The following is a 144,179-nucleotide window of genomic DNA, read 5'->3' on the forward strand; positions in this document are numbered from 1 at the left end:
CGTCTGATTGGGGGGAATAGATGGAGAGGCCGGTGCGCGCCGGCAGGTGAAGATGCGAGAATGATGAATTGGGGGGGCGGGTTTTCCTCGAGATGAAAGTGAAAGCAGCTTGGCACGTGCTCTACACGGTAGACTCCAGTTTGCGTTTGAATCCATTTGCAGGAGACTTTATTAAACTCTAAATCTCGCTTTATGGGTTGCAACGCGTCGCTTAAGAGTTTTCGACTGGGATGTTGCATCACTGCAATCACTAAATTATCTAATTTATGTTTTATGGTTTGGTTCTGCAACCCAACAAGACAGACACAGACTTCAGAAGATAATTAGAACTGCAGAAAAAAAAATGGCTACCAACCTGCCTTCCATTGAGGACCTGTATACTGCATAAGTCAAAAAGAGGGCTGTGAAAATATTTAGACCCCTCACATCCTGGACATAAACTGTTTCAACTCCTACCCTCAAAACGACGCTATAGAGCACTGCACACCAGAACAACAAGACACAAGAACAGTTTTTTCCCGAAGGCCATCACTCTGCTAAACAAATAATTCCCTCAACACTGTCAAACTATTTACTGAATCTGCACTACTATTAATCTTCTCATAGTTCCCATCACCAATCTCTTTCCACTTATGACCGTATGACTATAACTTGTTGCTGGCAATCCTTATGATTTATATTGATATACTGACCATCAATTGTGTTGTAAATGTTGTACCTTGATGAACGTATCTTTTCTTTTATGTACACTGAGAGCATATGCACCAAGACAAATTCCTTGTGTGTCCAATCACACTTGGCCAATAAAAGTTCTATTCTATTTATGCTTGATCTGTGTCGGGCAAAGATCGTGCATTTTTCCGCTCAGGCAGGACGTTTGGAATAGAATGGAATGGAATGGAATAGGATAGAGTAGAGTAGAGTAGAATAGAAGAATGGAATGGAATGGAATACAGGAATAGAATAGAATAGAATAGAATAGAATAGAATAGAATAGAATAGAATAGAATAGAATAGAATAGAATAGAATAGAATAGAGGAATGCAATGGAATGGAATGGAATGGAATGGAATACAGGAATGGAATGAAGAGAAGAACTGGAAGGGACCTTGGAGTTCTTCTAGCCCAACCCCCTGCTCAAGCAGGAGAACCTATAACTAGGGATCGGCAACCTTAAACACTCAAAGAGCCACAAAGGTCCTAACCGGAAGCCCCCTGTTCAATTCTAGAGCCAACCAGAAGTCCGGTTCCCCCACTATAGAGTCTCCTCCTAGCATGGCATCCTTTTTCCTCTACCTGTCCTAACCAAAAGCCCTATCAATTGTGGAGCCGACCGGAGACAGGGAGCTACAGCAAAGGGATGAAAGAGCCACATGCGGCTCCCTGACCTATACTATTTCAGATAAGTGGCTGTCTAGACTCTTCTTAAAAACCTCCAGTGATGAAGCGCCCATGACTTCTGAAGGCAAAGCTGTTCCACTGTTTAATTGTCCTCACTTTTTGGAAATTTCTCTTTTGTTCCAGATTGCTTCTCTCCTTGATTAGTTTCCAGCCATTGTTTCTTGTCTTGCCTTTTGGTGCTAGACTCAGATGGGCCATGAAAAACAAGTTACACATGATTTCTTATACTCTTTATTTTTATTTTATTTTTTTTATTTACATTTATATCCCGCCCTTCTCCGAAGACTCAGGGCGGCTTACAGTGTATAAGGCAATAGTCTCATTCTATTTGTATATTTACAAAGTCAACTTATTGCCCCCCCAACAATCTGGGTCCTCATTTTACCTACCTTATAAAGGATGGAAGGCTGAGTCAACCTTGGGCCGGGCTTGAACCTGCAGTAATTGCAGGCTGCTGTGTTCTAATAACAGGCTTCTTACCAGCCTGAGCTACTACGGCCCTTTATTTAATGGTGCTCTTTTTAATGTAGTTTTAGTTGTGATCGGCAAAATGGCAAACAGTGTTGCCTTGCAACCCGTTTCGAGCATGAGTGTCAACATAGATAAAAGTGGTCCGTGCTCCATCTTGCAAACCATTGGCTGCTACAAAAACAGTGAAAAGGACAACCCCAGTTATTGACTTAACAACTGTGACAGAAAAGGTAGTAAAATGGGGCAAAACTCACTTAACAACAATTTTTTGGGCTCAGTTGTGGTCGTAAGGATTCACTTCATTGGCACGGCAGGGTTCGGTATGTGTTCCCCCTGGTAAAGATCAACTTTGCTCCAGCCAAAGAAATACATGCTTATGCAATCAATTTGAATAATGTAAAATCAGAAAGTAGCGAGGTTTCAAGGTTTCTTCCCCTTTCCACAATGAGGTATCTGAATTATGTTGCATGTTGACCAGCAGCAGGCGGTATGTAACCAGTTTTGTTTTATAGGGAACTTATACATATATCATGAGGTGAGATGGCGCAGTGGTGAGAGTGCAGTACTGCAGGCTACTTCTGCTGGCTGCCCGCTGGCTGCAATTTGGCAGTTCAAATCTCATGAGGCTCAAGGTTAACTCATCCTTCCAAGGTGGGTAAAATGAGGACCCAGATTGTTGGGGGCAATAGGCTGACCCTGGAAACCACTTAGAGAGGGCTGTAAAAGACCTGTGAAGTGGTATATAAGTCTATTGCTATGCTATGAATTTCAAATGGAAATTCAGCCCATAAAACATGTACAGTGCATTAGCTTTAGGCGCTAACTAGGTCCTAATTATAATACTGATAAATAAAACTGTTTTGGTTTGTAGATTTTTGTGATTAGAACAATTTGGCCTCTGGTGGCTCTACAGACTAATGCAGTCTGTTATTAACACAGCTGCTTGCAATTACTGCAAGTTCAAGTCCCACCAGGCCCAAGGTTGACTCAGCCTTCCATCCTTTATAAGGTAGGTAAAATGAGGACCCAGATTGTTGGGGGCAATAAAAGTTGACTTTGTATATAATATACAAATGGATGAGACTATTGCTTAACACAATGTAAGCCGCCCTGAGTCTTCGGAGAAGGGCGGGATATAAATTCAAATTAAAAAACAACAACAACAACAACAAACTCCCTGATGATTTAATATTTTTACCTGTTTTAATATGTTTAGTTTTGTGCGTTACCCAAAATGCACTGGAGTTTCATGGCCAATAAATCTAGATAAATCAATAATGTTATCAAATGTGCTGTGCTGTAATATGAACTAAGTTATAAAATGACTAGCAAAAGGCAGTTCACAATCAGTTTTGTTCTACGTGGAACTCCTTGCATGTACATTGCAGATCGTTATGTATACAGAATTCAAACCTTCTGCTGGAAATTAAGCTCATAGACCCATCCACGTTAGATGACGGTATATAATGCATTACCTTTAACTACTGCAAAATGCAATGTGTTGCAATCTATAATCTAACCACTAAAACTCTGTTTATAACCTTCAACTGGTCAAAACAATGCATTGTACAGCAACCATTTTTGATCCAACATACCTCAAATGGCCTAACGTACATAATGCGTCCAAAATCTGGAACTCAACAATTCTCATGGGAATGAAATTTGGCAAACGTGTGGTTATTTCAGTGCTATCTCATCATATCTAATGCTCCCTGCCAGCTTCCTGCAAGGAAAATCAATGGTTAAGCCAGCAGGAAGTCAGAAGTTGCTCATAGCTCCCACTGCTTTTTTGCCTTCCTGTGGCCATTCTGTTTCTCTGCTCAGGTGAGTAAATAGCTCTGAAAAGATGACTCAGTGGATCACAGATTATCTAGTACAGGGGTGTCAAATTCAAGGCCCGGGTGCCGTATCTGGCCCACAGGATGCTTAGATCTGACCCGCGGGGCCGCTCTGGAAACAGCAAAGGACTAGCCTGCGGTGCCTTTGCCAGCGAAAACAGTGGCCCTCCCGAGCTCTGTTTTAGCTGGCAGAGGGTTGCAGGAGGCCATCGCAGCAGAAAACGGAGCTCGGGAGCCCGTTTTCACTGGCAGAGCACTCGTGCCACTACAGGCGCCTCAACATGTGTGATGTTGAGCTGACCACGCCCACCCCGGCCACCTGATGCGGCCATTCATGAAATTGAGTTTGACGCCCCTGAGTGAACTATACTATAAGCAGGCAGAAACTTCTATAAAGTGCTAACTTATAACTGATTTCTTGTCTCAAGGATATCGTATTTTATGTTTTCTATGAAGATGATTTAAATTGAACATGGAAAGCTTTCAAAGCCTTCCCAGAAAATTCTACTTTCCAAAATTTGGTAAGAAAGCAATATAAAACATTTAAGGTAGTGATGATGCTGATATGTATTTACAATAATATTTTAATTTAAGAACATATATATTTTGATTTGTACAAAGAAGTTTCACTTATTCATTTAAATGCCCACAACTTTATGCTAGCTTTATGTCTGATTTATAGTGGGTTTTTTTTTTTCCAGGATTCAGCTATGATTACAAAATGAAATAGAGAGGTACATAATACATCCAGGGGCTTCAAGTTTTCACCATAAATACAAGTATCATCTGGATTGATCTTAGAAAAAAAAATCCTGGACAAATTTTGTCTTTGGAGATGCTTTTGTCTCAAGTCTGTATTTTTCAGTTCATAAGCCAGAGAAGAGATGCATAGAGCAGTCAAACTTCCCTGAAGGCAAAGCAGGAGTGGAGGATATTCACCCATCTTCTAATTAGGCCACTAGTATATCAAGTTATTCATCACAACAAAATAAACTGAGAACACCTTTCTACAAAAAACCCCTGAATTTTGTTTTTATTCCTTTTTTTTTTTTTACAAGAAACAGGGTACAGGTAGTCCTCGACTTACCATCGCAATTGAGCCCAAAATTTCTGTTGCTCAGCGAGACAGTTAACTGAATTTTGCCCCATTTTAAGTTGTTAAGTGAATCACCGCTGTTGTTACGTTAGTAACACGGTTGCTAAGTGGAACTGGCTTCCCCATTGACTTTGTTTCTCAGAAGGTTCCCAAAAGATGATCATATGACCCAGGGACAATGCAACCGTCATAAACATGAGTCAGTTACCAAGCATCTGAATTTTGATGGTGTGGCCACGGGGATGGTATAATGCAGAGGTCTCCAACCTTGGCAACTTTAAGCCTGGCGGACTTCAACTCCCAGAATCCCCCAGCCAGGGATTCTGGGAGTTGAAGTCCGCCAGGCTTAAAGTTGCCAAGGTTGGAGACCTCTGTATAATGGACCTAAGCACTGGTGGGATTCAAATAATTTAACAACCAGTTCTCTGCCCTAATGATTTCTTCCAACAACCAGTTCACCAAACTGCTCAGAAAGTTAACAACCGGTTCTCTTGAAGTGGTGCGAACTGGCTGAATCCCACCACTGGACATAAGTGTGAAATATGGTCATAAGTCACTTTCCTCAGTGCCATTTTAACGTTGAAGGGTCACTAAACGAACTGTTGTAAGTCGAGGACTATCTAAAGTGTGGCATAGTAATTACAATGATTAAAGTTAGCCCAGATAGATTTGGTTCAATTCTGGAAGCTTATAGGAAACTTTAGACTTGCCAGCCAGGTCTACAATTAGACAGGTAGGAATTACCACAATATAAGCAAAGTTAGCATGTCGGAGTAATAACATATTTGAAGGTTGTCCAGTGGAAAGGAACCTCAAGGTTCTTGTAATATGATGACCAAGAGACACCTCCTCCAGATTTGAGGTTTTTCATAGCAATTCACGTATACAGTAAATTTGGTTAATACATTATTCACGCTTAAATTGTCGAACCAAAGGAAATGATAAGCTGATGGATACTGCGATCGTTTTATCAAACTTTGAAGAAGGTTCAAGACGGGGTTTTTTGTTTACATTTTTCTACGATGATTGAGGTATATAAATACTTCCGAACGTTTGTTACAGATTTTTTTATTATTATTATTTTGCTCTTTGTAAAGGTAAAGGTTCCCCTCGCGCATACGTGCTAGTCGTTCCCGACTCTAGGGGGCAGTGCTCATCTCCGTTTCAAAGCCGAAGAGCCAGCGCTGTCCGAAGACGTCTTCATGGTCATATGGCTGGCATGACTAAACGCCAAAGGCGCACGGAACACTATTACCTTCCCACCAAAGGTGGTCCCTATTTTTCTACTTGCATTTTTTACATGCTTTCGAACTGAAAGCTGGGACAAGTAACAGGAGTTCAGCCATTACGCGGCACTAGGGATTCGAACTGCTGAACTGCCGACCTTTCGATCGACAAGCTCAGCGTCTTAGCCACTGAGCCACAGCGCCCCTGCTCTTTTTAGACCATGTCTAAACACCTGAAAACGTTTTACATATTTTCCTCAACAGGTCCTCTGGGTCATCTCTACCTAAAGCTTGTGATGCAGATCAGAGGGAATCTTCTCATATCTGTACATCTGTATCTTTTTTCAGCAATTTCATGATTTTTTATTTCCGAACATGCAGTTCAACTGCAAAGAATGATTGACCCAGAGATCAAAAATCAAACATAGAGGCAACTGAACTTTTTATGTTTTTGCTTGAACACGTTTCGCTTCTCATCCAAGAAGCTTCTTCGGTTCTGACTGAATGGTGGAGGATGGAAGGATTTATATTCCTTGCAGTCATTTGGTAGTTAGCACTCTTCCTGAGAGTTGCTGAGGCCACTTAGAGATTCATCTGTGCCCTCGGGGTCACCTGAAGGGGCCAAATGGGTGTGAAACCTTCATAGAACTGTAAAAGGACTCTGTTGTAGACTGAAGATAGATGATGTCATTGTGACCTAGGCCCAAGTAGTTATTACCAGACACAATCAGTCCTAAACAAATGTATTTCATTAGAACAGCTGAGAATGAAAGTAGTCCAAATTAAGTCCAAAACAAGTCCTTCAGGCCTATCATAAACCTTTATCTTCTTTGGCACCCTGCCAAAGGCCATTTTTGGCAAAGCCCCACAAAGTTCAGAAACAAGAGATGCTGACTCAAAACAGATTTAGCAACGTTGCTTTCCTACAAAGAGCCCAAGAGCCTTTGCTGCTCTTTTAAGCCTTATGGGAGGGGCCAATCATCTCCTGGCCTTAATCCCAAATTGTCTTTTTTGCTATAGGTGATCTTGCCTTCTGGCAGCTCTTCACATGCGTGCACTAGGAACAGGCTCCTCCTGTTCCTCTGCCCCTCTGCTGTCTGCCTCTGGAGGCTCCGGAGTCCGTGCATCACTGCCAGATGGTCCTGGCCCCATCTCTGCCTCCAACGCAGAGCCCTCGTCCGGGCCTTTCCCAGACTCCAGGACTGGCCCATGGTCCTCCCCAGCCTCCTCAGTCCGACTCCGCTGCCAGCTCCGCGGGCTGCTGGTGGACCACAACAGTCATATCCCTCCCCCTCTCTTGAGAGAGGGCTGTTCAGTTTTGACATAGATGGCCTCTTTTACCCCTCTTTCAAACCAGCGGTCCTCTCTGTCCAAAATGAGGACTTTGCTATCTTCAAAAGAGTGACCTTCGTCTTTCAAATAGCAATAGCACTTTAGAATTACATACCGCTTCACGGTGCTTTTACAGCCCTTTCTAAGCGGTTTACAGAGTCAGCCTATTGTCCCCAACAATCTGGGTCCTCATTTTACCAAACTCGGAAGGATGGAAGGCTGAGTCAACCTTCAGCTGGTCAGAATCGAATTCCTGGCTATGAACAGTGAGCCTGCAATACTGCATTCTAACCATTGTGCCATCACCGCTCTTCTACAGCTGGACTGCTGAGTCCTTCCATTCTCCACCATTCAGTCAGAACTGAAGAAGCTTCTTGAATAAGAAGCGAAACGTCTTCAAGGAAAAAAAATAAAATCCAGTTCCTTTTTTGAAAAACCACCTTTGGGACAACCATGACCTGGATGACTGAGAATCTCCATAGACATGCAAAAAACATTTTTTTTCATTCTGATCCAATAAATACTACATGCTCTTATAACCCAGGCCACAAAGCTAAAATTGTAACTATATTAGAAAATGGCTGATGCTAGAAAAATTGGTTATAAATAGAAGACATTGTAACATTCTTTATTTTTACTTTTCCTTCATTTATGCACATTCCTCTTTCTCATAACAATAAAAAATGATTTTTTTCCTTCCTTTCTTTTGAAAAAGAATGTTCTGGATAGCCATGTCTGTTTCCACAGTATAAAAAAAGTCACAGTACAAGCAAAATATATTATTCTTTTCTGTTACTGCTCCGATGATGTTTGAAATTGTACCATATTTTGAACATTCCTGCTAAAAGATATTTCCTTACCTATGCATCCAGCAGAAGTAAATATCTGTGTGCTTTAAAAGCTAAATAATCAGCAAGCTACGTTTTTTCCCCATTTGAGCAGAAGACATTAAATCAATTTTCAAAAAGATGCAAGTAAGCTTTTTTTAAAAGCAAAGTACATACTATTTACAGGTTTTCAATATTTTCTTAAAAAAAATTATCAAGTGGTTAATTCGAAGTAAATAACTTTTTCAATAGATGCATTAAACTCAACCAATTAAGGTGCACAGAAATGTGAATGAAACAGATTCATTGTATGCTTATTTAAATATGCAAGTTTCTTTGAAAATTTAATTGATTCTTTTACCTTGTAGTAACACCTTAGTGTAAAACAATTGTGGCAAAAGGACATAAATTTGGTTTTGAGTATTTCTGGGAAACTCTTATGAATGTACTTCTTAAAATGTGTGCCAGATAGATAGATTGCAGCCTCAGTGCCAAACATATTTCTATTTTAGAACATTGATTTTCCAGCTAGATCATTGTTTCTTAACCTTGGCGACTTTAAGATGGATTGACTTCAAATCCCAGAATCCCCCAGCTGGCTGGGGAATTCTGGGAGTTGGAGTCCACCCATCTTAAAGTCGCCAATGTTGAGAAACAGTGGATCTGACCATCTCTAACATTCAAACTCTTAGCCTAATTCTTACTTTGTCAAACATTTTATGGCTGTATCAAAACCAACTTCTAGACAAATTCAACATGCTGTTAACAAATGAGCATTTAACTTTAAAATTTAGAATTCATCTTTTGCTATCTGTCTGCACGGATTCTCCAAAAAAACCTTTAACGTAGTTTGATGAACTTTTAGGCAGGATAACGATTATTAATTTGCAATGTCCACTAGTTATCAAGTTGCCGGATGGCATTTAAAAAAAAAGAAAGGGAAACAGCAGCCTTCTACAGATGGCGGTTACGTCTGAAATTTTGAGAAGACACCAGGGGACTCAAAAACATCACAAAATGGTTGGTGAAAGTTGCTTTTTGACCCCTTCTAAGGTAAGAATGGCCATGAAAATACGCTAGAAAAGGAGGTTATGACACAAGAAAGAATAGGTGGGTAGTGTTTTTTTACAAAATATACCTCCAACTTAAAAAAATGCTCCAATGAAAAGATGGATGTGCACTCACCAAACCTGTAACATCTCCCTCTCTCTCTCATATACATTCACCCTTCTTTCTCATAAACAGGCAGAGACATTATCCGCCTTTCCTCCTCACCGTTTCACCCACTATACACTGGGTGAAAACTGGGTTAATAGCAGTTAACTGTGAGAGGGATCTTGGAGCCTTAGTGGACAACCAGTTAAATATGAGCCAGCTGTGGACAGCGGCAGCCAAAAAAGCCAACGCAATCCTAAACTGCATTAACAGAGGGATACAATCAAGATCAAGTGAGGTACTAATACCCCTCTGTAAAGCCTTAGTAAAACCACACCTAGAATACTGCATCCAGTTTTGGTCACCACACTATAAAAAAGATGTTGAGACTCTAGAAATAAAGTGCAGAGAAGAGCAACCAAGATGATCGGGACTGGAGGCTAAACCGTATGAAGAACGGTTACAGGAACTGGGCATGGCTAGTCTAGTGAAGAGAAGGACCAGGGGAGACATGATAGCAGTGTTCCAATATTTGAGGGGCTGCCACAGAGAGGAAGGGGTCAAGCTATTCTCCAAAGCACCTGAAGGCCAGACAAGGAATAATGGATGGAAACTGAACAAAGAGAGATTCAACCTGGAAATAAGGAGAAATTTTCTGACAGCAACCAACCAATGGAACAGAAGTTGCCTTCGGAAGTTGTGGGAGCTTCATTACTGGCAGCTTTCAAGAAGATCCCCATTCCCTTGCCACTCCAGGGGAAGGTTACTGCAAAATCCCCATTTCCTCTCGATCAGCTGGGACTCGGGAGGCAGAGAATAGATGGGGGCGAGGCCAGTCAGAGGTGGTATTTACTGGTTCTCCGAACTATTCAACATTTCCGCTACCGGTTTTCCAGAACTGGTCAGAACCTGCTGAAACCCACCTGTGGCTGAGTCCACCTGGAGCTCATCAAGGATTGAACTCCAGGCAGCGGGCAGAGTTTGCCTGCAATACTACACTTTTTAACCACTGTGCCACTAGGGCTCAGTTAAATTAATTCTGGCTTATTTTACAACCTTTCTTTCCAGTTGTTGTTAAATGAACTATTGACTTTGCTTATCAGAAGGTCACAAAAGGTGATCACACGATCCTGGGACATTGCAACGCTCATAAATATGAGACAGTTGCCGAGCATTCTAATATGGATCACGTGACCATGGGGATGCTGCAGTAGTCGAAAAGTGTGAAAAACGGTCATAAGTCATATTTTTCAGTGCCACTATAACTTCAAACTGTCACTAAATGAACTGTTGTAAATCGAGGACTATATGGGAAAACTTCTCATTGCAGCTCTCAACTGAGCCATCAACTAATTAAGGTCAGGCCTCTAAGCCAGGGGTCTCCAACCTTGGCAACTTTAAGCCTGCCAGACTCCAATTCCCAGAATTCCTCAGCCAGAGTTGAAGTCCACAAGTCTTAAAGTTGCCAAGGTTGGAGACTCCTGCTCTAAGCCAATGTTTCATTCTGTAATTTGGCATTTCTCCATCTAGGACTTCATGGATTATGGCTGCAATATCTAGATTTCCCAAAGGTGCGTTTTGGGTGGGAATTCTGAGCTTTGCAAGAGTGGCGAACTTGGAGGTTGCTTGGTTACGGATGGCTAATGAAATGCATGGGTGGTAATCCTGGCCAGCTTTGCAAAGTCAGCAATAAGGATGACAGAAGCAAGAAATAATCTTTGGGCTTTCAGAAAAGGTGCCAGGCCAGTATGGATTATCTACTTCCAAAACCAAAGTGCCTGGTTTTCCATAGGAAGATCTCTTAACACCACCTCATAACAGGAAAAAAAAATAGGTAGAATTAACAGAATAGCATCCTTTGAATTTAAGGATTTTTCTGCACTGAAGTCCACAGGTAAAGGCAAGGCTGTTAAGGCAGTAATATTAAAAAAAAATTCAGTATTTCATTCACACCTCTAGATTACTTTTTAAGTTGGCTTCCAAGGCATAGAAAAACGAGACCTTGGATTTGTGCTTGCCTTTAAGTTGAAGGCCTTCCGACAATTATCGGATAAGGAATTGATGCATTCCATGGGCATTCAAACCTGGGTGACAATTCAATCGCTATGCGGGTACCGTGTTAAAAACCGAATGTTAGAGGAGAATAACCATGGATACTAGTATAAGCCAACTTCTGTTCCATTATTTACCACCTCTCTTTATGAAACCCTTCTGTCTGAACAATTTCCTTTGGGTGTTCTGCTAGACAGGCTCCGTTGATGTCTTTGAGTTTGTTATCGGGTAGATCCTCCGGCTTTGTGCAAAGTTTTAAGGCTCTGGAAATGAAGACATCCAAGTCAAACTGCGGGTCGGTTTTCTTGTCGACTTCCTTGGGTTCTTTGTGGAGACGCGGAGGAGAAGATGGCAAACTCCGTTCCTGAATCTCCGGAAGCGCGTTGGGACAGTCGAGCCCCGTCTGGGTGCTTGTGACCCACTGCGCGATCTCTAGGAAAAGGTTGGATGGATCCTCCTCTAGAGTTATCTCTGGCTCGGGGGCGATAGATGCTCTTTTCCAATGGGACAAGTCTAGGATGAGCTTGGGTTCGGAATAATGATGGAGCTTGTTGTCTCTCCACAGCAACTTGTCTAAGTAAGAAGGCGAGCCAACCTTGTAATCACAGGAGTGCCCGGAGTCTCCTTCAAACGTTCGGTCCATTGAGGAATGCGACTGCTCCAAAAATCTCTCCGAGCTACTCTGCGAATATTTGCGGGGATCCACTTGAGCTTCCTCGGCAGTGGATTCAGATCCTGCACGGGGATCTCGTTGCGCCTCGTCCAAATCGTGGCATTTTTCGTGTCGCCATTCCACATCCGAGGATAAGCTTACTTGGTACCTGTTTATTTGAAATAACTACAGGGTTAGGCACAAATGAAACATTGCACGTATACTAGTTAAATGTTCCCATCACCAGCTGGAGGGCTTTTTCTTCCATTTTATTTTTTTCTGAACGATTTCAAAGCTTGGCACCTCTTTGGCTGATGTTCCTGTCCTAGGCAATGACAGAAACTTGGAATAGTACCAATGAATGACTCATCTTATTTCATTTGTACTCTCAAGGCTTATTTGCATCTGTACTAAAATCAGTAAGATATACAATTCCTCAAGAAAGAAGTCGAAGTACAAAACAAAAATAAGAGCTCCTTAGTGCTCTCTGAACTTGGCTGTTTTCTTGTAGACCCAGGGGTGTTAAACTCAATTTCATTGAGGGGTGCATCAGGGTTGTTTTTGACTTTGGGGAGGGGGGTGGAACGGGCGTGGCCAGTTCGACATCACTCATGTCGGGTGGCCTGAGTACTCTGTCGGAGAAAACAGGCTCCCAAGCTCTGTTTTCGGCTGCAACAGCCTCCTGCAACCCTCTGCCAGAGAAAATGGAGTTCGGGAGGGCCACTTGCGGCCCTCCTGAGCTCCGTTTTCGCTGGCATAGGCACAGTGGGCCAGTTTTTCGTTGTTTCCAGAGCAGTCCTGCAGGCCAGTTCTAAGCACCCTACAGGCTAAATCCGGCCCCCGGGCCTTGAGTTTGATACCCCTGTTGTAGACGTTTCATTAATTAATTATTTATTTATTATTTCAAATAAATAAATAAATAAATTACCCAAACTAGATAATGATCAGTGATATTACCTAGCTTGGGTAATGAAATGTCTGCAAGAAAACAACCAAGCTCTGAGAGCACCAAGGGCCTCTCATTTCGCCCCGAGCTAAAAATATTTTCCTTTATCGACAAAACAAAATTGTACAATGCTACAGATTATCTTAATATTTACATACTGTACGGTAATTGTCTTTGTTTTGCATCATTTGCAATTTTTGATGGCGTTTTGATGGCCCATGGTAGGGGAGAAGTAACTCTTATTTTCAACCTCTTGAAATCTTATTTATTATCTAACTTTGCCATAAATCTGCAAAGGGGCCAACAACATATTTATCTTAATATATTTTACTATTGTATTGTATATTATATATTGTCTGTATCTTATGATTTATGTTGATTTCTTTTATTTAGTATCCTGTGACTATCACTGGGTTTTGTATCTTATGATTTATAACTGTATTTATGATTAAGATCATGATTTATCACTTGTTGCTTTTATGTACACTGTGAGCTTATGCACCGAAGACAAATTTCTTTTGTGTCCAATCACACTTGGCCAATAAAGAATTCTATTCTATTCTATTCTATTCTATTCTATTCTATTCTATTCTATTCTATTCTATTCTATTCTATTCTATTCTATTCTATTCTACTCTACTCTACTCTACTCTACTCTACTCTACTCTACTCTACTCTACTCCACTCCACTCCACTCCACTCCACTCCACTCCACTCCACTCCATGTTTTCTATTCTATTCTTTTCATTCTTTAACATTCCTTTCCTTTCCATTCCATTCCATGTACTCTATTCCATGTAGACTCTTCTCTTCTCTTCTCTTCTCTTCTCTTCTCTTCTCTTCTCTTCTCTTCTCTTCTCTTCTCTTCTCTTCTATTCCATTCTATTCTATTCTATTCTATTCTACTCTACTCTACTCTACTCTACTCTACTCTACTCTACTCTACTCTACTCTACTCCACTCCACTCCACTCCACTCCACTCCACTCCACTCCATGTTTTCTATTCTATTCTTTTCATTCTTTAACATTCCTTTCCTTTCCATTCCATTCCATGTACTCTATTCCATGTAGACTCTTCTCTTCTCTTCTCTTCTCTTCTCTTCTCTTCTCTTCTCTTCTCTTCTCTTCTCTTCTTCCATTCCATTCCATTCCATTCCATGTTTTCTTTTCTATTCTATTCTATTCTATTCTATTCTACTCTACTCTACTCTACTCTACTCTACTCTACTCTACTCTACTCCATTCCATTCCATTCCAAAACTTTAAAAGTAAAGAAGAAAGCACACTAAGTTCGGAATAGAATTTTCCCCTCAGAAATTCTGTATTTCTGCATAAACTTAGGGAAGAAACGTACCTGTCCCAGTTGGACATCTGGCTGTGATTAGCTTCCATCAACAAAATGTCATCAATCTCATCCTCAATCCGGAAAGGATGCTGAGAAACAGGTTCATCCTCAGGACAATAGTACGGCCTCATAAAAGGATGCTGAAGGCCCATCTCTGCTGTCAACCGGTCCATCGGATTGAATGTCAATATCTTTTCCAAAAAGTCAATAGCTGCAAGAGACAGATATATAATCAAACCAAGAGTACATTCACGGGCCCAGTGAGTCATCCTCAACTTAACAACCATTGCAGCACCCCTGTGATCACATGATCAAAAATTGGGGCCCGTGGCAACCGGCATGTGTTTATGACGGTCACCATGGCCCGAGGTCATGTGATCGCCATTTGCAAAGTCAGTGGGGAAGCCAGATTCACTTACCAACCATGTTACTAATTTAACAACTGTGGCGGTTGACTCACAACTGTGGCAAGAAAGGTCGTCGAATGGGATAAAACTCACTTATCTGTCTTACTTAGCAACAGAAACTTTGGGCTCAGTTATGGTGCTAAGTCAAGGACTATCTGTACATTATCTGCAGGATAAACAGAATCCCTCCTGCAATCAGAGAACAAATTAAACTTGAAGCTCAATTGTAAGCACCACTAGGTAGACCAGACCAGGAAATTAACACCACTGGAAGGCTAAAGAAGGGGTCTCCAACCTTGGTCCCTTTAAGACTTGTGGACTTCAACTCCCAGAGTCCCTCAGCCAGCAAAGCTGGCTGAGGAACTCTGGGAGTTGAAGTCCACAAGTCTTAAAGGGACCAAAGTTGGAGACCCTAAAGCTACTTTTCTTGAGCTTGGCTACAATAATAGAAACCTGCAAGTCTGAGGGAGCTCCTCCTCCTCCTGTATCTGTCTAGGCAAGGCTGTCAAACACAAGGCCCGCCGGCCGGATCAGGCCTGCAATGTGGTCGGATATGGCCCATTATGTGGTCAGATACGGCCAGTGGTGGTATTCAAATCCTGGTGCTACTGGTTCGCTATCAGTAGCATGCAGGCATGCACTCTCGCTTTACGAACACATGGTGCTTCTGTGCATGGGCAGAGCATTTTTGGTAATGTCTGGGTGGGTGGGCGGAGTTTCCCGCCACCACTGCTGGTTTGCCCGAACCGAGGCGAACTGTTGTGACTCGTCCTCCCTCCTCTTCTCAGCCGGGCCCCTCCCGTCTCCAACCGGGCCTGTTATCAGACTCCAAGTCTGATAATGAAGATGAATGGCCTGTCATGCCTCCAGCCCCCGGCCCTGGCCCCATGCCCGGAGAGGATGCCAGGAGTGAACGAACAAGCCCGATAAACCTCACTCCTACAGCATGTGTTCCTTGGCTCAGCCATCAGAGGAAGCCAGCCAGGTGCTGGAATCAGTGACAGCAGATCCAGCTGAAGACAATTCAGATTGGGAGGTCCCTCACTTCTGGAGATCTGAGAGGTGACGCCAGCAGAAGGAGGGGTGGGGCAGGCCTGGATAAATGCTGAGTCATGGAGCCACACCCCACAGCCTATATAAAGGACCTGCTTTTGGCATTCCAATCTTGAGTCAAGAAAAGTCTTAGCTAGTTTGCTGATATCGGACTCTATCGCTGAAGTCACAACTTGGACTCCTGCCTGCCCTGATAAACCTCGAAGGAACTTGGCAAGCTGCAAAGGCTTCGTTGCCAAGTCTGTTACGGACTTCCTTGACTCGTGCGTCGGAGTGGGAGTGGGACACGACACAAACTGGTAGAAACCCACCCCTGGATCCAGCCCATAGGGCCGTCCTGGAAAATGTAAGGGGCTGGCCCGCGTAGCTTTGGCCCGATCTACCCAATGAGAAAAGGAAACATCAAGCCAGCGTGGCTTCGTCCCAGTCTACCCAGTGTGAAGAGGAAACATGTCAGCAGTTTGAGGAGTGGCGTCAAGCTGGCCATGCCCACCCAGTCGGCCATTTCCACTGAGTGGCGGCAAGCTGGCCACACCCACCCAGCTGGCCACACCCGCCCAGCCCCCCGAGGTCAAGCACAGCCCTGATGCGGCCCTCAATGAAATAGAGTTTGACACCCCTGGTCTAGGGTCTATGACAATTCACTGTGGCTAACTTGTCACAGGCAACTTGTCACAGCCAACTCACCACGGGACAACTCACTTGTGGGACAAGAGCTACAGTAATATTAAAGAAACTGTGGCATAGAATCATTCAAGAGAGGATGCCAAAAGAGGGATAAAATGAAATGTGAATGACAAAAAATAAATTTTTAAAATTTATTTTAAATAATTACACTGAATTGATAAATTGACCCTCTGCGCATTGCCTCGTGGCAAGTTATCCCTTGACAAGTTGGCCGCAGCGAGTTGCCCCATTCCGGTCTGTCTATGCCAGGGATGTCAAACTCGATTTCATTGAAGCTCACCTCAGGGTTGTGTTTGACCTTGGGTGGGCGTGGCCAGGGTAGGCGTGACATCAGGGCTCCATTTTCAACCACAACGGTCCTCCTGGGCTCCGTGTTTGGCCCCAGTGGCCTCCTGCAGCCCTCTGTCAGCAAAAACAGAGCTCGGGGAGGCCGCCTACAGCTCGCCTGGGCTCCGTTTTTGGCTGCGACGGCCTTCTGCAACCCTCCGCCAGCAAAAACAGGGCTCGGGAGGGCCAAACTAAACTAACCCTCCCAAGCTTCCTTTTCGTTGGCAGAGGCACCATGGACTGGTCCTTCGCTGTTTCCATGGAAGGCTCGTGGGCCAGATCTAAACACCCCTCGGGCCAGATGCGGCCCCCAGGCCTTGAGTATGACACCCCTGATTGATGCCGTTTCCAAATGTTATCTGGATGCCCTCAACTTCAGCAAATGTATAACTCCTTGTTGCCTTGGCAATGGAATCTGAACATCTCCATCGAGATCCTTTCCCTTACTCTCTGAATCCATTAACTATGGAGTGCCCTTGTTCTTCATTCAAAAGCGGATCTCTAATTAAATTTAATAGGAAATTTGACTTTTGGACAAGTGACGAATCCTGTGTTCTTTTAAAATTAAGAGCTAAGGAAACAAGTATGTGGAAACTATGACAGTGAGCTCTATTCTAAACTTGCTTTCCTCAAAAGTAAGCTTTATTGTGTTCAGTGAGGCTTTCTCTCCCATAAGTGTCTTTGGGTTGTTACTAATAGTGCAATTGGGGAGTAAATGGCTCTGAAATTGGAGCTTCGTGGTCTCAAGAGAGTCTCAGAAGTCCTTAGGCTTCTATTCATTGGCCTTTACTTTTGCATCAGCAGAACACAATTAAGTTAACGTAAATACTTTTAAAAGATTAACCTGGAAATGCAGACAGGAGTAGAGTATAAAAGTTCAGATATTTACTGTGGAACTCTTTGTTATTGTTAAAGAACTGATCAAATATCAAAAACAGGCCTTTGATTTCTGATTATTACCCTTGTTTAAGATTGCAGGCAAATATATATATATTCCAGGTAGTTGTTTTTTTTAAAAAAATGCTTTTTATAGAATATTGGCTTTCCTTTTTTGCAAAATGGAAAAGTTGGCACATACAGTATTTAGCAACTGAAGAATGTTTCATACATTATTTTTAAAATCTTTGTTGGCATTCATTTCACACTGATGTTTGAGGTAAAATTTTCTCAAGGTGATTTATAAAAAAACCTTTGAAACAATTTTAAAAAAAAACCCTCCGAAACAAAAGTTTAAGCCCATTTAATAACTTCATGTCTCCATGAGATCACCAGAAATTAAGCTCAACTTAATTTTACCTATGAAGCTCAACATTCATAGGTAAATGTCTATGGAGATTCTCAGTCAACCAGGTCATGGTTGTCCCAAAGGTGCTTTTTCAAGAGGCAACTGAGGGCCTCTGTGGCTCAGACTGGTAAGACAGTCTGTTATTAACAGCAGCTGCTTGCAATTACTGCAGGTTCAAGCCCCACCAGGCCCAAGGTTGACTCAGCCTTCCATCCTTTATAAAGTAAGTAAAATGAGGACCCAGATTGTTGGGGGCAATAAGTTGACTTTGTATATAATATACAAATGGATGAAGACTATTGCTTAACACATTGTAAGCCGCCCTGAGTCTTTGGAGAAGGGTGGGATATAAATGCAAATTAAAAAATTAAAAAAAAACTTTCTGGTTGTTGTTTTTTTGGAAGACGTTTCACTTCTCATCCATGAAGCTTCTTCAGCTTAGAGGTTGGGTGAGAAGAGAAACCACCTTCAAAGAAAAACCAGAAAGTCCAGTTGTTTCTTGAGACAACCATGACCTGGATGACTGAGAATCTCCATAGACATTTAGTGATGCAGAGCTGAAGAAGCTTCTTGGATGAGAAGCGAAACGTCTTCAAACAAAAACCAGAACGTCTAGTTGCCTCTTGAAAAAGCACCTTTGGAACATTCACTTATAGGACTTTCCATTAAAAGTTGGGCCCTATATTTATGACAGCTGCAATGTCCCAAGGTCATGTGATCACCATTTGCGACCGTTGGAGAAGCCAGCTTCACTTAACAACCGTGGCAAAAAAAAAAAGTCGTAAAATGGAGGAAAAACTCACTTAACAACTGTCTCCTTAGCAACAGAAATTTGGGGCTCAATTATGGTCGTAAGTCGAGGACTACCTGTACTAGTTCTCTATACCACATATGTCCTCTTTTACATCAATGTTTCCAATGATTTTTCTATCAGAGTTACAGTATGATAAAGTCTATACCACCAGTTTCATTTCACAGAATATTTTTCAAAAAATGCTTTGGCTGATGATGGTGAAATTAACGTAGGTTTATGAAGTCTCACTGAGGGTGCACATGATGTTTATGGATACCAAAAAGGCTGTTTAATCACCCCGTTCCAGTGACTCCCACCCAGGGGTGGGCTACAAAAATTTTAGCAAGGGATTCTCTGCCTGGTTGCTGGGTGGGCGTGGCCATGGTGGGTGTGGCCTATTCAGCCTTCTGCACCATAGTGGGGACGCGGGGGGGGTGTTTTTGCCCTCCCTGGACTCTGGAGGCTTTTCTCAAGCCTCCGGGAGGGCAAAAATGGCCTCCCCAGGCTCCAGAGGCCCTCTGGAGGCCGGAAACGGGCCTCCAAACTTCCCAAACTTCCCTTTTTTTGCCTTCCCCGAGCCTCCCCTGCACTTACCTGCATCCAAAACGGGCCATGTGGGGACTTCTGGTGGGGCGGGGTGGGGTGGGCGGGGCCAGTCAGGAGTTCGATTTGGGAGTTCTCCAAACTGCACAGAATCTTAGCTAGAGGTTCTCTCAAACCCTTGCGAACCCCCAGCAGCCCACCCCTGCTCCCACCAAATTGCAAAGCCACCTTACCTTTGGTGTTGACTTCAGGAAGAAGCTTCCGTAAGGGCCGTTTCACTTCCCAGGTGCTATTGATGAACGTTGGCATCACTTTGAGAAGTTCTTCCTTGTCCTCTTCGTGGAAAACAGGGATGGTTTCTAAAATGAGTTGCATCTGCTCCAACTCATGGCTTCCTAAACAAGCAAGACGAAGAGGTAGTCCTTGGGATATTGTAAGTCTGAGAACTCGCTCAGCTAAACAACTCAACGTTTATTTTGTTATTAGAGCAAACTTATTTAATATTAGTTTTTGTCCTGGCTTCAATCACTTTTCTATTCCAGCTCTGCCTTTTTGGGAGGGCACCTACCTATACCCCACCCCCCAAGAGAGGTGCCTCTCTGGTCTTCTTACAGAAAAGGTCCATCTCACATTATGTTCTCCAAATGAAAATGCATGGAACTCAAAACACATAGCATTACATGGGGTAATAATGCTGCAATCACATGTTGACAGAACAAAATAACAGAGTTGGAAGGGATTTTGTAGGTCATCTAATCCAGGGGTCTCCAACCTTGGCAACTTTAAGACTTGTGGACTTCAACTCCCAGAATTCCTCAGCCAGAGTTGAAGTCCACAAGTCCTAAAGTTGCCAAGATTGGAGACCCCTGATCTAGTCCAACCCCCTGCCCAAGCAAGCAGACCCTACATCATTTCTGACAGATGGCTGTCCAGTCTCTTCTTGAAAGCTTCCAGTGATGAAGCTCCCACAACTTCCGAAGGCAACTTCTGTTCCATGGGTTGATTGTTCTCACTGTCAGAAAATTTCTCCTTATTTCTAGGTAGAATCTCTCCTTAATCAGTTTCCATCCATTATTCCTTGTCTGGCCTTCAGGTGCTTTGGAAAATATGTTGATCCCGCCTCCTCTCTGCGGCAGCCCCTCAAGGATTGGAAGGACTGCCATCGTGAACCGTTCTTCATATGTTTTAGCCTCCAGTCCCCTAATCATCGTTACTCTTCTCTACATGTGTTTAGTCTAAAAGGTTTGAAAAAGCACCTTTGGGACAAGTGATATTTCTGACTTAGTGCAGGGTACTCCAAACTTGGCAATTTTAAGCAGAGGTGCTATTCAGCAAGTTCTGACAGGTTCTAGAGAACCGGTAGCGGAAATTTTGAGTAGTTTGGAGAACTGGCAAATACCACCTCTGGCTGGCCTCAGAGAATAGAATAGAATTCTTTATTGGCCAAGTGTAATTGGACACCCAAGGAATTTGTCTTGCTGCATACTCTCTCAGTGTACATAAAAGAAAAGATACCTTCGTCAAGAATCATAAGTACACTTAATGATAGTCACAGGATGCAAATAAGCAATCAAATCATATTATTTGATTGTGGGCTGGGAAGGGAGATTTTGCAGTATCCTTCCCCTGCCACACCCACCAAGCCATGCCCAGAGGACAGTAATAAAAAAATTTGAATTCCACCACTGATTTTAAGACTCATAGACTTGAACTCCCGGAGTTCCTCTGCCAGCGTGTCTTTATAAGCAAGTCTTAAAGTTGTCAACGACTTTAGAATCGGCAACGACTAGCACATATGTGCGAGGGAACCTTTACTTTTACCTTTTAAAGTTGTCAAGTTTGGAGACCCCTGCACTAAGTCAGAAATATCACTGGCCCCAAAGATGCTTTTTCAAACCTTCAGAACCAAAGAAGCTTCTTGGATGAGAATCAAAACGTCTTCAATGAAAAACAAACTCCAGTTGCCTTTTGAAAAAGCACCTTTGGTGCAACCATAACCGTGACGACTGAGAATCTCCATTGACAAACCTTACTTGCCTATCCTCACCACTAGAGGGAGAAAGGTAACCACAGTTTCTTATGTGCATGCTAAATAATCCCCTCCAAAAGGACTGTACTCTTTTGAGTCAAACGGGGTTCCAGGTAACCAGCGACATATCGGTGCAATTTTTTGGCAAAAGTACAGAAAGGATTCGCTATTTTCTTCTGAACTGTTTTTAAAAATAGCCTTTGTTATATAATTTACAACCTCAGTGGATTTTGCGGTTTTCTTCTGTGACTCTTTCAAACCTAGTGAGCGGTGGGTTACACATTAAATTACCACCGGTTCGCCGTGCATGCTCACGCTCGCTTTGAACACGTGCGCACCCCATTCACACGCGTGCCTGCCTTCCACACACGTACCTAGCGTTCTGCACATGTGCTTGTTCGTGCCTCAAAAACGTTGCTAAATAGGACGGCACAGAGATGGGGCGGGAAGATGGGTGGGCCAGGCCCACATGCAATTTCCACTATCGGTTCGGGTGAATTGGTCTGAACTAACTGAATACCAACTCTGCTAGTTAGCCAGTTCACCTTCTGAGACAACAGATCTGCTCAAATCTTTTCTTGGTCTCCACACTGACTAGGAATTTTGATAGGTGAATCACACTGAGATGATACAGTAAATAATTTACTTTTGGGGAAATTCTTGTAACAAACAACGGACTTCGCAGTATTCAAACAACACAATTTTGCCCAGCTGTGCAGCAAATCCTTGCCTTAACCCAACACTCTCCGTTCAGTTATTGTGTTAACTCATTTCCTAAATTCAAACCGTATACAGGCAGTTCTCGACTTACAACAGTTCATTTAATGAGCATTAAATTCGTATACTGCACGAATCAAGAAGAGGGCCGTGAAAATATTTACAGATCCCTCACATCCAGGACATAAACTGTTTCAACTCCTACCCTCAAAACGACGCTATAGAGCACTGCACACCAGAACAACTAAACACAAGAACAGTTTTTTCCCGAAGGCCATCACTCTGCTAAACAAATAATTCCATCAACACTGTCAAACTATTTACTAAATAAAATAGAATAGAATAGAATTTTTATTGGCCAAGTGTGATTGGACACACAAGGAATTTGTCTTGATGCATATGCTCTCAGTGTACATAAAAGAAAAGATACGTTCATCAAGGTACATTTACAACACAATTGATGGTCAATATATCAATATAAATCATAAGGATTGCCAGCAACAAGTTATAGTCATACAGTCATAAATGGAAAGAGATTGGTGATGGGAACTATGAGAAGATTAATAGTAGTGCAGATTCAGTAAATAGTTTACAGATTAAACTATTTACTGAATAGTTTAATCTGTACAAATAGTACAGATTCTGCACTACTATTAATCTTCTCATAGTTCCCATCACCAATCTCTTTCCATTTATGACTGTATGACTATAACTTGTTGCTGGCAATCCTTATGATTTATATTGATATATTGACCATCAATTGTGTTGTAAATGTTGTATCTTGATGAACGTATCTTTTCTTTTATGTACACTGAGAGCATATGCACCAAGACAAATTCCTTGTGTGTCCAATCACACTTGGCCAATAAAAATTCTATTCTATTCTATTCTATTTGAAGTTTTGCCACTGAAAAAGGTGACTTATGACCGTTTTTCACACATATGACCGTTGCAGCATCCCCAATGATTTTCATTTGGATGCTTGACAACTGGTTCATATTTATGAAGGTCGCGGTGTCCCGGGGTCATGTGATCATTTTTTGCCACCTTCTGATGAGCAAATTCAATGGGGAAGCCAGAATCACTTAGCAACTGTGTTACTAATTCAACAATTGCAGTGATTCGCTTAACAAATGTGGCATGAGAAGTCGTAAAATGGGGCACTTGACACATTTCTCACTTAGCAACATAAATTCTAGGCTCAGTTGTGGTTGTAATTCGAGGACTTCCTGTATCACACCAACAATATAGTGAAAGGGATAGAATATATGCATTTAGGGTGTCATGCCCCAGCATATAACTTTATATACTGTGGTTGCTCTCTACCCCCATCTAGTGGCCTGAGGGACAAATCTGCCCAAACATATGATCTTCATGTACTGTTGTTGCCCTCTATCCCCAACTAGTGGCCGGAAAGACAAATACCAAGTATATTGGTTGTAGCTGTCCCAACCCATTTTACCCATCAGCCCACACTCTCAAACCAAGTGCATGCTGGGAAGCCAGACTCCATTTTCCTTTAGCATTTGGAGAAGGCATAGCACGAAGAAGAATCCATCTTAATCTGTGGCAGGTGGTCATCCAAGGACAAACCCACATCCCACATACAGAGCATCGCTGGTGAGATTTAAATTGCTTGGATTTATTAATTGTTATGTTCAACAGTAACTCAATACTGCCTATCTTGTATTTGGTTCTCATGGTAGGTATCCCTATTTTCCCCAGTTTCACCATATCCTGTTCTTTCAATAAAGCATCCAGATCTACACTCAGGGTCTGTTTTATTGGAGGATAGGTGGGTTTAGCTGCATGTTGACCTGCACACAGACTAACATGTAGTGAGGACGGAACCTAGGGCAAAGCAATCTAAAACAAAAAAAAGGGTTAAAATAAATTTTATTTTTAACCTGCTTAAGCATGTAAAGGTAAAGGTTCCCTTCGCACATATGTGCTAGTCGTTCCCGACTCTAGGGGGCAGTGCTCATCTCCGTTTCAAAGCCGAAGAAGAGCCAGCACTGTCCGAAGACTTCTCCGTTGTCATGTGGCCAGCATGACTCAACGCCAAAGGCGCACGGAACGCCGTTACCTTCCCACCAAAGGTGGCCCCTATTTTTCTACTTGCATTTTTACGTGCTTTCGAAACTGCTAGGTTGGTAGAAGCTGGGACAAGTAACGAGAGCTCACCCCGTTACACGGCACTAGGGATTCAAACCGCTGAACTGCCAATCTTTCGATTGACAAGCTCAGCCTCTTATCCACTGAGCGTCTCTTGCTTAAGTCTGAGGTATGGACATATCCTGAAAGAAAGCATGGGACTGAATCAGTTTCAACAATAAGTGAGCTAGCAGGAGAAATATACAAGAGGAAAGATTTACCTAAACTCTTGCATGTTTCTCTACTTCCAGAGTTTCATGTCTTCAGAGGGGATGGTTGTTAGGAACAGATTTCAGAGAAATCAACCATGTGAAGCACAGGTATCAAACTCGCAGCCCACGGCCCAGAGGCGTCATGCGCTGGCCACGCCCACCCCCAGATTAGCGAAGGGAGGATAAATTGCGATACGTCACATAATGCCATGATGACGCAAGTTTGACACCCCTGATATAAAGGAAGATTTTGCAGTTACAAACTCATATTTTTTTTCCTCTTGGCCAGGGTTTCCTGTTCTTGGCCACTTTTAAGACATGTGGACTTCAACTCCCAGAATTCCCCAGCCAGCTGCTGCTTAGGGAATTCTGGGAGTTGAAGTCCACACATCTTAAAGTGGCCAAGAACGAGAAAGCCTGATCTTGGCCATTCCCCACTTCTCTCTTTTTACACAGCTGGCACAGTAAATATATATATATATATATCAAAACACCGTGTTTCCCCGAAAATAAGACCCTGTCTTATATTTTTTTTGAACCCTGAAATAAGCGCTTGGCCTTATTGCCATGTGCTCAAAAGCCTAATTGGGCTTATTATCAGGGGATGTCTTATTTTGGGGGGAAACAGGGTAGTAGCTGCAACCGTGAGAGTAAAACACTTCAGGGTTTTTTTATCTTGTAACTTGCAAATGAGATATCACAGTGAAATCTTGAAGGAAAAATTGCTATGGGGGAAATGGATGTGACAGATAGAAAGTAATATTTTAATATTTGATGCTGGAGTTGGGAAATGAATATTTCTCCTAACAGAATTTGATACCAAAAAAAATAGCTTTTCTTTCCAAATTTAGCTATTGGTTGTCAAGGTCAAAATGAAGGCAATAACTGCACGTATCAATTAAGGAGCATTTTTTAAAATAAGTAAATTGCCACAAGGGCTATTTGTGCTTCAAAAAGGATCGAAGGAATATTTTTAGCTACCACCAAGATACCATGGATAACAGAGTTACATAAATATCGTCCCTTGCACGATCTCTATGCAAACTGCTTATAAAAAAAAAAAACACCTAGTTGCTATTAGCTCTGGAAAGCAAGATTATATTTTGCTGTAAAGAGCTAAAAAAAATGGGGGATTTATTAACAGAATATAATTACAAGTCATGAGTAAGGACAAAACTATGTCCAGGAAGAAATTTAATTTCATTCCACATTTCTTATTTCTGAAACTATTAGCGGAAGGCATGCAAATTAAACTGGGAGCAAAGCACCCTTAAGAAGATTGTGTATTTGTTTTGTTGCTGTTGAAATCTCATTAGTCTAGCTTAAATTATTAACAATCTCAAATCAGCATAGACTTTCAGCAGCTGAATGAAGCGTGATCTTAAATTAGTGTAGCTTCTCACTTCTAAAGGCTGAGTCGGATATTAATAAAAGTTTTAATTGTGTCAGAGGTGATGATGAGTGGTCTAGTTCAACAAATCTCTCTATTTCAGGGGAAATGATTTTCTGTGTCATCAAGAATCCGTTTTGTTTTGGTATTATTATGGCTGGTCACACAGCCAGTTATTTAAACTAGATTTGGCATATTTTTATCCACTTATTGAGTCCTTCCTAAGGACCTTGGATAGGCAGATGGTTGATGGTGTGTTAAAAGGTATTGTCGCAGGATGTAAACTGTTCCAAGTAGGTCTTTTGCAATTGACTGATGGGGATTTTGTCAATGCCACTAATGTTCAAGTGGTGCTTTATATGTTTAAGAATTGCACTCAGGGCCTCTATTACTATTGGTACTATTGTTGCTTTCTTTTGCCACGGTCATTCTAAGACAGCGGTTCTCAACCTGTGGGTCACGACCCCATTGGGGGGTTGAATGACGATTTGCCAGAGGTCGCCTAAGACCATTGGAAATATGGGAAGTATACTTGCGAGTCGAAGAATCGCGAATTCGGCTTCAGGCACGATGAATTAAAAAAGAGAGAAATCTTTGCTCTGATGTCTCCCTCTCAAGCCAGCTGCAATCACTCCCAATCGCTAGCCTAATCTGGCTTCAGGCGTGATAAACTTTTTTTTTTTTATCCAAAAAGTTTTTATTGGTCAAAAAAGGTTTATACAAATACATATCAGGTATGGTAAATTTTCATTTTTCTTATACAAGATAAGAATTTTACTCAAAATTTTAAACACATACAACAGCCATATGGCAAGCAGGTGATACGAAGTAGCTAAGTTTATCAATCTTACATACGCAATAAAGAAGGGTCAAGAATAATCAGAATATCATACAAAGGAGAATAAGGAAAACCAACACAATACCAAATATCATTGTCACTTCCTAGTTTTGGATCTCAGAACTCTGGGTTCAGCCTGACCCAACTCAGGGCGCAACAGCGGCAGCCGCCTCCTCCCATGGTCTATAACCTCCCTTCTTCAACTCCTGGGTCATCTAATTCCAGGAGGGCTTTGTGTTCCTCCACGTAGGCCGCAGCCTCCATAATTGTACTAATTTTTTCGTAATGCCCTCCCGGAAAATCATCAATCCCTCTGGCATCAGCCATCTGAAGCCTACTCCCTTCTGGTACAATTTGCTTGACAAAAGTAATATTTCTTTCTCATTTCACGTACCTGTCTGGGAATCTGCCTCAGAATGGCTATCTCCTGCCCCTATAAGTCAGTGCCCCACTCCTATGTTTTCTAAGAATTTCATCTCTCGTCTCTCTTCTCACAAATTTGACATGAACCTCTCTAGGAACTGCATGCGTGCATATTTTGAATTAACTCTATAAGCTCGATCCACATCCCAATTCATAAAGTCAACACCTCTCCCAAGAAATTCTCCCAACAGTTTAGTCACAACATCTCTCAAGTCTTCTTGGTCCACTTCTTCCAGATTTTGAAACCTAAGGAAATAAGACATTTTATCCATCTGTAGTCCAAGCACAGCATTGCCTGTCGTCTCCTCTCTTTCTGCACTGCCCGCATCTCCCTCCATACCTTCCACTTTCTCCTTGTTTTCTGCTGAGACTTCTTGAGTCTCCTTTAAATCCTTTTTGATAGTCACAATTTCTGCTCTTATTTCATCCAGTTTCTTGTCCATATTAGATAACTTTTCCAAAATTCTCTCCATTTCTCCAGCAGTTGGTCTCTGACCTTTGCCATTTAAAAATTTTTAAAATCCTCAGGCAAGCACAGTATCCTTGTAATTTCCTCCGGATCCACCAGGGGCACTCACAGGAGCAACGAGTCCAGAGTACAGTTAGTCAACCAGGAAGTCAAGGGAAGTGATGTCATCAAGATTCTCATAGTGAAGGCGGAAGCTGGGCGCCACCATTGTTCCCCAGAGGAGGGGCCTCAAACCCTCCCTCCTAAATTTCTCCATCACCTCTTCTCTCCAGAGCTCCACAAAACCGCTAATCTTGTTATTTTAAGTTCTCCTCTCTCCAAAGTGATTCCTGCTCCTTCCAGTCGCAGGGGAGAGAAACCCCCGCACTCGGGCACTCCACCACATTTGCCGATATCTCCTTCCTTCTCCCTTCCTCAATTCTTCTCCGTTCCTGTTCGCCACCAGGCTGCTGCAATTATAAATCCAAAGCCCGGTGTCACGGGCACAGCGCCCAGGCGACGACCAAAATAATGGCCGCGGCCTGAGGCCTCCGAACCCCTCCGAGCCTAGGACGCGCCAGCATCGGTCCCCCCAGTCCTGTATGTCGGCTGGGAGACCCCTGGCGAGCCGTCCGTGCGGCAGGTGTCCTTTTCGGAACACCTGGCCCCTAAGGGCCTCGGAGGCGGCCGGATTCGGACACTGGAGGCAGGAGAGGCACCTCCAGATGTCCGTTGCCGCCGGATACCGGAAGTCGTCTCCAGGCGTGATAAACTTAATAGGGGAGGAGTCTCCGCTTTAATGCCTCCGTCCTCAAGGCAATCACAAGCAGTTCAGATCGCTAGCCAATACGGCTTCAGGCACGATAAATTAAAAAAACAAACAGTTTGCCGCTTTCCCCCCCTTCTGCACGGAACGCTGTTACCTTCCCACCAAAGGTGGTCCCTATTTTTTCTACTTGCATTTTTACGTGCTTTCGAAACTGCTAGGTTGGCAGAAGCTGGGACTAGTAACGGGAGCTCACCCCGTTACACGGCAGCACTAGGGATTCGAACTGCTGAACTGCCGACCTTTCGATCGACAAGCTCAGCTGTCTTAGCCCCTGAGCCACCGCGTCCCTATCTACATTCGGTGTATAACCTCCCTTCTTCAACTCCTGGGTCATCTAATTCCAGGAGGGCTTTGTGTTCCTCCACGTAGGCCGCAGCCTCCATAATTGTACTAATTTTTTTCGTAATGCCCTCCCGGAAAATCATCAATCCCTCTGGCATCAGCCATCTGAAGCCTACTCCCTTCTGGTACAATTTGCTTGACAAAAAGTAATATTTCTTTCTCATTTCACGTACCTGTCTGGGAATCTGCCTCAGAATGGGTATCTCCTGCCCCTATAAGTCAGTGCCCCACTCCTATGTTTTCTAAGAATTTCATCTCTCGTCTCTCTTCTCACAAATTTGACATGAACCTCTCTAGGAACTGCATGCATGCGTGCATATTTTGAATTAACTCTATAAGCTCGATCCACATCCCAATTCATAAAGTCAACACCTCTCCCAAGAAATTCTCCCAACAGTTTAGTCACAACATCTCTCAAGTCTTCTTGGTCCACTTCTTCCAGATTTTGAAACCTAAGGAAATAAGACATTTTATCCATCTGTAGTCCAAGCACAGCATTGCCTGTCGCCTCCTCTCTTTCTGCACTGCCCGATCTCCCTCCAGACCTTCCACTTTCTGCTTGTTTTCTGCTGAGACTTGTTGAGTGTCCTTTAAATCCTTTTGGATAGTCACAATTTCTGCTCTTATTTCATCCAGTTTCTTGTCCATATTAGATAACTTTTCCAAAATTCTCTCCATTTCTCCAGCAGTTGGTCTCTGACCTTTGCCATTTAAAAATTTTTAAAATCCTCAGGCAAGCACAGTATCCTTGTAATTTCCTCCGGATCCACCAGGGGCACTCACAGGAGCAACGAGTCCAGAGTACAGTTAGTCAACCAGGAAGTCAAGGGAAGTGATGTCATCAAGATTCTCATAGTGAAGGCGGAAGCTGGACGCCACCATTGTTCCCCAGAGGAGGGGCCTCAAACCCTCCCTCCTAAATTTCTCCATCACCTCTTCTCTCCAGAGCTCCACAAAACCGGTAATCTTGTTATTTTAAGTTCTCCTCTCTCCAAAGTGATTCGTGCTCCTTCCAGTCGCAGGGAGAGAAACCCCCGCACTCGGGCACTCCACTCACATTGCCGATATCTCCTTCCTTCTCCCTTCCTCAATTCTTCTCCGTTCCTGTTCGCCACCAGGCTGCTGCAATTATAAATCCAAAGCCCGGTGTCACGGGCACAGCGCCCAGGCGACGACCAAAATAATGGCGGCCTGAGGCCTCGAACCCCTCCGAGCCTAGGACGCGCCAGCATCGGTCCCCCAGTCCTGTATGTCGGCTGGGAGACCCCTGGCGAGCCGTCCGTGCGGCAGGTGTCCTTTGAACACCTGGCCCCTAAGGGCCTCGGGCGGCGGATTCGGACACTGGAGGCAGGAGGCACCTCCAGATGTCCGTTGCCGCCGGATACGGAAGTCGTCTCCAGGCGTGATAAACTTAATAGGGAGGAGTCTCCGCTTTAATGCCTCCGTCCTCAAGGCAATCACAAGCAGTTCAGATCGCTATGTCTGACTTCAGGCACGATAAATTAAAAAAACAAACAGTTTGCCGCTTTCCCCCCCTTCTGCACGGAACGCTGTTACCTTCCCACCAAAGGTGGTCCCTATTTTTTCTACTTGCATTTTTACGTGCTTTCGAAACTGCTAGGTTGGCAGAAGCTGGGACTAGTAACGGGAGCTCACCCCGTTACACGGCAGCACTAGGGATTCGAACTGCTGAACTGCCGACCTTTCGATCGACAAGCTCAGCTGTCTTAGCCCCTGAGCCACCGCGTCCCTATCTACATTCGGTGTATAAGACTCACCCAAATTTTCACCCTCTTTTGGGGGGTGGGGGAAGTGTGTCTTATACTCCAGTAGATGCTAATTAAGAACTGCAGCCTGAGCTTTTTACAGGATGGAAAATTCTCTGCATCTCCCTGCTCCGACCATGATTTAAGGAGCATTAGACTCACCTCTCAATTACAGAAAGTGACTATCCAACACTACCAGCTCTTCCTGGGTGAGATTATTTTAGAAGAACAGGACGTGAAATCCATTATTAATTAACCTTATTATTTATTTAAGGAAGCTGCATGCAGCTGCTTCCCAAGGTGTTGAAATTTTGCAGGATTGCAAAATAAGCAACAGAGATTTTAGAATAATAATAAACACAGCAAAGAAGAACAAAAGTCACAGTTGGGCCAACCGCAACATGAAGGCGTTTTTTTATTTGTTAACTAACAGCAGGCGATGCACTCAAGTCCTGAATAAATATCTAGAGCTCCTTTCTCCAGCTGCTACCCAATATTTCTACAGAGGGAGTAAACTTCTTTGTTTGAAAGTTTATAAAATAGCAATAGAACTTAAGAGACTTATATACCACTCCATAATGCTTTACAGAGCCCTCTGAGAGGTTTATGGAGTGAGCGTGTTGCTCCCAACAATCTGGGTCTTCATTTTACTGACCTCAGGAGGATGGAAGGCTGAGTCAAGCTTGAGTCGCTCAGAATCCAACTCCTGGCTGTGGGCAGAGTAAGCCTGCAATATTGTATTCTAACCACTGTACTGTCATGTCCCACTCCTCCGCTGACGGCCGGGTCAGGGAAATCCGAATCAGGCGTGCCTCTGCAGCTCTGCCAAAATCCTAGCAAAGTCCTCAGGGCAGATAGGAGACCAGAAAGTGACTTCAGCAAGATATGTTTAGACTTTGCCTGACTCAGAGAATGCCAGAAAGCAGATCCTTTATATAGGCCATGGGGTGTGGCTCCATGACTCAGCACTTATCCAGGCCTGCCCCTCCCTTCCTTCTGTTGCCTCCACCTATCAAGTCTTCTGAAGCGAGGGTCACTCCAGTCTGCAGCTGTTGGCAATTGACCTCCCTCAGGCTCACATGCTGTGGAGGAGGGGGAGGGGTCTAGTTGCTCCGTTTGCCTGGGCATGGAGCCAGAGCTGGGGGCTGGAGGTATTTCTTCCTCCTCAGCCTGTCTGGGCATGGAGCCAGGGCTGGGGCCGGGAGGCATACTAGGACATTCCTCCGTGTTCGGAAGCAGATAACAAGGCCCCGGCTGTGGTGAAATCGGACGAGACACAACATGTACCACCATGGCTCTTAAAACGATCACTTTAGATTTAGAATAAAATAAAAGTTGGAAGGGAACCTGGAGGTCTTCTAGCTCAGTCCGCTGTGCTCAAGCAGGAGACCCTATACCCGTGATGGCGAACCTATGGCACGTGTGCCAGTAGCGGCACGCAGAGCCATCTCTCTGGGCAAGCCAGCCATCGCCCATTGCTCTTCTGGGTTCCGGCACGCACATTCCAGCCTGCCAGCTGGTTGTTGTGACCCAGGCCCAAGTAGATAGTAGTAGACGTAATCAGTTCAAAAACAAACAGACTTTATTAGAACAGCTGAGAAGTAACTCATTTTCAGCGTTGTCCAAACTAAATCAAAGCAAATGCTTTATAACGCAATTCTTCAGTCTTATGACCAATCTTGGTCTAATTTGGCAAACTGCCAAAGGCTTTTCTTGGCAAAAGTTCAAAAGCAGAAGACGCCGACAAGAAGCAAGACAAGGAGCAGGGTTGTCAACGTTGTTTTCCGACAAAGAGCCCAAATGCTGTTGTTGTTTAAGCCTTATGGGAGGGGCCAATCATCTCTTGGCCCTACTCCTGAGTCGTCCTCTTTGCTTTAGCTGCTCTTGCCTTCTGGCGGCTCTTCTCATCCGTGCATTAGGAACAGGCTCCTCCTGTTCCTCTGCCTCACTACTATCAGTCTCTGGAGGCTCTGGAGTCCACACCTCATTCCCCGATGGCCCTGATGACCTCTGCCTCTGATACAGAGCCCTTATCCGGGCCTTCCGCAGCCTGCAGGACTGGCCCATGTTTTTCCTCAGCCTCATCGCTGTCTGACTCCATTGCCAGCTCCAAAGGCTGCTGGCGGACCACAACACTGGTCTTCGTGCACACATGCGCTCCAGAAACTGGAAGACCAGGTGACCGGCGGGCATGCACACACCTGATACCGGAAGCTCATGTGCGCACCAAGAAACTGCTCTTCCGGTTTCTGGAGCTCCCACGTGCGCACGTGCTCCTGTTCCGGCTCTCAGTGCGAAAAAGGTTTGCCAACACTGTCCTATACCATTCCACACAAGTGGTTGTCCAGTCTCTTCTTTAAAACCTCCAGTGATGAAGCCCCTACAACTTCTGAAGGCAAGCTGTTCCACTGGTTAATTGTCCTCACCGTTAGGAAGTTTCTCCGTAATTTCAACCTTCATCTCCTTGATTAGTTTCCATCGTTTCTTGTCCTGCCCTCCAGTTCTTTGGAGAATAGATTGACCCTTTTGTCTTTGGGGCAGCTCCTCAAATATTGAAATACTACTATCATGCCACCCCTAGATGACTTTATCTGTTTAGTTACAGTATTTAAGAAAATTTCCACAGTCGCCTACTTTACATACGGATTCTGGGTGGCTAAAGCAGTGGCCGGATTCAGCCGGTTCTGTTTGGATCGCGCGAACTGATAGCGGCGACTGTGGGAGGCTCCACCCGCCTGGAAACAATACGCGACTACTGCGCATGCGCAGAGGTGGGCGCTCATATTTGCGAACCGGTAGGGAAGGTAAGTGAATCCCATCTCTGGGCTAAAGACAATCAACAGAACAAAATATGCGAAACCTCCATAAACCAAGCATAATGCAAACTTGAACCAACCCTAATGGAACAATTAGAGCCCTAACAACACACAACACAGGCCCTTCCTCTATTGGTCTCAACACCCTAACAAGCTGTACCACGTTGCGGTCCAAGGGCGACTAAGTCAGGCCTGATGAACCAATGCATCCTTTCCGCCCCCACCTTGTTGTCTTTAATCCCAGAGCTGGGAGACTGTGTTATTTAGAACTGCTATTAAAACAGCTGCTTGGAGAAGCTATTAGGGCAACAGTCCAAGGGTATGACACCAATTTGGAACGCTCCTCTTGGCTGCCCAGCAGGAATAACGATGCTTCCCAAAGTGGTGCTGAGCAGATGGAAAATGAAGGCATCATGATTAACAGAGTGGAAAACCAGGCAGGATGATGTCTTATTACCAGGACGTGTCCTTGACTTTCTGTGTTTTGGGTCTGGCTGACAGAGACACAAGCTCAAGGAATGGAATGGAACGGAACAGAACGGAATGGAACAAAATAGAACAGAACAGAACAGGGGTGTCAAACTCAAGGGCGGGGGCCGGAACCAGCCCGCAGGATGCTTAGATCTGGCCCACAGGTCTAGAAACAGCGAATGACCAGCCCATGGTGCCTCTGCCGGTGAAAACGGAGCTCAGGCTGGAAGCCCGTTTTTGCTGGAACCATAGGCAGCCCCCACCCCGAAAAGAGTGATGCCAAACTGGCCACACCCACCCCAGCCCCCCAAGGTCAAATTCAACCCTGATGCAGCCCTCAATGAAATTGAGTTTGATACCCCTGGAATAGAGAATTGGACTGGACTGGACTAGAACAGCGCAGTGGTGTGGAGTGGAGTGAAGTTGAGTAGAATATAGTGAAATGGAATGTAACGGAACAGAACAGAATAGAGGATTGGATTAGAATGGAATGGAATGGAATGGAATGGAATGGAACAGAATAGAGGATTGTATTGTATTGTATTGTATTGTATTGTATTGGATTGGATTGGATTGGATTGGATTGTATTGTATTGTATTGTATTGGATTGGATTGGATTGGATTGGATTGGATTGGATTGGATTGGATTAGATTGGATTGGATTGGATTGGAATGGAATGGAATGGCATGGAATGGAACAGAATAGAGGATTGGATTGGATTGGATTGGAATGGAATGGAATAGAATGGAACAGAATAGAGGAGTGGAGTAAAATGGAATGGAACGGAGGAATGGAGTGGAGTCGAGTAGAATATAGTGAAATGGAATGGAATGGAACGGAATAGAACAGAATAGAGGATTGAATTGGACTGGATCGGAATGGAACGGAACGGAATAGCGGAGTGGAGTAAAATGGAATGGAACGGAACGGAACGGAACGGAACAGAGGAGTGGAGTGGAGTGGAGTGAAGTGGACTGGAATGGACTGGACTAGACTAAACTAGACTAAACTAGACTAGAACAGAACAGAATAGAATAGAATAAAATAACGGAACGGAATAGAACACAACTTTATTGGCCAGGTGTGACTGGACACACAAGGAATTTGTCCCCAGTGCATAAGCTCTCAGTATACAAACAAACAAGAAAGTAACATAAAAATAAAATACCAACAGGAAAAGATAGTAGAAAAGACTGTAAGGATAATAACAATACTGCCATATTACATGGGTAAATATCCTTGGACATAAGACAATACGGAGGGAATTAGGTGTTCAGCAGAGAGATGGCATAAGGGAAAACCCACAGAGGGATCCAAACCAGGGACTATTTCCTTCCTTCCCCACCTTCTGGATGTTGGAGGATGTCGGATCAGAGTTGAGGGCGAAGAAATACAGTCCTCGACTTAACAATCATTTATTTAGCACCCGTTAAAAGTTACAATGGCGTTTCAGCCCCGTTCCTCACACTTACAACATCCCCCCGGTCACGTGATTGAAATTTGTGTGCTTGGCAATCAGCATGTATTTAGAATGGTTGCATTGTTTCGGGGTCACGTGATCAACATTTGCAACCTTCCCAGCTGGCTTCCAACAAGCAAAGTCAATCAGGAAACCTGGATTTGCGTAAAGATAACAATTAATGTAATACTCTCTTTCCACTCTCCAATCTCTTTCCACTTATGACTGTATGACTATAACTTGTTGCTGGCAATCCTTATGATTTATATTGATATATTGACCATCAATTGTGTTGTAAATGTTGTACCTTGATGAACGTATCTTTTCTTTTATGTACACTGAGAGCATATGCACCAAGACAAATTCCTTGTGTGTCCAATCACACTTGGCCAATAAAAATTCTATTCTATTCTATTCTATTCTATTCTAATACTTCTATTTAGTACGGAGGTAAGATGGGTAGCCTATAAATTTTATAAATTTATTTATTTATTTATTTAATTTATATACCGCCCTTCTCCCGAAGGACTCAGGGCGGTTTACAGCCAAGGTAAAAAGCACAGATCGGAAAGTTAAAAAACATTTAAACATTTAAAAACTAATTAAATTAAAGGCTGAAGGAATTATAATAAAAACTATGTTAAAACCCCAATAAAAAACTTCATTAAGCCAGCCCTGCACGATGGAACAGAAAGGTCTTTAGCTCGCGGCGAAAGGTCCGGAGATCAGGAAGTTGACGTATCCTCGGAGGCAGTTCATTCCAGAGGGCAGGAACCCCCACAGAGAAGGCTCTCCCCCTTCTACATTGTTTGACCAACGGCACCCTGAGGAGACCCCCTCTATGGGAGTCGATGGGAGGCTATTGGTAGCAGCAGGTGGTCTCGTAGATAACCCGGTCCTATGCCAGAAATAACTGCTGTGATTTGCTTGACACTGGCAAAAAAGGTTGTCGGATGTGCCTCCTTTCAAAACTTAAGAAAGAAAAACCCCAACTCCATTGTTTGTAGAGAAAGGTATCTTTTACTAAGAATGAACTGAATGCAACAAAGTAAAGCAAGTTCTTAATAATAGGTGTGTCTTACACATACATGTCCCCACATAAATTCCACCTCCCTCCAAAGGTCAGACAGTTGGGTCCAATCCACTTCTCCCTCAAGCGTCACGTGGAGGTCAACTTCAGATGATGTCATCTCTCCGTTATGCACAACCATTGGCTGCGAGGGTTATCAGCCCGCTTCTTAGGTTTTTGAATTCATCAGTTTCGTTTCTGGATCTGTCTCCTCCCCCTCCCACCTATGGCAGCTGAAGCAGCTGGCCCACAATTAAAGATACAGTCCCCCTTTCCAATGCCTAGCACTAAAGACAGCTAAATAAACCAATTAACTGAGCAGTACAACAATAAAACAATAAAAGCAGCATTCGGAGGCTGACAGGTTGTAAAATTGGGCGTGACTCACGTAAGAACAGGGGTGTTATTCAGCAGGTTCTGACAGGTTCTGGAGAACCGGTAGAGGAAATTTTGAGCAGTTCGGAGAACCGGCAAATACCACCTCTGGCTGGGTCCAGGAGTGGGGAGGGAATGGGGATTTTGCAGTATCCTTCTCCTGTCACGGCCACCAAGCCACGGCCACAGAACCAGTAGTAAAAAAAAATTGAATTCCACTACTGCGTAAGAACCACTGTGCTTAGCAATAGAAATTCTGATCCCAATTGTGGTTATAAGTCGAAGACTACCTGTACAGGTAGTCCTATCTTACAAAGTTACAACGGCACCGAAAAATATGACTTCTAACTGTTTTTCAGTTATGACCTTTGTAGCATCCCTATGATCACGTGATCAAAATTCAGATGCTTGGCAATTCACATTTATGACGGTGGCAGTGTCGTAGGGTCATGTGATCGATCCCCTTTTGCGACCTTCTGGCAAGCAAAGTTCAGTGGGGAAGCCAGATTCACTTAACAACCGGGTTACTAACTTAACAGCTGCAGTGATTCACTTAACAACTGTGGCAAGAAAGGTCATAAAATGGGGCAAAACTCCCTTTTTTTTTATTTGCATTTATATCCCGTCCTTCTCCGAAGACTCAGGGAGGCTTACACTATGTTAGTAATAGTCTCCATCCTATTTGTATATTTATATACAAAGTCAACTTATTGCCCCCAACAATCTGGGTCCTCATTTTACCTACCTTATAAAGGATGGAAGGCTGAGTCAACCTTGGGCCTGGTGGGACTAGAACCTGCAGTAATTGCAGGCAGCTGCTGTTAATAACAGACTGCATTAGCAGTCTGAGCCACAGAGGCCCCCTTAAGAAATGTCTCAGTTAGCAACAGAAATTTCGGGCTGAGTCGCAGTCATAAACCGAGGACTACTTGTTATTTTCCAGCTGAGGAGGACCAGAAACTTATTTTTCCCCATAACACAAATTGGATGTCCAGATATTTATCAGAATCTACAGTCCACAGCCATTTTATAGATGTAAAGGGCGGGAAAAGCAATCTATGCATTTGTTCCCTAGGTGTGCCTTTTAAAAAAAAAATCAACACAAAAAGAAAGCTGCGAGAGTTTTTAAAGCTCCATTGGGAAACCAAACATATTGATAAAAAACAACAACTGGACACTTACCAGCAAAAAGCATCTTTCCCGTAAGCATCTCTGCCAGGATGCAGCCAGCTGCCCACATGTCAATAGCTTTGGTGTAGTTGTTGGGCGAAAGGAGCAATCGGGGAGATCGATACCATTTGGTCACCAGGCCTTCGGACAGGTAACCCTGAAAGAGGGAAGGAAATCCCCGCATCAAGGTAACGCACAGGCATTGAGCTGTTCTGTGAGAATGCAGAGGTTGAAATTGGCTAGTTGCACAAGTAAGAGAGACGGAGGCAATGGACATGATAAAGATAGAGAGAGAACCTATCCATCTATCTGTAGGGATTCTCAGTCATCCACATCATGTTTCTACATCCAAGTCATGGTTCTACACACATCCAAGTCATGGTTCTACACACATTCAGGTCATGATTCAACAGACATCCAGGTCATGGTTCTACACACATCCAAGTCATGGTTCTATAGTCATCCAGATCATGGTTCTTCAGACATCCAGGTCACGATTATACAGACATCCAGGTCATGGTTCTAACCACATTCAAGTCATGGTTCTACAGAAATCCAGGTCATGGTTCTACAGACATCCAGGTCATGGTTCTACAGACATCCAGGTCATGGTTCTACAGACATCCAGGTCATGGTTCTACAGACATCCAGGTCATGGTTCTATAGACATACAGGTCATGGTTCTACAGACATACAGGTCATGGTTCTATAGACATACAGGTCATGGTTCTACAGACATACAGGTCATGGTTCTACAGGCATACAGATCATGGTTCTATAAACATCCAGGTCATGATTCTACAGACATCCAGGTCATGGTTCTACAGACATCCAGGTCATGGTTCTACAGACATCCAGGTCATGGTTCTACAGACATCCAGGTCATGGTTCTACAGACATACAGGTCATGGTTCTACAGACATACAGGTCATGGTTCTATAGACATACAGGTCATGGTTCTACAGACATACAGGTCATGGTTCTACAGACATATAGGTCATGGTTCTATAGACATACAGGTCATGGTTCTACAGACATACAGGTCATGGTTCTATAAACATCAAGGTCATGGTTCTACAGACAATCTCTACAGACTTTTAGCTATATAATGTGGGATGAACACCCTTTGAATGGTGTGGGAGTAGGAATGGATTTCCAGTGGAAAAAAATTGCAGACCACAGGAACCAGAAGGACTACTCAGGTGACCCTGGGAAACACAGATAAACCTCCAAGTGCTCCAAGGACCCTCTAAAAGGATGCAAATGACCAGCTGTCTGCAAGGAATATAAATCCTTCCACCCCCCACTATCCTGTCAGAGCTGAAGAAGCTTCTTGGATGAGAAGCGAAACGTCTTCAAAGAAAAACAAGAAAGTCCAGTTGCCTCCTGAAAAAAGCACATTCGGGACTATCCATCTATAATTTGATGCACAGTATGGTGTGCTGCAAAATAACTGTACAGGTAGTCCTCGCCTTACAACCACACCTGAGCCCAATTTTTTCACTGCTAAGCAAGACAGTGAGTTTTGCCCCATTTTACGACCTTCCTTGCCACAGTTGTTAAGCAAATCACTGCAGTTGTTAAGTTAGCGACACGATTGTTAAGTGAATCTGGCTTCCCACTTAGCTTGTCGGAAGGTCACAAAAGGGGAATCATATGACTCTTGGGACACCTCCAACCATCATAAATATGAGTCAGTTGCCAAGCATCCAAATTTCAATCAGGTCACCATCGGGATGTTCAGAAGTGTGAAAATGGTCATAAAGTCACTTTTTTCAGTGCTGTTGTAACCGAGAACAGTCACTAAATCAGGGGTCTCCAACCTTGGCAAGTTTAAGACTTGTGGACTTCAACTCCCAGAGTTCCTCAGCCAGCAAAGCAAAGCAAAGCTGGCTGAGGAACTCTGGGAGTTGAAGTCCACAAGTCTTAAACTTGCCAAGGTTGGAGACCCCTGCACTAAATATACTGTTGTTAAGTCGAGGACTACCATAATTGACCTATGTGGCAGATTTACTGAAGGATTTATTGAGATACAGTAGTGGCCAAAATTTTTGGAAAAGTGTATTTGTGAAGTTTGATGGCTAATAACACCACTTTTTTTGGGGAGGGGGGGGAGTTTCAACATAATCCTATCCCACTGCTGGAATGGCTTGGGAATAGCCCAGACCTTAACTCAATTGAAAATCTATGGAGCCGACTAAAGAAACTTGTTAGTCAGAAGCGACCCAGCAATAAAACCCAATTAATAGAAGCAATCATTCAATCTTGGTTTCACATTACAACAGCTGCAGAACTAAAAGATTTTGTTCATTCCATGGGAGGATGTTGTAAGGCCATCATTCATGCTAAAGGTTACCCAGCTAAGTATTAACTCAACATGATAATTTTTTGTATATCTCGTTTTTTCTACGTGTTTCACTTTTCTTCTTTATAACTGCTATTCTAATAGCAAACCCTTGATAAAGATTATTGCATTACATTCTTGATTAAATTATCTTTCCATTGATATATAATTTTATGGTACTATTCAAAAAAAAAAAGTGCTGTTATTAGCTAGTTTTAGAAAATACACTTTTCCCAAAAGGTTTCCACAATTTGGGCCACTACTGCAAAGGTTTTAAACCTCGAATGCAACATGTATTTTAATTAGCTTTTAGCAACTGTAGCAATATTGGCATTACAAGTCCGGTTAGGCCTCATACGAGATTCTCTGCTGTTATTCCATAAAACTGTAGGCGGGCATTGGCCAAGATAATATATCTGGTTTTTCCTCTCTCTTGCAGTTTTATATAAATAATTTCAATACACCCCATACTTTATCATTATTAATTGATAAGCGGCAGAGCAATCTGTTGCCTTCTGCTGAAAAACTAATTTTGCTTAACAGCTGGCTGGAGACATTCTCTTCCACGCATCGCTGCTTTCAGAAAAGACCCAGGTTAAAAAAAAATGCAGTTCAAATGAAGGGCATTTCTGTGCTGCCACCCTGCAAAACCAGTCTGAAAATGATCCACAATGATCTACAGATTCACCAACCTTGCAACACTGGCTCAATAGAAAAGTCCACTTGATTCCATGAACTGCACGCTGTCTGAACCCATATACAAACATGCTTACTTTATGTTGCATGTTTTTATCTGATTATGTATTGGGGGTGGGGGGCGAAGAATCCCAATGGTTACTATGAGGAGTACAAAAATTTAGCAGGCCACTTTTCCCTTTGAAAGACTTAAAGCCCTATAAGTCAGGAGGCAAGTCCTGCAAATAAATGTAGATCTAAAGCTGCAAGGAAAGGAAGGAAGGAAGGAAGGAAGGAAGGAAGGAAGGAAGGAAGGAAGGAAGGAAGGAAGGAAGGAAGGAGGGAGGGAGGAAAGAAGGAAAAAAAGAAAAAGAAAGAAAGAAGTGAGGAAAAGGAAGGGAGGGAGGAGGGAAGGAAAGAAGAAAAGAAGGAAGGAAGGAAGGAAAGTGGGAGGAGGGAGGGAGGAAAAGGAGGAAGAAGGGGAAGAGTGGGGAAGGAGGAGGGAGGGAGGGAAGAAAGAAGAGAGGAGACAGGGAAAGAGGGAAGAAAGAGGAGGGAGGGAGGAGGGAGGGAAGAAAGAGGACTGAGGAGTGAAGGAAGGAAGAAAGAAGGAAAGAGAAAGAAGGAGGAGGAGGGAGGGAGGAAGGAAGGAAGGAAGAAGGGGAAGGAGGGATGATGGGAGGGAGGGAGGGAGAGAAGAAAGAAGAGGGAGAGAGGGAGGGAGGGAGGGAAGGCAGGCAGGCAGGAAGGAAGGAAGACGGAGGAGGGAGGAAAAGGAGGAAGAAGGGAGAAGGAGTGGGGAAGGAGGGATGAAGGAGGAGGGAGGGAGGAAGGAGGAAGAAAGAGATGGAGAGAGGGAAGAAAGAGGAGGAGGAGGAAGAAAGAGGGACTGAGGGAGGAAGGAAGGAAGGAAAAGGAAAGAGAAAGGAAGGAAGGAGGGAGGGAGGAGGAAGGAAGGAAGGAAGAAGGGAAGGAGGATGATGGGAGGGAGGGAAGGGAGGAAGAAAGAAGAGAGGAAGAAAGAGGGAGGAGGAGGAAGAAAGAGGACTGAGGAAGGAAGGAAGGAAGGAAGAAGAAAGGAAGGAAGGAGGAGGGAGGAAGGAAAGAAGAAAGGAAGGAGGGAGGAGGAAGGAAAGAAGAAAAGAAGGAAGGAAGGAAGGAAAGTGGGAGGAGGGAGGGAGGAAAAGGAGGGAAGAAGGGGAAGGAGTGGGGAAGGAGGGAGGGGGAGGGAGGGAAGAAAGAAGAGAGGGAGAGAGGGAAAGAGGGAAGAAAGAGGGAGGGAGGGAGGGAAGAAAGAGGGACTGAGGGAAGGAAGGAAGAAAAGAAGGAAAGAGAAAGAAGGAGGGAGGGAGGGAGGAGGAAGGAAGGAAGGAAGAAGGGGAAGGAGGGATGATGGGAGGGAGGAGGGAGGGAAGAAGAAGAGAGGAGAGAGGGAGGGAGGGAGGGAAGGCAGGCAGGCAGGAAGGAAGACGGGAGGGAGGGAGGAAAAGGAGGGAAGAAGGGGGAAGGAGTGGGGAAGGAGGGATGAAGGAGGAGGGAGGGAGGGAAGGGAGGAAGAAAGAGATGGAGAGAGGGAAGAAGAGGAGGAGGGAGGAGGAGGAAGAAAGAGGGACTGAGGAGTGAAGGAAGGAAGGAAAAGGAAAGAGAAAGGAAGGAAGGAGGGAGGGAGGAGGAAGGAAGGAAGGAAGAAGGGAAGGAGGGATGATGGGAGGGAGGAAGGAAGGAAGAAAGAAGAGAGGAAGAAAGAGGGAGGAGGAGGAAGAAAGAGGACTGAGGAAGGAAGGAAGGAAGGAAGAAGAAGGAAGGAAGGAGGAGGGAGGAAGGAAGAAGAAAGGAAGGAGGGAGGAGGAAGGAAGAAGAAAAGAAGGAAGGAAGGAAGGAAAGTGGGAGGAGGAGGGAGGAAAAGGAGGAAGAAGGGGAAGAGTGGGGAAGGAGGAGGGGAAGGAGGGAAGAAAGAAGAGAGGAGACAGGGAAAGAGGGAAGAAAGAGGGAGGGAGGGAAGAAAGAGGGACTGAGGGAGTGAAGGAAGGAAGGAAAAAAGGAAAAGAGAAAGAAAGGAAGGAAGGAGGGAGGGAGGAAGGAAAAGGAAGGAAGAAGGGGAAGGAGGGATGATGGGAGGGAGGGGGAGGGAGGGAAAAAAGAAGAGGGAGAGAGGGAGGGAGGAGGAAGGAAGGAAGGAAGGAAGGAAGGAGGGAGGGAGGGAGGGAGGAAAAGGAGGGAAGAAGGGAGAAGGAGTGGGGAAGGAGGGATGAAGGGAGGGAGGGGGAGGGAGGGGAAGGGAGGGAAGAAAGAGATGGAGAGAGGGAAGAAAGAGGAGGAGGAGGAAGAAAGAGGACTGAGGGAGGAAGGAAGGAAGGAAAAAGGAAAGAGAAAGAAGGAAGGAAGGAGGGAGGGAGGAAAGGAAGGAAGAAGGGGAAGGAGGGATGATGGGAGGAGGGAGGAGGAGGAAGAAAGAAGAGAGGAAGAAAGAGGGAGGAGGGAGGGAAGAAAGAGGACTGAGGAAGGAAGGAAGGAAGAAAGAAGGAAGGAAGGAGGAGGGAGGAAGGAAGAAGAAAGGAAGGAGGAGGAGGGAGGAAAGAAAAGAAAGAAAGAAAGAAAGAAGGAGGAAAAGGAAGGAGGGAGGAGGGAAGGAAGGAAGAAAAGAAGGAGGGAAGGCGGGAGGAGGGAGGGAGGAAAAGGAAGGAAGGAAGGAGGGAGGGAGTGAAGAAAGGAAGAAAAGAAGAAAAAAAAAGGAAGGAAGGAGGGAGGGAGGGAGGGAGGAGGAGGAAGAAGGGGAAGGAGGGAGGAAGGAAAGTGGGAGGAGGAGGGAGGAGGGAGGGAGGGGGAAGTAGGGAAGAAAGAAGAGAGGGAGAGAGGGGAGAAAGAGGGACGGAAGGAAGGAAGGAAGGAAGGAAGGAAGGAAGGAAGGAAGGAAGGAAGGAAGGGTTTTCCTGCAGTTTCAAATGCATTAAACCTGCATTAAATCAAAATAAATCAGCTCAGCTCCTGAACACAGTTGATGTCAAGGCATCACAAGCATCAGGGACTGGTTTTGAATTTTTGAAAAGCTTTTCTGTGGAAGCGATCTAGGATCAAACCCTTAAAAGAAACGTTAATGGGTCTGTTAAACGCAGAGACACCAAGCTTGGGAGCGCATGTACCATAAAATGCTAAGCATCGGATTCATAATAGCCACTTGGCAGATTAAACAAAGCAGAAATTAGTTCTAATGGTTAGTTACACAATTAGCTTGTTGGCACCATGGGAAAGATTTTCAAAAGTCTGAAAGCAACTTTTCCAAGACCATCATATGGCAACACAAAGAGGGATGTGAGAAAAATGGGAGTGATGTCTTTGTTTATTAAGTGAAGCTTTGTGTCTTGGTTTCTGGGCTTCATGGATTTTATTCCTATAAATTTATTGGCTTTCAGAAGAATCAAAGATAATTAAGGAGCTGGAAGCTAAAGCATACAATGAACGGTTGTAGGAACTTGGTATGGCTTAGTCTAACAAAGAGAAGGACTAGGGGGGTGACATGATAGCAGTCTTCCAATATTTGAGGGGTTCTCACAGACAGGAGGTGGTCAAGCTATTCTCCAAAGCACCTGAAGGCAGGACAAGAAACAATGGATGGAAACTCATCAAGGAGAGAAGCAACCGCGAACTAAGGAGAAATTTCTTGACAGTGAAAACAATGAATCGGTGGCATGGCTTGCCTTTGGAAGTTGTGGGTGCTCCATCATTGGAGATTTTGAAGAAGTGATTGGACAACCATTTGTCTGAAATGGTAGAGGGTCTCCACCTTGAGCAAAGGGTTGAACTAGAAGACCTCCAAGGTCCCTTCCGACGCTGTTATTTTATTATTTTGTTTCTGATCCGCAGAAAACCCTCCGCATCAAAAAACATCCTTGAAGTTATGGGCCCTTTCCAGCCCCTCGCTTTATTTTATCTAACCTGCAGCTTGGATTTGCACTTGATTTTACCAGTCTGGGGTTATATAGCAGGGGTCTCCAACCTTGTCAACTTTAAGACTTGTGGACTTCAACTCCCAGAATCCCTCAGCCAGCAAAGCTGGCTGAGGGATTCTGGGAGTTGAAGTCCACAAGTCTTAAAGTTGATGTTGTGCCTCGTCCGATCTCACCACAGCCGGGACCTTCTTACCTGCTTCCGAACACGGAGGAATGTCCTAGTATGCCTCCCGGCCCCAGCCCTGGCTCCATGCCCAGACAGGCTGAAGAGGAGGAAGTATCTCCAGCCCCCAGCTCTGGCTCCATGCCCAGGCAAACGGAGCAACTAGACCCCTCCCCCTCCCCCACAGCATGTGAGCCTGAGGGAGGTCAATTGCCAACAGCTGCCGACTGGAGTGACCCTCGCATCAGAAGACTTGATAGGCGGAGGCAACAGAAGGAAGGGAGGGGCAGGCCTGGATAAGTGCTGAGTCATAGAGCCACACCCCATGGCCTATATAAAGGATCTGCTTTCTGGCATTCTCTGAGTCAGGCAAAGTCTAAACATATCTTGCTGAAGTCACTTTCTGGTCTCCTGCCTGCCCTGAGGACTTTGCTAGGACTTTGGTAGAGCTGCAGAGGCACGCCTGATTCGGGTTTCCCTGACCCGGCCGTCAGCGGAGGAGTGGGACACGACAGTTGACAAGGTTGGAGACCCTTGTTATATATGGCAAATATTTATTTGCTAGCTGCATTTTCCCCCCCGATCTTCTCTCTCTTTCAAAACAAAAACAGCCCAATGGTCAAAAACGAGTTTATTCCAAGATCTTGGGGCACCAAAAACACTCACGCGGTTTGCAAGCCCTGTCAGCAGGTGGGGTTGTGCAAAGATCGACCCGTGTTGGTGCGAGTTAAAGCGAGATCAAAAGCCCAGCTGCACCAAAGAAAGAATATATTGGAGGAAAAAGGCTTTGGCGGGGGGGGGGCGTAAGCAGGATAGCAGGAGCCAAATCTTGACTCACGTGGGCCAAGAGGGAGGGCCAAACCTGTTTCCCTTGCCAAAAATCACAGTCACCCAAAAGCTGAGGTTCGCGATTGCCCCTTGCGCGCTCCTAAAAGTGAATAAAAGGTCTCGCTTTTAACTTCTGTGTCCAACTATTATTTTTTTTCTTCTTGCGGTTCAACAGAGGGCAAGTGCAATCTGGGTGAGAGGGGGAAAAAAAACACAACACCCCAATCACCCTTAATCGTCCGTACAATTAAAGATAATTCGCACCATAACATATTAAAAACAACAGTTGAGGAATAAAGGCCCCTCTTCGATTTGTCCCTTTGTCCCTTTGCTTTCTTTTATAACCGGGCATGACCAATCACTGCGTCTGGCTTTTGAAAAAGCCACTTAATTTTATCTTTTTTTCCCTTGCCGGGTCTGGCAAGTAATTGAGACAGCTTAGCCAAAGTTCTTTACAGGCAGCTTTGCAATGATTACTCTCCACCATCACCACCCACCCACCCCCGTTCTAATTGCTCATGTTCCCTAAAACAAGAAGAATTCTAAAAGGCACCACCATATATGGGCCGATAATGCGTTTCCAGACACCATCCAGCGTGGAAGAGTTTCAATAGATCCCTTCTTCTTTGCCAGGAACTCATTCACAAAACGAAACAAAGTCTTCTTTTGAGAGACAGGCTGGGAATGCGCCTGTGGATCGTACACACCCTTGGCACCTGCCAGGTTTGCTGTTTTTAAAGAAAGTTTCTTTTAATGAAATGAATGGGGGGGGGGTGGCATTGGTCGCAAACAATTTCATTCTGGATTCCATTCCAGGGACGTTGCTCCAAACGGAGACCACAAGCATTCTTAGAAAAGAAAAGAGGTTTAACAGAGTGTGTACAGCTATCATACAATAGCCTGAATATCTAACCAGCAGCAAACTGGGCGGATTTAATTTCAGAGGTGATCAGAGCACTGTTAGGAAGTTTAAAGAGGCCAATCTGAATTGAATGTCAACTCGCAAAGCATCCCTGGGGCCTGCTCTCGAGTTGCCGTAGGCAAGGAGGATGGGAAACCGACGAAGCAGCACGGCAGCCAAAAAAACAGAAGCACATTCCAGACATCTCTCTCTCAAGGCTGTCTCCCAGGGTTACCCACAGCAGCCGGAGGGGAGTGATCTCTACAAGCCGCGAAATTGCTCCGTTGGAGAATGTGATTGATGACACATCCTGGGGGGAGGGGGGAAACAGGGTCATGATTGGGGCGTAAATTACGTGGTCAGAGTTGGCTTCACCTGGAACGCGGACATGAAGCTCCTAATAAATAACTGGATTTCTTTTGAAGTTTGGCTTGAGGCTCGTGATTTAATTAAGGCATCCGTCGGAACCCTGACATTTCCTCTCATTATTAGATTTCAGACAGTTTGCTAGTGAAGATCTGCATATAATTACAGGTAGTCCTTGACTTATAACCACAATTGATCCTAAAGTTTCTGTTGCTAAGCAAGAGAGTTGTTAAGTGACTTGTGCCCCATTTTACAACCTCTCTTGTAACGGTCGTTAAGTGAATGACTGCAGTTGTTAAGTTAGTAACTGTTGTTAAGTGGCTCTGGCTCCCCCACTGACTTTGTCAGAAGGTTGCAAAAGATGATCACATGACCCACAGAAACTGCAACTGTCATAAATATGAGTCAGTTGCTAAGCATCTAAATTTTGATAACGTAACCATGGGGATACGGCAACGGTCGTAAGTGTAAAAAACAGTCGTAAGTAACTTTTTCAGTGCCATTGTCACTTCAAACGGTCACTAAATGAACTGTTGTAAATCGAGGATTACCTGTCTTACACACACACCTTCACAACAAGCCATGTTCTGCTATTTCTCCGCCTTGATGAATTTTGGCGCTTGTTGAATCTGCCTTGGCATGTTTGCACTTCTCTGAAGATGCATAATATTTTTTTCTGAATCTGGTAACATTTTGCAGACTTTATTCCAATTTGTAGGCCAGGGAGAAAAGTATAATGCTGCACAGGTAGGCCTCAATTTATGACCACAACGGAGCCCAAAATTTATGTTGCTAAGTGAGAAATTCGTTAAGGGAGTTTTGCCCCATTTTACAACTTTTCTTGCCACAGTTGTTAAGTGAATCACTGCAGTTCTTAAAGCAGTAAATAAGATGATCAAAGGCCTGGAGACTAAAACATATGAAGAACGGCTGCAGGATTTGGGTTTGGCTAGTCTAAAGAAAAGAAGAATTAGGGGCGACATGGTAGCAGTATTCCAGTATTTGAAGGGTTGCCACAAAGAAGAGGGGGTCAAATTATTCTCCAAAGCACCAGAGGACAGGACAAAAAACAATGGTTGGAAACTAACCAAAGACAGAAGCAATGTGAAATTAAGGAGGAATTTCCTCAAATTGAGGACAATTAACCAGTGGAACAGCTTGCCTTCAGAAATCATGTGCACTCCATCCCAGGAGGTTTTTAAGAAGAGACTGGACAGCCATTTATCTGAAATGGTATAGTCTCCTGCTTGAGCAGGGGGCTAGACTAGAAGACCTCCAAGGTCCCTTCCAGCTCTAGTCTAGTCTAGTCTAGCTAAACACGGGTGTTAAGTGAATCTGGTTTCCCCCATTGACTTTGCTTGTCAGAAGGTCCCAAAAGGTGATCGCATGACCGCAGGACACTGCAACCCGTCACAAATGTGAAGCATCCGAATGTAAATCATGTGACTATGGGGATGCTGCAACAGTCGTGTGTGTGCGTGTGAAAAATGGTCACTTTTTTCAGTACCATTGTAACTTCAAACGGTCACGAAACAAACTTGTTGTAAGTCGAGGACTACTGTTGTGTCTCGTCCGATCTCACCACCACAGCCGGGGTCTGCTTATCTGCTTCCGAACGCTGAAGAATGTCCTAGCATGCCTCCCGGCCCCAGCCCTGGCTCCATGCCCAGACAGGCTGAGGAGGGGGCATCTCCCGGCCCCAGCCCTGGCTCCATGCCCAGACAGGCTGAGGAGGGGGCATCTCCCGGCCCCAGCCCTGGCTCCATGCCCAGACAGGCTGAAGAAGGGCAAGTATCTCCAGCCCCCAGCTCTGGCTCCATGCCCAGGCAAACGGAGCAACTAGACCCCTCCCCCTCCTCCACAGCATGTGAGCCTGAGGAAGGTTTATTACCAACAGCTGCCGATTGGAATGACCCTCGCGTCAGAAGAATTGATAGGCGGCGGCGTCAGAAGGAAGGGAGGGGCAGGCCTGGATAAGTGCTGAGTCATGGAGCCACACCCCATGGCCTATATAAAGGATCTGCTTTCTGGCAGTCTCTGAGTCAGGCAAAGTCTAAACATATCTTGCTGAAGTCACTTTCTGGTCTCCTGCCTGCCCTGAGGACTTTGCTAGGACTTTGGCAGAGCTGCAGAGGCACGCCTGATTCGGATTTCCCTGACCCGGCCGTCAGCGGAGGAGTGGGACACGACAACTACCTGTACTGGCTCAGCAACCATCCTTGCGTGGTTTAATTAAGGCGAACTTGTTAATTAATCTGGGGGTGGTGGCTGATTGAAAAAGGAAAGCTCGCATTCACTTGCACCCTATAAAATTGGTCCGTCCCTTGAAGTTGCACAGGAAAAAAAGCCGGCTCCGCGTTTTCTACATTGGCCTTTCAGATATTTGACAGATGGCAATCATTTTTCCCTCGGCTTGAACTAAGCACAACCATTCATTCCATTTCGGTTGTTTTTCCGGAGGCATCCAATTGCCCCCATATTGAATGCTTGACTGTGTTTTGTCGGAATGTTTTTCTTGTGCCAAAGGTGAAGTGATGCCACATGGACCGAGGATCTGTCGGCTCAATTATTAAATGTCACCAGAGACCGAACTCCTGAGCATCTTCTAAATGGCTCCCAATTTCAGCCAGACAGCTGAAACGAGAAAAATCCACTCGAAAATAATATTTTCAATGACCAAGTTTCTGCTGCCCTGGACCGTAACTACAATAGTGTAGTTCCTCTACAGAGGAATTATTGAGTCTGTCATTTGCACCTCTATAACTGTCTGGTTCGGTTCTGCAACCCAACAAGAAAAAACAGACTTCAGAGGATAATTAGAACTGCAGAAAAAATAATTGCTACCAACCTGCCTTCCATTGAGGACCTGTATATTGCACGAATCAAGAAGAGGGCCGTGAAAATATTTGCAGATCCCTCGCATCCTGGACATAAACTGTTTCAACTCCTACCCTCAAAACGATGCTATAGAGCACTGCACACCAGAACAACTAGACACAAGAACAGTTTTTTCCCGAAGGCCATCACTCTGCTAAACAAATAATTCCCTCAACACTGTCAGACTATTTACTGAATCTGCACTACTATTAATCGTTTCATAGTTCCCATCACCAATCTCTTTCCACTTATGACTGTATGACTATAACTTGTTGCTGGCAATCCTTATGATTTATATTGATATATTGACCATCAATTGTGTTGTAAATGTTGTACCTTGATGAACGTATCTTTTCTTTTATGTACACTGAGAGCATATGCACCAAGACAAATTCCTTGTGTGTCCAATCACACTTGGCCAATAAAATTCTATTCTATTCTATTCTAGTGGCCAAAATTGTGGAAAACCATTTGGGAAAAGTGTATCTTTGAGGTTTGATGGCTAATAACCCCCCCCTTTTTTTTTTTTTTGAGTTTCAAGATAATCCTCACCGTTGGACTGGCCTGGGAGTAGCTCAGACCTTAACCCAATTGAAAATCTATGGTAAAAATGTCATAAAAATGCAAGTAGAAAAATAGGGACCATCTTTGATGGGAAGTTAACAGCGTTTCCTGCGCCTTTTGCATTTAGTCACGCCGGCCACATGACCACGGAGATGTCCTCGGACAGCGCTGGCTCTTTGGCTTTGGAACGGAGATGATCACCGTCCCCTAGAGTCGAGAACAACTAGCACGTATGTGCGAGGGGAACCTTTACCTTTAATATAAAATACAAAAACAAATAGTAGGAAAACTAGGGGAGGAAAAGGGGAAGCAGAGAGTGCAGAAAAGAAGGGAAAAAAGAAAGAAGAGGTATTGACTTCTGACTCCCTGTGGTGCAGTATGATAAGATAGAAACATCCAACCTCAACTTTTTACTTTTATATAGCGGTATAAACTAGCCATTTCTATATCGGCAAATCTATCTAATCAATAAAACCCAAAATCCAAGCTTCATTTTTTCCCCCACCTCAAGCACAAAGCCATAAAGCGGTTTCCAAGAAGAAATAAAAGTACTGATTTTTCTTTTTCTTTCATCAAAGTGGTCAATTTAGCCATCTCTGCTAACTCCATCAACTTTTGCAGAACTATGAACGGTCGCTAAGTGATTGGTCACAAATCAAGGACGACCTGCACCATCTAAACGCAGATTCCACTGCTCACTCAGAGGCTGTGGGGAATGGGTATTAAGGTATTAGTTATGAAGAAGAGCTGAAAGAAAAAGAGGAGAATGAGTAGGAGAAGAAACCAACAGAGGCAAGGAAGATAAACAAGTGAAGAATAGAAATGAGATCTTCCAATTCTAATCTTCATTTATTTGTCTTCCTTGTCTCTGTTGGTTTCTTCTCCTACTCATTCTCTTCTTTTTCCTTTGGCTCTTTTTCATAACTACCATAATACCCTAATACCAGAAATGGTATTCACTTACCTTAACTACTGGTTTGCAAATGTGAGCGCGCCTCTGTGCATGCACAGGGCCTTCCGTGCATGCGCAGAGATCAAAAACATGGATAAATTACATCCAGGCGGGTGGGCAGAGCCTCCCAAAGCCAGCGCTACCGGCTTGTCCAAACTGGATAGACCTGGCTGAATACCACCACTCCCTAATACCCATTCCCCTCCAATTCTGAGTGAGCAGTGGTGTCTGAGTTTAGATGGTGCTGGTAATCCTTGATTTATGACCGATCACTTAATGACCATTCAAAGTTCTGCAAAAGTTGATGATGGCTAAATTAGCAGAGATGGCTAAATCGACTGCTTTGATAAAAGAAAAAAAAAATATCGGTACTGTTATGTCTACCTGGAAACCACTTCTGGACTTTGTGCTTGAGATAGGAGAAAATGAAATTTTGATTTTGGGTTTTGCATCTAGACAAAAGCACAATATCCATTGAGCAAGGCAAGCTGACCACAAGAGTTAAGACATGAGTTGGGAGAGGAGGTGGCTGTACCTGATGCTTTCCAAGAAGCACCCCCCCTCCCCGATTTCTCTTCTTTGATCTCCCACCTGTAGGGAGTGAGGGGACCCAAGGTCTTTGCCAAACACTTAGCATTTTGTTCCCATTTTGCTCGGGGTTTCTGACTTTCTGAGTCAGAAAGAAGCACACAGAGCGCAAGGAAGCGTTCCCACTGGCAGTGACATGTTTTCTTAAATTAGGGAAGACAAAATGTAAATATGTAAAACTGGAACACCCTCCTGCTAGCTTGCTGCATCTGGTGGTGGGAGGAAGCAGCCGTGCTAAAAAAGTGGAAATTCCCCTGCCATCTGGCAAAAATTGAATTCTCCGTGCTCGAAGGTAGCTCATGGTTAAGCTCCATGCAGTAAATCTCCTGTTTTCAAGCCCTTTGCAAGGTCCCCTCATTGTCGATGACGGCAATGACGGCAAAAAAAGAAAAAAGAAAAAAAGAAAAAAAGAATTTCACCTTTATTTAGACCTTTCCCCCCCCCCTCCTCCCATGCATATGGCATGCAGGGGAGAATAATAAAAACAATTTTCAAAACTGCCTGACAAAAGAAGGTCGGGCATTCTCATCACGTTGGCTGTGGCTTCTGCCAGGTGCGAGCTGACATCTCCATCATGGCCCTGTTATTAATCCCAAGGATAAGCTCCGAAAAAGGTAGCAATTTACTCACAGGAGCATGTAGCTGGTTTCCTATCATTATCTTTTATTCCCTGATGAGAAGATGGTACCCTGTTTAAAGGCATTACTTTCTTTAGCCACACACCGAAAAATGAGGTTCTATTGCTGCTATTTTAAAAAACCCAAATGTGTTCTCTCTCTCTCTCTCTCTCTCCCGTCTCTCTGTCTCTCTCTGTCTCTTTCTCTCTCTCTCTCTCCTCTCTCTGTCTCTCTCTCTCCTCTCTCTCTCTTCTCTCCTCTCTCCCTCCTCTGTCTCTCTCTCTCTCTGTGTCTCTGTCTCTCTCGCCTCTTTGTCTCTCTCTCCCCTCTCTCTCTCCCCTCTCCCCCCTCTCTGTCCCCCTCTCCTCTCTCTCTGTCTCTCTCTCACACACCGAAAAATGAGGTTCTATTGCTGCTATTTTAAAAAACCCAAATGTGTTCTCTCTCTCTCTCTCTCCCCTCTGTCTCTCTCTCTGTCTCTCTCTTCTCTGTCTCTCTCTCCTCTCTCTCCCCTCTCTCCCTCCTCTGTCTCTCTCCTCTCTCTCTCTCTCTCCTCTGTCTCTGTCTCTCTCTGTGTGTGTGTCTCTGTCTCTCTCCTCTCTCCCTCTTCCCTCTCTCTGTCTCTCTCGCCTCTCTGTCTCTCTCGCCTCTCGCCTCTTTGTCTCTCTCTCCCCTCTCCCCCTCTCTCTCCCCCTCTCCTCTCTCTCTCTCTCACACACCGAAAATTGAGGTTCTATTGCTGCTATTTTAAAAAACCCAAATGTGTTCTCTCTCTCTCTCTCCCCCCTCTGTCTCTCTGTCTCTCTCTCTCTTCTCTCTCTGTCTCTCTCTCCTCTCTCTCTCCTCTCTCCCTCCTCTGTCTCTCTCTGTCTCTTTCTCTCTCTCTCTCCTCTCTCTGTCTCTTTCTCTCCTCTCTCTCTCTTCTCTCCTCTCTCCCTCCTCTGTCTCTTTCTCCTCTGTCTCTGTCTCTGTCTCTCTGTCTCTCTGTCTCTCTCTCTCTCTGTGTCTCTGTCTCTCTCTCCTCTCTCCCTCTTCCCTGTCTCTCTCGCCTCTCTTTCTCTCTCTCCTCTCTCCCTCTTCCCTCTCTCTGTCTCTCTCGCCTCTCTGTCTCTCTCGCCTCTCGCCTCTTTGTCTCTCTCTCCCCTCTCTCTCTCCCCTCTCCCCCCCCTCTCTCCCCCTCTCCTCTCTCTCTGTCTCTCTCTCACACACCGAAAAATGAGGTTCTATTGCTGCTATTTTAAAAAACCCAAATGTGTTCTCTCTCTCTCTCTCTCCCCTCTGTCTCTCTCTCTCTGTCTCTCTCTTCTCTCTCTGTCTCTCTCTCTCCTCTCTCTCTCCTCTCTCCTCTCTCCCTCCTCTGTCTCTCTCTCCCTCCTCTGTCTCTCTCTCCTCTGTCTCTGTCTCTCTCTCTGTGTGTGTGTCTCTGTCTCTCTCTCCTCTCTCCCTCTTCCCTTTCTCTGTCTCTCTAGCCTCTCTGTCTCTCTCGCCTCTCTCCTCTTTTTTTTTTTTTTTTTATTGAAAGAGTTTTAAAAAAAACAAAAACATTTTCCCCCTTTTTTCCCCCCCCCTCCCAAAAAAAAAAAAAAAACAAAACATCCTCCCTCCCCACCCCGGCTTCCCGGGTCAATCCTGAGTAAAGTCCAATCCAAATAACCACATCCAAAGCTTTTCGTCTCCCAACCCCCTCCCCATTACATAAAATAACTTTCTAATTATTCAAAGGCAATCTGATATTTCTTAATCTGATATCTGTTTTGTAGATAATCAATCCATTTTTTCCATTCAATTAAATATCTTTCCTGCGTATTGTCTTTTAAAAACGCTGAGATTTTAGCCATCTCAGCCAAGTTAATAACTTTCAATATCCATTCTTCTATTGTAGGTATCTCTTCTTTCTTCCAGTATTGTCCAATCAACAGTCTTGCTGCTGTTATTAAGTTCAAAATCAGTTTAGTCTCAATCCCTGTACAATCCATTATAATTCCCAAAAGGAAAAATTGTGGCAGGAACTTTATCTTCTTCTTCAGTACATTTTGAATAATCCACCAAATTCTTATCCAAAAGACCTTAATTTTCTTGCAAGTCCACCAAATATGAAAATATGTAGCATCATCACAATCACACCTCCAACATTTCGCTTGGATATTAGGATACATACATGATAATTTTTTGGGATCTAAATGCCATCTATAAAACATCTTATAAAAATTTTCCCTTAAATTCTGTGCTTGTGTAAACTTAACATTTCTAACCCAAATTTTCTCCCATGTTTCCAACATTATTGGTTCCTGAATATTCTGTGCCCATTTTATCATACAATCCTTTACCAAATCCTTTTCGAATCTATTTCAAGCAACACATTATACAATCTCTTTATATGCTCCTGGGTCTGATTTCTAATTTGCTTTATTAAATTTTCCTCCTTTGCATTATACCAATTTTTGATCTTCTTTCCATCTAGCACTTATTTGCCCATATTGAAACCAAGTATAATTCCTCCTTCTTCATTTTAATACCTGTAATGATTTTAATTGCAATCTACCTCCTTCAGCATACAAAAGTTCTTTATATGTAATCATTTCCTGTTTCTGTTCTATATTTATATTCTCTATTGCATGTCTAGGGCTCGCCCATATAGGAATCTTATAATCTAATTTATAGGAATATTTATTCCAGACCATAAAGAGCACTTCTCAACACATGATTCTTAAAAGCCCTATCCACTTTTTCCATAAAATAAGTACGCATGCCATCCATATAACAAGTCATAACCTTCTATATTCAAAATTCTTTCCTCTGTTAAGTTAAACCAGTCACTTATTACTGAGAGGTTACTGCTTCATAATATAGTTTAAAATTAGGCATTCTTAAACCACCTCTTTCCCGTGAATCCTGTATTATTTTCATTTTAACCTCGCCTTTTTACCCTGCCATATAAATTTATTAATCCCACTCTGCCAATCTTCCAAATTTTTATCCTTTTTAATTATAGGTATCATCTGGAACAGAAACAAAATCTAGGTAACACATTCATTTTAATAGCCGCAATCCTTCCCAATAGGGATAACTGCAATTTCTTCCAGCCATTCATATCATTCTGAACTTTTGCCATAGCAAGTCATAATTATTCTTATAAAGTTTCTTGTTCGATGAGCTAATATAGACCCTAAATATTTAACCTTTTTACTACCTCAAATCCTGTCATTTCCTCTAGTTTTTGTTTCTGTTGTATAGACATATTTTTAATTATCACTTTTGTTTTATTCTGATTTATTTTAAATCCTGATACCTTTCCATATTTATCAATTACTTCCAACAAAATCTACTTGAATTTATAGGATTCATTAACGTAACCACTACATCATCTGCAAAAGCTCTAACTTTGTACTCATATTGTCTAATCTTAATTCCTCTATTTTCATTAATTCTCGTATTTTATCTAATAATGGTTCCAGAGTCAAAACAAACAATAATGGTGATAAGGGACATCCCTGTCTTGTTCCTTTCGCAATCTTAATAACTTCTGTCAAACTACCATTTACTATAATCTGTGCTGTTTGCTCTCCATAAATCGCTTTAATTATTCTAATAAAACAGTCTCCAAATTGCATTTTCTCTATTAATTTAAATAAAAAATCCCAATGCAATCGATCAAAGGCTTTCTCTGCATCCAAAAAAATAAGTGCCGCTGAAGTATTCTTCTTTCCAAATATTCCAATATATTAATAATCTGTCTAACATTATTCCTCATCTGCCTCCCTTTTATAAAACCAGATTGATCAGTATGAATTCTTTGTTGTAAAACTAACATTAATCTATTTGCTATTATTTTTACAAAAATCTTATAATCATTATTTAAAAGTGAAATCGGCCTATAGTTACCAGGTTTAGAGCAGTCTTGCTCCTCTTTGGTATCAGTGAAATAAAAGATGTTTTCCATGACGGGGTATTCCACCCTAATTGTATCTGATTAAATAATTCTTTAAGTGGGCCTAATATTTCATCCTGTGTTTTTTTATAATAAGTTGCTGTAAGACCATCTGTACCAGGGGTTTTCCCCATTTTTAATTGTTTAATTGCCTCCACTATTTCTCCAGTAGCTATCGGCCGGTTCAGCTCCTCCCTCTGTTCTAATGTTAGAATATTCACCTTATAATCTTTCAAATAATCATAAATGTCCCTATCCAATATTTTGTCTTTTGCATATAGTGCAGTATAAAATTCTGAGAATGCCTTTTTAATTTTATCCTGTTGATATGTCTCTTTACCTTTATATTCTATTTTTTGTATGACTCGTGCTTTCTGTTTCTTCCTTAAATTATATGCCAACCATCTCCCAGGATTATGTGTATACAAAAAAGCATTTCTTTTAGCATATTGTATATTCGTTGCCACCTGGTCTGCCATTAACATATTAAATTGACTCTGTAATATTTTTATAGCCTCTTTAAGTTTATGATCTTGTGGGTTTTGAATTAATAACTGTTGCTTCCTTTGAATTTCTTCTTCCAAATATCTACGCTGCCTTTTGTTTATTATTCCTTTGCCTGTTGTCCAAATAAATCAATATCCTCTAATAAACGCTTTGCTCGCTTCCCACACAGTTCCTATAGGTGTCCCTTTGTACATATTAAAATCAAAAAATTCTTTTAACTGTTTCTTACAATAAGTTACATTATCCTCATATCTAAACAGATTTTCATTCAACCTCCATGTTCTACCACCTTTTTTCCCTTGTAATAATTCCATCCATACTGGGCTATGGTCAGTTAAACACCTCGGAAATATCTTCGCTTTTCTTCACCCTAGAAAGCAAGTCATTAGAAATTAAAATAAAATCAATGCGTGAAAAAGATTGATGCCTATCAGAAAAAAAAGTAAAATCTCTCTCATCTGGATTCCGTAACCTCCATATATCTCTAAACTCAAAGTCTTCCATCATTTCAAAAAAAGATTTTGGTAATTTTGCATGTATAGGTATCTTCTTGGAGGAAGTTCTCTTATCCCTTCTTGTATCAATTACTCCATTCCAGTCTCCTAATAAAATAAACGAACTATAATCCCAGAGGGTCAACCTCTCATGTAACATTTTGTAAAACTTTTCTTGTTGCTGATTAGGTGCGTAAATACCTATCAACAAAGTCTTTAGCATCTATCACCAGTTCAATAGCAATAAATCTTCCTTGAATATCTGCCTCAATTAGCTTAGCTGGTATATCCTTCCTGATATATACAACAATTCCATGCTTCTTTTCCAAAGCTGATGCAACAAAATGGTTACCCAATTTTGAATTAACTAAATATTTTTGGTCTGATAATTTTATATGTGTCTCTTGCAAACAAATCACATCATTTTTAAATTGTTTCAAGTAGTGAAATATTTTCCTTCTTTTCTGAGCTGAATTCAAGCCATTAACATTCCATGACAAGATTCTATTTGCCATTACTGGCCTCCTGAAGCTTTGAAGCAGACAACGGAAGCTCCTCCTCCGGTATCTTCCGTCTAGCTCCTCCCACAGCTTCCATAATGGGATCCTGACTTTTACTTTGAGACTGTTGCTCTTCTTTACGCTTAAGGGCTCCTCTTGTCACCCTTTGCTCTTGTGGTTCCTCTAATACTGGCAGCAATAAAGGCTCTTGGGTCACCACGCCTTCTTGAGTCTCTTGAATTTTTCCTATTACTTCTATTTCGACTTTCAAAACTGTAGAAAGAAAATCCTTTGCCTTTAAAACAGTGTCAATTCTATATCTCCTTCCTTGATAGAATAGTGTCAGTCCAACTGGCACCTCCCATCTGAATTGAATCTGATGTTTTTTAAGTTCTTGTGTAAAAAGCAAATTCTTCCTGTCTCTTAACATCTTTGAAGGAATCTCTTTCAACCCCTTCAACTCCTGTTCTTCAATTTTTAAAGTTGTCTGATATGAAACTTGCAGAATTTGATTTCTCATAGTCCTTTTCACAAAATAAACCACAATGTCCCGAGGAAGCTTTCTCTGTCTTGCAATCCAAGAATTAACTCTATATATTTTATCAATTTGGTAAGCTACCTCTTGGGGTCCGCTTCAATAAATTCAGCCAATGCTTCTGATATAATTTTTCTTAAGTCTTCTCCACGCTCTTCTTGCATACCACAATTCTAAGAGCTCCTTCCATAAGTTTATATTGTAATATCACAACCTGATCTTCATTTTGATCCACTTTTTCTGAACACCTTTCATTTCATCTTCTAAATACTTATTTGACTGAGAGATCTGTTGCATTTCCACTTCCAATCCTTCAATTTTTTACTCAGTCCTTGAACTGCCATAAGAATATCTTCTCTTATTTTTGCATTAAAATTCTCCATCATCTCTTTTGCCTATCTTCAGAAAGTTTTAATTGTTCTTTCAATATTTCCTCAAGACTTGGTTCAGATCCCTTCTTCCAGAAGGCTTTAAAGGTTTAGCTGCCATTCTGTCTTCAAAAGAATCAGAATTCAAACTTAATAACTCTCCTTCCCTCCTTTCAGTATAAAAAAAACTCCGTTTGTAACAATCCACAAGTAACGCTGCTTCATCGTACTAAAAAATTTTTACTTTCACTTTTAGACGCCATTTTAAAAGTCAATTAATCAAAGACAAAGAAAGGTTTCAAATTTCAAAAAGGATTTTGGTAATTTTGCATGTATAGGTATCTTCTTGGAGGAAGTTCTCTTATCCCTTCTTGTATCAATTACTCCATTCCAGTCTCCTAATAAAATAAACGAACTATAATCCCAGAGGGTCAACCTCTCATGTAACATTTTGTAAAACTTTTCTTGTTGCTGATTAGGTGCATAAATACCTATCAACAAAGTCTTTTTTGCATCTATCACCAGTTCAATAGCAATAAATCTTCCTTGAATATCTGCCTCAATTAGCTTAGCTGGTATATCCTTCCTGATATATACAACAATTCCATGCTTCTTTTCCAAAGCTGATGCAACAAAATGGTTACCCAATTTTGAATTAATTAAATATTTTTGGTCTGATAATTTTATATGTGTCTCTTGCAAACAAATCACATCATTTTTAATTGTTTCAAGTAGTGAAATATTTTCCTTCTTTTCTGAGCTGAATTCAAGCCATTAACATTCCATGACAAGATTCTATTTGCCATTACTGGCCTCCTGAAGCTTTGAAGCAGACAACGGAAGCTCCTCCTCCGGTATCTTCCGTCTAGCTCCTCCCACAGCTTCCATAATGGGATCCTGACTTTTACTTTGAGACTGTTGCTCTTCTTTACGCTTAAGGGCTCCTCTTGTCACCCTTTGCTCTTGTGGTTCCTCTAATACTGGCAGCAATAAAGGCTCTTGGGTCACCACGCCTTCTTGAGTCTCTTGAAGTTTTTCTATCACTTCTATTTCGACTTTCAAAACTGTAGAAAGAAAATCCTTTGCCTTTAAAACAGTGTCAATTCTATATCTCCTTCCTTGATAGAATAGTGTCAGTCCAACTGGCACCTCCCATCTGAATTGAATCTGATGTTTTTTAAGTTCTTGTGTAAAAAGCAAATTCTTCCTGTCTCTTAACATCTTTGAAGGAATCTCTTTCAACACCTTCAACTCCTGTTCTCCAATTTTTAAAGTTGTCTGATATGAAACTTGCAGAATTTGATTTCTCATAGTCCTTTTCACAAAATAAACCACAATGTCCCGAGGAAGCTTTCTCTGTCTTGCAATCCAAGAATTAACTCTATATATTTTATCAATTTGGTAAGCTACCTCTTGGGGTCCGCTTCAATAAATTCAGCCAATGCTTCTGATATAATTTTTCTTAAGTCTTCCACGCTCTTCTTGCATACCACAATTCTAAGAGCTCCTTCCATAAGTTTATATTGTAATATCACAACCTGATCTTCATTTTGATCCACTTTTTCTGAACACCTTTCATTTCATCTTCTAAATACTTATTTGACTGAGAGATCTGTTGCATTTCCACTTCCAATCCTTCAATTTTTTACTCAGTCCTTGAACTGCCATAAGAATATCTTCTTATTTTTGCATTAAAATTCTCCATCATCTCTTTTGCCTATCTTCAGAAAGTTTTAATTGTTCTTTCAATATTTCCTCAAGACTTGGTTCAGATCCCTTCTTCCAGAAGGCTTTAAAGGTTTAGCTGCCATTCTGTCTTCAAAAGAATCAGGAATTCAAACTTAATAACTCTCCTTCCTCCTTTCAGTATAAAAAACTCCGTTTGTAACAATCCACAAATAACGCTGCTTCATCGTACTAAAAAATTTTACTTTCACTTTTAGACGCCATTTTAAAAGTCAATTAATCAAAGACAAAGAAAGGTTTCAAATTTCAAAAAGGGAGTCGGTACTTGCCGTGCTGATTCTACATCAAAGTTCGAACGCTTGTGAAATTCCCGTCTGCTTGGAATATCAATCAATTTAATAAGTTCTCTAGAGCAGAAGCAACATTCCTCTCCTTTTCCCTGATAAAAACAGGGGCGTGCTGAAGTTGGAAGGAGTGGAATTCGGTGGGGTCATAAATCCAGGAAAATTCGCTCTTAAGAGCAAACCCCCTGTCAGACCTGCCACTCTTCCACAATTCTGATAATCTCTTTCACCCAGAGATTATGCTAAGCTCAGTGAACAGTGATTTATTTTCTGTTTCACTGACTTTTACAATCTTCTAACACGGAGTGCTCTGTTTGAGCACCCAGCAGGAGGGTGACGTCACTGGAGCCTTGCCTCTCTCCTCTTTGTCTCTCTCTCCCCTCTATCTCTCCCCTCTCCCCCTCTCTCTCCCCCTCTCCCCTCTCTCTCTGTCTCTCTCTCACACACCCAAAAATGAGGTTCTATTGCTGCTATTTTAAAAAACCCAAATGTGTTCTCTCTCTCTCTCCCTCCCCTCTGTCTCTCTCTCTTCTCTCTCTGTCTCTCTCTCTCCTCTCTCTTCTCTCCCTCCTCTGTCTCTCTCTCCTCTGTCTCTGTCTCTCTCTCTCTCTGTGTGTGTCTCTGTCTCTCTCTCCTCTCTCCCTCTTCCCTCTCTCTGTCTCTCTCGCCTCTCTCTCCCTCTCTCTCTCTTTCTCTCTCTGTGTGCGTTTCTCTCTCTCTTTCTCTCTAAATAAATGAAGCCTGCACAACTTGTGTTCTTTTGGTTTTTTTGAAACCAGGAGACAGCATCATTTCATAAGAGAACTAATTCTTCAACCTCAGCTGCAAAAGTCAGATGTTTGCAAGGGCAGATTGGGGATAGGAAGCGTGACGCTTTTAAAAGTACAGGTAAAGGTTTGACTTATTCTCTAAGGCAGGGGTGTCAAACTCAAGTGCCAGGGGTCAGATCAGGCCCACAGGGTGTTTAAATGTGGCCGGTGGGGCCGCCATGCAAAAAGCATAAGACTGACCCGCAGCGCCTTTGCCAGCGAAAACAGAGCTCGGTAGGGTTGCACATGGCCCTCCCAAGCTCCATTTTCGCTGGCAGAGGGTTGCAGGAATCTGTCGCACCGAAAACGGAGCTCGGAGTCTGTTTTTGCTGGCAGAGTGCTCAGGGCTCCCGACACAAGTGACATTGAGCTGGCCACGCCCAGCCTGGCCACGCCCACCCCAGCCCCTGAGGTCAAACACAACCCTGATGCGGCCCTCAATGAAATCCAGTTTAAAACCCCTGCTCTAAGGCATCAGAGGGCAGGACAAAAAGTACAGGTAGTCCTCGACTTACAACAGTTCATTTAGTGACCATTCGAAGTTACAAAGGAACTGAAAAAAGTGACTTAAGACTGCTTTTTTCCACTTACATTTTATTTATTTATTCATTTATTTAATTTAATTTATATACCGCCCTTCTCCCGAAGGACTCAGGGTGGTTTACAGCCAGGGTAAAGAGCACAAATCAGAAAAGTTAAAAAACATTTAAAAACTAATTAAATTAGAGGCTGAAGGAATTTAAGACTATAATAAAACCCCAATACAAAACTTCATTAAGCCAGCCCTGCACGATGAAATAGAAAGGTCTTAAGCTCGCGGCGAAAGGTCCGGAGATCAAGAAGTTGACGTATCCTCGGAGGCAGCTCATTCCAGAGGGCAGGAGCCCCCACAGAGAAGGTTCTCCCCCTGGGGGTCGCCAGTCTACATCATTTGACCGATGGCACCCTGAGGAGACCCTCTCTATGGGAGCGCACAGGTCGATGGGAGGCTATTGGTAGTAGCAGGCGGTCCCGTAGATAACTGTTGTGTCTCGTCCAATCTCACCTCAGCCGGGGGCTTCTTATCTGCTTCCGAACACGGAAGAAGAAATACCTCCAGCCCCCAGCCCTGGCTCCATGCCCAGACAGGCTGAAGAAGAAGAAATACCTCCAGCCCCCAGCTCTAGCTCCATGCCCAGGCAAACGGAGCAACTAGACCCCTCCCCTTCCTCCACAGCATGTGAGCCTGAGGAAGGTTTATTACCAACAGCTGCCGACTAGAGTGACCCTCGCGTCAGAAGACTTGATAGGCGGAGGCAACAGAAGGAAGAGAGGGGCAGGCCTGGATAAGTGCTGAGTCATGGAGCCACACCCCATGGCCTATATAAAGGACCTGCTTTCTGGCATTCTCTGAGTCAGGCAAAGTCTAAACATATCTTGCTGAAGTCACTTTCTGGTCTCCTGCCTGCCCTGAGGACTTTGCTAGGACTTTGGCAGAGCTGCAGAGGCACGCCTGATTCGGATTTCCCTGACCCGGCCGTCAGCGGAGGAGTGGGACACAACAGATAACCCGGTCCTATGCCATGGAGCACTTTAAAGGTGATAACCAACACCTTGAATTGCACCTGGAAGACCACCGGAAGCCAGTGCAGCTGCGCAGGACAGGTGTTACATGGGAGCCTCGGGTTGCTCCCACTATTACAAAAGTTGCAGCATCCCCATGGTCACATGACCAACATTCAGACGCTCGGCAACAGGTTCACACTTATGACCGTTGCTGTGTCCAAGGTACCGTGATCCCCTTTGGCGACCTTCTGACAAGCAAAGCCAACGGGACAGCCAGATTCACTTAACCATTGGGTTAACTAACTTAACAACTGCAGTGATTCACTTAACAACTGCAGCAAGGCAGGTCGTAAAACGGGGCAAAACTCTCCTTAACCCGTGTCTCACTTAGCAACAGAAATTTTGGGCTCGGTTGTGGTCGTAGGTCGTGGACAACCTGTATAAAAAGATTTGAAAAGGAAAAAAGAAATAGAAGTTGGAGATTCAAGGGTTCTAAAATACTGAAGCGGGGGAGGGGAAGAAAGGGAATGGAAGAAGAAAAAGAGAAAGTGAAACCAGGAATGGCGGGTCCAGGATAAGGGATTTTTAACGAGTTGCCACGTTTTCTTGCAGAGTCCACTTTGTTAGCCAAAAATGAAATATATAATAAAAATGAAATATATAATAAAAAAAAAAGAAAAAATAATTGCTACCAACCTGCCTTCCATTGAGGACCTGTATACTGCACGAATCAAGAAGAGGGCCGTGAAAATATTTGCAGATCCCTCACATACAGTTTCAACTCCTACCCTCAAAACGATGCTATAGAGCACTGCACACCAGAACAACTAGACACAAGAACAGTTTTTTCCCAAAGGCCATCCCTCTGCTAAACAAATAATTCCATCAACACTGTCAGACTATTTACTGAATCTGCACTACTATTAATCTTCTCATCGTTCCCATCACCCATTTCTTTCCACTTATGACTGTATGACTATAACTTGTTGCTGGCAATCCTTATGATTTATATTGATATATTGACCATCAATAGTGTTGTAAATGTTGTACCTTGATGAAGGTATCTTTTCTTTTATGTACACTGAGAGCATATGCACCAAGACAAATTCCTCGTGTGTCCAATCACACTTGGCCAATAAAATTCTATTCTATTCTATTCTATTCTATTCTATTCTATTCTATTCTATTCTATTCTATTCTATTCTATTCTATTCTATTCTATTCTATTCTATTCTATTACAGAGAAAGAAAACCTGAGTTCTAGTCTTAATTTGGAGGTAACAGTAATAGTAACAGAGTTGGACGGGACCTTGGAGGTCATCTAGTCCAACCCCCTGCTCACACAGGAAACCTGTCGAGCCGCCAAACTGCCAACCTTTCTGATCGTCTCTCTCTAGCTAGAAGGAAAAGGCAAACCATGGAAATATCACATACAATACTGTGTGGATTTATGCAACCAATTGACAGGAATCAAAGCAAATCAAGGATAGGAAGAGTAGAACAGAGTAGAGAAGAATACAACAGAACAGAGCAGAGCAGAGCAGAGCAGAGCAGAGCAGAACAGAACAGAACAGAACAGAACAGAACAGAAGAAAAATAGAGCAGAGCAGAGCAGAGCAGAGCAGAATAAAATAGACTGATGACCGTTTTCACAGTTACGAATTTTGCAGCGTTCCCCATGATAATGGGCTCAGAATTCAGATGCTTGGCAACTGGTTCGCATTTATGATGGTTGCTGTGCCCCAACGTCATATGATCCCCTTCGGCAACCTTCTTACAAGCGAAGTCAGTGGGGAAGCCAGATTCACTTAACAACCATGCTACTAACTGAACAACTGCAGTGGTTCAGTTTAAAAACCGGGGCAAGAAAGGTCATAAAATGAGGCAAATCTCGTTTAACAACCGTCTCGCCTAACAACAGAAACATTGGGCTCAGTTGTGATCGTAAGTCAAGGACCACCTATGGTCCTTTGGTCATCAAGAGAGAAGTCTATGGAGATTCTCAGTCATCAAGGTCATGGGTGTCCCAAGGGTGCTTTTTCAAGAGGCAACTGGACTTTCTGGTTTTTCTTTGAAGACGTTTCACTTCTCATCCAAGAAGTTGAAGAAGTTTCTTGGATAAGCAGCGAAACCCCTTCAAAGAAAAACCAGAAAGTCCAAACCCAGTTGCCTCTTGGAAAAAGCATCCATTGGGACATCAAGGCAGGAGGTAAATAAAGCTATGTGTCGTGTCCCACTCCCCCTCCGACGACCAGGTCTAGGAAGTCTGTATCAAGCGTGGCCACGAAGCCTCTGCAGCTTTGCCGAATTCCTTTCAGATTTCTCAGGGCAGGCAGGAATCCAAGGTATGACTTCAGCAAACCAGATGAGACTTTGCTTGACTCAAAGTTGCTTGACTCAAGCTGATCCTTTATATAGGCCGTGGGGTGTGGCTCCATGACTCAGCACTTATCCAGGCCTGCCCCTCCCTTCCTTCTGCTGACGTCGCCTCTCAGATCTCCGGAAGTGGGGATCCATCCACTGTGAATTCTCTTCCTCTGGATCTGCTGCCGATAATTCCAGCACGTGGCTGGCTCCATGCTCACACGCTGTAGGAGTGAGGTTTGTTTGTTCACTCCTGACGTTCTGTCCGGGCATGGTGCCAGGGCTGGGGGCTGGAGGCATGCCAGGCCGTTCCTCTTCATTATCAGACTCTGAATCTGATAGCAGACCCAGGAGGAGGCAGGAGGGGCCCGGCTGAGGAGAGGAGAGAGGACGAGGCACAACACTATGTGTCAACTCGCAAAGCATCCCTGGCCTGCTCTTGGGTTGCCATAGGCAAGGGGGATGGGAAACCGATGAAGGAGCACGGCAGCCAAAAACAGAAGCACATTCCAGATATATCTCCCTCAAGGCTGTCTCCCAGGGTTACCCACAGCGGCCGGAGGAGACCGATCTCTACAACCCACGCAATTGCTCCATTGGCGAATGTGATTCATGACACACCCTGGGGGGAGGGGGGGGAAACAGGGTCATGATTGGAGCCATAAATTACATGGGGTTAGAGTTGGCTTCACCTGGAACATGCCGATGTGAAGCTTCTAATGAATAACTGGATTTTTAATTAGGGCATCCATTGGAACCCTGACACTGTTGATCTTCGGATATGAATGCCCCCGCGGAAGAAATCTTGACATATAGTATTTCAGCAAAAAAAGCTCTGCTAGCTCGGCAGGGTATATATGTCAGAGCAGGAATTTACTTAAACGTTCCTGGAGAAACAAGACATTTCTAAGAGAAAAGAAAATATCAGAAAGGACCCAGCTCCCACTGCAATTAATTAGCACAGTAGGGCACCCCATCTTTGCTTAATCCCTGCAGCAAGCGCCTTTTGTTTCTTTTGAATCTGCAAAAGGTAAGAAGAACATTTGCTAGGAAAGAGGCAATGAGTGTCTTTCATGAGCCAAATGACAGATGTACGGAATCGTACAAGGCTGGCCCCTTTTTTTTTTGTTTTAACAGCATGAGGTGTGATAATAGTTACAATACCAAATATTTACTAAAATGCCTGCCTTGTTTAAACTGGCACCTTCATTTTAACAGTAGGAGGTGGAAGACATTCATATCTTTCTCAAGTTTACATCCAGTTGCAAGATGTATGTTTTCAAGCTCTCTTTTATCTGCCGTAATTATGCTGTACCATTTAACATGATGCTCCGTAGAGTTAATGCTATTACTTGGAGGAGACAGTTTAATTCCTGAGGTGTATCCGCTTGGGACTTGGAATGAAAGCACTGATGTGCCAGCAGAACTGGTTTACCTGTTGAATTGTGACTTTATGCCAATACATATGAAAGCATCTTTCTTGTAAAGACATTAAGGTGGGGACAAGGGACCATGCGAGGGGAGAGAACTTCCATCAGTGATCACGAATTGTGTATGTCTAGTTTAATGAAAAGAAGGACTAGGAGTGATATGATGCCCTGTTTCTCCGAAAATAAGACAGAACTGGAAAATAAGCCCTAGCATCAGGGGTGAAATGCTTCCAGTTCGGACCGGATCACCTGATCCGGTAGCGATGGCAGCGGGTGGTTTGGAGAATCAGTAGCAAAAATCCCTGGCCCCCCACATGCCCAGCTGAGCCGCGCAATCATCAGAAGGTTTTTTTTATACTTTTAAAAGCATTTTTTCTTCGGCCGAAAAAATGCTTTTAAAAGTTAAAAAAACAAGCCTCGGATTTATTTATTTATTTAATCATATTTGTATACCGCCCTATCTCCCGAGGGACTCAGGGCGGTTAACAGGCACTTAAAAACACATAAATACAGCATAAAAACAATATTAAAAAACTTATTCTAAAAGCCCAATAACTAAAAAATATATAAAAATAAAACCCAATTTAAAACCCGTAAATTTAAAATCTAACTCAGTCCTGCGCAAATAAATAAGTATGTTTTAAGCTCGCGGCGGAAGGTCCGAAGGTCTGGAAGCTGACGAAGTCCTGGGGGTAGCTCGTTCCAGAGGGTGGGAGCCCCCACAGAGAAGGCCCTTCCCCTGGGTGTCGCCAGACGACATTGCCTCGCTGACGGCACCCTGAGGAGTCCCTCTCTATGAGAGCGCACGGGTCGGTGAGAGGTATTCGGTAGCAGTAGGCGGTCCCGTAAGTAACCCGGCCCTATGCCATGGGCGCTTTGAAGATGGTCACCAAAACCTTGAAGCGCACCGAAGGCCACAGGTAGCCAGTGCAGTCTGCGCAGGATAGGTGTCATGCGGGAGCCCCGAGGGGCTCCCTCTATCACCCGCGCAGCCGCATTCTGGACTAACTGCAGCCCCCGGATGCCCTTCAAGGGGAGCCCCATGTAGAGAGCATTGCAGTAATCCAGGCGAGATGTCACGAGTGCGTGAGTGACCGTGCATAGGGCATCCCGGTCCAGAAAGGGGCGCAACTGGCGCACCAGGCGAACCTGGTAGAACGCTCTCCTGGAGACGGCCGTCAAATGGTCTTCTAAAGACAGCCGTTCATCCAGGAGGACGCCTAAGTTGCGCACCCTCTCCATCGGGGCCAATGACTCGCAACCGACGGTCAGCCGCGGATTTAGCTGACTGTACCGGGATGCCGGCATCCACAGCCACTCTGTCTTGGAGGGATTGAGCTTGAGCCTGTTTCTCCCCATCCAGACCCGTCGGCCTCCAGACACGGGACAGCACTTGATAACCGTTGGGGTGGTCCGGTGTGGAAAAGTACAGCTGGGTGTCATCCGCGTACAGCTGGTACCTCACACCGAAACCACTGATGATCTCACCCAGCGGCTTCATGTAGATGTTGAACAGAAGGGGCGAGAGGATCGACCCCTGCGGCACCCCACAAGTGAGGCGCCTTGGGGCCGACCTCTGCCCTCCCGTCAACACCGTCTGCGACCGGTCGGAGAGATAGGAGGAGAACCACCGATAAACGGTGCCTCCCACTCCCAATCCCTCTAACCGGCGCAGCAGGATACCATGGTCGATGGTATCGAAAGCCACTGAGAGGTCTAATAGGACCAGGGCAGAGGAGCAACCCCTATCCCTGGGCCTCCAGAGATCATCCACCAGCGCGACCAAAGCTGTCTCCGTGCTGTAGCCGGGCCGGAAACCGGACTGGAACGGGTCTAGATAGACAGTTTCATCCAGGTGTAAGGGAAACTGATATGCCACCATACTCTCTACAACCTTCGCCGCAAAGCGAAGGTTGGAGACCGGACGATAATTACCTAAAACAGGGAAGGCTTCTTGAGGAAGGGCCTCACCACCGCCTCTTTCAAGGCGGCCGGAAAGACACCCTCCACCAAAGAAGCAGTCGTAATCGCCTGGAGCCAGCCTCGTGTCACCTCCTGAGTGGCCAGCACCAGCCAGGAGGGGCACGGGTCCAGTAAACACGTGGTGGCATTCAACCTACCCAACAACCTGGCCATGTCCTCGGGAGCCACAGGGTCAAACTCATCCCAAACAACGTCACCAAGACCACCTCGGACGTCTCACCTGAGTCACCGCAATTTTGGTCCAACCCGTCCCGAAGCTGAGCGATTTTATCGTATAGATAACGTTAAACTCCTCAGCACGTCCCTGCAGCGGGTCATCCCGCCCCTGGTGAAGGAGGGCAGGTCACCCGAAACAGGGCGGCTGGGCGGTTATCTGCCGACGCAATGAGGGAGGAGGCGAGCAACGCCGCTTCCCTCAATGCCACTAGGTAAGCCCTAGTATAGGACTTCACTAGTGTCCGATCAGCCTCAGAACGGCTAGACCTCCAGGAGCTCTCTAGGCGTCTTCTCCGGCGTTTCATCCCCCTCAGCTCCTCGGAGAACCAAGGAGCCGGTTGGGACCTGCGCCGGGTCAGAGGCCGCAGAGGCACGACACGATCTAAGGCCCCCGCCGCGGCCCGTTCCCAGGCCGCAACAAGTTCCTCAGACGTGCCGTGAGCCAGACCCTCAGGAAGTGGCCCAAGCTCCGTCCGGAACCTCTCCGGGTCCATCAGGCGCCTGGGACGGAACCAACGCATCGGCTCCGTCTCCCTGCGGTGTTGGATGGCGGTCAGAAAGTCCAGGCGAAGGAGAGAGTGATCTGACCATGACAGAGGTTCAATGACTATTTCCTTTAAGTCCAGATCTCTCAACCACTGACCAGAGACAAAAATCAGATCCAGTGTGCTACCCCCAATGTGAGTAGGGCCATCAACTACTTGAGTCAGGTCCAAGGCCGTCATGGAAGCCGTGAACTCCCGAGCTGCTGTCGATGACGAGCCGGAAGATGGCAAGTTAAAATCCCCCATGACTAAAAGTCTGGGGGTCTCAACTGCCACCCCAGCAAGCACCTCCAGGAGCTCGGGCAGGGCAGCTGTCATGCAGCAAGGAGCCAGGTACGCGACCAGCAAGCCCATCTGACATCTATGGCCCCATTTCACAAAGAGGGATTCACACCCGGCAATCTGAGGCACAGTGGTCTCCCTCGGCTCCAGACTCTCTCTAATCACAACCGCCACCCCCCCACCCCTACCCTGGGCTCTCGGCTGATGGAATGCACGGAAACCTGGCGGGCACATCTGTACCAGGGGCACGCCCCCTTCTGTGCCCAACCAGGTCTCCGTAATGCCTATGAAGTCCGCGGCACCCCCCTGAATAAGATCGTGAATTAGGGGGGCCTTATTGGCCACGGACCGTGCCACGGATGAACACATGGCTCAGCTGGGATCATCAGAGCCCTTTAAAAGCATTTTTTCTACAACCTCTTTGGTTGAAGAGGTTGTAAAAATGCTTTTAAAAGGTTCTGACGATCAGGCAACTCATCTGGGATCGCAGAACCTTTTAAAAGCATTCGGCCGAAGAGGTTGTAGAAAAAATGCTTTAAAAAAAAAAAGTTGGCCACGCCCACCCAGTCATATTACCCCCCCCACACACACACACACACACCAAGCCACACCCACAGAACTGGCAATAACAAATTTTACATTTCACCACTGCCTAGCATGATTTTTCAGGATGCTTGGAATATAAGCCCTACCCAAAAAATAAGCCCCAGTCAAGATCGTCAACCAGACGGAGGCGTTTAGTACTGGATTTTCCCCAAAATAAGACCTAACCGGAAAATAAGCCATAAAATGTGTCTTTTGGAGCAAAAATTAATATAAGACCCGGTCTTATTTTGGGGGAAACACGGTAGCAGTCTTGCAATATCTAAGGGGTTGCCACAAAGAAGTCAAGCTATTCTCCAAAGCACCTGAAGACCGCACAAGAAGCAGTGGATGGAAACTAATCAAGGAGAGAACCAACCTGGAAATAAGGAGAAATTTCCTAACAGCGAGAACCATTAATCAGTGGAATGGCTTGCCTGCAGAAGTTGTGGGTGCTCCAACCCTGGAGGTTTTTAAAAAGAGATTGGACAGCAATTTATCTGAAATGTTAATGTTTCCTGCTTGAGCAGGAGGTTGGACTACAAGGCTCCCAAGGTCCCTTCCCACACTTGTTATTCATTGTTCTGTTATTAATCCGCCATGGTGGCACAGTGGTTAGAATGTAATATTGCAGGCTAATTCTGTTGACTGCCAACTGCCAGCAGTTCGGCAGTTCAAATCTGACCACCTGAAGATTGGCTTAGCCTTCCATCCTTCCGAGGTCGATAAAAAAGCCAGATTGTTGGGGGCAATAGGCTGACTCTGTAAACCGCTTAGAGAGGGCTGTAAAGCGGTATATGTCTAAGTGTTATGCAGAAACGTCTAAATGTGTCACTGGAAATAACAAAACTCATAACACCCGAGATTAATCTGGGATGGTAAGTCTGATGTCATTGCCTGCGAACAGCGATTGGACCACGTTAGGAAAACAAATGCGAGGTACATACCTTGTGTGAGTAATGTTGGTCCACAACTCGGGCCAATCCAAAGTCCCCAATCTTCAACACCAGGTCATTCGTATTGATGAAAATGTTGGCTGGTTTTAAATCCCTATGTAAGACGTTGGCGGAATGGATGTATTTCAGGCCCCTGAGCAACTGGTACATGAAAAGTTTGGCGTGTTCTTCTGAAAGCGGCCCTTGCTCCAACAGACGGGCCAGGTCCGTCTCCATGTATTCCTGGATGATGTACACCATGTTGAATTTGAACAAGTCTCCTTGGAGGTCCGCCCCTTTGGGCCCCAAGACGTCGTAGACCTTCACAATGTTGTCGTGATCCAGTCGGCGGATTATCTTGATCTCCCGGAATGCATGCTTCAAGCTCTGCGCATCGTTGATGGCGATCTTTTTCACGGCGACTTTGCAGCAGCTCTTGCTGTCGACTGCGGACAGAACCAGCCCGTTCACACCAAAGCCCAACGGCCTGAAGTTGATGAATCGGCAACCCAGATCATAACCGTAGACGCTTGCGATGTAATCGCACTTCTCTGCCATGGTGCAGGGTCTACTCCTGCTTTGCCCTGTAATAAAATCCCAGGAGGTGAAACAGGCTCCAATCACCCAGATGGTATGAACTAAAACAAATCTTCCATTCTTAATTATTACTATTATTTACTAAACTATTATTTACTAAAACTGCACTACTATCAATCTTCTCATCGTTCAAATCACCCATCTCCTTCCACTTATGACTGTAACTTTGTTGCTTGTATCCTTACGATTTATATTGATATTGATTGTTTCCCGATTGCTTATTTGTACCCTTTGACTGTCATTAAGTGTTGTATCATTAAGTGTTAAATTTGTACCCTATGATTATCATTAAGTGTTGTAAGTGTTGTACCTTGATGAAGGTATCTTTTCTTTTATGTACACTGAAGAATATGCATCAAGGCAAATTCTTTGTGTGTCCAATCACATTTGGCCAATAAAAATTCTATTCTATTCTATTCTATTCTATTCTATTCTATTCTATTCTATTCTATTCTATTCTATTCTATTCTATTCCGATTTCCAATTTGTCATGCTAGAAGCCAGGGGTGGGTTCTATTTACCTTTACTGCTGGTTTTCAACGTGAGCACATGCATGCTCTTGCTTTGCTTGTATGCGCACGCACACTTCTGCACATGCACAGAAGCCCCTTGATGATGTCAGGATGGGTGGCTGGAGCCTCCCACCGGTTTTATAACCGGTTCTATAGAACCGGACAGAACTGGGAGCAAGCCACCACTGCTAGAAGCCCATCTGATCAAAGAAGCAGCCACCCAATCAAAGGATTAGACGTTCATTTCAAAAGTATCGATTTTTAGATTGCATCTCCAAGTGTTTTTCCAAACCTTTGGGCACCAATTATAGAGAAGATGAGAGAAGGCCGGCTCCGCTGGTATTTTTATTATTATTATTATTATTATTATTATTATTATTATTATTATTATTATTATTATTATTATTATTATTATTATTATTATTATTATTATTTATTAGATTTCTATACCGCCCTTCTCCCGAAGGACTCAGGGCGGTGTACAGCCAGAATAAAAACCCAAACAATACAATATACAATTAAAACAAAATTAAAAAACTTATTATACAATTGGCCAAAAACTTTAAAACATTTAAAATCCTAAAAACCCATTAAAATTCATATAAAATTTAGAAATATAAAATATAAATTTAAAAATACAACAAAATTTAAGCCAGCCCCGCGCGAGTAAATAAATACGTTTTCAATTCGCGGCGAAAGGTCCGAAGGTCAGATATTTGGCGTAAACCAGGGGGAACTTCGTTCCAGAGGGGAGGAGCCCCCACAGAGAAGGATCTTCCCCTGGGGGCCGCCAGCCGACATTGTTTGGCGGACGGCACCCTGAGAAGTCCCTCTCTGTGTGAGCGTACGGGTCGGTGGGAGGCATGAGGTAACAGTAGGCGGTCCCGTAAGGTATGGACATGTCCTAAGAGCAGTACCTTCCACTGTGGCCGTGACTGCCTACCAACTAGAAGTCAATGGCCGAAAACCTCGAGGGTGCCCAAAACAGAGATGGCAAGACATCACCAACAAAGATATGGAAACCGCGGGCCTGCGCCCTGGAGACACAACTGACTGTGGAAAGTGGCATTCAGTGATCTGTAAAAGCGGACTCTGCACTTGCGGGAATATGCTAGGAAGAAGAAGATCTCAAAGTGTTTACCCAAAGTCAACTTGCTAACTTAAAAGCAGGGGTGAAATGCTCCCGGTTCGAACCAGATCACCTGATCCAGTAGCAATGGTGGCAGGTGGTTTGGAGAACCCATAGCAAAAATCCCTGCCCCCCTCCCCACATGCCCATTGAGCTGCACCATCATCAGAGGTTTGTTTTTTTTTTTACTTTTAAAAGCATTTTTTCTTCGGCCGAAAAAATGCTTTTAAAAGTAAAAAAAAAGCTTCTGACGATCGTGCAGCTCAATGGGATCGTCAGAGCCTTTTAAAAGCATTTTTTTACAACTTCTTTGGCCAAAGAGGTTGTCGAAAAAATGCTTTAAAAAGTAAAAAAAAAAAAGTTGGCCACGCCCACCCAGTCACATTACACTCCCTTCACCAAGCCACACCCACAGAACCGGTAGTAACCAATTTTACAGTTCACCACTGCTTAAAAGTATCAATTTAGATGAGGGATTGGGTGGGGGAAAAAACTAGTTTTAAATGACTCTCCTCATTTTTCAGTTCCTGGAAATTGCAACGTAATGAACTTTATATTCTAGAATATGTTTACCATTCCATTGGCTTTGACAGATATTGACTTTCTGCTGCATGCTTTGGAAAGCAACATTTATACCTGAAATTTCTTTTTTTCATGGGCTCCGTCAGCAGTTTTCTTGAGCGAGACCAGAATGAAGGTTGATATTCACTCCTTAATACAAGATTAATTTCCAGTCCCATCCTCATAAAAAGGTAAATGTTGTTCTCTATCAATTGAACGCAATACTCCAGATGTCTATCTTAGGCGTTTTCCCATTTTTCTGAATTTTTTTCTTGATGATGGATTCCTCATTTACTTTTCATTATGTCTCTCTCTTCTTCGCTCGTGATCATCTTTCTTCCTGTAAGGGGAGAAAAAAAAAACCCATAAAATTAACTTATTAATATAATTATTTTTTTTATTTTAATGCTGTCTTCCTGAAGTTCAACTTGCTTAAGCAAAACACAAATGAGATAGGCCAACGATGGCTAACCTTTTTGCCATTGCGTGCCAAAAGTGGCGGAAGTGCAGGGGGGGCGCGCACACGCATTCCCACACCCATAATTCTATGCCTCCAGCGCATGCGCATGTGACCACCAAAGCTCCCCATGCTTTTGGCATGTGATGGCCCGGTAGGCACGGTAGGCCCACTTTTTGCTCTCCCTGGGCTCCAGAGCCTCTCTATGAGCCTGGGGAGGGCAAAAACGGCCTTTCTGGCCCTCCAGAGGCCAGAAACAGCCTGTTTCCCTACTTCCGGTGGGCCCAGAAGGCCCAAAAATCAGCTGGCTGGTGTGCGCATGCCATAGGTTCGCCATCACGGAGATAGGCAGAAATTCAGGTCTTATCGCTGTGATAAAGGTGTGATGTTGACATCACGTTGTAAATCTTCCAACTCCTTTCAAAGTTCATGAAATATCCATTTATATTAAAATATGCCCCTCTCGGTTGATCACACTGTTGAATAAGTAAGAAAAAAAATATCAAGGAACCAGCTCAGTGAACTGGTCATAACATTAAGCAGAATCAAGCAGCTTCCTTACGCAGCTTCATTTTGGATGTCATGAAAAAGAAACAACTTGTTAGGCCTTGTAGAATAGAATAGAATAGAATAGAATAGAATAGAATAGAATAGAATAGAATAGAATAGAATAGAATAGAATAGAATAGAATAGAATAGAATAGAATTTTTATTGGCCAAGTGTGATTGGACACACAAGGAATTTGTCTTGGTGCATATGCTCTCAGTGTACATAAAAGAAAAGATACCTTCATCAAGGTACAACATTTACAACACAATTGATGGTCAATATATCAATATAAATCATAAGGATTGCCAGCAACAAGTTATAGTCATACAGTCATAAATGGAAAGAGATTGGTGATGGGAACTATGAGAAGATTAATAGTAGTGCAGATTCAGTAAATAGTTTGACAGTGTTGATGGAATTATTTGTTTAGCAGAGGGATGGCCTTCGGGAAAAAACTGTTCTTGTGTCTAGTTGTTCTGGTGTGCAGTGCTCTATAGCGTCGTTTTGAGGGTAGGAGTTGAAACAGTTTATGTCCAGGATGCGAGGGGTCTGTAAATATTTTCACGGCCCTCTTCTTGATTCGTGCAGTATACAGGTCCTCAATGGAAGGCAGGTTGGTAGCAATTATTTTTTCTGCAGTTCTAATTATCCTCTGAAGTCTGTGTTTTTCTTGTTGGGTTGCAGAACTGAACCAGACAGTTATAGAGGTGCAAATGACAGACTCAATAATTCCTCTGTAGAACTGAATCAGCAGCTCCTTGGGCAGTTTGAGCTTACTGAGTTGGCGCAGAAAGAACATTCTTTGTTGTCCTTTTTTAATGATGTTTTTGATGTTGTATTACATTATTGTATTACATTTATTCTTGCAATTTTGGGAGTGCGGGTATTCAGCTGGTTCTATCTGGTTCGGGTGAATTGGTAGTGACGGCTGCTGCGGGAGGCTGCAGCCACCCGCCCGGATGTCATCACGTCCCGTTTTTGATGCTCTGCGCATGCGTATGCTCACATTTGCAAACTGGTAGTGAAGGTAAATGAAAATCACCCCTGGAACAGATGCTTGGATTCTTGCTTTTTGTTTTGCCCCGAGGGCCAGAATAATTTGATTCGTTTTCAGTAGCAATAACGAGAAGGTGGCCATTAGTTCAACCAGCAAAATGCCTCCAGGGCATACAAAATAAAGAGTCCAAGCACCTGAGCCATGGTGCCATTAAAGGCTTCAGCAAAGGTGAGAAACAGCCTTTTCTAGTCTCAGGGGTTTTTTTGTTTTTGTTTTGTTTTTGTTTTTTTTATTTGCATTTATATCCCGCCCTTCTCAGAAGACTCAGGGCGGCTTACACTATGTTAAGCAATAGTCTTCATCCATTTGTATATTATATACAAAGTCAACTTATTGCCCCCCCAACAATCTGGGTCCTCATTTTACCTACCTTATAAAGGATGGAAGGCTGAGTCAACCTTGGGCCTGGTGGGACTTGAACTTGCAGTAATTGCAAGCAGCTGTGTTAATAACAGACTGTCTTAGCAGTCTGAGCCACCAGAGGTTGAAAATTTGTCCAATCTCATACAGGACTCTCAAAGCCCTGTACGATTTCTGCCTTCTCGTTAAGAATACAATCTCACATGGTTCAAAAATAATAATAATAATAATTGCCATTTCCTTTCCCCTAAATCAGGGGTGCCAAACTCAAGGCCCAGCAGCCGGATCTGGGCCATGGAGAGCATGAATCTGGCCCAGAGGACTGCCCTGGAAACAGTGAAGGACTGGCCCACAGTGCCTCTGCTGGTGAAAACGAGCTTGGAGGGCTATGTAAAGCCGTCCCAAGCTCCGTTTTCGCTGGCAGAGGGTTGCAGGAGACCACTGCAGCCGCGGTGTGGCTCAGGCTGTAAGAAGCCTGTTATTAAAACACAGCTGCCTGCAATTGCTGCAGGTTCTAGTCCCACCAGGTCCAAGGTTGACTCAGCCTTCCATCCTTTATAAGGTAGGTAAAATGAGGACCCAGATTGTTGGGGGGGCAATAAGTTGACTTTGTAAATATACAAATAGAATGAGACTATTGCCTTACACACTGTAAGCCGCCCTGAGTCTTCGGAGAAGGGCGGGATATAAATGTAAATTTTAAAAAAAATGGAGCTTAGGAGGGCTGCAGGCAGCACTTCCAACTCCATTTTCACTAGCAGAGGGTTGAAGGAGGCTGTCACAGCCAAAAATGGAACTCACGAGGCCCACGGGTAGTGTCGTGCCCCTGTCAGAGTCTGAATCTGAAGGGGAAAAGGAATGGCTGACAGAGAGTGAGAGAGTGGATCCATTGGCTGTGGAAAAAACTGGGGAAGAGCAAAGTCAGACTGGGCAGAGCAGGGGAGAGGTAGAACAAGGGAGAGGGGGTTCAGATGAAGACCAAGGCCCACCCCCTCCTCATCCTAGGCAGTGCAGGGAGGAATGGAGAAGAAAGCAATGTGGGTTGCGTGGCTTACGAGGGAGGAAAGGGACCCGATCATCTTTACAAGGCACAGGTGCTGCTGGAGTTTAAAAGGAAAGGCAAATGGGAGGGGCGTTTGTCAGGAACAAACGCTGAGTTCATCTGGTGTTTCTTTGAATCCTGACATCCTCCCAACTGGCTTGATTTACTGCCATGCTATTTTACTTGTGGAATTCCTTATTTTGCTTGCCCTGCCGGATTAATTACCTTGTCTTGCCTTTGGAGTTTTTGTTAGAAGTTTTCTGCTTACAACGTTTGGGACTGAAGTATTGCCAGCCAAAGACTATGACAGGTTGGTGGAAGAGCTCTCTCCAGGCCGGAGAGTTGAAAGGGACATTGGGGGCACAGTTGGTGATAATAAAGGGACTCATATCGGTTCTCTGGCTGTGTTGCCTTTGTGTCACACCCCAAGTCATCACAGGTGGCACTCCCAAGTTTTTTTGCTGGCAAAGGGTTGCAGGAGGCCACTGCAGCCAAAACGGAGCTCAGGAGCCCGTTTTCACTGGAAGAGTGCTTGGGCCACAGGCACCGACAACATGAGAGACCTTGAACTGTCCACGCTGCCTGGCCATACACCCCATACACACCAAGGTCAAACACAACCCTGATGCGCCCCTCAATGAAATCGAGTTTGACACCCCTGCTCTAAATCGTTCAGCGAGTATCACATTGCAAATCCTAATATAGAAGTGATGTTGTGCCAAGCTGTAAGAGTAGATGGAGGGGAGCAAATTCCACTTTAATGCCTTAAAAATATTAAAGAGCAGTTAACACCTATACCCCACCCCAAAATAATTTTGCTGCTTACCTACAAAGGCTCCTTTTTTTTTTTTTTAATTGAAAAAGTTTTACAACAATTAAATTTTTCCCCCTCCCCCCTCCCTCCTAAACCCCCCTTCCCCCCCCCCCCGGACTTCCCGGAGCAAACACAAGGTATAGTTCCTTAAACAAAACAGTCATACATTAAATTTTTAAAATCTAACACAATTATAATCTTTCTCTCTCACATAACCTGACTTCTTCCATTAAAATCAAAAATAACATCCTTCATTCAAAAGCAATCCGAAATTTCTTAATCTGATATCTATTTTGAATATAATCAATCCAGTTCTTCCATTCATTTAAATATTTTTCTTGAGTACTGTCTTTCAAGAAGGCTGAGATTTTAGCCATCTCAGCCAAATTGGAAACTTTCAATATCCATTCTTCTATTGTGGGTAATTCTTTTTTCTTCCAATATTGTCCAATCAACAGTCGTGCTGCTGTTATTAAGTTCAAAATCAACTTAGTCTCAATCACTGTACAGTCCGTTGTTATTCCCAAAAGGAAAAATTGCGGTAGGAACTTTATCTTCTTCTTCAGAACATTCTGCATAATCCACCAGATTCTTATCCAGAAAGACTTAATTTTCTTACAAGTCCACCATACATGAAAATATGTAGCATCATCACAATTACATCTCCAACATTTCGCTTGCATATCTGGATACATACATGATAATTTCTTAGGATCTAAATGCCATCTATAAAACATCTTATAAAAATTTTCCTTAAATTCTGCGCTATGTAAATTTAACATTTCGAACCCAAATTTTTCCCATGTTTCCAACATTATTGGTTCTTGAATATTCTGTGCCCATTTTATCATACAATCCTTTATTAAATCTCTTTCAGAATCTATTTCTATCAACACAGTATACAATCTCTTTATATGCCCCTGAGTTTGATTTCTAATTTGTTTAACCAGATTTTCTTCATTTTGAATGATACCAATTTTCTGATCTTCTTTCCATCTAGCCTTTAACTGTCCATATTGAAACCAAGTATAATTCCTCCCTTCTTCTTTTAATGTATCCAAAGATTTTAGTTGTAAATTTCCTCTCATTGTATAAAAGATCTTTATAAGTAATCATTTCTTGTTCCTGTTCTATATTTATATTCTCTACTGCGTGCCGAGGACATACCCATATAGGAATTTTGTAATTTAACTTATAATAATATTTTTTCCAGACACGCAGAAGAGAAATTCTCAACACATGATTCTTAAAAGCTTTATCTACTTTCTTATCATACAATAAATATGCATGCCAACCATATAATAAATCATAACCTTCTATATTCAAAATCCTTTCCTCCGTCAAATTAAACCAATCACTTATTACCGAAAGAACAACTGCTTCATAATACAGTTTTAAATTAGGCATTTTTAATCCTCCTCTTTCCCGTGTATCTTGCATTATTTTTATTTTGACTCTCGCTTTTTTCCCTTCCCATATAAATTTATTAATTCCAATCTGCCATTCATCCAAATTTTTGTCTTTCTTAATTATTGGTATCATCTGAAACAAGAACAAGAATTTAGGCAAAACATTCATTTTATAGCTGCTATTCTCCTAACAAAGATAATTGTAATTTTTCCAAGTATTCATTTCCTTCTGAATTTTTTTCCATAACACATCATAATTATTCTTATACAATTTTCCATTTGATGAAGTAAGAAAGACTCCTAAATATTTAACCTTTTTTACAATTTCAAATCCTGTTATTTCCTCTAGTTTTTCTTTCTGGTTCTTAATCATATTTTTGGTTAACACTTTTGTTTTATTTTGATTCACTTTAAACCCTGAGACCCTTCCATATTGATTAATTACTTCCAACAAATATACACTCGAATTTATAGGCTGAGTCAACATAACAACCAAATCATCTGCAAATGCTCTGACTTTATATTCATATCTTCTAATTCTAATACCCTCTATCTCCCTTAACTCTCTTATCTTATCCAATAAAGGTTCCAAAGATAAAATAAACAATAAAGGTGATAAAGGACACCCCTGCCTTGTTCCTTTCGCAATTTTAAAACTATCTGTCAAACTACCATTAATTATTATCTGAGCTGTTTGCTCTCCATAAATTGCCCTAAGTATTCAAAGGCTCCTTGTCTCACGTAATGTATGTATGAATGACCTGGGGAGAAAACAGGAAAAGTCACAGACTAGTCAATGGATTAGGATTAGCGGCAGTTTAGCCTGCAGCAGGAGTATGGGCAGGGCAAGAGGCGGGGCAGCACTTCCCACTCCATTTTCACTGGCAGAGGCTTGCAGGAGGCTGTCACAGCCGAAAACGGGAACTCCCTAGTTTCCTAGTTTGTAAAGGTAAGGGACAAGATTTATACTTTCAAACTGCAAGATTCTGTTAATGTAATCTTAAAATAAAGTTATAGCTAGTAGAATAGAATAGAATAGAATAGAATAGAATAGAATAGAATAGAATAGAATAGAATAGAATAGAATAGAATAGAATATTTTTATTTATAGACCGCCCTTCTCCCGAAGGACTCAGGGCGGTGTACAGCCAAGAATAAAATACAGAAAGAAAACAATACAAAACTAAAAACAACCCTTAAAAAACCTATTTGATATGGCTACTTATAGATAAAATATTACCCTCTAAAATTTACAAAAAATTCAAAACCCATAAAATCAATTTGATAATTTAAAATTTAAGCGAGTCCAGCAAGACGAAATAAGTAGGTTTTAAATTCGCGGCGGAAGGTCCTAAGGTCAGGTATTTGTCGGAGTCCAGGGGGAAGCTCGTTCCATAGGGTAGGAGCCCCCACAGAGAAGGCCCTCCCCCTGGGGGCCGCCAGCCGACATTGCTTGGCTGACAACACCCTGAGGAGCCCCTCTCTGTGAGAGCGCACCGGTCGTTGGGAGATAGACATTGGCAGTAGACGGTCCCGTAGGTATCCCGGTCCTAAGCCATGAAGCGATTTAAAGGTAGTAACTAACACCTTGAAGCGCACCCGGAAGACAACAGGCAGCCAGTGCAGTCTGCACAGGATAGGTGTTACATGGGAGCTCCGAACTGCTCCCTCAATAACCCGTGCAGCCGCATTCTGGACTAACTGGAGTCTCGGGGTGCTCCTCAAGGGAAGCCCCATGTAGAGAGCATTGCAATAGTCCAGACGAGAGGTAACGAGAGCATGAGTGACCGTGCATAGGGCATCCCGGTCCAGGAAGGGGCGCAACTGGCAGATCAGGCAAACCTGATAGAAAGCTTTCCTGGAGACGGCTGTCAAATGGTCTTCGAAAGACAACCGCCCATCCAGGAGCACGCCCAAGTTGTGCACCCTCTCCATTGGGGCCAATGACTCGCCCCCAACAGACAGCCGCGGCTGCAGCTGACTGTACCGGGGTGCCGGCATCCACAGCCACTCCGTCTTGGAGGGATTAAGTTTAAGTAGCAATAGCTATAGCACTTAGACTTATATACTGCTTCACAGTGCTTTTACAGCCCTCTCTAAGCAGTTTATAGAGTCAGCCTCTTGCCCTCAACAATCTGGGTCCTCATTTTACCCACCTCAGAAGGACGGAAGGCTGAGTCAACCTTGAGCCCCGTCAGGATCGAATTCCAGGCTGTGGGGCTGAGTTTACCTGCAATACTACATTCCAACCACTGGACCACCTTCTTGGTGTGCTTTTTGTCTGGACTACAAGATAGTCCTCGACTTACAACAGTTCATTTAGTGACCGCTCAAAGTTACAACGGCACTGAAAAAAGTGGCTTATGACCATTTTCACAGTTACGACTTTTGCAGCACCCCCCATGATCATGGGATCAAAATTCAGATGCTCGGCAAATGGTTCATACTTCTGACTGTCGCGCCCCAAGTTCACGCGATCACCTTTTGTGATCTTCTGACCAGCAAAATCAATGGGGGAAACCAGATTCGCTAAACAACCCAAGTTACTAACTTATCAACAGCAGCGATTCCCTTAGCAACTGAGACAAGGAAGGTGGCAAAATGGGGCAAAGCTCACTTAAAGGGCTCACTTAACAACAGAAATCTTGGTCGTAAGTCATGGACTTCGCGGAGCTGAACCTTTTTCAGCCTGTTTTAGATTGCAGCAGTGGTGGATTTCAAATTTTTTTACTACTGGTTCTGTGGGTGTGGCATGGTGGGCGTGGCGTGGCTGGATGGGTGTGGCTTGGTGGACGTGGCAGGGGAAAGTTACTGCAAAATCCCCATTTCCTCCCGATCAGCTGGGACTCGGGGGGAGGGGGGGCAGAGAATAGATGAGGGTGGGGCCAGTCAGAATTTTTACTACCGGTTCTCCGAACTACTCAAAATTTCCACTACCAGTTCTCCAGAACTGGTCAGAACCTGCTGAAACCCACTTCTGGATTGCAGGCATGGAAATGACCCCTTTACATGATTAAAAGTGCGCGAAAGAAATTCAATTGGCTGTCGCAAAAAGAAAAAGTGTCTCTTCTTTTTTTTATTTATTTATTTATTTATTATTTAGATTTTTATACTGCCCTTCTCCCGAAGGACTCAGGGCGGTGTACAGCCAGATTAAAACAATAATATACAAAGTTAAAATAACAATTAAAATACATATTCAAAAGATGGCCGAAAATTAAAACCGTCGAATTGACCTATACTAAAATACCCCAATTTAAAATTATTAAAAATTCAGAAATTTGAAAATTTAAAAATCAAGCCAGTCCCGCTTGGATAAACAGATATGTTTTCAATTCACGGCGAAAGGTCCGAAGGTCAGGTAATTGGCGTAATTCTTTAGATCATTTTTTAGATCTCTGTTGCCCTTCCTATCTTTCTCTAACACTGCTGCTTCTCACTGCAACAGCAGTTGTTCTCCATCCAAAGTTCTTCTGCCCCACAAGATCACTGATTTCATACTGGGCTAGAATGCCACTCCCCATTTAGTACCACTCCCCACTTAATTTAATGAAGGAGAGCTTATTTTAGCATTCCTTTCTAAGCAGAGACTCTCGGTTAAATTCTCCTGGTACATCATGTTCTTGTATTCCTGCAGTGATAAGTTGGCCAAGGGTGTATGTGTGTGTGTGTGAACATCCTGTTTTTCATTGTACCATCATGCCTCTAAGGACAACAAGCTTAGTTTATTTGTTGAAATTGAATTGAGGAGGTGCAGGGCTTGGTGCTACGGCTTTGTCCTACAACTGAAAGGAATGGCTCGAAAACAAGAAAAATACACAGAATCTACAACTGTGCTGCCCCACTTCGCACTCCACATACACACACACACACACACACACATAGAGCAAGAATCTACAGGTGTTTATTCAATCCCCCCACCCAAACAGCTGCTCAGAAAGCACCCCTATTACACACGTCCAGATTCCGAATTCGGCACGGCAACAGCCACTGGATTAACAGGCACACACAAAGTCCAGGAAAGAGTCCAAAGAGTCCAAAGGGTCAGGATACACGGCACGAGCACACAAAGCATAGAAGTGAACACGGTGCTCCAGCAACACTCAACTTCTCACAGCGGAATTAAGTAGGCAACGTGATGCAGCCCTTCCCGAGAGCAAAGCTGCCTCCTCATGAGTAGTCTAGCTGACCAGCATTGTGCCTGCCTCCTCTCTGCTCTATATATCATTGGATGAGGAGGAGGTGTGGAGGTGTTCAGCCGGTTCACACCGATTCAGGCGAACCGGTAATGGAAATCACGGGTGGGCCTGCCCACCTGTCCCGGCTCTATGCTGTCCTATTTAGGCAAATTTTTGAGGTTGGGTGCTTGCACAGAAGGTATGCGAGTGAGCAAAGCGCATGTGCAGAAAACCGGGCGGATACACAGAAGGCGCACAAGCGGGGTGAACCAGGGGTAACAAAATGTGGAACCCACCGCTGACTTTAAGAACATCTACCAATCCAGTAGCTAGAGAGCATTAGATGGATGGTCCCTGCTTGCATTTTAATCCGCTTGGAGGCGTCTAAGGAGGCTTTTAAGAAGAACCTGTAACCATGACAAAGAAAGTAGATTTTGCTTGCTTCTGTGCAACTCCTCTGATATCCTCCTTATCCGGATCATCCCAAGAGGAATGATCCAAACTTTCAAATTATGAGGGTTGAGGAAAAAGACGAGAAATTGTCCCTGGCTCAGATGATAAAAGGAAGCTCATAACTATCTCAGCAGCTTCTGTTCATGATCAGCAGCAAGCTAATAAAAAATGTACTTTGCAGTTCTCCTAGCCCAGGGGTCTGCAAACTTGGCTCCTTTAAGACTTATGTTCTTCAATTCCCAGAGTTCCTCAGCCAGCAAAGCTGGCTGAGGAACTCTGGGAGTTGAAGTCCACAAGTCTTAAAAGGAGCCAAGTTTGCAGACCCCTGTCCTAGCCCAATCTAGTTTCATAACAGCTTTCATGAAGAAGGAGAAGCTGACAGGGCAGCTCCAAAGATGCTGGACTGAAGCTGCCAACAATTGCATACCCTAAATAATAGAAGATTGATCGAATGGTTCTGTTCCCGAGTTACTTTTCAAAAGCTGTGCCACCAAGTTGTTCTAATGGGTATGTTCTACACAGTGGTAGGTTTCAATTTTTTTTACTACCGGTTCTGTGGGTGTGGCTTGGTGGGCGTGGCATGGCATGGCTTGGTGGGTGTGGCTTGGTGGGCGTGGCATGGGAAGGATACTGTAAAATCTCCATTCCCTCCCCATTCCAGGGGAAGATTACTTCAAAATCCCTATTTCCTCCCCGATCAGCTGGAACTCGGGAGGCAGAGAATAGTTGGGGCGGGGCCAGTCAGAAATTTTACTACCTGTTCTCCGAACTACTCAAAATTTCCACTCCCGGTTCTCCAGAACTGGTCAGAACCTGCTGAAACCCACCTCTGGTTTCTACAGCATTCGAGTGAAAAAGGTAACTGAGAATCAGTCTCTAATAATGACCTCACATTTTTGCAATGCTGGCTGATTACAGGTTATATTTAGCAACAATTCCTGTGCCAAACAAATGAACAGAGGCCAACAGAGAGATAACACACACACACTCACACACAAAAATGTAGCAACAGCTAGCAGGACTGCAGTAATAGACATATGGGCACAATCTCCTGTGTTTAGGTGGCATAGCAGCCACCACACTAACACACACCATGTGTTCCATCATGTGAGAGAACAGGGCAGGATTTCACTCTACCTTAAAGTTTGTCAATAACGCACACTCAGAGGACAATCCTAAGAAACCAAAACTTCTATGCCTTTTTAAATGGTGGGGAAAAAAGCATTTTAGCCAATTAATTATTAGGAATCATTAACCCCAAAATAGAAAAATCTTTACAATATCTAATACGTCATATATTAATGGCAGCAAGGATTGCTCTCGCATATGGATGGAAACAAAACAACGTACCAGGAGAGGAAATAATAATTCGAAAAATTCTACGATGTGCAGAAATGGATAAACGGCAATCAGCATGTACCATGGCCGCAGCATCTTGGGTTCATGTAACCACCATTTGTGGCTTCCAACAAGCAAAGTCACTTAACAACCATATCTTGCTCCTGGTCCCAATTATGGTCATAAGTCGAGGACTACCTGTATTGAAACTCCAAAAAGTCCCAGGTGGGGAGAAGACAGCTTTAATCCCTGCTTTCAGAAGCCCAGGCAAGTTTTGCTTAAGTGCATTCTGGGTATTTCCCCCCACTCTGTTTAAAGTGGTATCTGAAGCCGGATAGATTGCAAGCATAATCGAGCAGATTTTCCAGGGAATTCAAGTTTCAGCAGTTCACCATCCGAAACCTGACAAGGTTTCATTCTTGGCTGAGAGGCTGCCACTTCTGGCAAGGACACCAAACATTACATCATGTAGATAAGCCATTTAAAGGACAGGTCGGATCTGCAGCCCGCTTACCAGGGAGATTAAGGGAAAATCCAAATGTGATTGCTAATGAGATCATGATTGATCACTTTGCAAGGCTGGTTCCTAAGAATGGAGTAGCTTTCGCTAAACCAAAATCCCCAAAGCTGCTGCGTGATAATCTGTGACCTAGGTGAATTAAACAGCTGCCCCCTAACCTACATAGATTTTTTTGCATTATTTGTTATTAAAGGTGAAATGCAAGAAGTCTAAAGCTGGTTGCGGCATCCATTGTCATCAGTGTGGTTTTTGTATGGTTGGAATTGAACAGAATTCTTTTTATGGGCCAAGTGTGATTGGACACACAAGGAATTTGTCTTCGGTGTATAAGCTCTCAGTGTACATAAAAGTGATAAATCATGAAAGAGTGCAGAGAAGAGCAACAAAGATGATTAGAGGACTGGAGGCTAAAACATATGAAGAACGGTTGCAGGAACTGGGTATGTCTAGTTTAATAAAAAGAAGGACTAGGGGAGACATGATAGCTGTGTTCCAATATCTCAGGGGTTGCCACAAAGAAGAGGGAGTCGGGCTGTTCTCCAAAGCACCTGAGGGTAGAACAAGAAGCCATGGGTGGAAACTGATCAAAGAAAGAAGCAACTTAGAACTAAGGAGAAATTTCCTGACAGTTAGAACAATTAATAAATGGAACAACTTGCCTGCAGAAGTTGTGAATGCTCCAACACTGGAAATTTTTAAGAAAATGTTGGATAACCATCTGACTGAGATGGTGTAGGGTTCCTGCCTAGGCAGGGGGTTGGACTAGAAGGCCTCCAAGGTCCCTTCCAACTCTGTTGTTATGTTATGTTATGTTATGTTATGTTATGTTATGTTATGTTATGTTATGTTATGTTATGTTATGTTATGTTATGTTATGTTATGTTATGTTATGTTATGTTATGATCTTAGTCGTCATAAAAATACATTCATCATAAATCATAGGATACAACACTTAGTGATCGTCATAGGATACTAGTTAATTCCAGCTAATCTGGAGAGCCAGTTTGGTTTAGTGGTTAAAGGTAAGGGGAGTTCTCAATTCACAACAGTTACAACAGCACTGAAAAATGTGACTTATGACCATTTTTCACAGTTACGACCTTTGCAGCATCTCCATGGCCACATGATCAAAATTCAGACTCTTGGCAACTGGTTCATAGTTATGACTGTTGCTATGTCCTGGGGTCATGTGATCATCCTTTGCAACCTTCTGACAAGCAAAGTCAATGGGGGAAACCAGATTCACTTAACAACCGGCTTATCAACCGCAGTGTTTCACTTAGCAACTGTGGCAAGAAAGGTTGTAAAATGGGGCAAAACACACTTAACGAATGTCTTGGTCAGCAACTTAATGTTGGGCTCAATTGCGGTCGTAAGTGGAGGACTACTTGTACTGGGATAGAAATCAGGGAGGCTGTGAGTTCCAGTTCTGCCTTAGGCATAAAGCCAGTTGATGATTTTCAGCCAGTCATTCTCTCTAAGCCCTAGGAAGGAGGCAATGGCAAACCACTTCTGAAATCTTGTCAAGAAAACTGCTGGGGCCTTGTTCCAGGCAGTTGCCAAGAGACAAAAATGTCTTGAATGACTTTCTCTCTCTCTCTCTCCCTCCCTCCTTCCCTCCCTCTCTCTCCTTCCCTCTTTCCCTCCCCCTCCTCCCTCCCTCCCTCTCTGTCTCTCCTCCCTCCCTCCTTCCCTCCCCCCTCCCTCTCTCTCTTTGTGTCTCTCCCCCTCCCTCTCTGTCTCTCTCTTCCCTCCCTCTCTCTCTCCTCTCTCTCCTTCCCTCCCGCTCCCTCCATCTCCTCCCTCTCTGTCTCTCTCTTCCTTCCTTCCCTCCTTCTCCCTCTCTCCCTCCTTCCTCTCATCCCACTCCTCCCTCCCTCCCTCTTTCTCTCCTCCCTCCGTCTCCGTCTCTCTCTCTTTCTCTCTCTCTTTCTCTCTCTCACACACACACATTTTACTTATGTTCCTTGACTTTCATTATCAGAGTTTGTAGGAGATAGTGCAGCTTAGTGATGATGTTCCTTTTAGTTTAATTTTAAAATCATGACCATTTTCCAATCCAATCAAGTTCCTTGATACAGGTAGTCCCCGACTCACAAATGGTTGCTTAGCAGCCATTCGAAGTTATGACTGACTCTCTGGAGCTACTTCTGACCTGTTTTCGAAGTCCTGATGTCTGTCCCTCCACTCCCCCAACCATGGTCACAAGACAACATTTTGGGTGCTAGGCAACCAGCCTGCATTTACGGCCATTTGCAACAGTCCTGAAGTCACATGATGCAATTTACTTCTGGTTTTCATTTACTTCTGGTTTTGCTTTTAATGACCGCCACGTTCACTTAATGACCACTGTAAAGAGGTCGTAAAATCAGGCACAATCACATGATTGCATCACCATGATCAAAATTCAAATGCTTGGCAACTGACTCATATTTATGACGGTTGCAGTGTCCCGGGTCATGTGATCCCCTTTTGTGACCTTCTGACAAGCAAAGTCAACGGGGAAGTCAGATTCACTTAATGACCTGAACAACTGCAGTGATTCACTTAACAACTGTGGCAAGAAAGGTCAGGGTAAAGCTCATTTATGTTGTGCCTCGTCCGCTTTCCCCGCAGCCGGGCCCATCTTATCTGCTTCCGAACGCTGAGGAATCTCTGAGTCAGGCAAAGTCTAACATATCTTGCTGAAGTCACTTCCTGGTCTCCTGCCTGCCTTGAGAACTTTGCTAGGACTTTGGCAGAGCTGCAGAGGCACGCCTGATTCGGATTTCCCCGACCCGGCCGTCAGCGGAGGAGTGGGACACGACAATTTAACAAATGTCTCACTTAGCAACATAAATAAATAAATAAATCGCCATAAATCGCCTTCTTCCCGACCTCCGGGCCTTTAAGCGCAAGCTCAAGACTTTTTTGTTTCAACGAGCAGGGTTGGCCTAAGAGTAATTTTTAATTGAGTGGTTTTATTTCTTGTTATTTTAATATTCGGCCTTATGGTTTCAGATTTTTAAATTTCAAATATTGTGTTTTAATTTTTGCATATGTCTTTTTAACTTGGCTGTAAACCGCCCTGAGTCTTCGGAGAAGGGCGGTATAGAAATGTAAATAATAAATAAATAAATAAATAAATAAATAAATAAATAAATGTTGGGCTCTATTGTGGTCGTAAGTTGAGGACTATCTGTAAACTGGCCTGAATATCCATTTTTCCTAAGGACATTTCACACCTCTGCAGGATCAACACAATCAAAGGCCTTTCTGTAATCCATGAACTACACTTTGACTTCTTTCTGTCAATCTTTTGGTATCTCGATTATCCCGCATATATCAGTATTAGTGTCTCATGCTCCTCAGCTTTCTCTAAAACTATCCTAGACATCTGGCATTTCCCTTCCCATGTAAGGCTCTAATCTGCCTTGGATGATCCTAAGCATTATGTTGCTGGCGTCTGGAATTAAGGATAATGTCCGATATCTGCACACTCTATGAAATCTTCTTTCTATGACTTTAGTATATATAACCACTGTATCAATCTCTAGAGTTTGCTAACATGGTGTGGTTTGTGATTCTCTTTCGGCTGCTTGCCAGATTTTGGTAAATACTCCCATCGGTTCCTGTAGTCCAGGGATCTCCAATCTTGGCAACTTTTAAGAATTGTGGACTTCAGTTCCCAGAATTCCCCAGCCAGCTAGAATAACTTCTAAGACAGGGGTCTCCAACCATGGCAACTTTAAGATTTGTGGACTTCAACTCCTAGAGTTCCTCAGCCTTCAGTTCCTAAACTAAGCTGGCTGAGGAATTCTGGGAGTTGAAGTCCACAAGTTTTAAAGTTGTCAAGGTTGGAGATCCCTGTTCTAAGATTTATTTATTTATTTATTTATAATTGCATTTGTATACCGCCCTTCGGCGGTAAACGGAAAGATATATTCTTTCCGTTTTTATTTGATCATCTTTGAATCGGTCACTATTGGTCCTGTCTTGTCTTGGCATCCTTAAGCACAGAAATTTCCAACCATGGGAACTTTTAAGAATGATGGGCTTCAACTCCCATAGCTGGCTGGGGAATTCTGGGAGTTGAAGCCCACTATTCTTAACGTTGTCATGGTTGGCTATCCCTGCTGTAGCATATCAATTTGAGATTGAAAATTCTGAGTTCAGGGATCATTTAGAAGACTTTGCTTGTTTTTCTGCCTCTGTTTCTATCTTTGATGCCTTTACAGATGTCATTGTAATACTGCTTCTTGTGTCTCTTGCATTGCAGATGGCCTCCTGTAACCCTCTGCCAGCGGCCCATCTGAACTCTACTTTTGCTGGCGGAGGCATCACGGGCTGGTCCTTCACTGTTTCCAGGGCGGCCCCGTGGGCCAGTTTTAAGCACCTTGCAGGCCGGATCTGGCCCCAGGGCCTTGAGTTTGACACCTCTGGCGTAAGGTCTCCTGCCTTAAGCGGGGGGTTGGACTAGAATACCTCTGAGGTTCCCTTCCAGTCCTGTGATTCTATGTTCTAATTGTGTTTTAGTCAATAAATCATGGTTAAGTGACCTATGGCTGAATCCAAGTAAATAACTAAATAAACTAAATAACTATATCAAGACAAATTCCTTGTGTGTCCAATCACACTTGGCCAATAAAAAATTCTATTCTGTTCTGTTCTGTTCTGTTCTGTTCTGTTCTGTTCTGTTCTATTCTATTCTATTCTATTCTACACTAACCTGCAAGGCAAAATGGAGCACAAAGATGCCTTACTAGCCCGCCCGCCCCGTGCCCCGCTTTGGGCTTGGAAAGCCGCCTGCACCAACCTGGAACCCAAAAATGGGCGAGGGGGATGGGATGCATGCATGGGGGGGGGGTGCTCGCATTACATTTTGGGGGTTCACTGGTATGGGGTCTCCTGCTTGAGCAAGGGGTTGGACTAGAAGATCTCCAAGATTCCTTCCAACTCTGTTATTTGGTTATTGGAATTATCCTCCAAAATATCTAAAGGGACAACAAGCTTGTGGGGAAAAAACCCCTTCTCTGAGATAAACCTTTTCTTGAAATAAATCTGCTAGACTACATTGGCTTTAGCACTGCGGATTTGGCTCTGTTACCGATCTGTGTTCATCACACCCACCCACCCAGGGAATGTGGAGTATAAATCTATTTGGTAAAGAATGGCACTCAAGCAAAAACAGCAGAGGCTTTGCCACAGAAATCTTCCTTCCGTCAGACGTAGAAGAATTGCCATGGAATATTTTCAAACTGCATTAGTTTAAGTCACCATAATGCACATTAGGGATTATCTGGTTCAGGGGTCTCCAACCTTGGCTGCTTTAAGACCTGTGGACCTTCAACTCCCAGTTAGCTATGCTGACTGGGGAATTCTGGGAGTTGAAGTCCACAAGTCTTAAAAGTGGCCAAGGTTGGAGACCCCTGAACTAGGTGGGTCATTAATTTAATCTATTGGTTGCTTCTTTATGACATAGCTTTTGATATATATATTCCTTCCTTCCCTGCCCCCACTTTATTTTATAAACAAAAAACTGGTCTATAAATATATTCAGAATTCAGTTGAAATCCTGATAGTGACTGACATACAAACGGGAATAGAATAGAATAGAATAGAAACATCCCTCTTCCTTTGAGGAATTGATATAAAAGATAGATTTATTTATCAAACCAAACCCTGGTTTGTTTTAAGTCATAATGGCTTGGATTTGCTCAGCCAGAAATTTTCCTGGACAAGCCACTATGGTTGGATTAAGGCATTATCTAAATCAAAAGCAAGCAAACAATGTTATGGATTTTAGGTAGTCCTGTTTAAAACCATTCATTGGGTGACTGTTTGAAGTTACAATGGCACTGGAAAAAAAGTGACTTATGACCAGTTTCCACACTTACGACCATTGCAGCAGTTCCCTGGTCACATTAACAAAATTTGAATGCTTGGCAACTGCCATGTATTTATGACAATTGCAATGTCCCAGGTTCATATAATCACCATTTATAACCTTCACAGCTGGCTCCTGACAAGCAAAATCAATCAAACCAGATTTACTTTATGACTGCATGATACACTTAATAACTGCAGTGATTCACTTAACAACTGTCAAAAACTGTGATCACCTTTTGCAACCTTCTGAAAAGCAAAGTCAAATGGGGGAGCCAGATTCACTGAACAACTGTGTTACTCGCTTAAAAATGGCAAGAAAGTTTGTAAGATTCGGCAAAACTCACTTAACAAACGTCTCACTTAGCAAACACAAATTTTGGGCTCAGCCTCAGTTGTGGTCATAAATTGAGAATTACCTATAATGCAATTCATGAACCTTTGCCACCAACGTCTTCTTCACAGAATCCTAGAATATTAAGAATAAGTTCAATTTTCCTATTTAGTGCGGGAATTCCAAATTAAAGCATTAAATACAAATGAAAAGGAAGAAATAGTTTACTGTCTTAATTATTAAAAAAGCTTTTCCCTAACACCCATTCAGAATCTCCTTTCTATAATTTATATTGAATATTCCACATCCTCTATCCATATCCTGTAGCAATTTTAGGCTATTAGGCAGGTTTTTATATGTATCGGCCTAAACATTGTATCTTCTCACAAACAGTTCTAAAAATTGTGGTTTCATGAGTATCTCCACCGAAAAGCAGAATGGAATTACTGACACTGATACTCTAAGAGGATGAAAAACTAACTTCTTTTCCATTAACACTCTTGAGTGAGTCCACATATTGAACCAAGCTATAAAAAAAGTACAAGTGCTGTTAAATAAATCACAGCCACTTAATTCCCACACTACAGCAAGTCATAATATATTTGTCTAGTTTGCTTAGCCTGATGCAATGGAGATGTGCTGGAAATGGTTAGAGAAGATCCAGAATTGATATACAAAAGAAAAGAACCCACAATGGGCTTTTGTTTCTTTTCAGATTTTATTAGAGTTTATTGCAATATAAAATACAAATGGGAATGTTGGAAGAAATATCCATCTGGTTCAATTCCAAGCCGGGAGAAAAATACTGGAAACATGGAGGCTGATTGGAAAGATGGTTTAATGATGAAGCAGAACCACCAAACACATGGTCCTGGTGCAGCTGACCACCTGGAGTTGAGAGAGAGGGGCATTTATACCCTCTCTTGGGCTTTGCACTTGAACTTCCTGTTCCTGTGCAAGAACATGCATTCTATTGGCTGTTGTAGGGGTCACAGCTAACTCTGTAGGTTGTCTGAGTACCACGTTTGGTTGAAGTGTTCTGGGTGATACTATGTCACCATTGATTGTGCCATGTGTTGAGCTCTGCTGCTAGATGAGTTAATCCTATTATGCCCTGAAGGGTCATGTCTTAATCCCATCACCCTGGAACGGGAGGTCTTTTGTCTTGTAGATAGGCTGGCCCAGTTTTTCTTAATGGGCACCAAATATCTGCTGGGGACAGGGAGCTACTCTTTAATATGTCTTTAAAACATATTCTTTTGTCATCCAGGGAAATATAATATTCTGCCTTTTTAATATTTCTCAAAATATTTCATTCTTCTAGGAGTGGGTGGGTGCTAACTTTCTACAGGAACAAAGGAAAAGGGTAACGTGGAGAAAGGAAAACAAGTGTGAGGTTTAAAAAAAAGAAAAAAATTATGATATCTGTCTTTTTTCGGTGCAGTAGAACACAAAATACAATTGCAAACTTTTCTGCTTTACATATCTAGTAAATATATATTAGCCATTTCCACACATGTAGTCCTTGACTTACAACCATTTGTTTAGTTACTGTTTGAAAGTACAAAGGCATTGAAAAAAAATGACTTATGCGCAACTGTTACAGCATCCTCATGATCACATGATCAAAATTTGAGCACATGGCAACCAGGAAGTAGTTATGATAGTTGCAGTATCGTGTAATCATCATTTGCGACCTTCCCAGCTTCTGACAAACAAAGTCAAGGAGGAAAGCTGGATTCACTTAATGATTGTGTGATTCATTTAACAACTCCCTCCCTAAAATAGGACATGACTCACTTAACCAACAACCTTATTTAGCAATAGATACACTGGTCTCAATTGTGATGATAAATATAAGACTATTTGTAACAACAAAGTTAATACTCAACTTACAACCATTCGCTTAGTTCAAAGTCAAATCAGCGCTGAAAAAATGACTTATGACCATTTTTCACACTTAAGACCTTTGCTGCAACCCCATCAATCCTGTGATCAAACTTCAGATGCTTGGCGACTGGTTCATACTTATGACCGTTGCTGTGTCCCAACATCATAGGATCTCCTTTTGTGACCTTCTGAAAAGCAAAGTCCATGGGGAAGCCAGATTCACTTAACAACCGTGTTATTAACTTAACAACTGCAGCGAATCACTTAACAACCAAGGCAAGAAACATCGTAAAATGGGACAAAACTCACTTAACAAATGTCTCATTCAGCAACAGAAATTTTGGGCTCAATTGTGGTCGTAAGTTGGGGACTACCTATATAATCATCAAAACCTAAAACCAACAATTTCTTTTTCTTTTTTGTCATTAAATTCCAAAAGAGATTTAAAATAGAATAGAATAGAATAGAATAGAATAGAATAGAATAGAATAGAATAGAATAGAATAGAATAGAATAGAATAGAATAGAATTTTATTGGCCAAGTGTGATTGGACACACAAGGAATTTGTCTTGGTGCATATGCTCTCAGTGTACATAAAAGAAAAGATACGTTCATCAAGGTACAACATTTACAACACAATTGATGGTCAATATATCAATATAAATCATAAGGATTGCCAGCAACAAGTTATAGTCATACAGTCATAAGTGGAAAGAGATTGGTGATGGGAACGATGAGAAGATTAATAGTAGTGCAGATTCAGTAAATAGTCTGACAGTGTTGAGGGAATTATTTGTTTAGCAGAGTGATGGCCTTCGGGAAAAAACTGTTCTTGTGTCTAGTTGTTCTGGTGTGCAGTGCTCTATAGCGTCGTTTTGAGGGTAGGAGTTGAAACAGTTTATGTCCAGGAAGTGAGGGATCTGCAAATATTTTCACAGCCCTCTTCTTGATTCGTGCAGTATACAGGTCCTCAATGGAAGGCAGGTTGGTAGCAATTATTTTTTCTGCAGTTCTAATTATCCTCTGAAGTCTGTGTTTTTCTTGTTGGGTTGCAGAACCGAACCAGACAGTTATAGAGGTGCAAATGACAGACTCAATAATTCCTCAAATAATTTGCTTGTCAGAAGGTCACAAAAGGGGATCACATGACCCTGGGACACTGCAACCATCATAAATATGAATCAGTTGCTAAGCATCCAAATTTCGATCACGTGACCATGGGGACGTGCAACGGTTGTGTGGAAAACGTAATAAATCCCATTTTTCAGGGCTGTTGTAACTTTGAACGGTCACCCAACGAATTGTTGTAAGTCAAGGACTACCTTGTGGTGACAATCTTCTCATGGTGTCAGTCAAAGAGGCATCTTAGGGGAGAGGCTTATTTTACATTTATATCAGTGGTTCTCAACCTTTTCTTCACCACGAACCCCTCTTTAAATACCTTTTGTGGCCATGGACCATGGATCACCAAAACATAACTCAAGATTTAAATCATAACATTTCTTGAAGCCTTCGTGGGCCTCCGTGGTCCATGGATCACAGGTTGAGAATCAGAGGTGGGTTTTACATATTTTTAACACAGGTTTGCACCGCGCATACGCCTTCCATGTATGCGCCCGGGCTCAAAAATGTGGCTAAACAGGACAGCATAGCACCGGGGCAGATGGGAGGTCCAATTGTGGTCACTGCTACTGGTTTGCCTGAACCGGTTAGAACCGGCTGAATACCACCACTGTTGAGAATCATTTATTTATACTATTGTTTGTCAGCTTTGGAAGCCATACTAGGGCGAAGGCTTCCGCGCTGCCACTTTCTCCTGTGTGGGAAAGTAGGGGGTGGGGAGGTTTAGTAGAAGGGGCCATTAGACATAATAACATTCTTCCTGCCAGTCAAGATCAGGCCGAGCCTACATCTGGAGAAGGAGTGGCCGGAGTGATGTCTCGAGATGGGACGGTTGGTGATTGGAGCATGTGATTGGCAGAGGAGTAAGGGGGTGGGGATTTTGGAGTTTGTCTTACTGAGGAAAAACCCGGATCCCCAGATTCGGATTTTATCCAGTTGTGCCAGTTTACCTATGCTAGTAAAAGAACTTTGAAAGATGTTTGCTTCGGAGTCTTTTCTGCAGGAGGGGGTTTTCTGGAATGCTGACACTGTTCTTATTTCAAGAAACCAGATGACCAATTGATGGGTGAAAGATCTTCTACTCCCCACATTTCGAACTAAGCATTCTGTAATATAAAAGATGCATTTTGCTTGATCTGGAAACTTCCTCCATGGCTCCTTATAACTATATCCAGATTGGCAAACTGGGATTTGTCTTCCAAACCAGGATTCACACAATCAGTCATGTGTTTTGTTTTGCTCCATTCCTGAAAGCAAAGCAAGCTATACCGAATGCCACCTTATTAGGCCAGGAAGAGAATATTGCAAACTTAATATATCTGTGTTGATGGGGTGTTCTTTAATAACAGTGCGGTACAGTTGCCATAGAAACATATTTCTGAACATTTGCCAGAGGGAAAAGTTGTGAGAATAAGTAAGGATGGTGCAGAGGAGGAGGAGGAGGAGAGAGGAGAAATCTGCCAAAAACATAACTCTGAAGATGGATTTAGCACTTGAAACAGCTTGAAACTATAACTGATTGATTGAAAGGGCCATGGAGCCACAGATCTCTAATAAATAGGCAACCCCCTCATCTGGGTAATATGGCCACAATTAGATTTTAATAATTTGCTGTGAAAAAGTGCCTTAGTTACGTCCTTCCCTGGATACAGTAAGCTTATTTACATTAAAAGAAGGTTCCTCCACACATAGAAACCAGCATATCAGGAGTAAAATGCAAGCTTGGCCGAAGCCCCTTCACACGCCAATTGTCTCCGGGAAGGTTTTCCTCATGAAGTCATTCCGTCACGCAATGCCACACCACAGGACAGCCACACCAAGTAGTTTTATCTGCCCTAAGATCTCTCCTTTTATAAAAAAAATAAAATAAACAAAATTGTGTGGAATCCACGCTCAAGATAGGAACAACCATGGAACAAACCCTTATCTGAGTTGGAGTTAAGTCAAGGGCTTGGCCTGCCTCCAGCTGCAGAACGAAAGGCCTGGTGGACGTAATCTTAATTACCGTATATACTCGAATATAAGCCGATCCGAGTATAAGCCGAGGTCCCCAATTTTACCCCAAAAACTGGGGTAAACTGGGGACTCGAGTATAAGCCGAGGGTGGGAAATGAGGCACCTACGGTTGAAACCTCCTCCCTCAGCTGAGAAGGCTGGCGGCTCCCGCCCGCCCTCTCACTGCACCGGCAGGGCTTCCGTCGGTAAAATGTGAAAAAAAGAAAAAAAACCTCGAGTATAAGCGTATATACTCGAATATAAGCCGAGGGCTTAAAAAAACAAAACTCAGTATAAGTCAGATAGACCAGTATAAGCCGAGGGCGTTTTCAGCACAAAAATGTGCTGAAAAACTCTTATAGAAATATCTGACAACAAAAGCCTCCTTATCAATCAATGGAAGTCAGACATGAGCTGTTCACTTGCAGACAGAAACAGAGACCTAATCTCATGAGCTATTTGTGACCGGGTATTCCTGCCGGTAAAAATAGATTACGGCGGGCAGAGTGGAGAGGTTTTTTAAAAAAAGCGTCTGGGGGAATAGACACTCCTGAGAATCCCAGCCCCAAAATCGATCCATTTAATGAGAGCAGGTGCTTCCAAATTGCCCTTTGCAAAACTTTCAAAAGGGTAACTAAATGCTGACCTTTGAGTAAGAACTGGGCCTGGATTTCTCTATAAGGTAGTTCTAAATGCCACATTTGGGAATAGCAAGTGGCGCGAGTTGATAAAGAGTTAATCAATGCTTCATCCTCCCATTTGGTGCCAATAAGAGAACACAGAATCATAGGGCTAGAAGGGACTTCGGAGGTCTTCTAATCCAACCGTTTACTCAAGGAAGAGACCCTATACCCGTGATGGCGATGCGTAGCCATATCAATGGGCACACGAGCTCAGTTCTGGAGTACACCGGCCAGTTGATTTTCGGGCCTTCTAGCCCCACTAGAGGTAGGGGAGGGTTGGGGAAGGCCAGTTTTTCTCTCTCACCTGGCTCCAGAGCCTCTCTAGGAGTCTGGGGAGGGCAAAAACAGCCTTTTCCATCCCCCATAGGACCTCTGGAAACCAGAAACTGGCCATTTGCCAACTTCCGGTTGGACAGGAAGTGACTTTTTTGTTGTCCCCAGCCTCTAGAGCCTTTCTGACCAGCTGGAAGTTGGCAAACGGGCAGTTTCCGGCCTCCGGAAGACCTGCAGGAGGGTGGGAAAGGCCGTTTTCGCCCTCCCCAGACTCACAGAGAGGCTTTGGAGCCAGGTGAGAGAGAAAAACGGGCCTACCGGGCCATCATGTGCCAGGAGTGGGGGGGCACATGCGTGGGGGCGGGGCACATAGAATTATGGGTGTGGGCATGCGTGCGTGACCTCCCCCCGCCCCCCTGTCTCCTGGCACATAATGGCAAAAAGGTTAGCCATCACTGCCCTATACCACTTCAGACAAATGGTTGTCCAATCTTTTCCTGAAAACCTCCAGAGATGGAGCTGGGATGGGCTGCTGGGGGTTCGCAGAGGTTAGCTAAGATTCTGTGCAGTTCGGAGAACCCCTAAATCCCACTCCTGGCTGGCCCCACCCACCCTGCCCCTCCCCTCCCAGAAGTCCCCACATGACTCGTTTTGGATGCATAAGTGCAGGGCATGTGTGGAGGCTCAGGGAAGGTGAAAAATGAGCCTACTGGAAGTTCGGGAAGGCCTGAAGAGGTCGTTTTTGCCCTCCCAGAGTCTCGAGTCAAGCCTCCGGAGCCCGGGGACGGCAAAAACGCATGCACCCCTGCTGTGATGCAGGAGGCCGACTAGGCCACGCCCACTCTGGCCACGCCCACCCAGCAACCCGGCAGAGAATCCCTTGCTAAAAAATTTTGAAGCCCACCCCTGGATGAAGCACCCACATCTCCAGGGGGGAAGCTATTCCATCAATTGTTCTCACTGTCAGAAAGTTTCTCCTTACTACAGTATTTTTTTAAAAAAATACTATATTACATAAAAGATTTTACCAATGTGGAAATCTGTCGTCGATCTATAAGTTGACCCATCATCTTATTCAGTTAAAAAAAACACCAGTTAAACCGGGTGTTGGGCATGATGGTTGTGTCTGGAATTACATTTTTAAATGTGTTTTTTAATTCTTTTAATTCCCATCACCCATCCCCTTCCACTTATGACTGTATGACTGTAACCTTGTTGCTTGTATCCTTACGATTTATATTGATATTGATTGTTTCCTGAGTGCTTATTTGCACCCTATGACTATCATTAAGTGCTGTACCTTATGATTCTCGATGAACGTATCTTTTATGTTCTTTTATGTACACTGAGAGCCTATGCACCAAGACAAATTCCTTCTGTGTCCAATCACACTTGGCCAATTAAAAAAAAAAATCTATTCTATTCTATTCTAAATTGAAGTACAAAATATCAAGCTGTTTTGTTCATCAAATTGCACGGTTTCCAAGTTTAGGTTGTTCAGCCACCAGCCTGAGGAGAGAACAAAATGTGTAATGCAGCACATAATTTGAACTTCCAGTAAAAAAGAAAGCCCTTCTTGGCTGTGATTCACGTTGTCTGCATTACGTAATTTGCTCTATCCCTTGGTGTCCCTCACTTCCATTCATTCTGCAGTGGAAATTCAGTGAGTGGCTTCTATGCAGAAAAGCTAGGATATAAATCAAATAAACAAGGGGCTCTTTGCCAGTAAAGGCCGCAGTGGGGATACAGGTAATCCTCGACTTACAACAGTTCATTTAGTGGCTGTTCCAAGGAACTTCTGACCATTTTTCATACTTCTGACCATTGCACCATCCCCGTGGTCGCATGGTTTACATGCGGATGCCTGGCAACTGATTCATATTTATGACGGTTGCAGTGTCCCAGGGTCATGTGATCCCCTTTTGCGACCTTCTGACAAGCAAAGTCAACAGGGAAGCTAGATTCACTTAACAACCGTGTTACTAATTGAACAACTGCAGTGATTCACTGAACAAAGGTGGCGAGAAAGGTCATAAAATGTGGCAAGGCTCATTTAACGTATTTCTCAGGTAGCAACAAATTCTGTGCACAGTTGTGGTCATAAATCGAGGACTACCTGAACTAATTTGAGAGCCACTTTGGCCTAGTTAAGGCACCAAGCTAGAATCTGTGAGTTCTAGTCCTGCCTTAGACATGAAAGACAGCTGGGTGACTTTGGCCTAATCACCAAGTGATTGTGAGTTCTAGACCTGCCTTAGGCATGAAAGATCGCTGCATTCTTGGGCCAACCACCAGGGCAGAGGTCTCCAAACTTGTCAACTTTAAGACTTGTGGATTTCAACTCTCAGAATTCTGGGAGTTGAAGTCCACAAGTCTTAAAGTTGACAAGGTTGGAGACCCCTGCACCAGGGCCTGGTGAGATTTAGTTCCACCTTATGCATGAAAGCCGTCTGGGTATCTTTGAGCCAGTCACTCTCTCTCAGCCCAACCCACCTCACAGAGTTGTTGTTGTTGTTGTTGTTGTTGTTGTTGTTGTTGTTGTGGGGAAAATAGGAGGAGGACATTGCATTGTGTGTGTTTGCCACTTTCAATTATTTACTAAAAAAATAAAGAGGGAGGGCGGGAGGGTGGGAGGGAGGAAGGAAGGAAGGAAGGAAGGAAGAAAGAAAGAAAAAAAGAAAGAAAGGAGAAAGGATGGAGGGAGGGAGGAAGAAAAAAAGAAAGAGAAAGGAGGGAGGGAGGGAGGGAGGGAGGGAGGAAGGAAGGAAGGAAGGAAGGAAGAAAAAAAGAAAGAAAGGAGAAAGGACGGAGGAGGGAGGAAGAAAAAGAAGAGAAAGGAGGAGGGAGGAGGAGGGAGGAGGAGGAAGGAAGGAAGGAAGGAAGGAAGAAAAAGAAAGAGAAAGGAGGGAGGAGGGAGGAGGAAGGAAGAAAGAAAGAAAGAAAGAAAGAAAGGAGAAAGGACGGAGGAAGGGAGGAAGAAAAAAGAAAGAGAAAGGAGGGAGGGAGGGAGGAAGGAAGGAAGGAAGGAAGGAAGGAAGGAAGGAAGGAAAGAAGGAAGGAAGGAAGGAAGAAAGATGCCTTGAGTCACCAAAGGCGAGTAGGCGGCATTATAAGTTTTCTAAATAAATAAATAAAAATACAACACAGCTCTTGCAGTTGTACCAAGAAGATTCCGGAAACAATTGCACCTTAAGGGCAAAGATAAACCAGAAGTGGCCTCCAGAGCTCTCACAGATGACTACAAAGAAATACAATTATTCCACCCACCTACCCCAATCCGGTCAGAACCTATCCTTCCATCCTCAAGCACCCAGCCTCCAGTGTCAGTGCCTATCCTCCATCCCTCCCCACCTCCCATCACAACTGATTAATTTTCTTGGATGAGAAACAAAATGCTTTGTTCTTCTTCCTCAAGGAAAAAAACAGTCCAGTTGTCTTTTGAAGAAGCATTTCTGAGGTAACTATGACCTGGATGCAGGGGTGAAATGCTCCCGATTCGGACCAGATCACCCGATCCGGTAGCCATGGTGGTGGGTGGTTCGAAGAACCGGTAGCAAAAATCCCTCCCCCACCCCACCCCGCCCCAGCTGAGCCGTGCGATCATCAGAGGCCACTTCTGGTTTATCTTTGCCCTTAAGGTGCAATTGTTTCCGGAATCTTCTTGATACAACTGCAACAGCTGTGTTGTATTTTTATTTATTTATTTAGAAAATTTATAGTGCTGCCTACTCGCCTTTGGTGACTCAAGGCATCTTTCTTTCTTTCTTTGGCCAAAAAAATGCTTTTAAAAGTAAAAAAAAAAACACCTCTGATGATCGCACGGCTCAGCTGGGATCGTCAGAACCCTTTAAAACCTCTTCAGCCAAAGAGGTTGTAGAAAAAAATGCTTTTAAAAGTTAAAAAAAAAAAAGTTGGCCATGCCCACCCTGTCACATTCCCCCCCCCCACCAAGCCACGCCCACAGAACTAATAGTAACAAATTTTATATTTCACCCCTGGCTGGACAACTGGAGATCTCCAAACATTTCTCTGAAAAGCTATATACAGTACTTACTCCTAGAATGCACTCATGAACTGTGGTGGTATTCAGCCGGTTCAAATCGGTTCCGACAAACTGGTAGCGGCAAACTGCGGGTGGCCACCCACCCGCCCTGGCGCTATGCTGTCCTATTTAGCCACATTTTCTAAGCCACGTACATGAAAGAAGCAACTTAGAATTAAGGAGAAATTTCCTGACAGTTAGAACAATTAATAAGTGGAACGACTTGCCTTCAGAAGTTGTGAATGCTCCAACACTGGAAATTTTTAAGAAAATGTTGGATAACCATCTGAGTGAGATGGTGTAGGGTTTCCTGCCTGAGCAGGGGGTTGGACTAGAAGGCCTCCAAGGTCCCTTCCAACTCTGACGTTATGTTATGTTATGTTATGTATGCAAGCCACATGCGTGAGCACACTGCATGCGTGGAAGGCGGTCTCTCTCACACATTTTCGCTGTGCGGCGAACCGGTGGTAAAATTATGCGAAACCCACCTCTGCTCATGAACGATATCTCACCTAGGCTCCATATCTCACCTAGTAAAAATCCTTTTTATTCCCCCAAATATCCTTGCACGCGTGTATTTTTATTTAGAGGTAGTCCTCGCTCCTGACCTCCGATTGTTCAGCTTGGAGGCTAAAGACGCAGCATGACCTTCTCCAATTCGAAGAGACACTTGTTCGGCAGGCTGAGGCGAAGAGGCAGTCCCAGAACCAGCGAAATCTGGGGGCTGGGCAGGGGACAGAATGTATCTGCCCTCAGTGTGGAAGGGATGGCCACTCTCGAATTGGCCTTTTTAGCCACACTAGAGGCTGTTTTAGGATCTCTTTCCAGAGCACAATACCATAGTCTTTTGAGACTGAAGGATGCCAATGCAATGCAATGCAATGCAATGCAGTCCTCGCTTTAAAACTCCTCTGTCTAGCAACCATATGAAGTTTTAACGACGCAAGGCCTTGCACTTATGGATATTTCAGAATCCTCAAAGTCATATCTATCATATCGCAAGATCTCAAATGGACAGCTAACATCAAAAACATCATTAAAAAAGGACAACAAAGAATGTTCTTTCTGCGCCAACTCAGTAAGCTCAAACTGCCCAAGGAGCTGCTGATCCAATTCTACAGAGGAATTATTGAGTCTGTCATTTGCACCTCTATAACTGTCTGGTTCGGTTCTGCAACCCAACAAGAAAAACACAGACTTCAGAGGATAATTAGAACTGCAGAAAAAATAATTGCTACCAACTTGCCTTCCATTGAGGACCTGTATACTGCACGAATCAAGAAGAGGGCCGTGAAAATATTTGCAGATCCCTCGCATCCTGGACATAAACTGTTTCAACTCCTACCCTCAAAACGACGCTATAGAGTCCTGCACACCAGAACAACTAGACACAAGAACAGTTTTTTCCCGAAGGCCATCACTCTGCTAAACAAATAATTCCCTCAACACTGTCAGACTATTTACTGAATCTGCACTACTATTAATCGTTTCATCGTTCCCATCACCAATCTCTTTCCACTTATGACTGTAAGACTATAACTTGTTGCTGGCAATCCTTATGATTTATATTGATATATTGATCATCAATTGTGTTGTAACTGTTGTACCTTGATGAACGTATCTTTTCTTTTATGTACACTGAGAGCATATGCACCAAGACAAATTCCTTGTGTGTCCAATCACACTTGGCCAATAAAATTCTATTCTATTCTATTCTATTCTATGTCATCGACATTCGGGCCCTTTGCAACGGGTGGGTGTTTTACAACTGTTGCCGCGTCCCCACGTGATTGCCATTTGCACCCTCCACAGCCAGCTCACGACAAGTCAATGGAGACACCAGCAGTAAAACTGCATGTCAAGAACACACGACATCCAGCTAATCCTTAACTTACAATAGTTCATTTAGTGACCGTTCCAAGTTACAACAGCACTGGAAAAAGTGACTTGTGGCCGCTTTCCACACCTAAAACCATTGCAGAATCCCCATGGCCATGTGATCAAAACCAGACGCCTGAGAACTGACTTGCATTTATGACCATTGTAGTGTCCCGGGGTCATGCGATCCCCTTTTGTGATCTTCTGTCAAGCAAAGTCGATGGGAAAACCAGATTCCCTTAACAACCGTATTACTAATTTATCCACGGCAGTGACTCGCTTAACAACCATGGCAAGAAAGGTCGTAAAATGGAGAAACACTCATTTAACAAATATCTCACTTAACAACAAAATTGTGGACTCAATCGTGGACATAAGTCGAGGACTGCCTGTATTAACAGAATAACAGAGCCGGAAAGGACCTTGGAGGTCTTCTAGTCCAACCCCCTGCTCAAGCAGGAAACTCTATCTTGCTTAACAACCTCTGGTGATTCACTCAACTGACATCATAAGCTCGATGGAGCCACGTGAAGTCTCACTTAATGACTGTGTCACTTAGTAATGTTGCTGGTTCCAATTGTGGTCATAAAGTGAGGACTACCTATATATATTTCCCTGTACCCTGATATTGTATCAATTCACATAGAGACATCCTTTAATTTTTTTCCCTCCCTTGGAACCCATTTTAATAAGGGAGTCATATCCAAAGGAAAACAACATAAAAGCATTTCGGTCCAATTATGTTCGACTACACAATGCTGTTTTGCAGATAAAGGCATAGGCAACAATCCATACATACCCTTACCCGAAATTCATCGGAGGAAAGGTGGAATAAAAAAAGGAAGCCAATTTCTCTAGGAGAATGAACGGAATCTCACAAAGCTGATGTGGGCTTAACTGCCATCTATAGAATATTGATATTTATCACTGCAGGTTCAATATTTAAGGAACACTTTTAAGTTGGCCCTGACACTCTTTGAAGTCATTAGTATAAAAAGAATGTCCTCTTCCTTTTCAAGGAAACAAAAAGATTCTCAGACAATCCCACCCCTCTTCCCGCCTGGCTTTCCCCCCCACTTATGCTAATTCCCCAGCACAGGCTAAAGTGTGCTAAATTCGTGGCATTTAAAGATCAGCGAAAGGATTTCAAATGTCTTCCAGGAGACATCTTGCCTCCGTTCACTTTCCTTTGAAGGACAGAAGGTTAATTAGCTTTCCTGAGAAACTGCAGCTCTTTATCCTTTACCATTGAATTTCTTCTCCACCAACCCCATTTTACTCTGATTTTCCTAATGAGTCTCAGAGACAGAAAAAAATCCAGGCATTTCTTGCCTTAAAATGCCATTCTTCAAAGTACTAAAAAAACAAAAAAACCCAACCTAAGATATCTCTTGAAGTGGTGGACTTCAACACATCCTGATTGCAGATAAAAAACAACAGTCTCTTTTTTGAAGCGTGTGTGCGGCGGGTGGGTGGAACATCTGTAAGTTTTTTGGCATCGTTTTGTAGGAAGTTAGCACCCACCCCTCTCCTAGAAAAATGAAATATTTTAGGAAATATTAAAAAGGCAGAATATTATACTTCCCTGGATGAGAAATGGAGAAACATGACTTTTTTTAGGCAGGAAACAGACTCACTCTTAATAGCCCCCACCATCCTCAATAGCCCACAGCAGATGTCTCCGCCATTAGTGGGTTTCAAATCCCAGCACTACCGGTTCGCTATCGCAGAGCGTTTTTGATAACGTCTGGGCAGGTGGACGGAGCCGCTACCAGTTCTCCCGAACCGGGGTGAACCAGAAACAACCCACTACTGGTCCACACTTAAGAGATAAAGAGATAGCTAGGTCTATTCATAGGCAAATGCCCTCACCCAAGATCCAACAAAGGTAGGATTAGCCCTCTACCCATTTAGCAACAGAACTCACCACATGGCACCTGGGAAGATTATATTACCCAGCAAGGCTCAGCCAAACTTGGACTCAAAACACAGCCTACAGAGTTGCCCCTGCATGGCCCCATGGGAGTCTGACAACCAATGGGAGTCTGACAACCAATCAGAATAAGCTCAAATTCAAAAGCCCAAAGAGGGTATAAAACTCAGGCACTCTCAGCATCTCTTCCCTTTTTTTCTTCACCCAACATCATCAAGGCATGTGATCCTGTCCACCATTAAAACCATCTTTCCAAACAGCCACCATGATTCCAGTGTCTTTTTCCCTACTTGGAACTGAACCCAGAAGGACATTTCTTTCAACAATTTTATTCACAAATACAATTGGCTACAGAGAGCACACTGGATTATCATTTACCAAAATGCCTTCAACTCCAGTCTCCAGAAGATTTATCCAACAATGTTACAGGTTTATGTTTAGTTTAATGAAAAGAAGGACCAGGGATGACATGATAGCGGTCTTCCAATATTTGAAGACTGCCACAAAGAAGAGGGAGTCAAGCTATTTTCCAAAGCACCTGGGGGCAGGACGAGAAGCAATGGATGAAAACTCATCAAGGAGAGAAGCAACCTAGGACTAAGGAGAATTTTCATGACAGAACAATTAATCAATAGAATGACTTGTTCTCAGGAGTTGTGGGTGCTCCATCACGGGAGGCTTTTAAGAAGAGACTGGACAGCCATTTGTCTGAAATGGTATAGGATCTCCTGCTCAAGCAGGGGGCTGGATTAGAAGACCTCCAAGGTCCCTTTGAACTCTTCGGAGAAGGGCGGGGTATAAATGTAAACAAACAAACAAACAAAAAAACTCTATTATTCACTGAACTTAAATGCTACATGGTGGCGCAGTGGTTAGAATGCAGTACTGCAGGCTACTTCTGCTGACTGCCAGCTGCCTGCAATTTGGCAGTTCAAATTTCACCAGGTTGGCTCAGCCTTCCATCCTTCTGAGGTCAATAAAATGAGGACTCAGATGATTGGGGGCAATAGGGTGAGTCTGTAAACCACTTAGAGAGGGCTGTAAAGCACTGGGAAGCGGTTTAAGAGTCTAAGTGTTACTGCTATTGCTACACAGGACTGGATATGATTGGAATATGAATAGAGTCACAGTATAGCAGAGCTGAGACTAGACTGGAAGTCAAAAAATCCCAGGAAAATTTAGCGACCACTTCCCTATCTTTGCTCAAACAGCCAGATAGTTGGGTCTGTATAGTCTAAAAAATAGGTGGGGGGACATGAATCATGAGTACCTTTACTCAGGGGTGGGCTGCTGGAGGTTTGCACAGGTTCAGGCAATCCTCTAGCTAGGATTCTACCCAGTTCGGCAAACCCCCAAATCCCATGCCTGGCTGGCCCTCCCCACCCCTGCCCACCCCTCCCCGCCCCACCCAGGAGTCTCCACGCGGCCGATTTTGGATCCCAGGTAAGTACAGGGCTCGCACAGAGGCTCTGGGAGGGTGAAAAATGGGCCTCCCAGAAGTTCCGCAGGGCTGGAGGGGCAGCCATTTTCACCATCCTAGAGGCTCCAGGAAATCCTCCGGAGCCAGGGGAGGGTGAAAAACGCGCTCCCCCCTTGGTGTAGGATGCCCATCCAGCAATGGGGCAGCGAACCCCTTACTGAGATTTTTGAAGCTCACCCCTGTCTTTACTTAAATAAGGTAGCAGACCTGGATGACTTTGGCTGGGCTTCAAAAGCTAAGCAAAGTTGGGCCCAGTTGGTGCATGGAGATCCCTGGGAAAGTTAATAAAGCATTCCAAAAGACAGCAAGTTATAAAACATTTGCAATCTGCTGCTGATAAAACAGTATAAAAACACCCATGAACTCCTCAGAATCACTCTAGGGAAGTCTTCTTTGTTAAAAAATGAAACCACGGTTGATATTATTTTTTAAAAAATGATCGTTGGTAATCGACAATAAATACATAACCCTTTCAAAACTGCTCAAATTGCTGCAGTTGTTAAATGAATCATGGGGTCGTTAAGTGAATCTGGCTTCCCTCATTGATCTTGCTTATCGAAGACAGCTGGGAAGGTTACAAATAGGGACCACACATGACCCTGGGATACTGCCATTGTCATAAATGCAGGCCAGTTGCCAAGCATTCAACTTTTGATGACGTGACCGTGGAGAAAAATGCAACTGTCATTATGAGCAGGACTTCTTGTCGTTTTCTTTTTGAAAAGATAATTCTACTTCGAACTCCCTGTGTTTCTGCCAGGCGCCAGGTGGCCTGCAGCAGTGTTTATTTAAAAACAGTACTCAAAAGTCTTTGGAAAGGTGTTGGACTAGAAAAAGGTATGTTGAAAAGAGACTGCAAAAATCATTCGGCTTTTCTTGCTAAGGAAAGCAGTTCTACATATTGACGTGAATCTTTTGCTCTTTTATGCTTTGAGAAAGATCGACTGTTCTGGATTTTCATGTTCTTCCCCAAAAGGAGGATGCCCTTTAATGAGTTTGTAAACTAAGTGGTACTTCGGTACTTGTCGTTAATTGGTTTCGGGAAGTGAAACAAGTATTAAAAATTACATGTGCCAAACAATCGAAGTGACTTACCACATGACCTTTTGCTTCCACAGGGTGTTGTGGTCTGCCAGCAACCTGCGGAGCTGGCAATGGAGTCGGACAGCTATGAGGCTGAGGAAGAACATGGGCTAGTCCTGGAGGCTGGGGAAGCCTTGGATGAGGGCTCTGCGTCGGAGGCAGAGGTAGGGCCAGGGCCATCTGGGAGTGATATGCAGACTCCAGAGCCTCCAGAGGCTGACAGCAGTGATGCAGAGGAACAGGAGGAGCCTGTTCCTTGTGCGCGCATGAGAAGAGCTGCCAAAAGGCAAGAGCAGCTAAAGCAAAGAGGATGACTTGGGAGTAGGGCCAAAAGATGATTGGCCCCTCCCATAAGGCTTAAAAGACCAGCAACAGCATTTGGGCTCTTTGTCGGAAAACAACATTGACAGCCCTGCTCCTTGTCTTGCTGCATTTATTTCTTGTCGGCATCTTCTGCTTTTGAACTTTTGCCAAGAAAAGCCTTTGGCAGTTTGCCTAATTAGATCAAGGTTGGTGATAAGACTGAAGAACTGTGTTATGAAGGATTTGTTTTGATTTAGGTTGGACAATAAAGTTGTTCTAATAAAGTCTGTTTGTTTTTGAACTGACTGTGTCTACTACTACCTACTTGGGCCTGGGTCACAACACTAGGAAGGACTTCCTATCTGTCCCTTTTCCTATGTCAATGACCTTCCCAGCATGGCCAACTTCCTGTCCATCCTCTATGACCATTCCCCACTTCCTTTGCAGCAATCTTCCCAGCTTTGTCCATTCTCGGCAGCCATTCCCCTCTTTTATCGTAGCACATCGAGTACCAAACAAACAGCAAGTCCCAGGATAAAATGATCACAACAAAACGCTTCATGTACCCAATTTGACGGCTTTCGAAGCAGTCTAGTACCAAGGTACCACTGTATAATAGCACTGGCAATACCACTTAAGACTTATATACTGCTTCATAGTGCTTTACAGCCCTCTCTAAGTGGTTTACAAAGTCAGCGTATTGACCCCAGCAATCTGGGTTGTCATTTTACCAGCCTTGGAAGGATGGAAGGCTGAGTCAATCTTGAGCCAGTCAGAATTGAACTACTGGCAGTCAGCAAAGTCAGCCTGCAATACTGTATTCTAACCGCTGCACCACCAGGGCTCTTCGGGAATACATTTCACTACCTTTGGAAGAACACTTCCTACATTGTTCACCTGTAACTACTCTGTTTCCCCGAAAATAAAACCCTCTCTTATATTTTTTTGAACCCTGAAATAAGCGCTTGGCCTTATTGCCATGCGCTCAAAAGCCCGATTGGGCTTATTATCAGGGGATGTCTTATTTTGGGAGAAATAGGGTATCCTGGTGTTTTGTTTCCCCCCATACAAAACACATCAGACAGACGGCATTTCTGAGCAAAGTATTTTCAATCCCAGAGCAGGTGATCGGTTATTGGTCTAATAAGCACAAAGGAATATTGTTTTCCAAGAACTGGATGATTCTCAAAGACCAACTCTGTGATCAGCCAACTGCCACAGAAAGAACTAATCTTCCTGATTGATTGATCTAACCTAATCATCACATTTCTGCTTTATACTGCACAAGTGAAACCACTCTTGAATATTGTGTCCAATTCTGGTCACCACGATACAAAAAAAGATATGAGACCCCAGAAAGAGTGCAGAGAGGGACAGCAAAGATGAGGTCTAGAGGCTAAACTATATTGAAGGGACCAGATATGTCCGTCTAACAAAAAGAAGGACTAGGAGTGATATAATAGCTGCCTTCCAATATTAGAGGGGCTGTTACAAGGAAGACGTATTCTCCAAAGCACCTGTGGGCAGGACAGAAAGCAATGGATGGAAACTAATCATTGAGTGGACCAACCTAGAACTGAGAAGAAATGTCCTGACAGTGAGAAAAATTAACCTGTGGAACAGCTTGCCTCCAGAAGTTGTGGGTGTTCCATCACTGGTGGTTTTCAAGAACAGAACAGACAGCTATTTGTCTGGAATGGTATAGGGCCGTGATGGTGAACCTACGGCACGCGTGCCACAGGTGGCACACGGAGTCATATTGGTGGGCACGCGAGTTCAGCTCCGGTATGCATGCGCATGCCGGCCAGCTGATTTTCGGGCCTTCTGGGCCCACCGGAAGTAAGGAAACAGGCTGTTTCTGGCCTCCGGAGGGCCTCAAGTGGGGGTGGAGAAGGCTGTTTTTGCCCTCCCCAAGCTCCTAGAAAGGCTCTGGAGCCCGGGGAGAGCAAAAAGCGAGCCTATTGGGCCCACTGTGCCATCACATGCCAAAAGCGTGGGCAGTGGGGGGTCACCTTGGCGCATCGGAGCATAGAATTATGGGTGTGGGCGCGCCCCCTACTTCCCCCGCGCACCATGACAACAAGGTTAGTCATCACTGGTATAGGGTCTCCTGCTCAAGCAGGGGTTGGAGTAGAAGATCTCCAAGGTCCCTTCCAACTCTTATTATTCGACGTTCTACATTTGTCATATAAGCTAAGAGTTGCCATGGGTGTAATCACAGCTGGGCAATTCATTTACTCCTTTATAATCTGGGCAATTAACCTCTGCAAAGTTTTCTAAACTGAGGTCCTTCAAATGTGGTGGGATCCCTTCGTCATCCCCAACCAGCAGACCTACAAGAATGAAAATAGTAGTCCCAACGTATTTGGCTGACCAAAGATCAAAGGTACCCTGTGTGGCTCTTGAAGATTAAAGTGAAGGCAAATTCAAAGGCTGATGTTGATCAAGGAATAGTTCTGAGCCACCTACTTTTCCCAGAAGAAGGTGGGAAGCTTGGTCATTGTATTACAGCAACCAGATACATTTCCCGATTCCCCAGTTCAATTCAAGGGGGAACCTCGGTGTTAACTTTTAACATGCAGGAATCTGTCAGATGCTAGTTAATCAATAAAATTATTCGTGGAGAATGGAAGAAGTTAATGGTAAATCTAGTGTAAAATAGTCTACAGATCAAAGGCAAAGGAGATGCAAGCACACCCTTAGGGCACAGCTTGCTTTGAAACTTAAGAAAACAACACAAAATGTTGCAGATGCAATGGAAAATATCTGCTTTTTAGGCGCAGCCATAAAAATAAACATGAATATGCACCAAGACGTCTCTTTTGTGTTTCACGTGATCTGTCTGGGAGCTGAAATTAAATACTAGGCTCAAGATTAGCTCCTTAAAATTAGTTTCTGGCTAATCTCTGGACAAAAGTATTGTGTTGCATCATGGTTCTTGTATTACAATTCCCCTGCTCCGTTTTTTTGTCTACCGTAATGTAACATATCAAACAGTTAAGGAAAACGTTAAAATTAAGGAGGAAATCCCAAGTAGTATAAAAGAATTAAAACAACAAAACAGTACTTCTACATCTGGGGTGAAGGAACTCCAGAAACACTAGTAAACAGTTGCAGGAAGCATAACCAGCAATGAGAATTTCACAGCAGTTGTAAAGTATAGCAACTCAAATTCCCAATAGGATTATTATTCAGTGAAAATTTCATGCATTTAGTTAGCAAAGCGAAAATTTCAAGCAAGTGATAAGTCTTGGTGCTTTGAGCTTGATGGTTTGCTTGTAGATATTTCATGACCCAGCTATGAAACATCCTCAGTGCAAGCAGGTGTGGAGTTTGCAAGAGAGCAAGCAAGCAAGCAAACAGGAAAGCTCAGAGACCACCAAAAATTCCACAATAAATTCTGAGCTACAGATATTCCCTTCCACTTGAATTTCAAGCATCTCAGTTTGCAGCTAAATCAGCTTTCCCTAATTTAATTAGAACTCTCATAATCTCCAACTGAGACAGGCATAGGTAAAGGTAAAGGTTCCCCTCACACATATGTGCTAGTCGTTGCCAACTCTAGGGGGCGGTGCTCATCTCCGTTTCAAAGCCGAAGAGCCAGCACTGTCCGAAGACGTCTCCATGGTCATGTGGCCGGCATGACTCAACGCCAAAGGCGCACGGAACGCTGTTACCTTCCCACCAAAGGTGGTCCCTATTTTTCCTACTTGCATTTTTATGTGCTTTTGAAACTACTAGGTTGGCAGAAGCTGGGACAAGTAACGGGAGCTCACCCCGTTACACGGCAGCACTAGGGATTCGAACCATCGAGCTGCCGACCTTTCGATCAACAAGCTCAACGTCCTAGGCCCTGAGCCACTGCGTCCCCTGAGACAGGCATATTTAATGCAATTGTTCAAAAAGTACCATGTCGAAATAGTTAAATATCCCGGCCAGATAATCTGTAGGTGGCATCTCAACTCCATCCATTAAAACATTGGTGATTCAGCTGTAGTAACCCTGGCTGTTATTGCCTTGATAAATCATGGTTTGCTTTAATTACGGTTTACTAAAATGCCCTGCCTTACTCAAGTTATACAGGTAGTCCTTGACTTTCAGCAATTCATTTAGTGACCATTCAAAGTTACAGCGGCACTGAAAAAAGTGACTTATTACTATTTTTCACACTTAACAACTGTTGCAGCAACCCCCATGGTCATGTGATCAAAATTCAGATGGTTAGCAACTGGTATGTATTTATGACGGTGTACCGGGATCATGTGATCCCCAATTGTGACCTTCTGACAAGCAAAGTCATTGGGGAAGCCAGATTCACTTAACAACCATGCTACTAACTTAACTCACTGATTCACTTAACAACTGTGGCAAGAAAGGTTGTAAAATGGGGCAAAATTCACTTAACGAATGTCTTGCTTACCAACAGGAATTTTGTTCTTGTGGTTCTAAGCAGGGGTGAATTTCACTTAGCTTCACTACTGGTTCGCCAGTGTGAGCACGCCATGCGAAACAATCTGGAACTGAACACACTCAAAACCATAGAAATGGTGGTAGACTTTAGGAGAAACCCTTCCATACTTCCACCTCTCACAATACTTGACAACACAGTATCAACAGTAGAAACCTTCAAATTTCTGGGTTCTATCATATCGCAAGATCTCAAATGGACAGCTAATATCAAAAACATCATTAAAAAAGGACAACAAAGAATGTTCTTCCTGCACCAACTCAGAAAGCTCAAACTGCCCAAGGAGCTGCTGATCCAGTTCTACAGAGGAATTATTGAGTCTGTCATTTGCACCTCTATAACTGTCTGGTTCGGTTCTGCAACCCAACAAGAAAAACACAGACTTCAGAGGATAATTAGAACTGCAGGAAAAATAATTGCTACCAACCTGCCTTCCATTGAGGACCTGTATACTGCACGAATCAAGAAGAGGGCCGTGAAAATATTTGCAGATCCCTCGCATCCTGGACATAAACTGTTTCAACTCCTACCCTCAAAACGACGCTATAGAGCACTGCACACCAGAACAACTAGACACAAGAACAGTTTTTTCCCGAAGGCCATCACTCTGCTAAACAAATAATTCCCTCAACACTGTCAGACTATTTACTGAATCTGAATCGTTTCATAGTTCCCATCACCAATCTCTTTCCACTTATGACTGTATGACTATAACTTGTTGCTGGCAATCTTTATGATTTATATAGATATATTGACCATCAATTGTGTTGTAAATGTTGTACCTTGATGAACGTATCTTTTCTTTTATGTACACTGAGAGCATATGCATCACTATTCCCCATAGGCTTACTATGGAGATTGCCGGCCTGTCTGTTCCTGCTCGGTCATCGCTATCCGGTTCCTGCTCCATCTGTCCTTTTACCAACTGGACTCCCGCTGGAAGATTCACCATTTTATTACTTTGGGATTTTACCATCTTAGCATCCCTCGTCGATTCGCACTTTTTCTATGCGCTACACTGTACATGAACTCTTGCGCCTGCGAGGTGCCCCCGCCTCGCAGGAATGGCCCATATCGCTACCAAGGGCCGGCCTCAATGACGGGTCTTGGGACCCACAGAGGTGGCATGCGAGAAGAAAGAGCCTTTGGGGTTTTTTAGATAGGGTATTTTTAAGGGGTGGGAGGGGTAGGGCGGGTGATGGGGGTAGCCCGTCGGGAGGGAAACCAGTTCCAGCGCATGCTCGTGGCGACTGTCAAATGGGTTCGGAGGTTATGGGGGGGGAATGTGTTCCTTTGTGTGAGGGTGAGTCTATTAGCACGGTAAGTGGGAGGGGCAGATATGGCGGAAGGGGATCGACGACAAGGGGTCACGCTCGATGTATGCAGGCGATCGCGTGCCCGATCCCCTGACTTCACCCGCTTCCCGGATGGTCAAGACTCTCAGAGCCTGGGCCTTCGCCTGATGTTATGCAACGCACGGTCCGTGGCCAATAAGGCCCCTAATATATGATCTGATTCAGGGGTGCCACGGATATTATAGGCGCACGGAGACCTGGTTGGGTACTGAAGGGGCGTGCCCTGGTCGAGATGTGCCCACCGGGTTTCCGTGCATTCCATCAGCCGAGGCCCAGGGTAGGGGTGGAGGGTGGCGGTTGTTATTAAAGAGAGTCTAGAGCCGAGGGAGACCACTGGACCTCAGATTGCCGGGTGTGAATCCTCTTGTGAGGTGGGGTCATAGATGTCAGTTGGGCTTGCTGGTCGCGCACCTGGCTCCTTGCTGCGTGACAGCTGCCCTGCCCGAGCTTCTAGAGGTGCTTGCCGGGTGGCAGTGGAGACCCCCAGACTTTTAGTCATGGGGGACTTTAATCTGCCATCTGCTGGCTCGTCATCGACGGTAGCTCGGGAGTTCTTGGCTTCCATGACGGCCTTGGACCTGACTCAAGTAGTGGATGGCCCCACTCACATCGGGGGAGGCACACTGGACCTGATTTTTGTCTCTGGTCAGTGGTTGAGAGATCTGGACTTAAAGGAAATAGTCATTGAACCTTTGTCATGGTCAGATCACTCTCTCCTTCGCCTGGACTTTCTGACCGCTACCCAACACCGCAGGGAGACGGAACCATTACGTTGGTACCGTCCCAGGCGCCTGATGGACCCGGAGAGGTTTCAGACGGAGCTTGGGCCACTTCCTGAGGGTCTGGCTCTCGGCACGGCAGAGGAACTAGCTGCAGCCTGGGAACGGGCTGCGGCTGGGGCTTTAGACCGTGTCATGCCTTTGCGGCCTCTGACCCGGCGCAGATCCCAACCGGCTCCTTGGTTCTCCGAGGAGCTGAGGGGGATGAAACGCCGGAGAAGACGCCTAGAGAGTTCCTGGAGGTCCAGCCGCTCAGAGGTTGATCGGACACTAGTTAGATCCTATACTAGACCTACCTAGTGGCACTGAGGGAAGCGAGGCGTTGCTACGCCTCCTCATTGCGCCGGCAGATAACCGCCCAGCTGCCCTGTTTGGTGACCCGCCTCCTCCTTCACCAGGGGAGCGGGATGACCCGCTGCAGGGACGTGCTGAGGAGTTTAACGGTTATCTATACGATAAAATCGCTCAGCTTAAGGACGGTCTGGACCAAAATTGTGGCGATTCGGATGGGGCGCCTGAGGGCGGTCTTGGTGATGTTGTCTGGGATGAGTTTGACCCTGTGACTCCGAGGACATGGACAGGTTGCTGGGTAGATTGAATGCCACCACGTGTTTACTGGACCCGTGCCCTCCTGGCTGGTGCTGGCCACTGGAGGTGACACGAGGCTGGCTCCAGGGGATTACGAGTGCTTCCTTGTTGGAGGGAGTCTTCCGCCGCCTTGAAAGAGGCGGTGGTGAGGCCCTCCTCAAGAAGCCTTCCTGACCCGCTGTTTTAGGTAATTATCGTCCGGTCTCCAACCCGCTCATGCGAAGGTTGTAGAGAGTATGGTGGCATATCAGTTTCCCCTGCACCTGGAGGAAACTGTCTATCTGGACCTGCTCCAGTCCGCTTCCGCCCGGTTACAGCACTGAGACGGCTTTGGTCAAGCAGGATGATCTCTGGAGGGCCAGGGATAGGGTTGTTCCTCTGCCCTGGTCCTATTAGACCTCTCAGCGGCTTTCGATACCATCGACCATGGTATCCTGCTGCGCCCGGTTGGGGATTGGGAGTGGAGGCACCGCTATCGGTGGTTCTCCTCCTATCTCTCCGACCGTCGCAGACGGTGTTGACGGGCAGAGGTCACCGCGCGCCTCACTTGTGGGTGCCGCAGGGGTCGATTCTCTCGCCTTCTGTTCAACATCTATATGAAGCCGCTGGGTGAGATCATCAGTGGTTTCGTGTGAGGTACCAGCTGTACGCTGATGACACCCAGCTGTACTTTTCCACACCGGCCACCCCAATGAAGCTATCAAGTGCTGTCCCGGTGTTTGGAAGCCGACGGGTCTGGATGGGGAGAAACAGGCTCAAGCTCAATCCTCCAAGACAGAGTGGCTGTGGATGCCGGCATCCCGGTACAGTCAGCTGAGTCCACGGCTGACTGTCGGGAGCGAGTCATTGGCCCCGATGGAGAGGGTGCGCAATTTGGGCGTTCTCCTGGATGAACGGCTGTCTTTGATGAACACCTGACGGCCGTCTCCAGGAGAGCTTTCCACCAGGTTCGCCTGGTGCGCCAGTTGCGCCTTTCTAGACCGGGATGCCTTGTGCACAGTCACTCACGCCTTGTGACGCCTCGCCTGGATTACTGCAATGCTCTCTACATGGGGCTCCCTTGAGGGGCATCCGGAGGCTACAGTTAGTCCAGAATGCAGCTGCGCTGGTGATAGAGGGAGCCCTCGTGGCTCCCGAGTGACACCTATCCTGCGCAGGCTGCACTGGCTGCCTGTGGCCTTCCGGTGCGCTTCAAGGTTTTGGTGAACGCCTTTAAAGCGCCCATGGCATAGGGCCGGGTTATTTACGGGACCGCCTGCTGCTACCGAATACCTCTCACCGACCCGCGCCTCACAGAGAGGGACTCTCAGGGTGCCGCCGGCGCGACAGTGTCGCCTGGCGACGCCCAGGAAGGGCCTTCTGTGGGGCTCCCGCCTCTGGAACGAACTCCCCAGGACTTCGCCAACTTCCGGACCTCCGAACCTTTCGCCATGAGCTTAAAACTTACCTATTTATCTGCGCTGGCCTGGGTTAGTTTTTAAATTTATGGGTTTTAAATGGGTTTTAGTTTTTAAATTTTAATTGTGGCCAATTTTAATAAGTTTTTTAACTGTATTTTAATTGTATTTATATATTGTCTATTTTACTTGGCTGTGAACCGCCCTGAGTCCTTTGGGAGAAGGGCGGTATACAAATTTAATAAATAAATAAATAATAAATAAATAAATAAGACAAATTCCTTGTGTGTCCAATCACACTTGGCCAATAAATTCTATTCTATTCTATTCTATTCTATTAACATGGTCACAAAAAAGTGATGTCATGACGTCCATGCGGGTAGGCAGATCCTCCTGCAGTCGCCGCTACCAATTCGCCCGAGCCGGATAGAACCAGCTGGATTTCATCCCTGGTCATAACTACCTATAGTACATCATGTTTCAGAGATGGTACTGAGGCAAAACTAAACCAACCACATGAAGGTTTAGCACCCCAGGTGAGAACAGTCTCCACGTTGGGTCAAAGAATCTTAGCAACATTGATTAAGGCTTCCCTTGGAGATCTTTTCAAAAGCTTCAAAAAGCTTCATGCCCCGGGAGGGATTTAATTTGGATGCTTTGTGCCTGCAGTTCCAGAAGCTCATTTATTTTAATATCTGGCCTGTGGTGTTTATCATTGTTGTGATGAAAGTTCAGTGCAATTCACTTATTCATTGGGAAGAGAGGGACGATTGAAGCAATTGAAGGATAAGAACAAAAGGAGGGCAATGGCTGACTGGGAAACCTGCGTTCAGCCTTCACCTGCAGACCTGGAACTACAAGCCAGCATTGCAAGGAAATGTGGCAAAGGCTCCTACTCAGAGTTGTAATCAGGCAGAAGTGCTGCTTCCTTCAGGATATTTCATTTCCCCATCTTTCAATTCATTGCAGCCATCATTTCCTCATGAGTTAATGCAAAAAAACCAAAAAACCCCTAACGTAATGACTTTGCCTCCAATTTTTTTTCTGGGCATTTCTAGGTTTAAGGCTACTTCCAATTTGTTTGGCTCATTGATGAAACCCCTCTCTGAAAAATCACTTTTGTGCCTCTTGTGCCTACCGGAAGTTTGGGAAGGCCAGAGATGGTTTTCCGGCCTTCAAAGGGCCTCCGGGGCCTGGAGAGGCCTCCAGAGCCCAGGGAGGGCAAAAACGCCCCCACACCATGGTGCAGGAGGTGGATTAGGCCACACCCACCATGGCCACACCCAGCCAGCAACCAGGCAGAGAACCCCTTGCTAAAATTTTTGAAGCGCACGCCTGGCTCAGCCCAGTGAATTTGCTAACCTAGTGTGCAGGAGACGAGAGGAGATAAAAGAATAAGGAGAGAAGTGGAGAGGGGAAGGGAAGGGAAATAAAAGGAGAGATGGGATGAGAGGAGAGGAGAGGGAGAGGAGAGGAGAGGAAAGGAAGGGGAGGAAGGGAAGAAGGAAAGGAAGATAAAAGAAGGGGAAAGAGGACGTGAGGAAAGGAGAGGAAGATGGAGGAGGAAAGGAAGTAAATAGATGGGAGGGAAGAAGTGAAACAGATTTCACACTTAGTATCATTAGAACTGAAAAATGTCAATATATTTATTCCCTTAATCCAATCATATCATACAGTATATGCTAGCTAGACTGTTCTAGTCACCAACCCTTTATCATAAAAAGAGCTAGAAAAGATATGAAAAACTACAGCTAAAACAATTAGGAGGCTGCAAGGTTTCTCCAAGGAAGATAGATAGCCATTGGGACTCTTTTAGACAATAACAGAGGTACATCAAAACATCCCACTGCACTTATCACATCTCCCCCATTGCTGGAACGCCAGCCAAAGTTGTCAGAACCAACTAATGGAGATGCTTTTTCATAAAAGCACATGGTCAGAGAGTAGGATTTGCCGCCCATCGTTATGATGCAACCCACAGAGATGATTTTAAAAGGAGGCCAGCCGGGTTCATGGAGGATCAAGCTCTCAAAAGCTGCTCAGTTTGATGGCCGCTTGCAAAATCCTAGGCAGCTGTCTGTAAATACAAGGAAGCAGCAGTGGACAGAAGATAGCTCTCCGATCCAGGCTTGAGAGCTTCTGAAATCCATCCTTTATATGCTGTTTTAGCCTCAGATGATAACAAAGCCATCTTTAAAAGAAAGATCTAGACAAGCTGATATCCAGAAGCCTCAGAAAGAAGACGAAGAAGCCCAAAGCCCAGCATCACCAGTTTTGGCTGGAAGGAAAATTATGTCTACATTATGCAATCGCATTTCTCATCTCTGGCTGTCAGTGAAACCTTGCTTTGTCCTGTCATCTTTTATCACACTTTTCAAAAATGTTTCTCATCCACTTCAAAGGTAGAACAACAGCTTTCCCTCAGCAACAGAATTCCTGAAGCCAAACGAAAATAAACCAATGGTTGGGGAGAGAGAGATGAGAAGCTCCCACAGACAGCACCAAAAGCAGGATGCTAAAAACTAACAAAGCAGGCCTTTTCCTAAGGATTAACTCTCAGCAAGTAGAAACGAGGGATAGAAATGGCAAATAAAGGAACTGGTTTTAAAAAATGATGATTGAGACTGTGCAAGGAAGAGCAACTAACATGATTATAAGACCTGGAGACTAAAACATATGAAGAATGGTTGAAGGATTTGGGTTTAGCTAGTCTAGAGAAAAGAAGGACTAGGGGGGACATGACAGCAGTATTCCATGGAATGGATGGATGGAAACTAATCAAGGACAGAAACAACCTGGAATTTTCCTAACAGTGAGGACAATTAATCAGTGGAACAGCTTGCCTCCAGAAGTTGTGGGTGCTTCATCACTGGAGGCTTTTAAGAAAAGGCTGGATAGCCACCTATCTGAAATAGTACTATAGGGTCTCCTGCTTGAGCAGTGGGTTGGACTAGAAGATCTCCAAGGTCCCTTCCAACTCTATTATTCTATGTTCTATACATGTCATATAAGCTAAGAGCCCCATGGGTGTAATCACAGCTGGGTAATTCATGTACTCCTTTATAATCTGTGCAATTAACCTTTGCAAAGTTTTCTAAGTCTAGAAAACTTTGCAAAGGTTAATCTGAGGTCCTTCAGATGTGGTGGGAGTACAACCTCCATCATTCCCAACCAGCAATTTGGCAAGAGTGAAAATCGTAGTCCAACATATTTGGTTCCAAGGTCCCTTCCTGCTCTATTCTGATTGATTGATTGATTGATTGATTAGATTTGAGTTTCAAAGCAGTTGATGCCACGTTTGGAAGCATCAGATTGCAATCATCAGTTTCCCACCTCTAAAATGGACAGCACAACATGAAATGATAATAATATGTTGACGTGGTTGTGCAGCTTGGCATAGTCTGAGGAGAATGAGAATTATTCCAGAGGGAGGAACAGTACAGGTAGTTCTCAACGGTTCCTTTTTGTGATCGTTCAAAATTACAACACCACCAAAAAAAACTCCCCATCCCCACTCCATTCCATTCCCCACTATGCTGTCAGAGCTGAAGAAGTTTCTTGGATGAGAAGCAAAACGTCTTCAAAAGAAGAAACGAAGTCCAGTTGCCTCCTGAAAAAAGCACCTGTTGTGACCCAGGTTCCTGGACCCGGACTCCTGGACTCGGATGATTCAGAAAGTGAGGGAGAAGACCTGGCAAGCCCTGCTTCTCTTGAGCCCTTTCCCTCCCTGGCACCCACTCAAAGGGAGGAGGAGGGGCCGGCAAGACCTGATTCTCTGGAGCCTTCTTCTGATTTGGCAACGCCCCAAGAACAGTTTTGGAGTGATGCAAGACTGCGCAGGCGTGACCGGCGCGCGCAGCAGAAGCGGCGTTGGGATAAAGCCAAGTCATAATTGTCATGCAGTGACATCTGCAGAGACTATAAATAGGAGGCGGGACTTCCTGGTTTTTTGTCTTGGGCAAAGCAATGAATTTGTGCGGGCAAACTGTATCAATGGAGGGAAGAATATATTCGTGAGTAATTCTGGCCTTATCTATAATTTCCTCGTTATCTCCAGAAACTTGGCAGGCCCGTGGGTAGACGTGGCCAGGACATCTATTTATGTAAATAAAAGGAGAAAAGAAGGCCTCTGACTGACTCTTTGCTGGGAGTATTGGGGGGAGGGAAACAGAACAGCACCTTTGGGACAACTATGACCCGGATGACTCTACAGGCTCCAAAAAAAATGACATATGACCATTTTTCACACTTACGTCCATTGCAGCATCCCCATGGTCACATGATCAAAATTCAGACGCTTGGCAACTAATGAATATTTATGTTGGTTTCAGTGTCCCGGAATCATGTGATCTCTTTTTGCAAACTCCTGACAAGCAAAGTCAAGGGGGAAGCAGGATTCACACAACAACCATGTCACTAACTTAACAATTGCAGTGAGTCCGTTAACAACTGTGGTGAGAAAAGTCATAAAATGAGGCAAAATTCACATGTCAAGGACTACCTGTGTTATTAGAGAAGCCACACAATCAGAGGTGGGTTTCAGCAGGTTCTGACCAGTTCTGGAGAACCGGTAGCAGAAATTTTGAATAGTTCGGAGAACCGGAAGTAAAAATTCTGACTGGCCCCACCCCCATCTATTCTCTGCCTCCCAAGATTGGGAGGAAATGGGGATTTTGCAGTATCCTTCCTCCTGGAGTCGGGAGGGAATGGAGATTTTACAGTATCCTTCCCCTGCCACGCCCACAAAGCCATGCCACGCCCATCAAGCCACACCCAAAGAACCAGTAGTAAAAAAAATTGAAACCCACCACTACACACCATGAGTGTCTTTCCAATAAAATATAGTGAGATATAATTTACCGAACTCATAATAGAGTTGTTGTTGCCCAAGTCTACAAGGACTGTGCCAGATGTTGGAGTTTTTGGACATCTGGTGAGAAATGGGCTGGTGAGATTTGAACTGCCAAATTGCAGTCAGCAGGCTGCAATACTGCACTCTAACCACTTGTGCCACTGCAGTTCATATAAAAATCAAAATATTGATATTCAAGATATTCAGCAGTGCAATGATTACATCATAAGGGTGAAGAAGATCTTAAAAGTCAAAACTCAGGAGAGGAAATGCCATCAATTAACCCCTGGGTAATTCCAGTCATTAAATACACAGGTGGAATTATGAACTGGACTCAAGCAGAACTCCAAACTCTGGCTAGGGAGACCAGAAAAATAAGTCCTTTTGGAACAGGATCTGCACTTCAGTTCTAGATACATTTTTTTAAAAAAATTAAATTTTACATTTTTGTGTTGTTTCTGTGTCATATATTATATGTGGGTATATACATAATTTTGTATTTATTTATTTATTTTGTCATGTTTATGTAGCGCAGGGGTAGTCAACCTTTTTATACCTACTGCCTACTTTTGTATCTCTGTTAGTAGTAAAATTTTCTAACCGCCCACCGGTTCCACAGTAATGCGCCGTCTGCGCATGCCTCTCGTGCATCGTGAATTGGGTTGGGGGGGCGTCGACTACCAGCTCTGCTTGTCTGTTACAGCTGGAAGGTGTGGGGGGGAGATGCGTGAGCTATTCTGGGATGAAGCTGTTTTGTTTGCGGTCACACTGTAGCGCCATTTAGTTTCACTTACATAACGTGAACTAAACTTATGCGCAGGTGATACAAATAATATATTTTCAGAAATTTAAATTGTCACGTGGAAATTTATGAAAACCTAATGAAAATGTTTTTAAATAATGCCATGAAAATTTTTTTAAAAATCAATTAAATTAAAAAAAAGGAAAGTGCTTCAGTATTGGACAAAACCCCTACCGCCCACCATGAAAGCTGGAACGGCCACTAGTTGGCGGTAGGGACCAGGTTGACTACCACTGATATAGTGTATATTGGAGGTGGTGACCCTTTGAGAGCTGTATCCAATGAGTTTTCATTTTAACCTATGCCGATTAGTGTTCATTCAAAGTAACAATATAGTTATTATTTATTATTTAAGGATTTTTGTGTGTGTCTCCAGGACAAATGCGGCATTATAACTGAATTTAACCCAAGGTAGTAATTTACATATATAAACAAGGATACTGTCAGTGTGTTACCTGTTCTAACATATGCCAGCAAAACATGGACACTAACCTCACAATTGACACAATAGCTACGAGTGGGGCAAAGAGCCATGGAAAAATAAATGCTCTGCATCATCACAAGACAAGATAGAAAGACCTACACATCAGAGGTGGGTTTCAGCAGGTTCTGACCCGTTCTGGAGAATCGCTAGCAGAAATTTTGAGTAGTTCGGAGAGCCAGTAAATACCACCTAAGACTGGCCCTGCCCCCATCTATTCTCTGCCTGCTGATCCAGTCCCAGCTGATCGGGAGGAAATGAAGATTTTGCAGTAACCTTCCCCTGGATTGGGAAGGGAATGGAGATTTTACAGTATTCTTCTCCTGGAGTAGGGTGGGAATGGAGATTTTACAGTATCCTTCCCCTGCCACGCCCACCAAGCCACACCCACAGAACCAGTAGTAAAAAAATTTGAAACCCACCTCCGCTGCACATCGATTAGAGATCAAACAAAAATATATGATGCCATCGAAAGAGTAAAAGAATTGAAATGGAAACGGGCTGGTCACCTAGCACAGGGGTCTCCAACCTTGACAACTTTAAGACTTGTGGACTTCAACTCCCAGAGTCCCTTAGCCAGCTTTGCTAAGGAACTCTGGGTATTGAAGTCCACAAGTCTTAAAGTTGCCAAGGTTGGAGACCCCTGACCTAGCAAGAAGAACAGATACCAGGTGGACCAAGGCAGTCATAGAATGGATCCCACTTCGTAAAAAGCATCTACGACAGAGACCTAAAACAAGGTGGATTGACAAACATCAGCAAGCATTGCGGGTCCCAATTGGCAAAGGAAAGCTCAGGACTGTATTGGTTAGAAACATGCAGAAGAGGCCTTTGTCCTGCAGCGGAGAGACAATGGCTATAATGATGATGATGATGAAACAAGGACATTACAGGTTGTCCTCGACTTACAACCTGAATTGAGCCCAACGTTTCTGCTGTTAAGTGAGACATTTGTTAAAGTGAGTTTTGCCTCATTTTATGACTTCTCTTGCTACAGTTGTTAAGTGAATCATTGCAGCTGATGAGTTAGTAAGCAGTTTGTTAAGAGAATCTGGCTTCCCCATTGACTTTGCTTGTCAGAAGGTCGCAAAAAGAGATCACAGGACCGCGGGACATAGCAACAGTCATAAATATGAGTCAGTTTCCAAGAGTCTGAATTTTGATCATGTGATCATGGGGAATGCTGCAAAGGTTGTAAAGGTTGAAAAACGGTCGTAAGTTACATTTTTCAGTGCTGTTGCAATCTTTTTTTTTTATTGAAAAAGTTTTTACAAAATAAGGCTTTTCCCCCCCCTTTCCCACCCTCTTCCCCTTACCCCCCCTCCCTTCAAACCCCCCCACTTCCCGGAACAAACACAAGGTATAGTTAAAAATAAAATAAACATATGCTAAAAATTTTCCCTCCTAACTCAGTTATACTCCTGCATTTCTTGTCAAATCCTAACCTCCCCCAAGCAATCAGAAATAATACATCCTAATCATTCAAAGGCAGTCTGATATCTCTTCATTTGATATCTGTTTTGAATATAGTCAATCCATTTTTTCCATTCATTTAGGTATCTTTCTTGCGTATTGTCTTTCAAAAAGGCTGAGATTTTTGCCATCTCAGCCAAATTGGCAACTTTCAATATCCATTCTTCTATTGTAGGCAATTCTTTTTTCTTCCAATACTGTCTTATCAGTAATCTTGCCGCTGTTATTAGATTTAAAATCAATTTAGTCTCAATTACTGTATAATCCATGATAATAGTACTGTTGCAATCTTGACCGGTCACTAAATGAGCTGTTGTAAGGACTATCTGTATGCAAGGAAAATCAAAACTGACTATTCTTGTTATTAGGAGATACATTTCCCTTATAAAAATAAATAAGAATCCCTACCTAAATTCACTAAACTCTTAAATCAGTTTACTAATACGGTTATTTTTTTGGAAATCCCTGATGACTGGAATAAAGGAAACTTCAGAAATATGAGCTAGCGTTCCAGCCAGTGGTAAAATCCAAATTTTTTTACTACCAGTTTTGTGGGCGTGGCTTGGTGGACGTGGCAGGGGAAGGATACTGCAAAATCCACATTCCCTTCCCACTCCTGGGGGAAGGATATTGCAAAATCTCCATTCCCACCCCACTTGGGCCAGCCAGAGGTGGTATTTGTCGCTTCTCTGAACTACTCAAAATTTCCACTGCCGGTTCTCCAAAACCTGTCAGAACCTGCTGGATTTCACCACTGGTTCCAGTTACCTAAAAAAAAAAAATCTCCATCAAAGAAGCGAAAACCCCTCCATGGCATAAAAAAAACAAAAGAAGATTCTAGTGTTGGAAGAAATATCCTTCTGGGTTCAGTTCCAAGTGGGGGAAAAGACACTGGAAACATGGAGACTGCTTGGAACGATGGTTTAATGGTGGACAGGGTCACATGGTTTGAGTTCCTGAGCAGAAAAGGGGCCGAGATGCTGAGAGTCCCTGGGTTTTATACCCTCTCTGGCTTTGAACTTCCTGGGGCACAGGAAGAGTATCCTGATTGGTTGCTGTCAGAGGTCATAGCTAGCTTTGCTGGCTGATATAATGATGTTGCTACATGGCTCCTATTGTGTTGCAGATGATGGTCCATTGACAAAGGGGGCGGGATTGGGTTTCTGCCTCTGGCCCATTGACAAAGGTGGAGGGGGGGGGAGGCAGGAAGTGGGGAGCTGCTTTCAAACATGTCTTTCAAACATGTTTCTCCATTTCTCATCCAGGGAAATATATTCTGCCTCTTTAATATTTCCTAAAATATCTCATTCTTCTAGGAGAGGGGTGAGTACTAACCTCCTACACTAGGGACAAGTATTCCACCCTTGAACTAAAGGCAAACGGGTATATTTTTCCAATAATAATTAACCTGAGCACTAGACCCATTAGTCTCAGGGCAAGCTATTTCTATCCCCCTCTCTCATTTTTGTTGCCCTTGCTCATTTTCAATCTGCTTTGCATATGTGCATTTACATAATTAAAGAACATTTGCCACAGGGCCATCAGGCATGCAAAAAAAAAGAAAGAAAGAAAGAAAAAGAAAAACAGGAGCATTGATCATTGCGGTAGAAGCCACTCCACAGACTGCCGTCTGCCCCTGTGTTCTCATGATGTCGTCTGTTTCTTGGGAGAAGAAGGCATGAGGATGCTTTGTGCATTGTGGTGTAGGAATTTAGCACCCACCCCCCTCCTAGAAGAATGAAATATTTTAGAAAATATTTTAAAAGGCAGAATATATTTCCCTGGATGAGAAATGGAGAAACATGTTTTAAAGACAAAGCAGCTCCCTGCAACTTCCTGCCACCCCCCACCTTTGTCAATGGGCCATCATCTGCATCATAATAGAACCCATCTAGCAACTGAAACTCACCACATGGCACCTGGGAAGATTACATCAGCCAGCAAGGCTAGCTAAGACTCCCACCCCCTGGGAGTCTGACAGCCAATCAGGGTACTCTTCCTGTGCCCCAGGAAATTCAAAGCTCAGAGAAAGCATAAAGCCAGGGAGCACACAGGATCTCACCCCTTTTCTGTTCAGGAACTCAAGCCATGTGATCCTGAGCACCATTAAACCATCTTTCCAAGCAATCTCCATGTTTCCAGTGTCTTTGTCCCCACTTGGAACTGAACCCAGATGGATATTTCTTCCAACAGTGGCAACTTTGCACAAATAATGCACTTTGCGCCCTTCGTGTCGTTAAGTTGCAAGAAAATAATTTGTGTCCGCCGGGCAACAGTGTCGTGAGAAAAACACACAGTTTCAAAATTCATGTTGCTTGCTTTCTGCGACTAAAAACAGCCCTAATCAAGGAACTACCAAGAACAATACTCCCATCAACACTGATAGGGCAAACCACTTGTATATAAATAGAGAGAGCAAACCCTGCTCCCTTCTTGCACTGATGATATTAGCTAGTTGGGTAATGAAACGTCTGCAAGAAAAAAAACCAAGCTCACAGAGCACCAAGGACTCAGCTGTTTATCCCTGAGCTACAAATATTCCCTTTTACTGGTTAAAGCTCCTGGCTCATCAATGGTGCAGGAAGGATCGTAAATCTATTTGAGACCCTGGAATTCTGACTTGCTGGGAGGTTTCCAACGGGTGAGTGTTCTGACCTATGCTTCCCAAAAAACACAAAGCAGAATCCTGGTCCCGACAAAATCCCTTTTAGTAAACAAAGAGTTAATTCCTCTCAGTCACCTTCAACAAAGTCTTTCAAGGGAGAATTTACAGTCGCATACTTTATCTGGCTTGGAGAGCTGCCAGGCTGATATCTTCAAAACTTGGCAAAGAGTCTCCGGGAGTCACAAACCAATTAGGCAAGTCCACCTGTGGCCTTACTCCTAAGTCAACCCTTGTTCTTTAGCTGTTCCCTTCGTCTGGCAACTCTGCGCATGCACACACTGGGAACAGGCTCCAGCTGTTCGTCTGCCTTACTGAAGTCTGATTCTGAAGGCAGCTGATAACTGGCTTCTGGCCCTGGCTCCCTCTCTGCCTCCGACACAGAGCCCTCATCAGAGCCTTCCCCAGAGTCCAGGACTGGCCCATGTTCCTCCCCAACCTCCTCACTGTCCGAATCTGCTGCCAGTTCCGCTGGCCGCTGCGGGGCCACAAGAGCAAGCAGCCCTTCTTTATCATCTACCTCCTCCTACCTGAGAAACAAAGGGATGATTTGTTTCTCAATTCAAAGTGAGAAAAGGGACAGTTTTGGTGTCATTATTTTGCCTATCTCTGCCACATCCATGCCACTTTTTTATTCATGTTGTACTTTCAAATCATTTTTGACTCCTAGCAACTATATAAACGGGGCCTGATGCTTTTTGGCAAGATTTTTCAGAAGTGGTTTATTTATTTATTTTATTTATTAATTAGATTTCTAGACCGCCCTTCTCCCGAAGGACTCAGGGCGGTGTACAGCCTTATTAAAACACATAGGTACACAATAAATTTAAAATACATTTAAAATGAAATATTTAACCGGCCAATTTAAAACTAAAACGGTCAAAAGACCGATATAAAACCCTAAAATATAAAATTATAAATAGATTAATACAATTTAAAATTCAATTAAAATTAAGTTAAACTAAAATATTAAATTAAAATAATATTTAGGCTAGTCCCGCCCGATTGAATAGCAGAGTCTTCAGTTCCCGCTTGAAGGTACGGAGGTCGGGAAGTTGGCGTAACCCTGGAGGTAACTCATTCCATAGGGTCGGTGCTGCCACAGAGAAGGCTCTCCCCCTGGGGGTCACCAGCCGTCACTGTTTGGCTGATGGCACCCGGAGCAGACCCGCTCTGTGGGAGCGCACAGGTCATTGGGAGGCTATCGGTGGCAGAAGGCGGTCTCATAAATAGCCCGGTCCTAAGCCATGGAGCGCTTTAAAGGTGAGCACTAACACCTTGAATTGCACCCGGAAGGCTACCGGTAGCCAGTGCAGGCTGCGCAGGATAGGTGTTATATGGGAGCAACGTGATGCTCCCACAATTACCCGCGCAGCCGCAGGGGAGCCCCATGTAGAGAGCATTCCAATAGTCCAGGCGAGAGGTAACGAGGGCGTGAGTGACCGTGCGTAAGGAGTCCCAGTCAAGAAAGGGGTTTGCCCTTCAGGTCTTCTTCCTAGGGCTGAGAGAAATGGTTGAACTCCTAGCTGGTTGAACTCCTGGTCCCCCTGTTTCTAGTGCTTTAATCCAGTGGTAAAATCCATTTTTTTTTTACTACCGGTTCGGTGGGCGTGGCTTGGTGAGCATGGTGTGGCTTGGTGGGCGTGGCTTAGTAGGCATGGCAGGGGAAGGATACTGCAAAATCCCCATTCCCTCCCCACTTTGGAAGAAGGAAAGTCTCCATTCCCAGCCCACTCTGGGGCCAGCCAGAGGTAGTATTTGCCGGTTCTCCGAACTACTGAAAATTTCCGCTACCAGTTCTCCAGAACCTGTCAGAACCTGCTGGATTTCAACCCTGCTTTAACCCCTACACCAGACTGCCTTTCCACGATATCTTTAATCCTTGTGGCAGGAGGTCAGCAAAGAGAGAGAAAGCAAGAGGCTTTCAGCAGAGGTGGTATTCAGCAGGTTCTGACCAGAGAACCGATAACGGACATTTTGAGTAGTTCGGAGAACCGGTAAATACCATCTCTGACTGGCCCTGCCCCCACCTATTCTCTGCCTCCCGAGTCCCAGCTGATCAGGAGGAAGTGGGGATTTTGCAGTATCCTTCCCCTAGGAGTGAGGAGGGAATAGAGATTCTACAGTATCCTTCCCCTGCCACGGCCACCAAGCCACGGCCACAGAACCAATAGTAAAAAAAATTGAATTGGCTTTCAGGCTGTTTTTGGGCTTCTTAGTTCCAAGACTGGCATACTGCCCACATACAAATATGAGTTGTTTACCTTTCTATTCATTTAAAAGATTCATGGTACACATAGTCCCCAACTCAGCAAAGCTCCCTATTAAAAACAGGTTAGCCGATTCATCAGACACCTTTTAAAAGACAAGTTCCCCTTGGATTCCAATCTCACATCAGCCATCTAGAGAATGTGATAACAGGGTTCCAATATTTGAAGGGCTGCCAAAGCATCTGAAGCAGTGGTGAAATGTAAAATTCGTTACTACCGGTTCTGTGGGCGTGGCTTGGTGGTGGGGGTAATGTGACTGGGCCAAATTTTTTTTTTTAACTTTTAAAAGCATTTTTTTACAACCTCTTCGGCCCAAAGAGGTGGTAGAAAAATACTTTTAAAAGGCTCTAATGAGCCCAGCTGAGCTGCATGATCATCAGAGGTTGTTGTTTTTTTTTTTTACTTTTAAAGCATTTTTTGGCCAAAGAAAAAATGCTCTTAAAAGTAAAAAAAAAAAAACAACCTCTGATGATCATGCAGCTCAGCTGGGCATGGGGGGAGGGGCAGGGATTTTTGCTACCAGTTCTCCGAACCACCCGCCGCCATCGCTACCGGATCGGGCAATTCGGTCCGAACCGGGAGCATTTCATCCCTGATCTGAGGGCAGAACAAGAAGCAATGGGAGGAAACTAATCAAGGAGAGAAGCAACCTAGAACTAAGAAGAAATTTCCTAAGTTTCTCTTTAAAGAAACAGAACAATTAATCAGTGGAACGGCTTATCTCCAGAAGTTGTGGTTGCTCCAGCACTGGAGACTTTTAAGAAGAGACGGGACAGCCACTTGCCTGGAATGGTATAGGGCAGGGGTGTCAAACTCGATTTCATTGAGGGCTGCATCAGGGTTGTATTTGACCTCCGGGGGGGCGTGGCCAGGGTAGGCGTGGCCAACTCGACGTCACTCATATTGGGGGCACCTGTGGTGGCCCGAGCGCTCTGCCATCAAAAATAGGCTCCCAAGCTCCAGATTTCTAGCTTCCTGCTGTCGTGTCCCACTCCTCCGCTGATGGCCGGGTCAGGGAAATCTGAATCAGGCGTGCCTCTGCAGCTCTGCCAAAGTCACTTTCTGGCAAAGTCCTCAGGGCAGGCAGGAGACCAGAAAGTGACTTCAGCAAGATATGTTTAGACTTTGCCTGACTCAGAGAATGCCAGAAAGCAGATCCTTTATATAGGCCATGGGGTGTGGCTCCATGACTCAGCACTTATCCAGGCCTGCCCCTCCCTTCCTTCTGTTGCCTCCGTCTATCAATTCTTCTGACGCGAGGGTCACTCCAGTCGGCAGCTGTTGGTAATTGACCTCCCTCAGGCTCACATGCTGTGGAGGAGGGGGAGGGGTCTAGTTGCTCCGTTTGCCTGGGCATGGAGCCAGAGCTGGGGGCTGGAGGTATTTCTTCCTCTTCAGCCTGTCTGGGCATGGAGCCAGGGCTGGGGCCGGGAGGCATACTAGAACATTCCTCCGTGTTCGGAAGCAGATAAGAAGACCCCGGCTGAGGTGAGATTGGACGAGACACAACACCTGCAACCCTCCCGAGGACCTCCACATGCGGCTGTCCCGAGCTCTGTTTTCACTGGCAGAAGCATCACGGGCCGATTCTTTTTTGTTTCCAGGGCAGCCCCGTGGGCCAGATCTAAGTACCTTGTGGGCCAGATCCGGCCCCCAGGCCTTGAGTTTGAAACCCCTGCTCAAGCTCTTGCTTGAGCAGGGGGTCTCTTGCTTGACCAGGGGGTTAGACTAGAAGACCTCCAAAGTCCCTTCCAACTCTGTTACTCTGTTACCTGGGAGGAAGCACTAGCGAATTTTCTGAGGCCTTTTTTTGAGCATGGGACTATACCAGAGGTCTTCAAACTTGGCAGCTTTAAGACTTGTGGACTTCAACTCCCAGAATTCTCCAGCCAGCTATGCTGAGAGAGAGAGCAAATCCATTGTTCTTAAATATATTAATATTTTTAAAATATGTTACTGTATAAAAGAGATTATTTTCTGTTTAACGAGGTATGCTATTGTGTTGATTTCAAAAATTCTTAACCAAGGAATCAAAGTTCGCAATTCTAGTTGTACTATTAGGAAATGCCAAGAGACCAATACCAATCCAATTTCCTTTTTTGGACATTGGACAGCAATCAGAGGATGGAACTGTAACAAACTACAATTTACCTGTAATCTAGCCTGCCCATTTCTGCTTAGCATATTGAATGATGAGTCCGTTGAGGTCTATTCAATAAACCATAATTCAAACAGTTTAGCACGTTTTGGAAATGCAGCCCCTAATTAACATAACATTTGAGACTTTTCAGTTAAATGCAATGATCATATATCAATTACTAGTCCTTTCAAATTTAATCTGAGCTTTTGAGAAAGCAAAGTACTCTCTGGTGTTCATTTTCCTGGTCCTCACCAATGACCTTTCCAGGAGAAAAACATTCATTATTATTAATGACCACTTTAAAGCAAGTACAGTACCATCAGTGACATGGAAATAAACTGATTTATTTTTCTTTCCTCAGACAGGACAGCCTATCAATCTATTCTCTGTTATTCCAGAACCAGCCAGTTAAAACTACAAAGGAGGTTCATATTCAGAGGCTAAATATGTAGAGGAATTTCCTAACCGTATGAACTGTCAGCCAGTAGACCGGGCTGCCACATGAAATGGAGAATTCTCCTTCATTGCTGGTCTTTAATCAGAAGCTGGACAGTACGACTGCTGTCACCATGTTACTGAATACAATTCCCAACAGCCCTAGGAAGCACAGCCAATGGTGAGGCATGCTGGGAGAAGTAGTTCAGCAGCATCTAAGAATCCACAGGTCACTGTTCTTGTTTAAAAGACGCTTGCTTTAAATTAGAGACATGTCATTTCAAATGTGAAGACACTTAACGTCAACAACCAGCTTTCAAATGAGATCTGCTCATAATCTGACATCCAGATCTGGTTCATAGATCGTACCAAGTCAGATTTCTTTAAATAGCATCTCTAAATAACATGACTGTTGTAAGCAGAATAACAGCCTTGAAATCCTCTGCTCAGGCTAGAGACTCCATTCCATTTCAGAAAATGGTTGTCCTACCTCTTCTTAAGAACCTCCAGCGTTGGAGCATCCACAACTTCTGGAGGCAAGTTGTTCCACTGATTAATGTCACTAAATGTTTATTTAATTCTAGGTTGGATTTCTCCTTGAGTAATGTCCATCGGTTGCATTTTGTTCTGCCTTCAGGTGCTTTGGAGAATAAGTTGCCCCTCTCCTCTTTGTGGCAGCCTCTAAAATATTAGAGCACTGCTATCAGGTCACCCTAAGTCCTTCTTTTCATTAAACAACGCCTGTTCCTGCAACTGTTCTTCATCTGTTTTAGCCTCCAGTCTGCTAATCATCTTTGTTGCTTTTCTCTTTACTCTTTTCTAAAGTCTCAACGTCTGGAGAAGGCCAGATAATTCTAATCTTCACAGAGGTCATAGAATTGTGAACTTCTAGGTTTTCCCAGTTCCAATATATGCCTGTGAAAGTTGGACCATAAGGAAGGCTGAGCGCCAAGGAATTGAGGCCTTTGAACTACGTGCTGAAGAAGATTCCTGCGAGTCCCTTGGACTGCAAGGCGATCAAACCGGTCGGTGCTAGAGGAGATCGACCCTGACTTCTCTTTAGAAGGCCAGATCCTGAAGATGAAACTCAAGCACTTTGGCCACCTAATGAGAAGGAAGGACTCACTGGAGAAGAGCCTAATGCTGGGAACGATTGAAGGCAAAAGAATGGGAAAACAGAGAATGAGATGGCTGGATTGAGTCACTGAAGCAGTAGATGTGAGCTTAAATGGACTCCAGAGGATGGTAGAGAACAGGAAGACCTAGAGGAACGTTGTCCATAGATCGGACACGATTTTGCAACTAACAGCAATAACAGGTACAGAAAACCAGAAATTCTCACTGAAGCTATTCTTTTAGGGCTTATCACCAATTGATATCTCAGAGTAATTTAGTTTTGTTACCTAAATAAATTACACTTTATTACTTGAAATCAGTTGCGTGCAGCGAACAGCGCTGCAACTTAATCAATACGGTTGGTTCTTGCTTAACAGTTGCCCTCTTTAAACTAAAACCAAACTTTGAACTAAATTGCCCTCTTTTAAACTAAATTTGTATATTGGTGGTTGCATGACCTCTGTAGATGCTATAAGGCTAAATAATAAATGAATAATAAATCAACAAAACAGCCTTCTTTGGACTTTAGGACCGAAACGATAACAGCACTGAAAAAGTAATCTTACAACTGGTCCTCACGCTTAGAACCATTTCAATGTCTCCACGGCCATGTGATCGAAATTCAGGCGCTTCGCAACTGATAGGCTTTTAATGGCAATCCTCAATTTACAACCATTTGCTTAGCAGCACTGTAAGCTACAGTGGCACTGAAAAAAAGTGGCTGTGACCATTCTTCACACTTATGACCGTCATCCGCCACAGACACGTGAACAAAATTCAGGCACTGGCCACTGGCATGTATTTATGATGGTTGCAGCATCCAGGGGTCAGTCGAACATTATTTGCGATCTTCCCAGGAAGCTTCTGACAAGCAAAATGGAAAGGGGAAGTTGAATTCACCTAACAACCACCTGGCTGTCAATCAAAGACTACCTGTGTGATGTTTCAGCTTCCCACCATCATTGATCACCATTTGTGGTCTTTGCAACTGCCTTCCCCAAGCAAAGTCTTGGAGAAGCCCCCTGTTGTGCCTCGCCCGCCCCGCTCTCCGCAGCCGGGCCCCTCCCATCTCCTGCTATCTCAGCCAGAGACTGATAATGAAGACGAATGGCCTGGCATGCCTCCAGCCCCCAGTCCTGGCACCATGCCCGGACAGACTGAGCAAATAAACCTCCCCCCGCCCCACAGCGTGTGAGCATGATGAACATGAAGCGAGTCACGAGCTAGAATTGCCGGCAACTGGGCAGGCAGATGAAGGGTGGACAGATCCCCGCTTCCGGAGAATGGAGAGGCGACATCAGCAAAAGGAAGGGAGGGGCAGGCCTGGATAAGTGCTGAGTCATGGAGCCACACCCCATGGCCTATATAAAGGATCTGCTTTCTGGCATTCCTTGAGTCAGGCAAAGTCTAATCTGGTTGCTGAAGTCACACCTTGGATTCTTGCCTGCCTTGAGAACTCTGACAGGACTTTGGCAAAGCTGCAGAGGCTTCGTGACCACGCTTGATACAGACTTTACAGACCCGGCCGTAAGAGGAGGAGTGGGACACAACACCCCAGTAAACTTTTGCACCTGTGACATCTCACTTACTATCTGAGTCGCTCAGTGACAGAGTTGCCATGACAACCAATTGTGGTTGTTAAGCAAAGATTACCTCTTGCCATTGCAAAGCCAGCTTATAGCTGGGGTGCCAGCCAAGGCATTTTGATTTTTATAGCATCCTCTCCAGTGGTGAAATCCGAACCGGTTTGCTACCAGTTCGGTGGCCAGGCATGCACAATGCGCGCCGAATGCACGCTGCATATGCATGTGCAGTGCACGCCAAAAGGAAGCTTGGGAAGGTAAGTAGAAGTGAGGCAGAGATCAGCTGTGGCGCGGGATTTAGCTTCGCTAGAAAGCAGGATTTCCTGCTTTCTAGCGAAGTTAAACTGCGCTGCACAGCTGATTCCCCCCCACCCGCCCCGCTGTTCTACTTACCTTCCCAAGCCTCCTTTTGGTGTGTGCTGTGCGCATGCACAGTACGGGCCAAAAGAAGACTTGGAAAGGTAAGTAAAACAGTATGGGGGGATCAGCTGTGGTGCACAATTTTGCTTTGCAATTTAGCTTTAGCTTTGTAGGATTTCCTGCTTTCTAGCAAAGCTAAACCCCCTGCACAGCTGATCGTCAGAAATACCGGTTCAGAGGAACCGGTAGTTGTTTTTAACTACTGGTTCACCTGAACCGGTAGCTAACTACCAGTTCACCTGAACTGGTAGCTTTTTTTTTACTACCAGTTCGCCCAAACCAGTAGTTTTTATCACTACCGGTTCGTCCAAACTGGAGCGAACCAGTAGCATTTCACCCCTGATCATCTCTTCAACCCACACAGTCTAGCATCCATTACGCAGGGACTCACAGACTAAACAAAGCACTGATATTCTTGCAACCAATTGGAGAGGAATGATGTTCATTTGCATTATAGAAAAAAACACATTCATACAAAACCTATTTGGCAACAGACATTAATGGAACAGAAATATCTCTTCCTACAAGGGAAAGTGGGTGTACAAAGAACAAGGCTTTGAAGTTTAACTTCACTGTTGGATTGCTTGTTAACTTCCTTTTTTTTTAATACAGCAGATAGACAACAGATCAGTTGGTTGCAAATAGGTTTGTAGAAATGTATATATTGTGGCCCTCTTTTGCAAGGGGGGGGAACCTATTATTACCATAATACATCTATCAGTATTCAAATAGGGGAGGACAATATAGGAATATGTGTTTTTGCCTTTTGCTTTTTTTAGTGCACATTTTTCAATGCTCTGTCTAGTTTTATCTTTGTATTTTTTTTTCCTTTTCTTTTGATTTCTGCCTTTTATTTTTCTGAATAAAATGCAGGTAGTCCTTGACTTACAACAATGGTTTAGTGACCATTCAAAGTTACAGCGGCGCAAAAAAAAATGACTTGTGACCGTTTTTTCACACTTAGGACCATTTTTTCACACTTATGAGCATTGCAGCATCCCCATCGTCACATGATCAAAATTCAGACTCTTGGAAACTGACTCGTATTTATGACGGTTGCAGTGTCCCTGGGTCACATGATTCCCTTTTGCGACCTTTGGACAAGCAGTCAATGGAAAAGCCGGATTCACATAACAACCATCTTACTTAACATCTGCCATGATTCACATAACAACTGTGGCAAGAAAGGTCATAAAAGGGGGCAAAACTCAAAAGTAACAAATGTCTCGCTTGGCAACAGAAATTGTGGTCTCAATGGTCGTAAGTTGAGGACTACCTGTGAAACCGGTACCGCAAATAGACATTGACGCAACAGAAGCATTTCTTCCTATACAAGGGAAAGTGGATGCACAAAAAGCATTTGGTAAATGCTGGCTTCAAACTTCTAAACGTTTGGAGGGATAGCAAATGAAAAGCAAATGAAAAGAATAGAATAGAATAGAATAGAATAGAATTTTTTATTGGCCAAGTGTGATTGGACACACAAGGAATTTGTCTTGGTGCATATGCTCTCAGTGTACATAAAAGAAAAGATACCTTCATCAAGGTACAACATTTACAACACAAAAGCAAGTACAGTGCAAGGGAAATATGACCAGATCATATTTATCTGGGAGGCAGTTTGAAAAGAAATGCAAGAGATAATACTATAAACCAGGGGTGAAATGTAAAATTTGTTACTAATGGTTCTGTGGGCGTGGCTTGGGGATTAATGTGAGTTAATGTGCGCTTCAAGATTTTGGTTACCACCTTTAAAGCGCTCCATGGCTTAGGACCCGGGTACTTACGAGACCGCCTGCTGTTACCTTATGCCTCCCACCGACCCGTACGCTCTCACAGAGAGGGTCTCCTCAGGGTGCCGTCCGCCAAACAGTGTCAGCTGGCGGCCCCCAGGAGCAGGGCCTTCTCTGTGGGGGCACCGACGCTCTGGAACGAACTTCCCCCTGGCTTACGTCAAGTGCCTGATCTTCGGACCTTCCGTCGTGAGCTCAAAACACACCTATTTATTCAAGCGGGACTGGCATAATAGTGTCAAATTTTAATTTGGGGGTTTATTAATATTTTTAAAATTTTAAAATTAAATTTTAATATTCAGCCTTTTTGTAATTTGCTAGGTTTTAAATGTTTTAACTTGTATATATTTCGTGTTTTATCTTGGCTGTACACCGCCCTGAGTCCTTCGGGAGAAGGGCGGTATAAAAATTTAATAAAATAAAATAAATAAAATAAAATAAATAATGTGACTGGGTGGGCGTGGCCACCTTTTTTTTTTGTTATTGTTACTTTTAAAAGCATTTTTTCTACAACCTCTTTGGCTAAAGAAAAAATGCTTTTAAAAGGTTCCTCTGACGATCCCAGAGTTGCCTGATCATCAGAGGCTTTTCTTTTAAAAGCATTTTTTTTTTGCCTTTCAAAGAAAAAAAAAGTCTCTGATGATCAGGCAACTCAGCTGGGATCGTCAGAGTAGCCTTTTAAAAGCATTTTTTCTACAACCTCTTCAAGGTTTTGACGATCCCAACTGAGCCGTGCGATCATCAAAGGCTTTTTTTTTTTACTTTTAAAAACATTTTTTCGGCTGAAGAAAAAATGCTTTTAAAAGTAAAAAAAAAACCACCTCTGATGATTGCACGGCTCAGCCGGGCATGGGTGTGGGGGGGGGGAAAGAATTTTTGCTACCGGTTCTCCGAACCACCCACCACCATCGCTACCGGATCGAGCGATCCAGTCCGAACCGGGACCATTTCCCCCCTGCTATAAACCCGAGATAATTCCTTGAAAAATTTGGGAGGAGAGACAAAAATGGAAGATTCCCTTTATGAAGAACAAAGACTCACCTGTTCCTCTGTTCTGATTCTGACAGCTGCCAGAAAGGTAGCTCTGGAGGACACCTGCAAGGAAGACAGGAGGACAATGGCTGTCTCCGAATGTGAAGGTTGCACAGACGCCTCATGATCTCAACCGACCTTTCCCCGGTGAGTTTGTACAATCTTCCTTCGAAGCTTATCAAAAGCAGCAATTCCCACCTTCTGGCAGGACGTGCCAAAAAACTCACAAAAAACATGACAGAAGGGAAAGAAAACCTTCGTGCACATCCTGAATGTGCAAATCCGTAGATATTGGGACAGAATAGCATGATCCCATCATTCAGTATTCTTTATGTGCAAATGCAGCATTTCCCTTTGCCTTTTCCCCCCTCTCATTCAGTGCTGTGATTCTAATGCAGGGGTGTCAAATTCGATTTCACGGAGGGCTGCATCAGAGTTGTGTTTGACCTCAAGAGGGCCAGAGGGGAGACATGAGGCATGGCCGGGGGCGTGGACATGGTGGGCATGGACTTGTGTCGGGGCACCTGTGGTGGCCAAGTGCTAAGGCAGGACTTCCCTGAGACCCTCCCTCATTCTCAATATAATCTTCCTTCCTTCCTCTTTCCTTTCCTTTCCTTTCCTTTCCTTTCCTTTCCTTCTTTTTCCTTCCCTCTTCATTCTCCTTTCTTCTTCCTTCCCCTCTTTCCTTATTTTTCCTTCCTTGCTCTCTTCCCACCTTCCCTTCTCTTTCTTTGTCTTTCCACTTTCCACTTTCCCTTTCTCCTTTCCTGTCCCTTCTTGCATTCTCAAATGCAAAAGGGGAAACATGCTTCGTTTTTAATTTGTTTTGATACCTTTCTGCCAGCAAAAACGGAACCCATTTTTGCTAGCAGGAGCACTGTGTGTCAGTTCTTTGCTGTTTCCAGGCAGGCCCCGTGGGCCGGATCTAAGCTCCAGTCCGCGGGCCTTGAGTTTGATACTCCTGTTCCAATGCTACTGAGAAGATATACCTAGTTAAAGCACTGTTCTCATGTTGTACCTTGATGAAGGTATCTTTTCTTTTATGTACACTGAGAGCATATGCATCAAGACAAATTCCTTGTGTGTCCAATCACACGTGGCCAATAAAATTCTATTAAAAAAAAGCTTTAAAGCGCTGTTCTCAAAGTAATTTCCTTCCTCGGTGCTCAAAGTAATTTCCTTCCATGGTTGCATTCACACGACACCAATACAGGTCGTGCTCGACTTAGAACCATTTGTTTAGTGATCATTCAAAGTTATAATGGCATTGGGGGGAAAAAATCAGTCCTCGCACTTACAGCCGTGGTAGCACCCCTCCCCACAATCACATGATCAAAATTTGGGCGCTTGGCAACTTGTATTTACAAAGTTGCGGTCTGTCTTTGGGGTCATGTGATCGCCATTGGCGATCTCTTCCCACAAGTAAAGTCAATGGGGGAAGCCAGATTTGCTTAACAAACGGTTCTGATTCGCTTAATAACTGCAGTGATTTGCTTAATATCCTTAGCAACAAAGGTCATAAAATTGGGCATGAGTTACTTAACAACCGAAATGCTAATCCAATTGTTGTTGTATGTCAAGGGCCACCTGTACTATATGGGCTTGCTTCTTTGCCTGTCAGCCTGAGAGGTGAATGCAGCATGGAAAGTCACTCCATACTAACTCAAATGCCTTGTTTGCTTCAGAAAATTAAAAATCTTACTGGAAAAGGTATGGATGAACCAAAACTTCCCACTCCCTTCTTTTAACTATCACTTTTAGGACTGAGATTGTGTTGTTTTATGCTAATGCCAAACATAAGTTGCACGTTCAGGTAACTGACAATTGCATTTGATTTATTATCCCAAAGGTGCTTTTTCAAGAGGCAACTGGACTTTGTTTTTTCTTTGAAGACGTTTCACTTCTCATCCAAAAAGCTTCTTTGGCTCTGAAGAAGCTTCTTCAATGAGAAGCGAAACATCTTCAAAGAAAAACCAGAAAGTCCAGTTGCCCCTTGAAAAAGCACCTTTGGGACAACCATGACCTGGATGATTGAGAATCTCCACAGACATCTGATTTATTCATTACATGCTCTCAGGTGAGTATTGATTCTTTACAAATAGATAGAATTTCTCATTCTTTGCATTTAGGGTCCTTAAGATAAAGCTTCCAAGCTGAGCTCAGTTCTAGAAATGTCCATAGGTACCTCCTTGCAATTTTATTGCAATAGAACAGAACTCATTTGCGAATACCTGGTCTAGTAATTAAGGCTCCGGAGTAGAATAGAGGAGATCCGGGAATTCTAATCTTGTCGACACAAAAAGTCAGTTGGGTGATTTGGGGCCAGTCACTCTCTCTCAGCCCAACCCTCCTTACAGGGTTGTTGTTATGGGGCAACTAGGAGAAGGAAGGTGTGTTCACGGCCTAGAGTTTTTTATAAAAATAATACAGGCAAGATACAAATAATACAAAATAAATACTTTTCTTCTTCGTCTTTTTTCTTAATTTAAGCCGATGACCCTTGTCAATCCCGCTCATCACTCTAGATTCTAGGAGACTATTAACTGAGGTTAGGAGCAGCATTCTTATTCATATTTAAAAGGGAATGCAATCAGACAGAAGTAGCGTTCAGTTTTAAGTAGAGATCTCATGAATGTTGGATCCACTCCCAGCATCTCGGGCTCTTTCCCACCAGCTGATCCCAGTGCCCCGCTCAGCACCAGAAACGGCTGACACCCCCTCTGTGTGGGTGCTCACCCATCAGGCACACTGCCAATTCCCAAACCAGGGCAAAATTACACCCTGGTGTAAAGATGCTGCAGAGCTAATGTTAGGACAATGCAACACAATGCCGGAGAATGTCAAAGGGGGAAATGGGGTCTCTTTTGCTTCAGCAAGGTTGGTCTGTTGTAAATAAGCCAGGATCGATCGGGTTCCCATCTCAAGCTTCATTCAACAACCAGCAGCTTCGTTCCAGACTGCAAGCCAAGCTTAGTGGGGCTTCCTGAGTTTTGGGGTGACTTAATTTTTTTTTTTTTTTAAATCTGGGTTTATGCCCGCTCCGGCTTAGCAAAATGGGGAGGGGGGGGGAATCAGGTTATAGGCTCTGTTGACCAGGGTCATTCATTGTGGGCACGTCTGAATAGAGGGGAATAAAGTAAATCCCTTTCAGGGACAAACAGACCAGCATCGGATCGGGACTGGGTTGCTTCCAGAACCGGGCTCAGGTCCACAGCTCTGCCCTTTCTTCTCCGGCCATGCCTCTCTGCCCCGAGCCCGCCCTCCGTTGGGGATGCCCGGCGGCTCAGCCCCGCTTCTAGGCTTTCCAGCTCCGATCGTGAAAGAGGGGAGGCTCGAAGACTGGCGGGGACGCCTCGTGGAAGCCGGGGAGCGAGAGAACCCGGCAGGTTGGCTCCCTCGCATCCTCTCGCGTCCTGCGTGGGCGCCTTTATTTATTTATTTATTTCGATGCCCAGGACGCCTGCCTTCCTTCCAGCCCCGGGCTCTTGCCTTGCAACTCCTCCAGGGGAGAAGCGGGAGCAAAGAAGAGGTTACTCACCGCCCAGGACCCAACCCCTGCCCGCCGGAGAGCTCGTCGGTTCCTCTCTTGTCCTGCCCCGCCGGCTCTTCGGGCTGAAGATGCTGGAGAAACCTCAGAGCGGGCATCTGAGCACGAGGCGCGCCGTCCTGCTGCCTCCTCGCCCCGCACGGGCTGCCGAGGCGGGTGGCGGGGAGCCAGCAGCCCTCCCCGTGTCGGGACCCGCCGCTGCCTCTTCCCGTGCAAAACCTGCTGCAGCAGCAGCGGCGGCGGCGGCGGCGGCGGCGGCAACAGAACGCCTCCCGGTGCCCGGCCCACCTGCATGACGTCATGGGAGGCCTGTCAATCATTGGGCAGCCACCTGCTGTTAGCTCGGGCTGGTTGCAACCGGGGTGGAGGGCGGGGGCGATCAAGTGGAGGGGGGGCGGCAGAAGAGAAGGGCCACGGGTTGAATAGAAGAGAATAACAGCGTTTGGAAGGGACCTTATAGGTCATCTAGTCCAAGATCTAGTCTAACCCTAATCCTAACCTAACCTAACCTAATCTAATCTAATCTAATCCTGGGATTAGAAAATTTAGAACTCCGCCGACTCCGACAAGACCTGTGTTTAACACACAGAATCATCTATTGCAACATCCTTCCTGTTAAAGACTTCTTCAGCTTCAATAGTAATAATACAAGAGCAAACAATAGATTCAAACTTAATGTCAACCGCTTCAATCTTGATTGCAGAAAATATGACTTCTGTAACAGAGTTGTTAATGCTTGGAATACACTACCTGACTCTGTGGTCTCCTCTCCAACTCCTAAAAGCTTTAACCAAAAACTGTCTACCATTGACCTCACCCCATTCTTAAGAGGACTATAAGGGGCGTGCATAAGTGCACAAAAGTGCCTGCCGTTCCTGTCCTATTGTTTCTTTTCAATATATGTTCCTGTATATAATGTTATGACAAAATAAAATAAAATAAAAAATAAACCCCCCAAATTTTAACCTTAGACTGGCTACTGTTGACCTCACCCCATTCCTAAGAGGTCTGTAAGGGGCATGCATAAGAGCACCAGTCCCTGTCTTAATGTTCCCTTTAATTGTATTCATTTTATGTATTCAATTCATGCTTATATATATATATATTATCTAATACAGGGGTCTCCAACCTTGGCAACTTTAAGCCTGGTGGACTTCAACTCCCAGAATTCCCCAGCCAGCCTTGAGTTAAGTAGATCTGCTTTCTTCCTGTTGCTTGTCATCTTCTTGCCACTTTCTCCCAGCAATGGGCCAATTGTTTCCTTGACTTTTTTCTTGTTTTTAACATGTTGGAAGAAGCTTTTTT

The 144,179-nt window shown here is 44.1% G+C and overlaps 1 protein-coding gene across 1 annotated transcript; it reads right to left on the bottom strand.

Annotated features, from left to right (window-relative positions):
* Nucleotides 1-11,531: 11,531 nt before the first annotated feature.
* Nucleotides 11,532-74,828, bottom strand: MAPK4 (mitogen-activated protein kinase 4). The gene is made up of 6 exons (XM_058170924.1): nucleotides 74,697-74,828; nucleotides 71,835-72,406; nucleotides 37,960-38,104; nucleotides 19,671-19,832; nucleotides 14,352-14,553; nucleotides 11,532-12,219 (listed from the first exon to the last, which is right to left on the bottom strand). The coding sequence occupies exons 2-6, from the start codon at nucleotides 72,378-72,380 to the stop codon at nucleotides 11,532-11,534; spliced, it is 1,743 nt and encodes a 580-aa protein (XP_058026907.1). The 5' UTR covers nucleotides 72,381-72,406; nucleotides 74,697-74,828.
* Nucleotides 74,829-144,179: the final 69,351 nt, after the last annotated feature.

This window comes from Ahaetulla prasina, chromosome 2 (genome assembly GCF_028640845.1).
Source record: "Ahaetulla prasina isolate Xishuangbanna chromosome 2, ASM2864084v1, whole genome shotgun sequence".
Taxonomy (NCBI): Eukaryota; Metazoa; Chordata; class Lepidosauria; order Squamata; family Colubridae; genus Ahaetulla; species Ahaetulla prasina.

Coding starts and splice junctions, on each gene's coding strand:
- MAPK4 (XM_058170924.1), bottom strand. CDS start 72,380: ATGGCAGAGAAGTGCGATTACATCGCAAGCGTCTACGGTTATGATCTG. Junction 14,554..19,670: donor TCCTGAAGTCAACACCAAAG/GTAAGGTGGCTT, acceptor TGTCTCTTGCAG/CTATTGACTTTTTGGAAAAG. Junction 12,220..14,351: donor CAGATGTCCAACTGGGACAG/GTACGTTTCTTC, acceptor TCAAATAAACAG/GTACCAAGTAAGCTTATCCT.